Here is a 144,179-nt window from a genome sequence, read left to right on the forward strand (position 1 = left end):
TCACCCTAAAGAAAGAAAAGCAACCGATAGCCATAAAGCCAAAGACACAGTCTCAAAATACAATTTTAAATACTTGGTGCCTACACTTTAAGTTTAAAGCATTCATCCAAAAATGCAGATATTACCAGCTTTGAAAAACTTTACTAAAAAATAAAGTAAATTATTTTCCACATCTTTTTGCATGATTCAGCACTTTAAATTTCTGTCAAGAAGTTAAAAGGTAAAAGGAATATTTTCTGGGTACCTTGAAACCTCACACACTTTACCGAACCGCCTGCTCTCCTTACTACATGGGCAGATCAAAACCACGGGGGTCTCTGGTTTGCTGCCTTAACATCCAGTGACCACCTTGGAGCAGCGCAATTTCCCATCTCCAGCATCTAAGTGGCTTTTGGGGACGGAATGACCCGCCGCAGAGGCTTCACCTCTTCTCGGGCTCATCCTCCTCGCCTGGAAGCCACATACACGCAGGCACACTCAAATGCACCTACCTGTCTAACCCTCATCAGCTGCAGCTACACGCTCCACCTGACGTGCCTTTTCAACCTTTGTCAAGTATCTCAAGACAAGAATTTCCCCGAAGCCCTTCCCCCAAGTCAAGGCTTTTGCGGGAGCCGCCAACCCGCGGGAGGAGCAAGAGCAGGCAGAGATGGAGAGACACCTCGGACTTGCTCTGCAAACTTAACCTGCGCACCGCACGGACCCGCGTCCGCATCCGAAAACCCGCAAGTCCCCCGCACTGTGCCCGCAGCATCCCACGCCCTCACTGCACGCTCACCTGCGGGAAGGCGAGCCGCGCGCCACCGCGGTCCAGCCTCTCGTTGCGACCTCCGCCCGCGAGCCTCCGCGCTGGGGGCCGGGAGCGCCCTCAGGGGTGGCGGAGACCGCTGGCCGGCTCCGGGCAGGGCGGCAGGACGCCGGACGCCAGCGGAAGGAGTGCGCCCGGGCGGGTCCGCGCCGAGCCCGAGCGAGCGGGCGAGCGGGGCGGGAGGGGCCATTTGTAACCGAGCAGACGCTACCACCGCCCCTTACTCGCGGGGGGCGGGGGCGGGCGGTCAGGTGACGGCGGCCCACCCTCCGCCGCCGAGCCGGGTGGTTCCTGCCCAGGAGGAGCCCCCTGGCGCGCTCTGATTGGAACTCCCGCCGCAGTGGCGGGGGAGGGGGGCACGTGACAGCCCGGCCCCGCGGCCGGGCGCGCCCCACCCCCGCTGGGCACCCCATCTTCCTCCTGGAAAAGCCGGGGGACACAGGGAAGGTGGGGGAGCACGCGGGGTGCAGGAGAGCCTACCAGCCCCTATAGCCGCAGCTCGGGGTGCTCCTGGCCGCTGAACCCGGAGAAGAAGGGTTCTCCTGCGGCCAGCCGGCCTTCACTGTCCTCCCGCCCTGCCCTTGGCCGCGGTACCCTCCCCTTGGCCGCAGTACCCTCCCCCAACACCTCCAGGCACAGGCACTCTGTGTAGACCACCGCCACTCCATAGATACAAGTGGCACTTAGGAGTGTGTTTTTTTGTTTTTTTTATTTCTCTCTCTGCACACCGGCACACTGTGCCATAGAGAACCCACGACGATGCATTGCAGACACCGCCCAGCTGCGAGGCCCGGGAGACCTCCGACCACGCCCGGGGATGTCTGCCGGCTCCTGGGTCAAGTCGCCTAGGGCCTCAGGCCTGCCACCTCCGGAGGAGGAGGGGGCGCAAGTCTCTGAACCTCCCCAGGAAGCAGGCCGGGTGGAGGGGGGGTGGGGAGAGGGCGGCCATCGGGGTGCGAATCCAGTTCTAGACTCTGGGAGCACGTTGCTAATAATAAAGGTCAAGTTAAAACAACTAAGCTAGTGGTGCCGGTAGGCACGCGCCGCGCGGTCGTGAGAAGCTCGGCTATTAATCTTCCATAACGAGCATCGCTTTTCTCAAGCGGGAGAAGGGGCCGTGCGAGAGCCCCCTGGAGTTGCGCGCTGTTCAGAAGCCCCGGTGCTACCGCAGAACGAACGGATTCCGCAGCCTCTTCCCCCACGTCCCCGTGGCCCTCTCTCCCGGCTGCACCACCCTAGAAGGCAGGAATTCGGGGAAAATGCGGTGTCACTTTCGCCACTGTGCCCGCGGACGCGTCTGCGCCAACTCCAGCAACACATGGGGACAGCGAATCTGGGCGTCTGCTCTCCACTTGGGTTATGTGGGTATACCTATATGACTACTTACTATAACCAGATTAGAAGAAGTCTGTCGCTACACTGATTCTTTCAAACTTTTGTTCAAGGGAGTTTTGTACTTGGTTTGGGCAGGGACGCGGTTTCCAGTCGAGGTCGCCGCGGCCCTCAGCTCAGTCCCAGGACACCGTGAGGAGGAAGACGGAGGCCCCTGGACTCTGGGCGCTCCAACCTCTGTTCCCCATTCTGATCAGCCGGGTAACGCGTCCTTCGCCCCTGAGGGCCTTTCTAGCCGGGATGTGACTCAGTGTTGAAGCTGGGAGACTTGGCCCATTGATACTTGGGTTTCTCTGGGCGCGGGACAAGTGACAAGGAGGTCGACCCGAAAAGATAGTTTACTCGTAAAGTTTCTGGCACAAATGCTAGATAGGGAACCTTTGAGGAAGCTGAGAATCTAGCCATTATAAATTGGATAGGGGGAGGGGGAGAAGCATCTGATATAAAAAGAAACACCTTGCTACCGTTAGCACCCCGCCTTTCTCCAAACCGCAAAGGTCGGGGAAATTGCATGAATAAAGTGTAAGTCCGTCTGGAGGAAAAATGCTCGGTTAAAAAAACACACCTCTTTAATAGGAAGGTGGGTAAATTTTGCATTTCCAGGTGTTAATCTTGATGATACCGCCACATTAAAATTGGAAGTTGATTGTGACAACGCAGATAGAATTTCCACAATTAAAAATAAATAAATAGTCTTCTTCCCCTCCCCCCTTCCCCTCACCCTCCTTCAGCTATTCCAGCAAGGACTGGAGACCCGGAGGCTGTAGCCCGGGGTAGGCGGCGGGGCCACTTGTTGCGGCACCACCAAGCGGATCTGGCGGAGATTCAGAATTAAAACCCCTTCTCCCTGATGAGTACGCTCCAGAAGCCCAGGCAGGCGGCGAGCCCCGGCTCAGTGCCTCCAGCAGATGTGTGTGTGTGTGTGTGTGTGTGTGTGTGTTTTACTTGAACTCTGGACCATCTTTTTGAAATGCTTTGTCTTGCACATCTGGGAATTACTCTGTGCGGTTAAATGCGTGCCGCACGCGCGCGCGCGCGCGCACACACACGCAGGGGGTCGCCCTGCATGGGGGGAGGTGAGTGGCACAGGTGCCTCGGACTTTCCTGGGCTCTGCCCTTGGGAAGCAGAGCGAGGGGGACGGCCTCGATGTGGCTGCCACCATGAGACAGGTAACTCGAAAAGGCCCTCCTCTCGCTGCTTTGGCGTGGGAAGTGGGGAGCTGGGGACGGAGGGACTTGGGCGGTCCAGGTGCGCACACAGCGCCGGCCCCGGGGAAGGGCAGAGGTGTCGGGAGGCAGAGACTGGACAAACGCTGGCGGGTGCTCGGGATTCCGAGTTCATTGTCTGCCGGGTCACGCTCTCTAGACAAAATGCGCGATACCGGAGAGGGAGAGAGGGACACTGACCAAGTGTCGGTGCAGGGCCGACCCGCTCGCCGTGGGAGGGGGACGAGAGGCTCGTCTACACTCGGCTCGCGCGGCAGAATCGCCGGCACCGGGAGGCCACCGCTTTCTAAACCAGGGCGGCCGCCCAGACTTTGCCTTCAGCGTCCTCCGGTGGCACACTTCGGGGCTTGCGGAGCAAAAGCCGAGCGCACGAGCAACTCGCTGTGGGTTTGGAGCGATTGCGTCTTAGGGCTGTGAAAAGCTGCCTCGTGGGGACTTGGGGACGGACAGGTTAACAAAGTGAAGAATTTGTCCTGTTTTTTTTTTTTTTTTTTTAAACCAGGAAATGAAGCTGGTTAGTACTGAGCGCTTGCTTAAAACGCTCTCTACTAGGAATTTGGAGGTGTGTGGGGGTGAGGGTGGAAGGGGTTATGGCAAGGTTTAGGACCACTATGGGAAATACCCAGTTTAAAGCATCTCCCCTCTCGGATCGCGCTCTTGGTAGCTCAACCCAGGTGGAGGCGCCGTTGCGCTCGCGGTCACCTCCCCGCATTATGACGCCTGGCGTGGCCCTGCAACTCCCACGTCCCGGCGGCCAAACCCCTCCGCTCCGGCTGGAACCGGCAAAAGTCTTCGCCCGCCCTCTCTCCTTTAAATGGATCCTTTCCCTTTCATTCAGAGGACGGCTTAACGCCGGCAGGGACCGCAGTGCGACCAGCGGGCACCTCGCCGCCCCTCACCGCCTCCTCTTCGCGGGGCGCCGACTGCGGGACTGCTGCGGCAACCGGACCACAGCCTTCGTGCCTCCCGTCCCCTCCCCCGCGGCCACACCTCAGTCGCATACCGGCCCCCGCCCCCCCCCCCTTGTCCCCATACTCGGCCGCCTTCCCTCCCAGGCGCCAACCCTGCTAGGGCGGGTGGAAGCAGGGGTCCGTGTGCCGGGTTCGTGTGCTGGCGTAGGGGAGCGCACACGACGGCGACCCGCAACCCTACCGCTGCCCCCAGCTCGGGGTCCACCCACGTGGAACCCGCCGGTCCTCACTGGTCCCCGGCGCCAGTCTCCAGAGCTCGGCTGCGGGTGCAGTTCCCTCGAAGCCCCTGGGCGCTCCCACTGGTCTCTATCCGTCCCTGTCTTCACCCTTTGCTAGCGTTTTGGCCAGTAGGGAAGCCCCTTCGTCTCCCGCCTGCACCCCCAGCCATCCCCGGACAAAGCCGCCGGCTTCCCGCACCGGAGCAGGAAGGAGGCACCAGGGAAGAGACGCGCGCAGAGAGCGCCTCCAGGCGCTGGGCCTCGGTGCGGTCCCCGCCCCTGGCCTGCCCACTGGGCGCCGGGCTGGGGCTGCAGGTGCCGCCTGCGCGGGGCAGGCCCCCCACCCACTGTTCCTCCAGCGCCTGCACCCGGCTGCCGCGGCGCTGCAGGCAGGAGGCCCCGCGGCGCCGGTTCCTCCACACCCACGTGCCCCTCGTGTGCGCGCCCCCGGTCTGCAGATGCTACCCGGCTGGCGCCACCGGGATTTCCGGGCAGCCCCACCCTCCCGGGCCGCAACGCTTCGCTCCCTGCATTCGGGGTCTCCTTGGCGTCTCTACTGCAGCATCCAAGACCAGGCGCCGCCTCTGCGAGCCGGGCTGCTTAGCACGCCTGCGGGCCGCTGCCCAAGGGCCGCATCTCTGGTCCCCATCCCTCGCTCACCTTTTCTTGTGGACGGTGGGGTTCAGTCACTGCACCCGGACTGTTCAGCCACCGCCCACGGCCGCCTGGAGGGTGCAGCAGGAGGGCGTTCCCGAGGCGCCAGCACCCTCCTTAAACCCTTCCCAGGCTTTCAGCTCAGCACCTTCATCAGCCCGCTACCCTCCCTGACAGTAGGAGAGGCATAGCTCTCGCTCCCTCTGCTTTCTCTTTCTCACTCTCAAACCGGTGCCCACCTATGTACATACACACCTGACCACCGCGAGGCCACGGCCAGTATCTCCCTCTCGAACTCCTAATTCTAACACGATGCAGCACACATCACGTCCCTGACAGCAAGGTGAGAGAGTGGCACTTATGCACTAGGTGGTTTCTTAAAATTTATGAAATAGTCCTCGGCCCTGGGCCATTGCATTTTTAAGAGGATTCTACTTCATTTAAAAAAATAAATCCCCCAGGAGCATTTGCACATCTAAGGTAATGTTAAAATATTCGGAGATAATCGTAGACTCACATGCAGTTGTTAAGAAACAATACAGAGAGATCTTGCGCACCCTTTGCCCGGTTTGCCACAATGGTCACAATTCCTAAAACTAGTACACTATCACAACCAGGACATTGGCATTGATACAATCCACCCATCTTATTCAGATTGTGCTGGTTTTTCTTGTACTCGTTTGTGAGTGTGTATGTGTGTGGTGCATATTTAGTTCTATACAATTGTATCATATGTGTAGGTACATATCCACCACCACAGTCAAGATACAGAACTGTTCCATCACCACAGCATCCCTCTTGCCCTTTATAACCACACCTGGGTGGGGGTGGGAGGGGCGGCTGACAACCACTAATCTGTTTTTCTATAATTTGGTCGTTTCAAGAATGTTATATAAATAGAATTATACGGTAAACTAGTCTTTTTGGACTGGCTTTATTCACTCAGCATAATTCCTTTGACATTCATCGAAGTCATTATGTGTATCAATAGTTCATTCTTTTTATTGCTGGGTAGTATTCCATGGTATGGAGGTAGAGAAGGGTAAACAGTTTGTTTAACCATTCACTCATTGAGGGGCATCTGGCTTGTCTCTAGATTTTGGCCATTACAAATAAAGCTGCTATGAACATTTGTGGACAGGTCATTGTGTGAACATAAGTTTTCATTTCTCTGAGATAAATGCCCCAGAGGGCAATTGCTGGGTCATATGGTAAGCACATTTGCAGTTTTGTAAGAGACTGCCGTGCTCTTTTCCAGAGGGCCCTGACCATTTTCCATGCCCAACAGCAATGGATGAGTGATCCAGTTTCTCCTCATCCTTGGCAGCATTTGGTGTTGTCACTGTTTTTTATTTTAGGGATTTTGAAAGGTATGGTAATATCACATTGTGGTTTTAATTTGTGTTTCTTTGATGGCTAATGATGTTGAATATGTTCTTATATGCTGATTTGCCATCTCTATACTCTTTTTCTCTGAAACGTTTGTTCATATCTTTTGCCCATTTTCTAGAGTTGTTTTTGTTCTTCCTGTTGTTTTGGGAATTTTTTTTTTCTTCAAAGCACTTTGTTGAGGTGTGATTGACATACAAAAAGCTGTGTATAATTAATGTATACAACTTGACGAGTTTGGAGATAAGTATACACCTATGAAACCATCTCCACAACCTATGCCATAAACGTGTCCATCATCTCTGAAAGTTCCCTCCTGCCCTCTTACTATTTTTCATGATAAGAACAGTTAAGATCTACCCTCTTAGCAAATTTTTATGGTAAAATACAATTAAAAACTATTATACCAAAAAAACCTATAGGCACTATGCTGTATAGTAGATCTCTAGGACTTATTCATCTTGCTAACTGAAAATTTATACCCTTTGAATAATACCTCCCCATTTCTCTCTCCCCCTAGACCCTGGCAACCACCATTCCACTCTCTCCTTCTATGAGTTTGACTAGTTTAGATTCTTCAGATGGGTGTGTTTTCCGCAGCCGTAAAGGGCAAGGAATGACGGGTACACCAAGGCTACTTGTTGTTTAAGCAATCAGAGTTTATTGATAAAGGGGAACAGAACAAGGAGCGGGGAAGCAAACAACAAATCGGTACTTACGACATCCACACCACAGTTAGCCCGGGAAGTCCCAATAGTTTGCACGGCGGGCGGGAGTGCTGATTGTCCGGGTCTGGGGCAGAGCGTCCTCTCCTCAGTGAGACTCCAAATTGTTCTATGCCTGTGACTCCCTTTTATTCTAATGTTTTCTGGGTTCTAACTCGGGGCTTCAGACATTTAGATACTTTGAGTTATTTCTTCTTGTTCCCATGGATGGGATGTTTTTATCTTTTTGTTCCCACAGATGGGATGTTTCTATAATCCAGTCAGGTGCCTGTCGGGGTGGCCAGCCCAGACAAGGAACATGACGCAGGACATTGTCTTAGTAACTTGTGCCTTGGGGTCAGGGTCGAAGTGGCCATCTTTGGCCCCGATCCCAGACACATTCTTTCATGTAGGCCCCAGATCCCTGCGTCCCCGGAAGGTGGGGAGGTTAGTGAACTCTGTACAGAGTGGTATCATATCCTTCTATGTCTATTTTATTTAGCATAATTTTCTTCAGGTTCGTCCATGTTGTCACGAATGCCAGGATTTCCTTCTTTTTTTAAGGCTGAATAATATTCCATTGTATGTATATACCACATTATCTTTATCCATTCATCCATCAATGGACATTTAAGTTACTTCTGTGTGTTGCTACTGTGAATAATGCTGCAGTGAACATGGGAGCACAGATGTCTCTTTGAGATCCTGATTTCAATTCCTTTAGATATATACCTAGAAGTGTGATGCATCATATGGTAGTTGTATTTTAAATTGTTTTTAGGGATCACTGTACTGTTTTTCATAGTGGCTGCATCAATTTACATTCCCACCAACAGTGTATAAGGGTTCCCTTTTCTCCACATCCTGGCCAATACTTGTTATCTTTTGGGGGTTTATTTTGTTAATAGCTATCTTAACAGGTGTGAGGTGATAGCTCATTGTGGCTTTGATTTGCATTTCCCTGATGATTAGTGATGTTGAACACCTTTTCGTGTACCTGTTCCCCATTTGTATGTCTTCTTTTGAGAATGTCTATTCAATTCTTTTGCCTTTTTTTTTTTTTTTTTTTTTTTTTGCTGAGGAAGATTCACCCTGAGCTAACATCTGTGCCAATCTTCCTCTATTTTTTAGTATGTGGACCACGAGCACAGCATGGCTGCTAACAGAGCAGTGTAGGTCCATGCCTTGGAACCGAACCTGGGCCACCGAAGTGGAGCATGCTGAACTTAACCATTAGGCCACTGGGGCTGGCCCCCTTTGCCAATTTTTCATAGGGTTATTTGGGGGTGCTTTTTGCTGTTGAACTGTAGGAGTTCCTTATATATTTTAGATATTAACCCCTTATCAGATATATGTTTTGCAAATATTTTCTCCCATTGTGTGGGTTGCCTTTTTCGTTTTGTTGATTGTTTGCTTTGTTGCACAGAAATTCTTTAGTTTGACATAGTCCCACTTGTCTACTTTTGCTTTTGGCGTCATATCCAAGAAATCATTGCCAAGACCAATGTCAAGTAGCTTTCTCCTATGTTTTCTTCCAGGAGTTTTATGGTTTCAGGTCTCATGTTTAAGTCTTTAATCCTTTCTTTTTTCCAGAATTTTCCCTAATACTTTATTTTTTGTTATTGAGGTCATAATTGTTTACAACATTGTGAAATTTCAGTTGTACATTATCATTTATCAGTAACCATATAAATGTACCCCTTTACCCCTTATGCCCACCCCCCAAGCCCCTTCCGCCTGGTAACCACTTAACTGTTCTCTTTGTCTGTGTGTTTGTTTATCTTCCACACATGAGTGAAATCGTATGGTGTTTGTCTTTCTCTGGCTTATTTCGCTTAACATAACACCCTCAAGATCCACTCATGTTGGTGCAATTGGGAAGACTTTGTGTTTTTTTTTTATGGCTGAGTAGTATTCCATTGTGTATATATGCCACATATTCTTTATCCACTCATCTGCTGATGGGCATTTGGGTTGCTTCCACGTCTTGGCTATTATGAATAATGCTGCAGTGAACATAGAGGTGCATAGGTCTCTTTGTGTTGTTGATTTCAAGTTCTTTGGATAAATACCCAGTAGTGGGATAGCTGGGTCATATGGTATTTCTATTTTTAATTTTTTGAGAAGTCTCCATACTGTTTTCCATAGCGGCTGCACCAGTTTGTGTTCCCACCAGCAGTGTATGAGGGTTCCCCTCTCTCCACAACCTCTCCAACATTTGTTATTTTTTGTCTTGGTGATTATAGCCATTCTAACAGGTGTAAGGTGGTATCTTAGTGTAGTTTTGATTTGCATTTGCCTAATAATTAGTGATGTTGAACATCTTTTCAGGTGCCTAGTGGCCATCTGTAATCTTCTTTGGGGAAATGTCTGTTCATATCCTCTGCCCATTTTTTGATTGGGTTGTTTGTGTTTGTGTTGTTCAGTGGTGTGAGTTCCTTATATAGTATGGAGATTAACCCTTTATTGGATATATGATTTGCAAATATTTTCTCCCAATTGGTGGGTTGTCTTTTCATTTTGATCCTGGTTTCCTTTGCCTTGCAGAAGCTCTTTAGTCTGATGAAGTCCTACTTGTTTATTTTTTCTTTTGTTTGCCTTGTCCAAGTAGACATGGTATTCGAAAAGATCTTTTTAAGACTGATGTCAAAGAGTATACTACCTATATTTTCTTCTAGAAATTTTATGGTTTCAGATCTTACCCTCAAGTCTTTGATCTGTTTTGAGTTTATTTTTGTGTATGGTGAAAGATAATGGTCTACTTTCATTCTTTTGCATGTGCTGTCCCGTTTTCCCAACACCATTTATTGAAGAGACTTTCTCCATTGTATGTTCTTAGCACCTTTGTTGAAGATTAGCTGACCGTGGATGTGTGCTTTTATTTCTAGCCTTTCAATTCTGTTCCATTGACCTGTGTGCCTGTTTTTGTACCAGTACCCTGCTGTCTTGATTACTATAGTTTTGTCGTATGTTTTGAAGTCAGGGATTGTGATGCCTCCAGCTTTGCACTTTTTTCTCAGGATTGCTTTAGCTATTCAGAATCTTTTGTTGCCCCGTATGAATTTTAGGATTCTTTGTTCTATTTCCATGAAGAAAGTCATTGGGATTCTGATTGGGATTGCATTGAATCTATAGGTTGCTTTAGGTAATATGGACATTTTAACTATATTAATTCTTCCAATCCATGTGCATGGAGTATCTTTCCATTTCTTTATGTCATCATCAACTTCTTTCAGTAACGTCTTATAGTTTTCATTGTATGGGTCTTTCACCTCCTTGGTTAAATTTATTCCTACATATTTTATTCTTTTTGTTGTGATTGTAAAAGGGATTGTATTCTTGAGTTCTCTTTCTGTTAGTTCATTATTAGAGTATAGAAATGCAACTCATTTTTGTAAGTTGATTTTGTACCCTACAACTTTGCTGTAATTGTTGATTTTTCTAATAGTTTTCCGATGGATTCTTTAGGGTTTGCTATCTATAAAATCATGTCATCTGCAAACAGTGAGAGTTTCACTTCTTCATTTCTTTAATCCTTTTTGAGTTAATTTTTGTGTATAGTGTAAGATAAGGATCCAATTTCATTCTTTTTGTGTGGATATCCAGTTTTCCCAGCACTATTTATTGAAGAGACTATCCTTTCCTCATTGTATATTCTTGGCACCTTTGTTGAAGATCGGTTGATTGTATATGTGTGGGTGTATTTCTGTTCTCTTTATTCTGTTTTGTTGGTCTATTTTTATGCAGTACCATACTATTTTGATTACTGTTGCTTTGTAATTTATTTTAAAATCAGGAAGTGATGCCTCCAGCTTTTCTTCTTGCTCAAAATTTCTTTGGCTATCCAGGATCTTTGTGGTTCCTTATGAATTTTAGGATTTTTTTTTCCTATTTCTGTAAGGCAGGCAATTAGGATTTTGATAGGGATTGCATTGAATTTATAGATCTCTTTGGGTAGTATGGGCATTTTAATAATATTAATTCTTCCAATCCATGAACATGGGATGTCTTTCCATTTATTTGTGTCTACTTCAATTTCTTTCATCAGTGTTTTATAATGATGTACATCAGTGTACAAGTCTTTCACCTCCTTGGTTAAGTTTACTGCTAAGTATTATATTTGATGCTATTATAAATGAAATTATTTTCTTAATTTCTTTCTCAGATAGTTTGTTGTTGGTGTATAGAAATGCAACTGATTTTTGTTTGTTGATTTTGTATCCTGAAACTTTATTAAATGTATTTATTAGTTCTAACAGGTTGATTTTTTTGTGTGTGGAGTCTTTAGAGTTTCCTACATATAAGATCATGTCACTTGCAATCAGAGACCATTTTACTTCTTCCTTTCTGATTCAGATGACTTTTATTTCTTTTTTCTTGCCTAATTGCTCTGGCTAAGACTTCCAGTACTATACTGAATGGAAGTGGCATCCTTGCCTTATTCCAGATCTTAGAGGAAAAACTTTCAGTTTTTATCATTAAGTATGCTGTTAGATGTGGGCTTTTTGTATATGGCCTTTATTGTATTGAGGTGAGTTCCTTCTATACCTAAATTGCTGAGAGTTTTTATCATGAAAAGATGTTGAATTTTGTCAAATGCTTTTTCTGCATCTATTGAGGTGATTGTGTGATTTTTATCCTTCATTCTGTTAACGTGGTATATCATACTGCATGATTTGCATACGTTGAACCATCCTTGTATGCCAGGGATAAATCCCTCTTAGTCATGTATAATATTTTCAGTGTGCTGTTTAATTTGGTTTGCTAATATTTTCTTGAGGATTTTTGCATCTAGGTTCATCAGGGTTATTGGCTTGTAGTTTTCTTTTCTTGTGGTGTCTTTGTCTGATTTTGGTATCAGGGTGATGCTGGCCTTATAAAATGAGTTTGGAAGTGTTTCCTCTTCTATTTTTTGGAAGAATTTTAAAAGGGTTGGTATTAATTCTGCTTTAAATGTTTGGTAGAATTCACCTGTGAAACCATCTGGTCCTGGGCTTTCCTTTCTTGAGAGGTTTTTGATTACTGATTCAATCTCTTTATTTTTTTACTGCTCTGTTCAGGCTTTCTATTTCTTCTTGATTCAGTCATGGTAGGTTTTGTTTCTAGAAATTTATCCATTTTCTTCTGGGTTGTCCATATCTTTGGCATATAATTGTTCATAATTGTCCTTTATGATCTTTTTTATTTCTGTGACATCAGATGTAATGTCTCTTCTTTCATTTATGATTTTATTTATTTGAGTTTTCTCTCTTTTTCCTTAGTGTAGCTAAGGGTTTGTCAATTTTGCTTATCTTCTCAAAAACCAACTCCTAATTTCATAAAATTTTTTTATTGTTTTTCTATTTTTATTTCATTTATTTATGCTCTAATCTTTATTATTTTTTTCCTTCTGCTAACTGTGGGCTTAGTTTGTTCTTCTTTTTCTAGTTCCTTCACATATAAAGTTGAGTTGTTAATTTGAGATCTTTCTTCTTTTTTAATGTATGCATTTATTGCTATTAATTTTACTCTTAGTATTGCTTTTGCTGAATCCTTTAAGTTTTGGTATGTTGTGTTTTTGTTTTCATTTGTCTCAAGGTATTTTTTAAATTCCCTTTTGATTTCCTCTTTGACCCAACGGTTGCTCAAGAATGTGTTGTTTAATTTCCATGTATTTGTGACTTTTCCTGTTTTCCTTTTGTTACTGATTTCTAGTTTTATTCCATTGTTTTCAGAAAAGATACTTGGAACGATTTCAGTTTTCTTAAATTTGTAAAGACTTGTTTAATGACCTACCATGTGATCTATCCTGGAGAATGTTCTGTATGCACTTGAGAAGAATGTATATTCTGCTGCTGTTGGATGGAATGTTCTGTATATGGATGTTAGGTACATTTGGTCCATAGCGTTAATCAAGTCTGCTGTTTCCTTATTGATTTTCTGTCTGGGTGACCTATCATTATGGAAAATGGGATATTAAAGTCACATAATATTATTGTATTGTTGTCTATTTCTCCCTTCAGATCTGTCAATGTTTACTTTATATGTTTAAGTGTTCTTATGTTGAGGGCATATATACTTATAGTTGTTATATATTCCTGTTGAATTGACATTTTTATCATTAAGTAATGACCTTCTTTGTCTCTTGTGACAGTTTTTGACTGAAAGTCTTTTTTCATATTGTATAAATATAGCCACCCTTGCTCTCTTTTGGATACCATTTGCATAGAATATCTTTTTCCATCACTTCACTTTCAGCTATGTATGTCCTTATATCTAAAGTGAGTCTCTTGTAAATAGCATATAGTTGGATTTTGTGTTTTATCCGTTCAGCTGCTCTATATCTTTTGATTAGTGAGTTTAATCAACTTACATTTAAGATAATTGTTGATAGTTAAGGACTTACTGTTGTGTTTTGTTACTTGTTTTCTGTCTTTTTTGTAGTCCATCATTCCTCTCTTCCTCTGTTGCTTTCTTCCACTATAATCTGATGTTGCTGTTTTTTTATAATGATATACTTTCATTCTTTTCTCCTTATGTTTTTTGTATCTACTGTTGGTTTTTTCTTTGTGGTTACCATGAGGATTGCATACAGTTTATTATTATAATAGTCTATTTTAAGCTGATAACAACTTAAGGTCAACTGCATAAAAAAACTCTACACTTTTAGTCTCCCCTCCTTTGTTTTATTTATGTCGGAATTTACTGCTTTTTACATTGTATATCCATTAACAAATTTCTGTGGTTGTAGTTATTCTTAATGCTTTTGTCTTTTAACTTTTATACTAGAATTTAAAACAATTTATGTACCACCATTATAGTATTACATTATTCTGTATTTGTCTATGTATTTACCTTTATTAGTGATATTTATACTTTCATATGCTTTGGTGTTACTGTTTAACATCCTTTTGTTTCAACTTGAAGAACTCCCTTTAGTACTTCTCGTAAGGTAGTCTAGTGGTGATGAAATCCTTGAGTTTTGTTAGTCTTGGAAAGTCTTCTCTCTCCTTCAGTTTTAAAGGGCAGTTTTTCTGGGTATAACATTCTTGGTTGACAGTTTTTGTCTTTCAGCACTTTGAATATATCATCCCACTCTTTCCTGGCCTGCAGTTTCTGCTGAGAAATCCACTGATAGTCTTATGGGGGTTCCCTTGTACATGACAAGTCACTTTTCTCTTGCTGCTTTCAAAACTCTCTCTTTGTCTTTGACTTTTCACATTTTAATTATAGTGGGTCTTGGTGTTGACCTCTTTAGGTTCAACTTTTTTGAGGTCATTTTGGCTTCATGAATCTGGCTGTCCATTTCCCTCTGCAGATCTGGGAAGTTTTCAACCATTATTTCTTCAGGTAAGCTTTCTTCCCCTCACCTCCTTTTTTCTCTTCTCCTTCTAGGACTTCCATAATGTCTACATTGGTTTTCTTATGGTTCTCATAAATCTTGTAGGCTTTTTTCACTCTTTTTCATTTTTTTTTCTTTTTATTCTCTGACTGGATGATTTCAAATGACTTGTCTTTCAGTTCACTAATTCTTCTTCTGCTTACTGAGTCTGCCACTGAAGCTCTCTATGGAATTTTTCATTTCAGTCATTGTATTCTTCTCCTCCAGAATTTCTGTTTGATTCTTTTTCATGATTTCTAGCTCTTTGTTGAACTTCTCATTTTGTTCTTGCATTGTTTTCCTGATTTCATTTAGTTGTCTATCTGTGTTCTCTTGTAGCTCACTAGGCTTCTTTAAAGATGATTACTTTGAATTCTTTGTCAGGCAGTTCATAGATCTCCATTTCTTTAGGGTTGGTTACTGGACCTTTATTTCATTCCTTTGGTAGTGTCATGTTTCCTTGATTCTTCATGATTCTTATAGCCTTGCATTGGTTTCTGAGCATTTGAGCAAGCAGTCACCTCTTCCAGTCTTTACAGACTGCCTTCAGCAGGAAAAGCCCTTCACCAGTCAAAACAGCCAGAGATTCTGGGCAGGCCAGTTAGTGGATACCATGGGGGTGCCTGGTGCCAGGGTTTGTATGTGGGCTTGCTCTTTCTTTCCCTCATGGGAGAACTTGTGGGCTGAGGGGATCTTTCTCAGCATTGCACTGTACTCACTTGGGGGAAACGTGATGCAGGAAAAGTGAAACCCTTCTTCTTACCCTTTTCAATGCGTCTTTTCTTGTTTCTGTGTTCCACTGGTGTGCTGTAACCCTTGACCTTGATTTCAAGCTCTCATGAAGTTTTTTGTCCAGGGATGGTTGTTAAATCAGTATTTCTGTGGGGGAATGAGGGCTGACACCTCCAATTCTGCCATCTTGCTATTGTCACTCTTTTGAGAATTCTTTGTATATTCTAGAAAAAGTCGTCCTTCAGATATGTGATTTGAAAATATTTTCTCCCAGTCCATAGATTGTCTTTTCATCCTCTTCACATGGGCTTTTGCAGAGCAAAAGTTTCTAATTTTGATAAGATCCAATTTATCAATCTTTTGTTTTATGGATTTTTCTTTTGGTATCAAGCCTAAGGATTTTTTTCTAGCCCTAGATTCTGAATATTTTCCATAATTTTTAAAATGAATTTTATAGTTTTTACATTTTATTTTTAAGTCTGTGATCCATTTTCAGTCAATTTTTCTATCAGGTGTGAAAGTGTAGATTGAGGTGCATTTTTTGTCTATGGATACCCAGTTGTTCTAGCATCATTTGTTGAAAAAGCTATCATTCCTCCATTGAATTGCTTTGTCATGTCTATGAAAAGTTGATTGGCATAATTGTGTGGTTCCATTTCTGTGTTCACTATTTAGTTCTATTGCTCTATGTATCTATCCCTTCACCAGTACCATACTGTCTTGACTAATGTAGCTATATAATAAGCTTTCATATCAAGTAGAATAATCCCTCTCACTTTATTCCTCCTTTTTAAAGATTGTTTTAGCTATTCTAACCCTCTCTCCTTTCATACAACACTAAAGATTGTTTTAGCTGTTAGAGATCTTGTGCCATTCCATATAAATTTTAGAATGGACTTTCTATATCTACAATAAAAACCTTGATATGGTTTTGATAGGAATTGCATTAAGTCTATAGATCAATTTGGAGGGAAGGCTGATATCTTTTCTATGTTGAATCTTCTGATCCATAAACGTGGTATATCTATTTCTTTATTTAGGTCTTCATTGATTTCTTTCATCTGCATTTTGCAATTTTCTGCATACAGATTCTGTTCATGTTTTTTTAGATTTATAACTAAGGTTTCCATTTTCTTTGGATCAGTTATAAGTAACATTGTATTTTAAATTTTGTTTTCCATGTAATCATTGTTAACATATAAAAATAAACTTAATATTCCTGTATTGATCTTATATGCTGCAACCTTGCTGACTTTACTTATCAATTCTAGGATTTTTCTATGTAGGCAATCATATTTTTAAATCATATATGTGATAAGGGATTGTATAAGGAACTATAATTCAACAAAAAAACCCACAAGGAACCCAATCCAAAAATTGGCAAATGACTTGAAATTTCTCCAAAGAAGAAATTAAAATGACCAATAAGCACATGAAAAGTTGTTCAACATCCCTAGTTATAAGAGAAATGCAAGTCAAAAACATAATGAGATACCACTTCACACCCATTAGGATGGCTATTAAAAAAACAAACAGAAAATAACAAGTGTTTGTGAAGATAGGGAGAAATTTAACCCTGTGCATTGCTGGTGAAAATGTAAAATGGTGCAGCTGCTGTGGAAAACAATTTTGTAGTTCCTCCAAAAGTGAAACATAGAATTACTATATGATCCACCTCTAGGTATATACCCAAAAGAATTGAAAGTGGGAACTCAGATACTTGTACACCAGTGTTCATAGCAGCATTATTCACAGCAGCCAAAAGATGGAAACAACTCAAATGTCTATGAATAGGTGAATGGATAAACAAAATGTGGCATATAAATAAATGGAATATTATTTAGCTTTAAAAAGGAGTAAAATTCTGATACATGCTACAACATGGATGCACCTTGAAAACATTATGCTAAGTGGAAGAAGCCAGATACAAAAGGACAAATATTATATGACTCCACTGAAATGAGATACCTAGAATAGGCAAACTTATAGAGACAGAAAGTAGAATAGCGGTTATCATGGGCTGGGAGAGGAGGGAATACGGAGTTATTTTTTAATGGATAGAGTTTCTGTTTGGGATGATGAAAAATTTGTGGAAATGGACAGTGGTGATGGTTGCACAATATTGTGAATGTACTTAATGCCACTGAACTGTACACTTAAGAATGGTTTAAGTGGTAAGTGTTATGTGTATTTTGCCATAATAAAAATTATGCACAAAAGCTTATGTCTTGGTTTTTCAAAAGTATTTACCATGCAGTACACAAAAAGGGTTTCCATACAGCTTGCAATGGCTTCCTGTCAAGAGTTCCTCCCTCACTGCTGTCCCCACCCCAATTTTGTTTTTTTTACTTTTGGTGACCTTACTCTACCTCAATCAGGTTTCCTGCTTCCTCAATTAGAAGATATTTTCTTCCACCATATAATGATAGGAATGAAGATAGCCAAGGCATATCAATACCTCTGGCTCAGGAAGTATCTTCTCCTCATCTCCTCACTTGTGTGGTCACTGAAGACAATACTGACCTTGACAACAGTCACCTTGCCAGTTCCATTGACTTGCTTCTTCAAAGACAAATATGTGAACAAAGTGAAAACTGCCTGACTTCTTATTTTTACTTAAAGTTTTTTTTTTTTTTGGCTCTCTGAGCCTTTTTAGCTTTCACTGTTGTTATGGCTGTATCATCAGAGAGATAAAATGAAATTATTCAAAAACAAATTTTTAATGTCTATGCCTAGTCCGTCAGAAAGGCAGATACCATATTCTTTGACCTACTACCTTCTGATACTGAGACCATGATGCAGTATGAGCATCGTTAGGACCAAGGAGTCCTGGGAATCTGCCCCTAACCATGTGGGCATGGGCTTGTTGAGCCACCTCGCAAGGTTGACTATCTGTAATCTTTGCAGGTTGGAGTAGAGGACCCCAAAGGTTCTTTCACACTTAAAATGAGAAGATAAAAAGTCCTGAAATGTTGTGCTGCCCACGACAAATATTCACTCTCCCCTCTTACTACAGAGACTATACCATATTTTGTAACAAAGATATTCTTTACATGACATTTGAAAATCTCATGTATTTTAGTATCACTCATATTAAAAGGCTTAATATTTTAGAGATCCATTTTTATTTTTCATGACTGTACCCTATCCACAGGATTGGCTACATATTTACAGGTCCCAGCGCAAGATGAAAATGCAGGCTCCTTGTTCAAAAATTATTAAGAATTCCGAGTAGAAAAAGCAGAGTATTAAACCAAGGATGAGGCCCTTCTGAGCACATCTGCACAGGTTACACGCTGTCTATCCATATGTAAAAAGTCAGCCTCTATCCCCACTCCACCCTTGGGGAAACATTTAAGTTGACTGAGCATCCTCAGAACGTTGAGAAGTTACATGGAGGCTGCATTTTTATACATAAATAATACAAACAGGAGGCAAATCTTCCCACCTGCCATATAGTTAGTCTCTCATGAGCAGGATGTGTGCCTGAACAATGCCTGATGAGCTGGGAGGCAGCATAATAAAGTGAAAAGTTTGCAAAACAGGCCAGATAAAAGACCAAGCTTCTTCATTTAAGAAATATTTATTGAGCACCAACTAATGAACTTAGCCCTGGGCTAAGTGTTCCATAGGGGGCAGATAAATCTGTCACCTTGGGCATTTCAGTCAATCTTCCATGTCTTGGTTTCCTGGGTTGTTAGATGGGAACAAAAATATTGCTCACCTGAAAACCTTTAGGAAGTAAGATGACTCCGGAAGTTAAAGTTGAAATACCAGTTATAGTTATTGTTTTGCAAAAATTTTAATGACAATATCTGCTAAAAAATGATGTTATCAAAAATATAGAATGAGTGTAGATAGGGTCTGAGGGTAGCTTGTGATTTTTCTTTCTTAGCTTTCTTTCATCTGAACAACTCATTGGGAGATTCCATTTTCAGAAACCATAACAAGATCCTCCAGTATCTTTTATGAATGTATAGAATTTCATCCTTGCACTTCAAAGATATAAAAGCCAATAACAAGAAACTTTCTGGCATACAGTCGTGCATCACTTAGCGGGAGGGATACGTTCTGAGAAAGACATCCTTATACTATTTTGTTGCTGTATGAACATCATAGCGGGTACTTACACAAGCCTATATGGTATAGTCCACTACACATCTAGGCTATATGGTACTAATCTTATGGGACCACTGTTGTATTTGTGGTCTGGTGTTGACTGAAACATTGTTATGCAGTGCATGACTGTACTTGGTTTTACACAGTTGATGTATTCCTAAAAAAAGTGAGTCAACTGAACTGTTGGAAACTGACATATTTGAAATACCCTAGAGAACTTGGATATTAAAAGAAACCTGCAATGAATCCTTTTGTATAACAAATAATAATTTTTATAAAGCAAAAAATTATCCCTAATTTGCTTGATGTGAAAACTCAGGCTTAAGCACCTAGAGTTTTGTGACTGTGCAAATGGGAGCCCATTTAGACTGCACAATGGCTCCTCCTCTTCCTTTTCAGCCCGGAGGATGTGCGGGTGGAAGGAAGAGGTAGAAAGGGTAGGAGGATATCAGCATTCTTTACAAATGTTCATAATCCATTTCCTACCTGAATGAAAAGTGTTTTCTTAAGCAGAAGAAGACAATAGAACCCAGAGCCTTTGATGGGATCAACACTGATGTGACAATGGGAGCACTTTTCAGGAAACATACTGTGAAGAATAGCAACTAATATCAATTAACCTCAGAGTTTTAGTCAGCTGGGTGAGCTGATGTGGCATGGATGTTCACAGTCATCCAGCCCGTGGCTTTCGAACTGGAACAGGCTACACAAGAATCAGCCAGGTAGCTATTAAGAGATACACAGATTCTGAGTCCCCCACCTCAGATTCATTAGTCCAATTCCCTTCCTGAGCAGTTCTGATTTCAATGCACAGTCAGATTTCAGAACCACTGATTTACAAGCCTGACCCAACCTAACATGGAGCCTCTGCTCTGTCTTTGGTGCTGCATCCCTTATACAATGCTAATGCCTGTCCAGTGTATCTGGCTGTATGTGTGATGGGTACCTGCTTGTCTCACTCTCCTGCTTTGCTCTTAGCCTCTTCTCCTTCCCACAATCTACTGGAACCTGAGAGAGGTGGGCTTTTCCCTTTGTTTTTTTTTTTTCTGTTTGGAGATCTTATCCTTCTTTATGACTTCATCTAAGCCTTAATGGCTGACAGAAGTATCTTGTCTACACTGGTAGAGAACACTATGGATGTTGACTCTCAGGACTAGGAAAATGATAACATAAGTGGGAACTAAAGGAATTTGGGAGATACTCTCTTGGGCAATAGCCAGGTCAGGTCATTGACTTGGAACAAAATTCCATTTTTGATCTTTTTGTTTTCCTTTGGTAACATTTTGTCCTGGTGTGGTTCCCTCAGAAGAAATTTTAATGCAGAGGGTATAGAGGCATAAAGGCATGAGGGCCTGAAGATACCTGGGAGAAATGGGGACTCCCCAGTGCTTTGGTGTGGCTCCAGTGCAGAGACTGGGTGATGAGGTGGGAGAGGAGATGGGAGGGTCACCTGGGACTAGACTTTCTGCAGCATAGAATCCAACCTTCTCACATGGCTTGTGGACTCAGCTCCTGTTCTAACCTCTTCTTCCTGCCCCAAATAATTAAATATGAAAGAAAATTGATGGAAAAACTATTAAATCTCTAACTGCACTGGATAATAACAAGCAACACTCCTGTTGAGTCAGAAACTGTGAGGATCCTCAAAATATAAAAGGCAAGTGAGAAGAGGATCAAAGAAGTTATGATACCCTAAAAGTTCCACCAATTAAAAAACTTACACCCAAGGAAATGGAGTTAATAGAGCAAACAGAGTAAGTTTTTAAAGTTCGTTACATCCATAAAGCAGAAAGAAGCAGAATCCTGGAAATAAAATATATCAATTATTGAAATTTATCAAAAAGAAACAGTCAACTGCTAGACTGAATAACAGAATGAATGGAGGTGAAAGAGGAAATCTAGGAATTCTCCCTGAACACAACATAAAAGGGCCAAGAAACTGAAAGCATGAAAAAAAAAGATATATCCAAAAACTTCAAAAAATTTCCTCTAAGAGGATTTCTAGAAAGAGGGAATAAATGGAACACGTAAAACAAGAGAAGAAAAACATTCCCGGAACTCTAAAAAGATGAGATTCTAATATAATAAAAAGGGCCCATCAAGTCTAGAGCAGGATTACTGAAATACACATACACACTCACACATATCTAGACATATCTAGACAAATTTTGTTTCAGAGAACAAAAGAGAAAGTAAACCCTAAAACTTCCAGAGATATTACCTACAAAGGAATAAAGATCATATTTATAGACCACCAGAGTCACAAGAAGACAATGAAGTAACATCTTTGAAGTTCTAAGGCTAGAATGCCAGACTCTCAAGTGTGTGATCAAAATGATATTTTTAGAGACCCAAGGACTCAGTATACCAGCCTCTGGTGCTCTGTGAGAGAAGTGCTGAAGGCTGGACTCTTGCATAAGAAAAAAAAAATAATCTAAGAGGAAGAAGTAGGATCTGAAAAGCATTGGTGAATAAAAACCCATAGTAAAATTTATTGTTCAGTCTAAGTAATGATTGGTTGTAAAAAAATTCAATAGAGGAGGTAAGCCAAAAGATGAGAGTGAGGGTCAGAAAGTGAAATTATGCAAGGTTTTTATCTCCTTAGGGCGAGGATATAGTGAACCTTTCTAAAAATTATTAGACAAATCCAGTTTAAGTGTGTGTATTACAATTTAAGAACAATAACTAGAAAAATAGAATATATCTACCAGACTACTAGAAGAGAAAAGATGGAACAAAGAAGATGCAATCAAGTCAATAAAAAAGTAGGGAAACTGGAACAACAAAAAAATGCATGATAAAGTGAAAACACAAAATAAGATGAAATGAATTCAAACATAGTAATCAAAACAACTGTGAATGGCTTTATTCATCTGCTTAAAGATTAGTTAGCTTAAAAAAATCAAAACTAGGTAGATAACGTTTGTGAGATACACTTAAAATGACATGGAAAAGTTGGCAGTAAAGAGAATAAGATCAACAATCCAAAGCTTATCATAAAAAGGTAGAAAAAGAGTGAAATTCAAGGAAAACAAAACAACAAGCTCCAGAAGGAAGAGGGACAACAGCTCTGTTTCCCTCCTGGTCAAAGGATGCTAATCGGTGGTAATAAGGTCAAGTGATCTTTGGCAGAGAAGCTTTGGAAAGAATGGGAGAGGAAGCCGGACTGAGGACATAAGGAGAGAGAACAGGCACAGTGAAGATGATTCCCACTCGCTGGAGTACACACCCTATATAGTCCTCTTCCCTTGGTTCTGAGCAGAACTTATGAACATGATGGGATATCATTCCCATGACTAGGTCCTGCTATATAGCAAAGATATAATTTAGGTCTCTAATCAGTTGCCTTTGAGTTAATCAACAGGGAGATTCTCTTGGGTGGGCTGGTCTAATCATGTGAGCCCTTTAAATCTGGGGCTGGAGTCAGAGACAGAAGTTAGAAAGATTCAATCTACAGCAAATGCTTTCCTGCTGGCCTTGAAGAAGATGGAAGCCACCATGAGTTCCACTGCTGCAAGGAACTGAATTCTACCAACAAGCTCAATGAGCCTGGAAGAGGACACCCAGCTCCAAATGGGACCACAGCGCTGGTCAACACCTTGATTGCATACCTTAAACAGAGGACATAGCAGAACTGTGCCTGGACTCTTGACCCACAGAAACTGTGAGATGTTAAATTTATGTTGTTTTAAGCCACTAAATTTGTGGTAATTTGGTATACAGGAAAGGAAAACTAATACACTAAGATTCTTCTCTTCGGAATAAAAGAATCTTAGAAGGAAAGAGAGATGGGAGGTATTGAATTACAGAGAGCACCAAGACAGAACTGAGCCTGCTGAGGCCTGCAGTTTGTGAGCACTGGTGTTTAGGTGGCCTGTCACCCAAAACATATTAATCAATATCCTCTTTGAGCAGAGAATGTAGGCATGCCCGAGTCTGCCTCTGGAACAAATTACTCTAATTGCCTTGGAGCACATAGGCGCTATGTCTGGCGAGTCAGAATTAAGGGCAAGTTAGGTCCAAAGAGAACTTTGCTCCTCTACCTTTAGGAATCACAAGAATTATATCTATTTCACCATCATCATTCAGTTAAGCCAGAAGAGAGACATCCTTAGAACAAAAATGATTTGATTACTCGTTCTGATCACCTCCTATTCATCCTGTTGGTGAAGGAGAGATTTTCTGCCCTGAATAGTATAAGATGGCTGAACACCCAACATCTGACACTGGACAAGTGAAACTGGAAGCAGTTTATTGGTCGCATAAACTCACAGCCCAGGGGAGGAGGATACTGCACACCGTGTAGGGCCACACAGGGGTTGCATGCGGGAGCAAGTGAACCAGAAGAACCAAAAGAGGCTGTGGGAGTCAGGCTTTATAGTAGCCAGAGGTTGGGATGCCACCTAGTTCCTGCAGAAGGATGGGATTGTTTTGTTTGAATAATTCCACGTGTGGCAGGGGGGTGAACCCATGAGGTTGAGGACTGGATGAGTTGCAGATGGTCTGGCTGATGGGGGAACTGGCCTAGAGGGAGACTTTCCCTCTTGGGTGCAGGGGCATACCCAGGAAAAGCAAGGGGACTCAGGAGCCCTGTGCAGCTCAAAGATGTCAAGGCAGCGCTTGAAGTTTTAGGTCTTATAATACGTTACTAAAGGCGCCTAATCCTAAATTTAACTTAAAACAAGATCGGGAAAAACTAACCCACAAATATGGATGATAAGTGTGTATATCTTTGTATCTTAATCTAGTTAATGTCAATTCCAGGGAAGTGAAATAAAATCGTTAATTATTTGCTATTTTTGCCACAATTAAAATTATATTTATGGGTATTAGAAGTTAGCTGTTCAGTTATTTTATTCACAATGTCGTCTTTCAAACCTTATTTAAATTAACAAGAGAGTCTAGCAAATTTTCCAGATAGAATAGGAGCAAAAATTATTATAGCTTTCTTTTACACTAGCAATAACAAACTAAAGAATAAAATAGAGAAAAATCTCAGTAACAATAGCAATATAAACAATAAAATGTTTTGAAATAAATCCAACAGGAGATGTATAAAACCTATATGTAGAAAATTGTAAAACTTCACTGAAATATTTAAAAGATGTGAATTAATGAGGAGACATACCATTGATTGGCTAGGAAGCTTTAGTATAATAGAGATGTTTGTTTTTAATGAATTAGTCTGTAAGTTTCATATAAACTCAAACAAAACCCCAACAGGATATGTCTTGGAAGTTGACAAGCTGATTCTAAAGTTAATCTGGAATGGAAAATGAATAAGAATAGTCAAGACATATCTTTGAAAAAGAAAAGCAATGAAGCATCCCAAATATCAAAACATACTGTAAAGCTTTGGTAATTAAAAGGGTGATATTGGCCCCAAAATGAACTAATTAATGGAACAGAAAAGGGAGTTCAGATACAAATTCACATATATGAGAATTTTGTATAAGAGAAAGGCAGCATGTTTAATTCAGTGAAGAAGGTATGGACTACCCAGTAAAGGTGGTTAAGATAATTTGCTGTCTATTTGGAGAGAAAGAAACTTAGATTTTTATATCTCATCATAACCAAAATATTTCAGATGGATTATGGAGCAATTATTAGATATGTAAGGAGCTATGAATTAGAATGTTTACAGTAAATTTAGCATTTACTGTACAACAATTTAGTTTAGGAGTACATTTAGCATTGTTAAGCAAGACATAAAGTGTAAAATATTGAAAAATTGTCCACATTAAAAACTACAGTATGATAAAAAGATGTTATAAAGAAAATTAAATTGTATGTTACTGACCTGAAAAAAGTTTGCAACATATATAACAATAAATGTATATAAGGACATATAAAAATATTACCAAATCAAGAAACAAAATCAAAACTATCCAATTAAAATTGGGAAAAATAACACTGACAGTTCACAGAAAAGGCAAGACCAATGACCAACAAACATGTAAAAATGCTGAATCTCAACAGTAATTGGGAAAATAAAAATTACAAGGAAGTATCAGTCTTAACCTTTCCAATTATTTATATGTTATATGTCGATAAACATCCTGAATTGAAGAGCATAAAGGGAAATTGCAGACTCTTGTACATTGTTGTTGTGAATCAATATTGAGAGCTTTTTTGCAAGTCTATTTGGTATTATGTTTTAAAATTTAAAAGAGTAGAAATAGAAACTGACAAAGACTAGAATAAATTAACAAAGCTAAAAGGTGGTTATTTGAAGAGATCAACCAAACAGGTAGACAGATCAAGAAATCTTTTTAGAAGAGAGAAAACAAGTTATCAATATCAGGAATGCAAGAAAGGACATTGCTACAGAGTCTACAGGCACTAAAAACATAATAAAAGAATATTATAAGTAATTTTATGCTAACATATTTGATAAATTAGATGAAGTGGATAAATTCTTTCAAACTCCTTAACAAATACAAGTTACCAAAATAAACTCAAAATGAAGGAGAAAATATGAATAGTCCTTTAACTATACAGAAATTGAATTCATCATCAAAAACCTTCCAGTACATAAAGTTCTAGGCCCAGCTGGTTTTACTGATGAATTATATCAAACATGTAAGAAATAACACCAATCATAAAACTCTTTCAAAAAATAGAGGAGTAATAATTTCCAACTTATTTTGTGAGGCTAATAACCCTCATACCAAAATCTGACATAGATATTATTTTTAAAAATTACAGGCCAATATCTCTCATGAATATATATATATAGATATCCTTAATAAAATATTAACAAATTGGGTCCAACATTATATTAAAAGAAAAACGTATCATGACCAAGTAATGTTTATCTGAGGAATGCAAGATTAGTTTAACATCAAAGAAAAACCAATCAATGTAATTCACCACATTAACAAAATAATGGAGAAAGCCCATATGATCATCTGAATAGATACAGATAGAGCATTTGACAATAGTCAAAATTTATCCATAATAACAATTTACAGCAAGCTAGGAATAGAAGGGTATTCCTCAATCTGATAAAACAAATCTATTAAAAACCTATAGCTAACATCAAGCTTAATGGTAAAATTTTGAACATATTTCTCCCAAGACTGGGAATGAGGCAAGGATGCCTACCTTTACTGCTTCTTTTCAACATTGTACTGGAGATGCTAGCCATTGAATAAGGGAAGAAAAAGAAATAAAAGGCATAAAGATTGGAAAGAAAGACATAAAACTGTCTCTATTTGCAGATGACATAATTTTTTATGAAAAAAATTTTTAAGGGAAATTCTATGGATTCTATAAAATAACTATTGAACTCAGAAGTTACTTTATTAAGGTCACAGGATACATGGTTAATATACCAAAATGAATCATAGTTTTGTACCAGCAGCAAATAATTGGAAAGGAATTTTTAAAAAACTAATTCCATTCTTTTAAAAAATATTAAAGTAAAATATTTAGGATAAATTTTAACAAAAGGTATACAAGAACTTTATACTGAAAACTGCAAAACATGTTGAGATAAATTAAAGAACACCTAAATAAATGGAAAATATATTATGTTAATGATTGGGAAATCCACTATTGCTAAAATACTAATTATCCCCAAATTAATCTCCAGATTTCTCTCCATCTTAATCTTAATCCCAGCAGACTTCAAAAGAAGAAAAGAAATTGATGATTAGATTTTAAAATGTATATAGAAACGCAAATGACCTTGAATATCCAAAGAAATCCTGAAAAAAAAAAACAAAGTCAGAGGACTTATACACCCTGACTGTAAGATTTACAAAAATGCTACAATAATCAAGATGGAGTGATATCGGAATAAAGGTCAGCAAATAGATGAGTAGCACAGACAGCCCAGAAATACAGTCAAGCTTATGCATTTAATTTTTAACAAACGTGCTAAAATAATCCAATGTAGAAAAGAATTTTTTTTTAACAAATGGAGCAAGAATAACTGAATAGGCAGATGGGAAAAAAAATGAAATTCTGTTCCTACCTCATTCCATACTTCAAAATTAATTCAAGATGGCTGCTAGACTGAAACATAAAAGCGAAAACTCTGAAGACTATATTTGTGAATCGGAGTAGGAAAAGGCTTCTTGGACAGGTCACAGAAAGTATTAGCCATTAAAAAATTGACAAATTAAATTTCATCGAAATTAAAAACATCTGCTCACCAAAAGATATCATTGAGGAAATAAATAGGCAAGCCATGGAGTGGGAGAAAATATTTGCAAAACGTAATCTGACAAAGGTCTGATATTCAGCATATATGAAGAAATTTGACAACAATTAAAAGACAAATACTTGAGAAAAATGGGCAAAATATTTGAACAGATACCTTACAAAAGAAAATACATGACTATCCAATAAGCACTTGAAAATATTAGATGTCAACTGTCATCAGAGAAATAGAGTTTAAAACCACAGTAAGATCCCACTACTCCCCTCTCAAATGAGCTCAAATTAAAAAGAGTAACAATACTAAATGTTGGTGAGGATGTGGAGCAATGAAAATCCTAACAGAAAGAGTATATACTATATGATTCCACTTGAATGAAGATCTAAAACAGACAAAAGGATGAAAAACAATCAGAAAAGTAGGGGCTTCTGTGTGGGAGGGTGAGAATTGACCAGGAAGGGGCATGAGGAAGCTTACTAGGGTGATGCTAATGTTATATATTTTGATGAAGTTCAGTATAACACAGGCATACAATTTGTCGGAACTCCACGAATGTTCATTTAAGATCTGAACATTTTATTGTAAATAAATTTTACATCAGAAGAAATTAAAACTCTTAAAAATATTTGATACTAGTCAACTATTTGCAAGTTGAAATATTTAGGGGGAAGTGTACTGATTTCTCAAATTTACTTGGAAATGCATCAGAAAATTAGATGGACTAATTGATAGAGGAATGGACAGACACATCATAAAACAAGTGTTCCAAATGTTAATGGTAGAATGATAGATACTGATATACTGATACTTAAATTTATTTCATCTTTGCTGTTTGAAAGTTTCGTAATAAAGTGTTGGAAAAAATAGGCACAACTTTTGCCTCGCTCCACTTATGTCTAGTTATTTATCCTAGAGAAATACACTTCACATGCGTACCAAGAGGCATATATAAGGCTAGTCATTGAAGTATTAAAAAAAAGAATGGGGTAGATCCATAGGTACTGATGGGAAAGATCTCCGAGGCATGTTTTAAAGTAGAAAAAGTATAATAAAAAAAGTATAATATGTATAATATGTTTCCCTTTATGTAAAATTTGAAAAATCAACAGTTAACATGACATTCGTATAAATATATATCTATACCAATGATTAGGAAAAGGTCTAGAACAAGAGTCGGCATATTTTTCTGTAAAGGTCCAGAGAGTAAATATTTCAGGCAATACCATTTCTGTTGCAATTACTTAACTCTGCCATTGTAATGTGAAAGTAGCCATGGACAATATATAAATGGATGAGTATGGCTGTGTTCCAATAAAACTTGATTTATAATTTCAGGTGGTGAGCCAGATTCAGCCTGTGGTCCATAACTTGCCAATTCCTGATCTAGTAGTGTGATTGATTGCAGCGATGGTCCCAATTCTTCTCCCTTTCCGGTATCTGTACCCTTTGCTGTGTTTCTTTGTTTCCCCTTCTCCTCCTGACTCAGCCATGTGATTTGCTTTGAATCAATGGGATGTTGCTAAGTGTGACACAAGTAGAAAATCCTTACCCTGGTGAGACTCTGGTGCAATGGGGCTTGCTTACTCTTGTGCCTCATCCATTCTCAGAGAACACGCATAGGCTAGCCTGCTGGAGGAGGAGGCACATGTGGAGGAGAGTCCAGGCTCCACAGCTGTCCCAGCTGAGGCCACTTAGATTGGCTGATAGTCAGCCGCCCCTAAACCTGTAGGTAAACCCAATCAAAATGAGTAGAGCTGCCGAATCGACCTCTCAAGACATGTAAGCAATAAATGTCTACTCTTGTGTGCCACCAAAGCATTGCTATGTAGCATTCGCTAACTGATACGGAAACAAAACACACCCAACTGATAACATTGATTATCTCTGAGAAAGGGAGAGGAATGGGGGTGGCTTTTGCAATTGAAAAGAATAAATGTTAACCAAGAAAAATTGTGTAGTGATGTCTGGGATTCAGAAAATATAAATTCTGGTCAGGTACATTGGAAGGTCAGGCAGAGGCAGGGACAGAAGTAAAGGACCAAGGTCTGTTTGCCTTCTCTTTCCACTTCTATCTTTAATATCTGTTTTTCCTTTATCCTTTGCTGATAAATAAGTCCAAGTCTTTTGTATTCCGAAAAATCCTCTTTGCCCTTGTAACCTTGTTTAGCTTTAATTTAGCTCTCTCCTTTCTTTTTTTAAACTTAATTTTATAAATAGCAAAGGAATTAATGCATGCACATGCCAATAAAAATTCAAACAGTACAGAAAGCCCAACATAAAAAATAAAGGCCTTCTTTCCTGCCCACCACCTCACCACTACTACTGCTCCCCAGAACCGATAGCTTTAAAATGACTCTGCTTTGATTTTTTTCCTGGTAGTTATCTGCACTTCTCTGAACAACATGTTTATCCCTCTATTTCTTGACTTGTATATGAAAGATATGGCATTCCACCCCTCTGCCCTCACCCTGCCTTCACACAAATTGTGTCTTTTAAAATGTTTGGGTTTTTTGTTTTTATACTTTATAGCTTTAAATAATATTCTAAAACGTCTATCGCCTTTATTTATAGTGGCTTTTACATTTTTATCAAAGTCATATGTCTACCCATTTAAAAGCAATAGCCCAGTCCTTCCCACCTTCCAGTTCCCACCTTAATCCCCTTGCCAGAGGCAACCACTTCTAAATGCCAGATGGGCACAGGAAGCACCGGGGCATCTACTGAAATGCAAATCCTGATTAGTCGGTCTGCAAGTGGGACCAAGAATCTGCATTTCTAACAGGTTCACAGGTGATGCTAGTGCTGCTAGACCGTGGGCCACAGAAAAGACCGGCAGGGGCTGGCAAACGGTCCCTAGTCATATGGGCTTGGGTTTTGAGGCAGAATTTTAGTTCCACTGGGGACTGAGTTTCAGACTGGGAATGGGAGGCCCAAGTCCTGCCTTAGGGACTGGGCCAGCAGGACAGGGAGGGTGAGTGGGCAGCCTCTGTCCTTCCCAAGCCTGGTTCTTCATCTGGACCAACAGTCCCAAAGTCTTCATTCTCTTCAACCCCTGGCAAAGGAATCTTCATATGAAAACCTTCCTGGTGGGCTGGTTTGACTCACTCCAGTTGCCTAGGTGCAGAATAAGTCCCAAGGCAACTCTTGCAGCGTTTGGAAAACAGACACACTGTGTAGAGGCAGGCGCTGTTCTCCTGCTGCATCCGCTAAATCTCTTTCCTCTCCATCAACCTAGCTCCCAGCTGCTACCATTAGGTCATGGTCCACAATTACAACATATCAAAAGTCCAGATATCTGGCACTGTCTCTTATGGTTTTCACTTGTATTCTGGAAAAATAAGTAAATAAGGACTCTGAATAGCCATACTAGAAGTCATACATTTGTCTTAGTTTGGTTCCCCCAAGAGCAGACCCTGAGATGAGGGATAAAGACAAATAGTTTATTTGGGAGGTGATCCCAGGAAACTCCAGGGGACAGTGGTGAAGTGAGACAGGGAAGGGAAGGCAGTCCATAAAGGATGTGGAGGAAGTAGGTTACCACTGTGGGTACCTGGAACTTAATCTCTTTGAGCAACTCTGGGCAGAAATGCAAAACACGCACCTCAGATCTGCCCCACCTAAGGGCGAGGGAGCTGGGGTGTTTATGCAACACCTCCTTGGAAGAGGGTTGCTCTGAGGGGAAGTGAATTCCCTGGCACTCAGAGCCTGCTGTGTAGGCAGCCAAGTGGGCTCTGGCAGCCAGAGAGAGCCCCCAGGAAAAGCAATGTGGGTGCAGACAGCTGGAAGTGTGGCCACAACCTCCAACCATTTCAAACAGCTCCCTCAGCGGGGTATCCTTCAGACCAGCGCCTGAAGCCTGTTTCCTCTTCCTTGACCCTATCTGCACATTAGATGCTGCATTTTAACAGCTTCAGAGAGGGACCGCAACAAGTCGGCACCTGACAGTGAGGCCAGCTGTCTCTCAGCAGAATGAGGGGAGAAGTGATCCAGGTGTCCTGTGACCCAGGATTGGAGAGCCAACCCAAATGGGATGTGGGGACCCCTGGCCCGGGGTCCCTGGGCTTTTGCATTGTGGAACAATCAGGTCTGTTCCTCCCTCCACAGAATCTGCCCTGCACCCTGATCACTGGCTTTATTTCCCCAGGAATCTACGTCAAGGAGACAGATCTGTGGAGAAAACCCATCCGGAGGGGCTGTTTTCAAAGGAGCTATTTTAAGGCTGTCCTTCCAGTCCACCACATCCTGACATTTGGTATATTTAGCATCATCCATAGACAGGGCTAATGGATTTTTAGTTGCAAATCATTATGATTCAAACCACTGCAGTCTTTATTTTTTTAAATTGCAGCTAAGTCACGAACACACACACAACACACACATTAATAGCTACCTCATATTTATACACAGAAAATGCTTGAAAATGCTTCCAAGAAAAGCAACTCTAGTTAAACTTACAAGCCTTTGCTACTGAACCCTTTGTGTTTGGGGGAGGGGCTAGTGCTGCAGGTCAGCGTGTATTGCCTTCACGCTGTGCGTGAAATGCACATGTATTTGGACAAAGAAAGGAATGCACAAAAGGTGTTTTAAATTGACAGCCCAAGACAGGAGTAATTTAACCTGCCATTCTCTGCCTCCCGCTCCCGTGGTTGCAGAGCACTGCAGATTTGCCTCACTGCATACAAATTTATATCGTCCCTTCCATTAATATGGTTTCTTTTCATCCCATGAATTAATCTCCTTTTGCCAGCACAATAAAGACTGTAGGGTAACAAGTTCCAATGTCAGGAATCAAAAGTGCAATCGGCTCAGGCTTTCTGATGGGAGTCTCATTCCGACGCAGCCCATGAGCTGTATTAATTAACTACAGATACAATAGGAATCACAGAATCGAAAGCAGTGTCCACAGTTCACCTCTGGAAGCCAGGGCTTGACTTCCCACTTCCTCTGATGATGTGTTTGGTGAGTTTCTGGACCTTGGCCTCTCCACTCTGAGATACTAATCCAGGCAGCAGGCTTTCCATTGTTTTTGCAATCAGCTGTCTGGTCTCATGCTTTGGGCTTGGTCTTGAATGCTTCACCCTATGCTGGACCCAATTCCCTAAGGGTAGACATTTGGTCTAATGAGACCAATAGGTTTCTGAATCCATGCAGCATCCTGCACAATGCCTGACACAGCAGATACTCAGAAAATACAGGCTGGAGGGCAAGTATAGTATATGCGAGCATACTACAGAGTATGGCAGGAGTGTATGTAGCATACTACAGAGTGTAGCGGGAGTGTATGTGAGAATACTACAGAGTAGAGCAGGAATGTATGTGGTATACCACAGAGTATAGCAGGAGTGTATGTGGGCATACTGCAGAGTATAGCAGGAGTGTCTGTGGGCATACTGCAGAGTACAGCAGGAGTGTATGTGGCATACTACAGAGTACAGTAGGAGTGTATGTGGCATACTACAGAGTGTAGTGGGGGTGTACGTGGCATATTACAGAGCATAGCAGGAGGGTATGTGGGCATACTACAGAGTATAGTCGACACACCAGGGCTCAGCAACCCTTGGGCACGCACCTGCAGAAGAACAGGCCCTCTTATTGTGAGAAGATGAATCCATTCTCGCAGATGTCTTCTACAGCATGATGGTGGGGGCTCCAACTGCTGAGCACTAAGTACTGCTGCAGTGGTTCTCAAAGTGCGGTGCCCGGACCAGCAATAACATTACTGAAAACTGCTTAGAAATGCAAATTCTAGAGCCTCCAGACCCTAGAAACTCTGGGGAGTGGGGCCGAGAAATCTGGGTTTTAACGTGCCCTCTGGGTGATTCCAGTGCACAATTAAGTTTGAGAACCCATCTACTAGAGGTTGAGAACTCAGGCTCTGGAGCCAGGCTGCCTGGGCTACCATCACACCTTCTGACCTTGAATAGGTTCTTTAATGCCTCGGGCCTCAGTTTCCTCATCTGAAAAATGGAGGGGTCTTAGTTTCTATTTTTCCCAAAGCAAACCTAGAGACAAAGATTTGAGTGAAAGTAGTTTATTTGGGAGGTGATCCCAGGAAGAGGGAATAGGGAGAGTAAAACGGGGAAAGAGGCCAAAACAGAGCCTGAGTGGCCACGGGGGTAAATTCCACTGGGAACTCTAGGAGAGAGCGGGAGTCAGTACCCCAGTATTTATTACTATAACTAGCCCCTCAGTATGGGGATTCTGAGTTTCATTCTACAAACTCCCCTCCTTCATTGGTTAAGGTCACTCCTGTGTGTTAACGCCCTGGTACCTATAGGATGAAACAGAGTAAAACTGACAAGTGTAAGTGCCTCCTTCAGACCTTGTATAGAAGCGACAAGGCCTCGGGGATGAGGAGCCATGTGCTCTGCTAGTCCGCGCACCAGCTCAGCGATGCGCTCCTGCTTAGTCTACTGTGCAACAGTTCACCTTCCATGGCAGCAAACTGGCGAATGCACAGGCCTTGTTGTGAGTTGGGTTCCCCCAGAGACAGACCCAGAGACAGGAAGGCAAGTGCAACTGGTGTACTGGGAGGAGGTTCCAGGAAGCCCCTTGAGGGGAGTCAGGGAGTGGCTCAGAGAAGGGAAAGAGGCTCAAACAGCTTGCTTTTTTGAGCAGATCTCCACTGAGAGCACCTGGGGCTCAGTCTCACTGGGGTCTCTCAGAGACTATGCAGAACGTACCTTGGAGTTGTCTCACCCTAGCCGACAAGGAAGCCAGGACAGTCGTCCACCAACTCCCATTTGTCTTCGGTGGAGGGCTGGTTCATGACATTGACTCTCCAGCATTTCCAGTCTTCCCTGTATATGCACGGAACATGCTCCCATGACCGCAAAATGCCTTCAGGCAGAGTTGTGGGTGTTTACTGGGTAACTTACAGGTAGAGGTGAGCCCCATGTGATATGGGTGGGCACCAACCATGTCTGCTACCCGTGTGAGGGACATCTGGGGCTGTGTGCAAATAGGAAAAGCTGCAGGCATTGCTGAGATTCTGGTACAGCTGTGTCTGGTTCTGCGAGAATGAGCACGAAGGCAGAAAAGCACCCCGTGATGCACACCGAGCCTGTTGTGGGGGACACTCTGGCCAGTGGAGCCCCCTTGCCTTTCCTTCCATGCTCAGAACAGAGAAGAGGAGAGAAGCATATTCCCTCTTTTTGTCTCTGTCCCATTCACACGGTGGCTGGGGCAGTGGGAAGACTGCACCCCACTCCCCCACCAGTCCCTCAGGAAACTGGAAGCTTTTAATTACAAAGCGCAAAAGGAAAAAGGTACCTTTCGTGGCCCTCGTGGAGGTGTGGCACTTGGATGTCCCTTCCAGAAAAGACATGCCATTCAGCTGGGAGAAGAGCAGTGAGCCCATGACCCCCAGCTGCTAATGCCTACGTCTGCCTCGGCGTCCACTTACGGCCACATGCTCGCCTGGCAGCCCCGACCTGATGACTGAGCATGGGGCGGGGTGCCCTAGGGCCTGACCATTTTGCCCGACTCAGAACTCTCCTAACCGACAATCTTTGCTCTGGAACTCTCCTTTGGTTTGGCCAAAACTTTGGCATACTTGCTTGGCCAGTGGATGTTCTTCCTGCCCGATTCTGCTTCCTCTCTTTTTTTGTTGCTCACAGGTGTTACCTCCTAGTAAGCTTCCTGCATGTGCGCATGTGTACGGGGGTGGGGGGGGTGGGGAGGTGGGGGAGAGACAGAAAGAGAGGCGGAGAACGAAAGCGACGAAACGTTCCAAATGTTAAAAACTGGTGAATGTGAATAAAGAGTATACGGGTGTTCATCTGCCTGGGGCTGGGCACCACATCTTCCCCGTCAGAGCTCCTTTCTGCCCTGCCTTCATGGTACAAGGAGCGGTCAGCCTTGTGTCAAAGCTTCTTCTACTCATGGTCACAGCTAAACCCTGCAAGTACCCTTTGGGAATGCTATTACCATTTTATAGGTGAAGAAACTGAGGCCCAGAGAGATGTATGGGGATAGATAATTGTTATTCATGCAAATTCCTCTTAGGGCGCTGTGTAATTTAAAGAAGTATGGCTGGGGGCTCCACAACTGTCAGGTCCCGATGCAGCAAGATGTGGAGCACCTTATTCAAAACTCATTAAGAATTTTGAGATGATGGCAGCCGAGCGTTAAACCAAGGGCAGGACCCTTTTGCACACGGGGTCCTGTAACTGTCGCAGGCCCATGAGGCTGGCCCTGAGTATGGTCCTTGGATAAGTAGCTGCGGGGAGCAGGTGAGGCCCAAGGGCAGATGTAAACACCCATGGATGCCTGCCATGTTGCTGTTTGTACCCCATGGAGAGGGGCTTGCTTTGCTCCTCGTGGCAGAGGAAAAAGAAGGGTGCCTGGGAGGCAGAGGAAGGTGTTGACCATGATCACGTCTTCAGTAGAGTCTATTAAAACACTCAGCAATGGGGCTGGCCCCGTGGCCGAGTGGTTAAAGTTTTGCATGCTCCACTTCAGTGGCCCTGGTTTGTGGGTTCGAATGCTGAGCATGGACCTACTCTGCTCATTGGCCAGGCTGTGGAGCCATCCCACGTACAAAGTAGAGGAAGATTGGCACAGATGTTAGTTCAGGGAGAATCTTCCTCACCAAAAACAAAAACAAAAACAAAAACAAAAAACCACTCAGCAACCGGTAGAGATGAAGTAAATCAGAGGCAGCCCGGAAGGGTGTTGAGAATGTGGGACTGAGGAATTCAAAGAAACTGCAGGGGAGGTCTGAGGGCTTTCAAAGGGACTGCGGAGCTGAGGCAAGTTTGCTTAGCTCTCTGCATGTTGAGTGACTTTCGGTTGCGAGACTCAGACCAGGTGTCTGCGGGGCAGTGGGAGGGTCCTACTGGGGGTGCCCCAGCTCTTCCACTCCTGCTTCAACCAAAGCAGCCTGGCATGGACCTGTTTGATGTTGGGGTTCCACCTGGAATCCACTGGCTGGAGGGTCACACTGCTCAGGTTCCCTGAACAAGCTCTGGCAGTGGGTGGCTGTGGGTGGAGCACTGTCCCCTGTCGTGTCCCAGTTGCCTGAGTGAGCGAGTCTTCAGGGTCCTGGCTCAGCCACAGCAGGCCCCCTGAGTCGTCCTGACCTAATGGAGAAACACAGCCTCCCGTTACAGGCCTTGCTTCCTTTAGTGTCTGTGAGTCCAGCAGCATCACTGGAGAATCGCAATGGCAGTAAAGTCAACATGGTCCCCAGCATCCCTCTGGAGGGATGTGGACAATCACTGCGAGGCTCTGCAAAGTTCTTGAACATCAGGACTTTCTCTGTGAAGCTTTTATTTGCATATGGGCGTTGTCTCAAAGGCCTCAGGCCAGATGTAGCTCATAACTAGTATGTCATTTGGCCTGTACAGTGTTTAATAAATATTTAGAAGTGCTATTTAAAAATCAGAGATTTCCCATAAAATTTTGAATTTCTGGCTTCTCTTGAAATAAGTGCCTTTGGGCAGCCCTGGCTGTTTCTACATGCAGCCGCTTACCCGGAGCAGCGTAGCAGGCGCCTCCTTTACCTGGCGCGGGTTCTCCATTCACTGTGGTCCCCACCCAGCCCACATCACTCACTGTATCATGCGGCTGGACCCTGTGAACGTCTGCTCTTACACTGGTGATGTGCCAAGGACACATCTGGTGGCCCCAAACGTCTCCCAGGGGGTTACGGGACCTCAGACGTCATTTAGCACATCTCTCCCCTCTGAGCACAGGTCTCTGGCCACGGCTTAGAACTATCTGAGTGCTTAATCTTAGAGTGAAATATTTCATCTTCTTTTTTGCTAGGAGAGATTTTTGTGACATAAACGTGTGCTGGAGTATAGGTACTTAGGTCTGCATTCCAGCTGGCTCAAGGGGCTCACACTCCTCACCAAGCTTCCCGAGGACTATCTGAACCCATTCCTGGGGCTTTGAATCTTTGGGCCCCACTTGCTGTCTCTCTGGCTCTGTCTCTCTCTTTGCAAAATGAATACAGCAAAAGCCTTGTGTGGCGGATTATCTCATTAGCAGAGCCCTCACAGGAGAAGAGTTGATGGATGCTAAGCATGTCAATAATTATGTCCTTGATTTGAGGCCAGAACCCCCTCTCCCTGCCCCCTCTCCCCGTCTGGCTGCTTGCCAGCTCAAGGAAGCGACCACAGGCTTCCACAGCCCCACCCGGAGAGCTTGGAGTCCCAGCCTGCCACTCCCGAGCAGGGAGCTATTTCTGAGTGTGTATGTGGGAAGGGTGGGAAGACAGAAAGAAAAGTGAGAAAATGTATGTAAGCAAATATTCCAGAGAAAAGAGGGGGAAGCTCATCTTTAAACAGCATTATAAAATAATTGACGAGATCCTGCCAGACCCCAAAATGAACAGCAGGCCCCGTGTCCCTTTGTAGCCGGGGTAGACACTGATCTTTATAGCCGGGGGAGACGGCGATGATTGCCAACTACAGTCTCAGCACAGCCTGGAAGTCCTCAGGGAAGTGAAGTCAGTCTCAGCCCCCTCTCACCTGCTGGACATGATCAGCGCGCCGTGACGCTGCGCTGGGGCCACGCTGCAGAAGACGATTGTGCTCTGCAGGATGAGGCCCTACAATAACACACTTATGGCGAAGCCAAAAAGACTTCGTATGATTTCCTTACCGGAACAAAGGATGATGAGAAGAGAGGCAGGAAGGGAAATAGTAAAGCTGAGGAGTGGATTTTGTTCTTTAATACGCAGGAAAAACAATCAGGAAAGTTTGCAGCTAAACAAGAGTTATTTCTTCCCGTCAACTCTTTTCCTGTCTACACACTCAGCAGATTCTAAAACTAGGCCCCCCGCCCCCTTCCTCCTCCACCTTCAAGGGGCAAATTGAAAAGGTCAACAAGCAGATTTTCAGTGAATAGTGAATGAAGAGAGCTGAGATGAGAACTTCACGACCGAACTGAGTCAGCTGCTTATTGGGGATAAATGTCCACAAGTGACAAACCAAATGAAATTGTACCGAAAATCGCTTTCTGTTTTGAGACTATTTTGACATACGGGATTTTCTTTGTTTCAGTAGTTTCAGAAAGTACATAAATTTGCTTCTGATTTATGTTTCTGATTCATGTTGCAGGTAAAAGAATTTGGGTTTCGTTCCACTTAGAGTTGCAAACTAACATTTTTTTTTTTCCGGGTTTGCTTCTCAGTTGGGTTAAATTGAAGGCCCAGACACACTAGCTCAGAAACACACATTTGAACCTGGAAAGCTCAGAGGAGCCAAATAGTCTCGTTATTGATTAGAATAATTAAAATATCAGGATCTAATGGCTGGGAAGTATCTAGAGGAGCTTGTATACACCCACAGGGATCTGAGAGAAGACAGTGCAGGAACCAATCTTTTATAACAGGCTGGGAACCAGCAGTGTTAACGCCAAGATAACACAATCAGTCTTACTTCACAGTGATTTTAGATGTTTATTGGTGTCGGCTGGTCATGGGGATGAAAGCAGGCTGAAGTTGGTATCTCCTTTAGTGCTGGATGCTGTTGGTGCCCCACTCGACCCCTGTACAGCACAAGTGCAGCTGTCGTCGGCTGCCGGGAGCGTCGGCTGCTAACGGTGCTCGGCTGCCCCCTCCCGACACTGGCCTCAGCCTGAGGGACAGGAACCATCTGCCCCTCAACTCCCACCTCCCCTGAAGTTACAAGTCACCCCGACCCCACAAACCTCACCCGTGACTCACTGACATGGGATGACAACGGTCAGCCCCTTTGCCTGAAGGTGGGCAACTCTGGTGGAATTCACATTCTGGAGCTCCCCTTGGGGACAGGCTGAGATAGTCTCCAGCCCAAGCCACATCCTCACTTAGCTCCTTCCCCTGCTCCATCCTGAGAACACTCCCACACGAGAACCCCCATTTTGGGCTCTGCTTTCTTCCAATACTTTTTAGCTCAGGAGCCTACTGTCTTCTGAAGAAGTCCTATCCAGTTCAGATGTGCTCTGCTGAATTCCGGTCCAATATCTTCACGTTATGTTCCTGAGAAGAGTGTTTAGTTTAGCAAATTAACCCTGCTCTCTGGGATTGGTGCCTGTGAACCCACCATGGAGCGATCTTCCATGTCTAGAGGGCTCCAGCTGAGTAGATGTTTCCAGTTACTAACAAGAACAATACAAAGTCAAAGCAACACTGGATTTCTTCCTGAGCTAAAAAGAATTCCTTTTCAAGTAACACTTCCAACTCCCCTCACTATCCTAAAATGCAAAGAAAAACAAAACAATAGAAAATGCCTCAACCCAGCAATTCTATTATCAGCTCTTAGATGGCTCTTTCTCTCTCCCTTCCCCCACCCGAAATTGCTTTTCATTTCGCCTTTATATGTCTTCCACACAGCTGGAAAGACCATTGAATCTAGGAGGAAAATCAGCAAAACCATGCAGTTTTGTTGCAATAAAATGGCACTTCCTTCCCGGACGTCCACTTAAGCTGTTTTGCCATTTGTATGATGGTGCCGGGGGTGTGATTCCCGGTTGGACACTCCATCAAGTTCTTGGAATTTTTATGTGGGTGGGAAGGACCTGGAGACCATACTTTTAATTTGCTCAGTAGAGCAGACTCCTGTAATAATACGGGAGCATGCAGCTACACTAGGAAAATATCAGTGGCTTAGACCATCTGGGTCAGAGTGAGAGACACACATTGATCCCTCACAGGGAGGGGGCGTGCAACTAGAGGACCACCCACTCCAACTCTGCAGTGGGCTGAGCGCGGAACTTTAGATAGCAGATAGGGAAATAATTGTTCACCATCAGCAGTGAAAACAATGTGCCTAGGTTGAAATGGGCTTGGGAAAATCTTTTCACTCTAAAGGCCAATATTACTGATGGCTCCATCTTCTGGTACTTACATTTGTAGCAGATGCTGTGGAGGTCTTGCCTGAGGGCTTTTTCCCACACCACAGTAAGTTGCTCAGCTGATAGCAGGAGAAACTGGAAATTGCAGGAGAAAGCAGGGCAGCTACCTCCAACCAAAGGGGCATGGGAACAGGTGCATAAATGCCAGCTCTTCATGCTGCTGTGAGACCCCCATGAGCCCTGTCCAATAGGTTCCTCCTTGAGGAGTCCCCAGTGGGTGGGATTAAGCCCCCGGTTACTCCCCAAGGCAACTTGCTCATTTATGTACCCTTTATTGACTTTTCTCCCTTCCCTCTCTTATTTTCCCCAGTTATTTCTGTTCCCTGAGATCATCTCAAGAAAAACTACCTGCACCCAAGTCCTCACATTGGGTCTGCTTTTGGGGAACCCAAACAAGATAACATGTATGCATTCACTCATCCGTCCCCCATCCATCCACCCATCCTATTAAGATCCCCTCTTAGGTTCTGGCTACTGTACTGGGCACGGGGGGAGGAGACGGAATCAAGAAAGTACAAAGCTGAATAAGATAGTCTCCCTCCTCCCAGGGGTCTCTCAGGTACGCAAAACAGATAATCACCACCTGAGGGGCAGTGCTAGAACAGACAGAGACGCAAATTGCTGTAAGGACACCGAGGAGAGATCAGCCAACTCAGCCTGGGGCGTCCAGGGAGGCTTGGGGTGGGGGTGGGGCGGCAGGCAACTTGTCTGCCCGTCTTGAAGGACGAGCACCATGGAATGACACCTTCCTGGAAGAGGGAGGCTCCAAAGTTGTCATAAAATGTGAAAACTTATACACAGTGGAAAGTACACTTTTGGTACTAGAATCCCTCTCAGCCGAGCATCACTGACAGCATCTAAAATTTTCTCTCTTTCAGCAAGACAATTTTTGTCAATTAAATTCTTACATGATATGAGTCCACTGATATTTATCAAATGAACAAAGTGAGGGCAAGGATTTCCAGGTGGAGAGAGAAGGTGAAATGGTGTGGAGGCACAGATGTGTGTGGCAATTAGTTAGGTCTCTGGGGTAGGGTGAGTGGTGCTAAGCAGGCAGGTGGAGGCCAGATTGTGACACCCACTAAAGGTCATTCCAGGGAGTTTGGACCTTGTCCTTTGAGCTTATGGCAGCCACCGAGCTCAGTGAGCACAGGAGTGAAGGCCCTCGAGTGATCTTTCAAACCATTTAAAGTGGGTTTCTTGTAGACAATATATGTATTGTTGGGTCTTGTTTTTTCACCCACTCTGTCAGTGGATAAAACTCTTGTTTTAATTGGTGTATTTAGATAACTCACATTTAAAGTGATTATTGACATCGTTGGATTAATAACTACCATATTTGTGACTATTTTCTATTTGTTGTTCTTAATCTTTAGTGCTTTTTCTTCCCCCACTTTTTCTGCCTTCTCTGGTTTTAATTGAGCATTTTATGTTATTTTATTTTATTTTTTTAAACATTGGCCCTAAGCTAACATCTGTTGCCAATCTTTCTTTTTTTCCTTCTCCCCAAAGCCCCCCAGTACATAGTTGTATATTTTTAGTTGTGGGTCCTTCTAGTTGTGGATGTGGGACGCCGCCTCAGCATGGCCTGATGAGCCGTGCTATGTCCACACCCAGGATCCGAACCAGCGAAACCCTGGGCCTCTGAAGTGGAGTGCACGAACTCAACCACTCGGCCACAGGCCAGCCCCTAATTGAGCATTTTATATGATTCCATTTTATCTCCTCTCTTAGCATATCAATTACATTTCTTTAAAATTTTTTTTAGTGGTTGCCCTAGAGTTTACAATGTTCAATTACAACTGATTCAGTGATGCCCCCTGGGTTCCCCCCAAGGCAACTCTTTCAAATAACACTACACTGCTTCACGGGTGGTACGGGCACCTCATGACAGAGTATTCCCAATTGCTCACTCCCGTCCCTTATAACATTCCTGCCATTCATTTCACTTACAGTGAACTTTCAAAATGTAAATCTGAACCAATGTGGATGATGACCTGGAGTGAGACAAAATAATCTGGGCGGACTTTGAAATCTTGGAGGCAAGAGCTGGTATGTGGTAGATTGTTTGTAAAAATGGCTAAAATAATTCTACCCATCCCTTTGCAATGTGACTTTGCCACTCCTTATCCAGACAGAGGTAGCATTTATTTCTCCACCCTTGGAATATGGGTTTAGCCATGTGATGCTTTGACCAGTGGAACGTTGGCAAGACCACAGGGACTTGAGAAGTGCCTGTACATTGGGGCTTGCTTTAAAGCTGAATATCGTCCTTGTTGAGAGCCAAGCTGAGTTCTGTTACAAAGAAACAAAGAAACTTCCCTTTTGCATGTGCTGGGTTGTGGTCTGGGAAGTTCAGACCTGTTGTTCTTACAGCAAAGTCCCCTCTTCTGCCCACCCGCCCTGCTGGGGCTGCAGGCCAGCTGCCAGTGCATCGGCAGTCATCCATCACAGCTCACATCCATCCTTTAGCTACTGTGTCCGTTTTCTGGCGGCTGCAGCAGCAGCCCTCTGTGCACCAGCCTTTTAACAACATTACGAAAACCCTGACTCCCGTCGCTACTCTGGTCCTTGTTGTTCACCAACACTCAATAACCTTTTCATTTTATGAGGAAACTGCCAAGATGCAGTGCACTCTCCACCTGCCCCCACCACACACACACACACACACACACACACACACACACACACACACACGCCTCAATAGGAAGTAGGCAGGGCCAGAAGACACAGCTGATGATTGGGAATGCAGGAGAGAGCCCAAAGGAGGACCAAGGTATCCTTGCAGTTCAGACCAGTAGGAAGAGAACTTCCTAGGTCCCACCTCCATCCCTTCCAGCCCCCAGCACCCCCTGTCCACTCATTCCTGTAAGCCTCTGGCACCAGCAGCACTTAATCACCACATTGCCACATATAAAAATTTAAGGAGTCTGCCATCTCAAAGAAATGAATCCCAGATCATTTTTTATTACTTCCACCCCCACTTTTGTCTTTCTCTCTTCTCTCTCATCAACCCTCCTTTCACCAAGGAGGCTTATTTCTGGAACATGCTCTGAAGAAAGCTTTAGGCGGGACCTAGGTAATGCTGAGTGCTCCAGAGCTGGGACGATTGTAGCTGCCCAGGCATGAAGCCCACCTTGCTCATTCGAGGAGCTGGACGGCTGCCTGAATGAAGGGAATCCGGCCCTTCAAAGGCCCTCCATGATCCTGGGCAGGGCTTCCCGTGGTTTTTTGCCCAAGGTACGCGGGAAGCGGCGAGCAGGCTTCCCTGGAAGGTGCAAAGGATGAGTGGAGCCTGGTACTCACCTCGCCCACCTCAGTACCCCATCATCAGCCACATCTGCCACTGCGTCAGAACATGTATGGCTCCTTCGCACGGCAGGTGGGATGCTCTGAACCATCCTTCAGAGCCTCTAACCTGGAAGGGCAGGCAAGGAATCAGGTCACCTGGCCTTCATTGGCGAGAGTCAAAAACCAAGATTTGTGCTGGGCCTTAGCACTGATGTAGCTGATGGCCCTCTAAGTTCACCAAGAGGCCGTGTGGCATGGCGTCAGAAACTGGCCTTGGGTGCAGACAGGCTGAAACTATTAGCTATGTAACCTTGGCCAAGTTACTTGACCTTGCTGAGGCTCAGTTTTCTCATCTGCAAAATGGGGATTGTTGTCAGGCTTAAAGGGAATATTAAAAGTAAAGCAGTTGTCATATAAACACAGACAAAGAAAGCAGAAGCAGTTGATGCTGTCGATATTATTATGCTTATAATAAAATTATGATTAATAATATTAGTATTATTAATGCCAGAGACACCAAATCTCATTGGGGCAAGAGTGTAAGCTGAGCCCATGAGCAGTAATGCAGAGCGAGGGATGCAGGCGCTAAGGGGGAGCCTGCTCTGGACAAGGGCCATGCTTTACCAGGCTCTCCATCTGGCCCCACCTGATTATCACCCCCTTCTGTCCTCTTCCTGTACAGGAAACCCTATCCCAGATTCCCAGCACGTTCGCAGTCATTTGCCTCAGTTTCCCTGTGCATGTGTCTGACAGGGAACGGATGGCAGCATTTGGCTGTGGGAGGTTGGCTGTGCCCACCCCCTGTGCCAGAGGGTCAGCTGATGACCTTGAGGTCATGGATGACTCTTGGCAGTTCCCCGAAGTATGTCTCTCTGTCCTGGTCTTCTAGTGGGTCGTGTCTCGTGTGCACCCGAGTGGAGCCTCGGCCCTCTCAGCCCAGCAGCTCCCACCACTGTGCACAGCATCCTAATAAAGACAAAACAATAAGCCAAATCAAACAGCCGCTCCCAGAATTGCTGGGGCAGGAGCAGGCACAGGCTCCATTCATTAGCAAAACCAGTCCTGGTTATTATCTTTAATACATGGACTGAGCCTTTATTGCATTTTAATCTACTTCATTCACTCTTTTTGGGCCCAGGATTTGATTCAGAAATCAGGTCAGCAATTTTAGGATTGTTGTTGACAAAGGAATGCTTTAAAAAATGTTCCCATGTTCTTGCTTTGGCAACTTTGGAAAGAGCACTTGGCCTAAAAGTCTAGAGATCTGAGTTTGAATTCTGATTTAGCCATTAACTATCTGAGGGACCACAGGGAAGGCATCCAAAGGTGTCTTCATTTGGGCTCCCCCCAAAGCCAACCCTGAGATGGGGACGGGGTGCAGGGAGTTTGTCTGGGTAAGGGAGTGGGGTGAATGAGACAGGGATGGAGGAATACCGCAATGGGTGTGATAACCGCAGGGCTCAATCCTGCTGGGAAACCACACTGAACATCCCTGGGTTTCTCCCACTGCGGGCTGGGAGCCTGGGGCGCAAACCCACTGCCCTTCAGCCCCTCTTCTGAGGGCTGTTCCTGCAAGCTTCTGTTGTGCCTACTTGTGGTGCTGGGCAAAGTCTCAGCTAGAGAGAAGGAGACATGTGGGCACCCGGGTGACAGGCGTCATGCGGGAACTGTCCCCCATAGCTGCAGGTGAGCTCAGGAGGGCAGAGGGCATGGGGTGGGGCATCAACAGCATCAGCTGCAAGGGCAAGCCCATTGTGGGAGATGGAGGGACACGTGAGTGGGTTGAAAGGTAGTTTATTGCTCGGCACATACACGGGATACACTTTATGTTCTCCACATGAAATTAACCACCTTTGGCTAAGCATCCTCAATTGAAAGGTGATCAGCAAGTTTGCTGCAGCCCAGGCAGCTGCTTGAATTCAACATCCATTCTCCCCTTCTTCCTCAGGAGTAGGATTTCTAGCTGGGCACATGGTCACACAGAAACAGACTACAGTTTCCAGCCTCTCCTGAAGATGGGAGTGGTCACGGGATTCAGACTGAGCCAACAGGACCTAACTAGAAGTGTGGCATGGCAATTTCTGGAAATCTTCCTTCAAAACAGCTCATGCGTGCCCTTTGTCCTCCCTTTTCTCTTGGTCCCCTCCTCCATATTGCAGCTGGGATGGGGTGTGAGGGTCACTAGCTTGGACTACACTGGGGTGGCATGCACAGAGCTGGAAGGAGCCTGGGTCCCTGCAGACTCTGTGGCAGAGCTCGCCACCTTGGCCCCAAGTAGAAAGCTCCAGCCTTTGACCTGAGAGAGTAATAATCATCTCTCTCTTCTGAGCCATGAGGTTTTGAGGCTCTTATTCCTCACAGACTGACTGAATCCTAACTCATATGGTCCCTCACTGTTTTTTCCCCCTGAATTCAATGTTTTTTTCTTTAAAAATAACTAAGGAAAAGGATCAGGAATCCCTGCTGGTCTTCCCTGCCCCTGTCTGGGGGGCTGCAGCCCCCTTCCCATGATGACCAGACTTCCACGCAGCCCCTTCTGGAATGCTTGAACTCTTTGGGCTCACGGGGGGCTATAGCCTCACCGGTCACTGATAGCCACAAGCTGCAGACACATTCACTGTCTGGAGGGATCATTATCTTTGAGATGACCTTGCCCCCAGAGCTCCAGGAGGGGTAGCAGAAGCTGCCGTGTTTCCCTGCCCACCTCAGACTTCACATGCTGCCAGGGGCCGCCCCTCTGTGACAGCTGCCGCTCCCAGGGCCTGCGTGCTCCTCCCTGCCTGAGGCCTTCCCTGGCAGCACAGGAGTTTGCTCAGCCTGGGCGTGGCAGCCTGCAAATGCCGGGATTTCACACCCAAAGGGTAGTTCCCGTCTCAGCTGGGGGAGCTGCAGATGCAGTCGGCTTTCTTCCCTGTGGGACAATCCTAAGGTGCGTTCTCCTCAGTTCCTCATCGCCACAGTCCCGTCCCGGGATCACCTCCCCAAGCAAACCACATGCATCCAAGCCCTTATCTCAGAGGCGGCTTTTGGGGGAATTGGGCTCCATCAACTCCACAGCCTAGAGAGAGCCACAGCCCGACCCAGAATCACCACTATTCCTAGGAGCATTCAGTCTTCCTCTGCTCTTGGCTCACCGTCCAGAAGACTTGCTGTCCTTCTTGTCCTCGGCATCGGCCCGGTCACATAACACAGCCCCTGCAGCGATTCCAGCAGACCCACTCCCACGGAGCTCCCCTCCAGTTTTGCAGACTTCACTGCAGACTTCTGGGTTGCAGGAATCACATGCCCTCGCCCTCTCTCTGGCTTCCCCTCCCTCTTCCTTTCACCCCTGCTCCCACACCCGCCCGATCCCTCCAGACGGCCCTGGGAGCTCTCCGCTCTCCTCCCTCCACGCTGCAGAGCAGGCCAGCCTGGACACTGCTGCCTGCACACCCGAGGAGCTAAACCAAATCTGTGGGGCTGTTGGCAGAAAAAAGGGCCTCCCATTGAACAGGACCCACTTTCCTCAGAAGAAGGTGCGTTTTGACTGTACTTTACATGTTAGGAGACCAAAGCTTAGAGATGTGACACGAGTTTCCCAAGGTTACAGGGCTAGTAGGTGGGTGTATGAGGTGCTATTGGAGCCCACCCATATGCCCTCAACACTTACCTTTCCACACTGAAAACTGCCTATGGCAACCCCCTGAAGTTTCTGCCTAAGCACCAGCCCCCTCCAAGACACAGAGGACAAGCTGAAGTGCCAAAGAGTTCATAACTCTGATGATGATGGAAGGGTGTTGGTGGACACATACCCCGGTTCCCTCGCCTCAGGTTGGGAACAACTCTGCGCCTCATTTCTCACAGTGCTAACTGCTGGATGACTCACTGGATCTGTGCCTTCCCTCACTTCCCCACCCCAAGTAGTGTTTCTTGGGGTCATCTCTCAAATTGACTACCTGCCTCATCTCAGAGTCTGTGTGTGGGGCATCTCAAAAGAAGACAGTCACAGAGCTTGAATTTGAACCCACGTCTGGCTAACCCCAAAGTATTGCTCTTTCCAGCATACCACGAGTGGCCCTGACCAGGTCTCCCAGGTGTTTCTGCCTGTCGTCTGGTTGCCAGCCTCTCCTGATACTCGTGATGCTGTTCAGTTCCTGACTGACTGTCCCCTTTCTCCCAGGGTCCTATCTAGTTTCCAGTCATCCCCCTCCACCCTGAGTTTCTGGCCTTGCTTGGGGACCACACGCTGAGCTGAGAGCTTTCGTCCTGAGACCGTGGGAACTCCTCCCCACCCTGAGACTGTGGGGGTGTAATTATTCGTGGCTGTGGTTTGCCTGTGGCCTGGAGTTTTCCAAGCTCCTTGCAATCGTTTAGATGCAACCTGCCCAGCATTGCTGTGATGTGGCCGTAGGAAATTGCCTCTTTGTTTTCTTGGCTTCCTCCTCAATGCCTTTGAAATGGGCCACCCTGGCCCCGTTTACAGTCTGCAAGGCTCATCTGTCTGTGGTTACACAAGCTTTCCCCCGACTCCCCTCATGAGAAAAACTAATCAAAACTAGAACTCCGCATTCCTGAGGAGGGGAGTCCATCATATTTTTGGCAGGCCCTGTGCAGCTCACCAGTGCAGCCAAATGGTGTATGGATCAGGGACACTCTGATGTCATGCAAGGTGACTGGGGCTTGTCCCTGGTTCACACACTGTTTGACTGTGTGGGGTCCCTCCCAGAGGCTCTCTCTGCCATAGGACACTTCCTACACCCTCTCTGTCCCTGATCATACAGAAGTCTGTTCCTGGGCCAGAGAAGCTGGCTGGCCGTGAGGTATGATATGGGGTCAGTAGCGAGGATGGAGAGAACCAAAGGGCCGGATGCAGCGACGACCTTGTACAGCACGGCCTCTGTGTGGGCTTTGCTTAGCAAACCCATGCGAAGCTTTACCAGAAAGTTTGGTAAGCTCTTCCCACTTGTCAGCTGGTCCCACTGAGAGGGTCCAGGTCAGAGACAACGATCACGTGGGCCAACCCGGGGGCTGCTGGAGGGCAGGGCACTAGCACGGCCCCTCCCACAGGTGAGGAGCACCGGGAAAACCTGGATGAGAGCCTGGTGTGAGGCCAAGCGCTACTTGCTGTTTGAGGAATGAGATGCTTCCTAACTGGGTACAGAAGTTCACCAGGTGGCTGAGCTGGCAGACAGCAGAGTCCCAAACAGGGGAATTTGGTTGGGATATGATTGCTGGATATACAAATATGATAAAAATACAATCAAGCCAGAACACCTCTGTGTTCGGCTGTGAATAACTGTCTGACAAGAGAGTATATTAGAAAGAGGGCTCTGGGTGCCCATGAATTCATACTTGCTGAAAATTTAATGGATTCCTTAGTTTCTCTAAAGCTTTCTGAAACCTCAAATCCTATTTTCACTGATAGGGCTATTTCTTTGATGACAAATGTCCTGCATACAAGGGAAATGCGGCAGCCACCTCAGCCCCTGTCCCTTCTCCTGACCAAGTAGATCATCCATTATATTCTTGTTGGGTGGGTTACATTGGCGTTAATAATCTAGGCATTAAAAAAATCATTCAGCATTGCTGGTAGAAACGCAAAATGGTGCAGCTGCTATGGAAAACAGTGTGGTGGTTCCTCAAAAAATGAAAAGTAGAATTGTCATACAGCCCAGCAATTCCACTCCCAGATACACACCCGAAAGAACTGAAAGCTGGGACTTGAACAGATACTTGTGCACCAATGTTCACAGCACGTTATTTATAGTAGTGAAAAGGTGTAAACAACCCAAATGTCCATTGACGGATAAATGGGTAAACAAAATGTGCCATAGATGCACAGTGGAATACTATTCAGCCTTAAAAAGGAATGAAGTTCTAAAACAAGGTTGAAACTTGAAATTATGCTAAGTAAAATAAGCCAGACACAAAAGGACAAATATCATATGATCCCACTCGTTTGAGGTACTTGGAAGAGTCAAATTCATAGAGACAGAAACTAGAAGAATGCTTCCCAGGGGCTGGGGAGTTATTGTTTGATGTGTCCAGGGTTTCAATTTGGGACAATGAAAAGTTTGGAGAGTGGTGATGGTTGCACAATGATGTGAATGTACTTAATGTCACTGAATTGTACACTTAGGAATGGCTAAAATGGGAAATTTTATGTTATGCATATTTTACCACGACAAAAACAGTTTTAAAAAGTCACTCAGTGAGAGTGTTTGAGATGTATACTTTTATCACGTGTACAAAAATCTTTTTACTTAAACACTCTGGTTTTTCTGCATACACTACCACAGTGCACTAATTATCCTCTGTTGTGTGTCCGGGGGCCTCTTACCAAGCGGGCAGATTCATTCCCCACGTGGTTTCAGGATTCTGAACTGCTCATCAGCTTTTCTGGAGGAGTGTCGTGGGGAGGGGGTGAGAGAGCTGTGTGTTCCCGATGCCTATTCCTTTATTCTGTCAACGATCTGCCTTCCTGGAAGAAAAAAAGGTTGAAAGATGCTGACAAAGACTGCAAAGATTGCCCGAGCATCTTGGGTAGCAAATGGCTCATAAAAAGCTGGGCAAAAAAAAAAAAAGTGCTCTTTGATGAGTAAGGTATACATGAAGCAGAAGCATGAGAAATAAATACATCTGAAATCTAGGTAGGTTTAAAAATTAAGGGGAAATGGTGCTTGGCAAAGTTATTTGTGGTTTTTCAAACTCAGATCAAGAACAATAGAAAAATTGTTCCAGATGTTCAGCGAAACTTGGAACAGAGCCAGATCCGTGTAGCCCACTGCTGTCTGAGAAAGGGCGAGGAGAAGGGAAGGAAAGGAGGGAGAAGAGGAAAATGAAAGAGGGCAGCGGGGCTGCTTCTGGTGGGTATACTTCTCTGTGAAACTAAACACAAATGTCAAAAGACGCCAAGTTCTCTGAGCCTGCTATGCAATGAATGCCAAGGCAACCTGAGCCTCTGGATTTAAAATTACAGGATAGAGATTTAAATTAGCCCCAGTGTCGAACACTTGGGGATCTTTTCTCCCTGGGAATGCAGGGTTAGGAGGATTCCTATAGGCTGTTTTGGATTCTTCCTTTTTAATTGCATTGGGATTTTTTAATGCAGTTCTTTATATTTTGGCATTGTTTTCTGAATTGAAAATCTTGTCATGTTAATTTATTTGTCTTCTAACGGAGGCTGAAAATGCACAGATTTTTACCAACGAGCCATAGTGATTGGTCTGCTGCTGAGTGCTGGAGCGCACGTGAGAACGCTGGGGGCGCATTTCTGGTGGTTGTCGGTAGTTGCCCTAAGACTGGGTTAAATGAGCACCCTACTGGCCTGTAGAACATATCTGAGTCCAGAATTAACACGGCTGTTACCTGTAAACCATCCAGCTCAGTTTAAGTTCAAAACCAAACCAAACCAAACCACCTACTATCCAAGTAGTACCCAAAACTCCACCACCGGCTCTCCAACACTAAGATTGCTCGTCCCTGCCGAGGCGGCCAGGTGGTTCACTCGGCACCACTCGCTGTGCGCCAGCCTTGTGCTCACACAAGAGACTCCTGCCTTTTCAGAACTCACAATCTAGTGGCGGCTGACAGACTATAACCAGTCACCTGTCACATCATTTCCCAAGTGTTGTGACAGAAGCGTGTGCACAGGGCTCTGGGGACCCAGGAGAGCTCGTGAACAGCTTTCTGCTTGTGTGCATGTGTGTATGTGTCTGATGTGGGTGTGTATGTGTCTGCATGTGCATGTGTGTGATCAGAGAAGGCTCCACAGAGAGACACTTGTCCTCTGTGTTGAAGAATGACTAGAATTTCAAAAGGCGAGGGCAGGGGCAATTCCAGACAGAGGGAACTGCAGCGATAAAACAGATTGAGATTCAAGCCGAAAAAGAGTTTTTGCGACAGTCACAGGATTGATTAAAAATCAAAATACAGCTTGTCTTCTTCCTCTTCTCCTTTCACTTTTTTTCCCCCTGTTTTCCCCTTCCCTTCCTGAACAATGTCTCCTAAAGCTGTTAGCGGGGGCAGAGCAAGCAGGCATCCACGCCCGAGGAAGCCAGGACAGCCCAGAGGAGCGTCACAGCCCAGGCCGGGTGGGAGGACGTCCACAGGGGGAGCAGCCAGGAACCCCGGCATGGAGGTGGCATATCCACAGAGGGGGCAGGCTCGGGGAGTCAGAGCTTGCAGAGCGAGGAAGCCAGGAGAGTAGGAGAAGGGAGACAGAGTTCATTTTAAAAATGCACAAACAAACTCAAGATTGTACATATTGATCAAGTTCATTTGTTCCTTCAACAAAAATGATGGCACATGTACCAAGTTCCAGACCCAGGAATGGGGGAGGCAGAAGTGAGTAAGGTGGACACAATTTCCATTCTCATGAAACTCAGGGGCTTTTGGGAGATACTCTGTCCAAAACTGAGGAAGAAAGAAACCAATGTTGTTTGCAAAACTGTAGGTCTCATAACATATATGGGCCACAAAGAAAATCAATGGAAACTATACTCAAATTCTTATTGCGAGTGTGCGTAGAGGGGGCAGTTCCTCACCCCACAGGGATCACAAACAGGCCAAGTTTGCAAACACTGGTCTAGATTTGCGAACATTTAACCAGTTTCTGTGCTCCTCAATGGTTCTTCCATCCCACTATTCCAGACTCACTTTTGTTTTCCTGCTGAGGCACATGCTTTGGTTGTTCTCTCAGCACGCGTCTATGATCTTGCTGGCACTCTTGAATGAACAGTTTAGCTGGGAGAGAATTCTGATGGGGAGTTCTTTTCCTTCAGCATTTTGAAGGTATTCCTTTGTCTTTGGGCATCTGTAGCTGCTCCTAAGAAGTCTGCTTCCACAACAACCACCATCATATGGATTGCAATCTTTCTTTTCTCCCTAGTAGCTTTTAGGATATTGTATTTGCATTTGATGCACTACCCTTTCCTTATGTTATAACAAGATGTGAATTTATTTTTATTTAATCTGTTTGAGATATAAATTTCAATCTAAGAGCTCACGTCCTTTCATTCTTTACATCTTTGAGTGTGGCTTTTGCCATTTGCTCTGCATTCTCCTTAGAGAAGTTGGTCCTCCTCACGCCTTTGTTCATGTCTCTTAACTTTTCTTTCATATTTTCCATCCCTTCTTCTCTCTGTGAAGTTTCTGGGTGGTTATCTCAGCTCTATATTTCTATCTACTAAGTCTCGCTTCCCCAAATCAACTTGTCCATTGGGTTTTCAAAAAAATGTTTTTATTGAGATAGAATTCCCATGCCATAAAGGTCACCATTTTGAAGTGTTCAATTCAGTAGTTTTTAGTATATTTACAAGGTTGCACAATCATCATCACTACCTAATTTCAGACCATTTTCATCCCCCCAGAAGGAAGCCCTGTACCCATTAGGACTCACTCCTCCCTCCATCCTCTGACAACCACTAATCTACTTTTTGTCTCTATACATTTGCCTGTTCTTGACATTTCATATAAATGGAATCTTATAATATGTGGCCTTTTGTGTCTGGCTTCTTTCACTTAGCATGATGTTTTCAGGGTTCATCTATGTTGTAGTGTGTATTAGTGCTTTGCTTCTTTTAAACCCTAAGAAATATTCCACCGGATGGATAGACCACATTTGTTTATCAGTTTGTCAATTGATGGACATTTGGTTGTTTCTACTTTTTGGCTATTACGAATAATGATGCTATGACTATTTGTGTACAAATTTTTGTGTGAACATATGTTTTCAATTCTCTTGGGTATATACCCAGGAGTGGAATTGCTGTGTCATGTGGTGATTCTATGCTAAACTTTGTGAGGAATTGCTGAACTTTTCCCCACAGAATCTGTACCATTTTACGTTCCATCAGCAGGGGGTAAGAGTTCCAATTTCTCCACATCATTGTCAACACTTGATACTGTCCATCTTTTTGATTCTGGCCATCATGGTGGGGGTGAAGTGGTGTCCCGTTGTGGTTTTGATTTCCGTTTCCTAATGACTCATGGTGTTGAACATCTTTCCATGTGTTTTTTATTGACTATATATTTGCTGTGTAGAAATGTCTATTCAAATTCTTTGCTCACTTTTAAAGTGGGTTATCTGTTTTTTGTTGAGTTGTAAGAATTCTTTATATATTCTGGATGCAAGTCTGCTTTTGATATATAATTTACAAAAATATTTTCCCATTCCAGGTCATCTTTTCAATTTCCTGATGGTGTTCTTTGAAACACAAAAGTTTTAAATTTTGATGAAGTCAAATTAATACATTTTTTCTTTGCTTGCTTGTGCTTTAAATGTTATTTCTAAGAAATCATTGCCTAATTCAAGGTGATGAAGATTTACACCTATGTTTTCTTCTTAGAGTTTATAGTTTTAACTCTTAGATTCATTTTGGGTTAATTTCTGTATATAGTATGAGACAAGGGTCCAAATTCATTCTTTTGTATGTGGACATCGAGTTGTCTCAGCACCATTTATTGAAAAGACTATTCTTGCCCCCAGTGAATTGTCGTGGCACCTTTGTTGAAATCAACTGACTAAAAAACATAAAGATCTATTTCTGGACTCTTAATTTTATCCCATTGAGCTATATCTGTCCTTCCTTCAATACCTTACTGTCTTGATTACTGTAGCTTTGTAGTAAGTTTTGAAATCAGCAAGTATCTCAACTAGCAACATTAGCAACACTAGTGGGGTTTTCTCGACCCCTCTCCTTCCTGGCGAAGCAAAGCGAAAGCGCAGAGGGCCCCGCGGAAGAGCCCTCCCCTAGAGCCTTCCTTTTCAGAGCTTAATAAAACTAACAGGCACTGAGTGAGGCCATCCACTTATATCGTCTCATTTAATCCCAACAACAACCTTATTTCCATTTTAAGGATGAGGAAATGGACCACGCCAGATCTGTTCCCACTGCCCCTCCGGACGCACACTCTGAGCTCTAGAGGCTGGCCGGCGTGTCCTTGCCTCCACGTACTCTTCGCCCGCCGGTTTCTTGTTGGGTTTGGCAGGGGAGCCCCTGCAGGAGTTCGGGGGGCGGGGTGTGTGAGGTCAGGGCGTTCGTTCCCTGGTTCCCTCTCAGTGAGGGTGTCTCTGGCTGGCCTTGACCCTCCCTGAAGGTCACAGCTCCTCTCAGAGCCGCGTGCTCTACGAGACTCTCTCTCCTTCCTGGTTCTGGTGACTTCACTCTCCCCAGACCCCTCCACAAATAGGGGCAGCCACAGCCTCTGGGAATTGTGGCTTCCCCCCAGTTGGGCTGATGGGTCCTAGAGCTCTAGCTGAGTGAACCCCTTCTCAGTGTTGTCGGTTTAGCAGGCTCAGGAAGATGCACTCTGGAGGAAGGCCTGAGGGAAGACCCCCCCGATGTGCCAACGTCTAGAAGCACTTACTCTGAGACCCTTTGCCAAGATATGTAATATTAATGGTAGTATAGGTGGAGCAGCTCCTAGGAATGAAGCTTGAGAAACGTAATGGAAGTTTCAGATGCAAAGTGCAAGGCCAGGGGGCCCTACGTTAAAGACTCTGCCTTGAAACGCCGCTTGGACTCTGCCAAGCTTGGAAAACCACTTAGTCTTTCAAAGCAAACTGAGAAAGGGAAAGTTGTAAGTCAAATGTCAAGGAAACTTCTAGTAGATGAGCCCATTAGCAATACTTTTGAGACAGGCAGGTTTTGAGAACCTCGCGGGTGATTTTGAGATGATCTGGATGTGATCCAAGTATCTGCTTGGAGACATGCTTTGTGGAGAAGGAGAGGCCACAGCTATGCAGAGCTTGAACATTATGGCCACCACATCACCCTCTCACTACCTGTGTGCCACCGCATCAAACCAGCACGGTCTCTCCCCTTAGAGCCTTAAAAAACCAACACTTTTATTTAGGAAAAAATCTCAGACCTACTGGAAAGTTGCAAGACTCTTTCACTGGACTCCAACATGTCTTTGGCATAGAATCACCTATTGTTCACATTTTGCCATTTTTGCTTTATCTCTTTTTTTTTCTTTCTTTCAATTTATAAGGTTGAGTCATATGAAATATACATATTATTTATTCCCATTTTTATTTTTGCTGAACATCTGACAGTAAATTGCATGGACCAAGACCCTAAATCCCTAAATACTTTACATGGACTTCCTAAGAAAAAGGCTGTTTTCTTACATAACCACAGTTCAAGGATAAAATTTGGGGAATTAATGTTGTTACAATTGCTAACAGCCCCAATACCATCCTTTATAGCAATGTTTATTCCACCCAATTCAGGGCCCAATCCAGCATCACACCTGGGGCTTAGATGTCAATCTGGGGCCTTTGGGTTGGTACTGAGTTACCTGAGGGTCAGGCCTCAGCTCACTGGTTCTGGACGGCAGGGGAGCAGCTATTTCCCACCAGAGATAAAAAGCTTCCAATGTGCCTTGGATGAGACACACCCTACGCTCAGGGACTCTGAGAAATCCAAGGGCCTGGGACAACTCTCCAGAGAGAGGCTGGCGCCCAGCAGGGAAGGAAGATTCTTGCTCTGAGTCTCCACTCAGTGGGACCACAATTTGCAGTGAACCCATTGGCATCCTGATTTCACAGCATCTCTCCTACCGCTGGGTGGGGCGAGTTCTCTGAGGAGTTCCAGGAGCTCTCCGCAGGGTTGCACATTCTCCTCTGGGAAATCTTTGTCCCGGTTGCTACCTCCCTCTGGCTTTGAAATCAAAGAGGTGTAAGGCCAAACCTTGCTGTCCGTGGCTAAGCAACAGTGCCTCGCTAGTCCCTAGCCATGAAATGGGGCAATAACACCTGCATTGCCAGTTTGTAGGAATTCAAGTTAGTGCCACAAAATCTGGGGATACACATGCTCTCAGGGAAAATACTTTTTTCTTAAAAATAAAAATATTTTTGTTCCTTTTTTCTTAAAATAGTTTTTTTCTTAAAAAATAAATGTACGGGCCAGCCCAGTGGCATAGTTGTTAAGTTGCACACTCCACTTGGGCAGCCCTGGGTTTGCCCGTTTGGAGCCCAGGCACAGACCTGCACGCTGTTCATCAGACCATGCTGTGGTGGCATCCCACATGCAAAGTAGAGGAAGATTGGCACAGACGTTAGCTCAGTGACAATCTTCCTCACCAAAAAAGAAAAAATAAAAAATAGATAAATAAATGTAAAGTGGAAACGTCAACTCACTGACCTTATTATATATATTATATATAATTATTATATATTATTTATGTGCATATATATACACCCACATGCATGTAAAGATAAACATATGTATTTATATATGCATGATATATGTTGATTTATTGGATCAATCTATCATCCACTTATAGGTATGCTTTCACGATCCTTTCTATATGTTAGACAAAGAAAGAAGAGGAAACAGCAGATGCTGCTGGTTGGATAACCCAACACCAATCCCAATTCTCTTCTCCCCTGCCAGTTTCCAGTATACAGGTGGTAGAATCTGAATATTTTACAGCTACAGAAAACCACATGACAGAGTTCTGATCAATAGGATGTAAGCAGAAGTCTCTTGGAGACTATTGGGAAGGATTCTGATTTTCCTACTGAAAAGACAGATGTTGTTTGCACTGCCCCTTCCTTCTTCAGCTTTGCCTTGGATGTAGGTGTGATGCTTGGAGCTGTGGCAGTCATACTGTGCCCATGAGGGGAATCCTTTTCAACCCAAAGGGAAAAAGCCAACACGATAAGGATGGCAGAACAGAAAGACAGAACCCCGGTCCACAATTGCTTGAGCTGAACCAATTAGTACAACCACCTACCTCTGATCTTTTTGTTATATAAGAAAAAATTAATTGCATCTAATAAGCCCCCTGTAAATTGAGATTTCTATTATATACTCTGAAAACATTCCTAATTGATAGAGTCATAACTTTGAGAGATGTTTCCAAGGGTTATGAAGTCTGAAATCACTCCAGTTTGTTAGTTCCATTTATATCTGCAGGTTAAGAAAAGATAAGTAGTTTAGTTTAAGAGATGTTAAATTTGTTGTCACTTTTGTCAGTATTTGCCAACAGATGCTATCTCATTTAATCTTCAGTCTAACCCTGTGAGCTCAGAGGAGGAAATGGAGACTTTCCCTGAGGAGTGGGTCATTGGACTAGGACGTCATGCTCTACCCACACTGCCCAGGGAAGGCTCACGTGGGAACAGAGAAGGGCCAAGGACAGCAATATTTGGGTATTGGCCTGAAGGTTGACCTTAGACATAAGAGGAGAAGTCAAGGAGGTGGGAGGATAAGCAGGAAAATCCAGTGTCATGGAACCCTGGGGGAGCTCTGAGGTGGCCACGGGGACACTGGTGACCTTAGAGAGAAGTTGCAGAAGGTCATAGGAGTGTCCAGATGCCCAGAGTTGTGGTCTGGGTGTGTGTGCTGAGAGGGCTTCGACTGACCCCCCCTGGGGCTCCCCTCTTCCCCACTTTAACGAAGAGCTGGATTACATGCTCTTCAAGAGTGTGTGACTTTCACCTTCTGGGGGTCCTGCTCCCTCCTGGACAGAGGAAGTGAAGACCTCTGCTTCTGGATGCCTGGCCTTGCGGGAAGAGAGAGAATGAGACACAGAGGGAGGGAGGGAGGAGTGGAGAGGGGCCTGCCAGAGCGAGAGCGCTGGCTGTTTGCAGGGGTGTCAGGACAGAAGACAGACTTCTGCCGTTTTGTGCAGTGAGAGGAGTGGTGATGGAAATAAGGCCACAGACTTCCTGTTGAGGCAGGAGGGTGGACGCTGGGGCGTTAGCATTTCCAGCCTTTCAGGAAAATCCCGAGGCTCGTGTTTCTCCTCCGCGCTCCGCACTCTCGCCGCGTGCTGACTCACAGGCAGGGCGGCTCTCGGTGCTCTGCTCCTTGGCTTCCGTATTACTTGGGCTCCTCTCGCCTGTTTCTCTGGCTGGAGTGTCTGTCCTGCACTCCTTACCTCCCTCTCAGCCTCCAGGACAGAATCTGGCAGGCAGGGTGCTGTCAGCGTGTGTACTGATTTCATTTGAGGAAAGTAGATTTGGGTTGAGGTTTCTGGCTGTTGTTTAAATCGTTGTCACCTTGTCCTTGTTGAGGCATGTGACAGGTGCACAGGAAGCAAATGCCAACTGTCGGTGTGGCCGTGACATCCAAATATTCACCTCTACCTGCTTTGCCTCCATGTCTGGCCCCTCTATCCCGTTGCCCCACCGTCCTCAGCACCTCCTCTCCCATGGCTCAAAGCACCTCACACACCACATGTCAAGGACCAAACTTGTGCTCGCCCCGCTCCCCCATGAACTTTCTTCCACAGATTTCCCCAAGTGGCACCAACACTTACTCTGGACTCCCCCCTTGCCCTCATATCCCATCCATTGCTAGAGACCGTTAACACACCACGGGGCCGCTTCCCTCCATCTCCACTGAAAGCTTTTGCCCGCCTGCTGGCTTTCCCACTCGGATCACTCCAACAGTTACTGCTCACTGATGCCTGCTCCCCGTCAACCTTTTCTGCATGCAGAAGCCCAAGGTAGTTTTCCAAACAAAAGAACTTGGCTCCTATCTCTTCTTTGCTTCAAACCACCCCAGTACCTGCTATTACCCCCAAATAAAGACAAAAATCACCACTACGGCCTCAAGGATCTTTCTGCCCTGGGTCACCCCTTCAGCCTCAACCACTCCTCTCTGAGTTGTGCTTTCGAAGAAGCAGCCACCATGTCTGCTTGGAGTTCCTCAAACACTCTCTGTGCACTCTTTCCTTGGGGTCTACGCTCCTGTCCAGAACATTCTCTTCCACCTCCCACATCCTCATCACCTCCATGAGTTCCTACTCAAACTTCGCATTTCAGTTCAAAAGTCACTGCTCAGAGAAGCCTTCCCAGTCCCCACAAAGCCCCGCAAGGTGTTCCTATCACCCTCTCCTGTGGCAGCATGGTGCTTTGCCTTTGCAGCACTTATCACAGTTATATTTCCATATTTGTGCACCTTTACTTAGGGTCCATTGCCTCATCTTGAGTGAAAATCACATGAGCACATGGACTGGCTCTGTTTTTGCTCCCAACTGAATCTCAGTATCTAAAACACTCTGTGTGGCACATAGTAGGTGCTCAATAAACACTTCTTGAAAAATGAAGGGATGACTGAGTGGATGGATGGATGATCAACAGTCAGAGCCTAGATTTTTCTTTTTTCTGTTGAGGGAAAATGCCACACCATTTTACATGTCCCACTAGAACCAGCAATGCATGAGGGCTCCAATTTCTCCATGTCCTCACCAACACTTGTCATTTTCTATACATCTCCATCCTAGTGGGTGTGAAGTGGTATCTCATTGTGACTTTGATTCGCATTTCCCCAATGACTGGTGAGTTAACATGAGTGGCAAACATTTTAGAGAAGTATTTCTCTTTTCCCCCTCTTGAAACTTCCTTAAAATGACAGCAAAGGAATAAAATTAGATTTGTTTTAGACAGAAAGAACAAGAAGCAAAAAGACGTAGCCAAGAGATTTCTAGAAATCTTTGGGAGGAGAAAGCATTTGGAGACGTGTCTCTGACTCTGTACGTGGAGGCAGTCACATCCCACATGCTGAGAAGGAATGAGACAGCCCACCCTGCAGAGTTCTGGAAAAGTCTAGAGTCTTCAAACACCACAACTGCAGGAGTTGGAGGGCAAGCAGGGGGTACAACTCTAGCTCTGTCTATACGCAGAGTGGATGGACCCTGGGCCTCACCCATCGTCACCCACAGGAGATGAGAGATTTCTTTTCTGGAAAGAAAGATTCCCTTTGAACCTTTCAGACTCATGGGCATGGGCACAGCGGAGGTGAGTTCACAGCAGGCAGATAACACAAAAGTCGGCATCCTGAGTGGGGCCTCCTGTTGTGTCCTTATCTTGTCCCCAAATGTGGACATGTAGGCACCTCTACTCCAGGCAGGAAACTGGAAGGTTCTTCTCTAGAGAATCTGCACAGCCTCAAAGAACAGACTCCTGATCCTGGCACTGGGGGCAAGGCCAGGTCTGAATGCCACCTGACGCCCACCACATGGCTCGCCCTACTGACACTGGCCAGTCCACCAGCACTGCCCATGCTCAGAGTGGAGAAAGTCACCCCTAGGCCCTGTCCCCCACTGCAGGAATGTACTTACTCACTAAATTAATCCCCTTAGGAAGAGAAGAAAATGTATTTACACACACACAAATAAGGACAGAATACCATGGGACAGGAGCAACAGAGAATTTGAAAGCAGCCTTGAAAATTAAAAACGTTACTAAAATTTTAAAAAGTTAAATAGCAGCACTAGAGGATAAAGTATAGGGACTCTCCTGAAGAATAGAACAAAAAGTCAAAAATATGGATGATAGGCCAGAGAAAATAAGAAAGTTACACAATTGATTCAGAATTCCAAAAAGAGAAATGAGAGAAAAGTGAAAAAAGGAAATTATGAAATAAACATTATTAAAAAATTTTTCAGGGCCTGGCCCCGTGGCCCAGCGGTTAAAGTCCTGCATGGTCTGGTGGCCCAGGTTCGCGGGTTTGGATCCCACATGTGGACCTGCTCCACTCATCAGCCGTGCTGTGGCAGTGTCCCACACACAAAAACAAGAAAAATAGAGGAAGACTGGCACAGATGTAAGCTCAGGACTAATCTTCCTCCATCAAAAAAAAAAGAAGGATTGGCAATGTATGTTAGCTCAGAGTGAATCTTCCTCAGCAAAAAACCCCAAAAAACAAAAGACAAAAAAAAAGAAAATTGAACTTGAAAGGGCACAAAAATCATCTATTCAGGAAATAGAAAAGAGATCCACACCAAGACACATCAGGAATAAAGAAAAGATTCTGAAAGCTCCAGGGAGGGAAAAAATAGTTCCCACACAAAGGATCGGGCTGCATAATGGCATTGAATTTCTCAAGAGCATAACAGAAGTGATGAATTTAAAAGTATGAGGAGAAATAATTTTGAATCAAAGAATCTATGTTTCTAGCTTATCAGTCTAATTTGAAAGCAAATCTTTTTAGATGAATACAATCTCAGAAAATTTGCTTCTCAAGCAACTGATATGGGGAAGCTCCTGGAGGATGCGCTTAAGCACAACACAGGAGAAAACAGAAAGAGGAGGAAAAAAGAGGAAAAGTTTACATCCAGCAAACCAGAGAAACAACCCAGATGGATCATGAGGGAAAATGTGGGATGTACTCCACCCCCAGTCCAGAATAAAGGAGAAGGACAGAGAGCTGTGGAAGAGAGGTCTTTAGGAAGTCATAAAGCATCTGAAATGCTTGGTCATTTAGAAAATATTATTTGTAGACACTTGACAGATCCATTGGAAGATATGGGGAAAAAACAGAAATAGAAAATGAAGTCAATAGAAAAAATGGAGGCAATGATTAACTCCAGGAAAAACAAAAACTCATTCAAGAGATGAAAAGATGAAAGTGCCTCCCTGCTTCAGCAGTGATCAATATTTATGTAGTCATAATACTGTAGTCATAATTTATGTAGTCATAATACTGTAAACTCTGGCTACTGTTTTAATTCCTGAAACAGCATATTAGGACAATGGGTAAAATGGAAAAGGAGGGTGGTGATCAGTAAGAGTGCTAAATCCTTATCTAACCTAATAGGAAGTCAACAGATTCTTTCCAATGCTGATAAATCAAGAAAATGCACCCTAATCATGTTATTTAGAAGTAGGAGGGTGAGTACCAGGAAAACACCTGAACCAAGTGGATGCCTCTGGGAAGCGGACCTGCAGGTTTGTAAGGGAGAAGGAAGGAACTGATGCTTTTTATTGCCAGACTTGCTGTGTTATTTCACTTAAAAAAAATTGAAAATCAATTACAAAACTGTTTTGAAATGTGTGCTATGAAACCAAGAACTGAAAGTTTCCACTCCATTTACCTGTGAGAAAAGTGACAATGACATTCATAGTCCCACAGGATTTTATCAACCTGGGGTTCAGTTAGTACCCACATCATCCTCTTGCCCAGTACACACACCTCGCATTTGTGAAAAGCTTTATGCTTTAGAAAAAAAAAAAAAAGGAGAAAACAAGTGTGTGGGACTCCAAATAGCTAACTGGAAAAATCACAGCCCACAGCACATATTTATTTGTATCACAGACAAATCTTCAGATTTGGTTGGAGAAACTTAAAATCATTAGTGTCTACATTAGTGTCAAATGTGTTATCCGCAGTGTTTTCCAGTGGAGCAGCACATGTTTCAGCAGTAAGTGGGAGACCAAAAGGAGGGAGCCAGAAAGCCAGGAAGTGTGACTCAGACATTTGCTTTTAACTTTAATGAGGAAGCCCTGCCAACAACTTACTTCTCGGAAGGGGAAGCTCATCTCAGACCCTCTTTCTTCTAAAGAGATTTCAAGTTAGTCTCGCCCAAGAATTGAGCCACGTCGTTGCCATTACACATCTGATGAGACCTGCTCGCTTGGTCCTGGTTAACATCGGAGCTGCACACCAGTCAGCAGAAATATATTGATCACCGACTGTCTTTCTTTATCCTCACACCCTTTCAGAGGACTGCCTAGTGCTAGTGGATTTCTCAAAACTAATCCAAGTCCCAGAAGGTTTCTAAAAGAAATGATGGTGTGTATGTTGGCTCAGAAACAGAATTGCAAAGTGCTTTCCAGTTGGTAGACTTGCAGAGAAGATGCAAAGGGGATGGCATGCACAGAAGTGCAGACCAAATTTGATTCAATAAATATTTATTGAGTGCCGACCATATGCTATTCTGCTGGGATGTAGAAATGGCTTAAGCCTGGGACTGGTCCTTGGTTATCCCAATATTGAATCATAGCTTTTGTCCCAGGTCCCTCCTTTCTGTCCCCCAATACTGGAGGAGACCCACATTGCCCTCTGGGCAGGAGGGAAAAATAAAGGGACTGACCAATCTCTCCAGCTTGAGATTTCTTCTAAGTCTGACAGAAGTGGGACGGAGTCCACCAGAGTCAACGGAGTGTGTGTGCTGGCGCCAGGGGTGGTTACCCCTTGTAAAATACGGCTTTGCTAGTTTTCTGTATCCTAAATACAAAGTGACCTCTGATGGTATTTTAACAATGCCTGTCGGAGGAGTTCCAAAGCCTCCCAAATCATATAGACCCAGAGGATCTGTTTAGCTAACTTTCCTAGTCAGGGAGACTAGGCCTTCAGGGGGTCCCACATAGATGCTCCTTCATTTCCCATTCTCACTGCTCAAACCTCCTCGACTTCCACATTTTTCTCCTTTCTTCTTTCTCCTCCCCGAGGACACCCCCCTCCCTTCTTCACTCAATGTAATGTCCCAGTGGCAGCTCCCAGTGGTGCCTCAGGCACCTTTCCTGTGGATGTCAATGGTGTTTCTTCTGTCCAGGTCTTGAGGAGGAGACAGGGGTCCTGACTACAGATGGCTATATCCTGGACACAGCTACCCAGACACTTCATGGCCTGCGGGCCCTGATGCGCCCAAACAGCTGCCACAACAAGGTTTTCTCCCATCTAAAGAGCAAAGCGCATTCAGAGCATGGGGGAGGGAGGGTTTCCAACTTCTGGGAAGGGTGTTGGAAGTGAAGGGTCAGTATCTAGAATGTCAAAATATAAACACCTTGAATCTGATCATCTAAACTATTATGGTATATCACTCAGGGTCCAATCAAGAAAATAGAAACCATCTAGGTATTTCAAACAGAGAGAATTTAATACAGAAGTTTGATTAGAAAGGCATTGGAAAGGGTAAAAGGGCAATGGGGAAAAGAAAGAGTGATACCCAGAGACCAGAAACTATACCCCTCGGAGGTGACCCCACTGACCATAATGTGACAGCATCATCCTGCAGGGCAGCTGGTATCCTGGGCCCCATACCCTGGAGCCCACGAGCCTGCACCTGCTGCTGTGCTGGGAAAATGCTGAGTATTCCTAGACCTGGGCCGGAACTGCAGAAAAGGGCTGTTCGGGCTCCACTGTAGAACTGGGAATCACCTGTCGTGACACCACAATAACACCACCAGCTACTGTCACAGTAGGGGAACCAGAAGCTGGCAGCCTCTCTCTTTTTCCTCCTATCTGATCTCCAGCTGATGTCGCGGATGGCTGAGACTAACAGAGCGCCCGCCAGCAGGGAGACTGCGAATACAGTTTACAGTCTTGAGCCCTGAACCATGGAGCAGCATATAGAAGGGTGGGGTGGAAAGACAGCAGGAAATAGCTCAAACACAGAGACACTCACCCTAAATTCTGATCTGTGCTGTTCAGCACAGATTCTCTGATGTTTAAGAAGCTTGATGCTAAGGCACTGGGACCTGCACTGCAAAAGCTGCTCTCGTTGCTGCCACTGACCATATGTGACAGCGTCATCCTGCAGGGCAGCTGGAATCTTGGGCCCTAAGGTCTGGAGGGACTCAGCTTTTCTGCTGGAAAGCGCACACAAGTTTTCTAGGTATTTATTAAGGTGGCTCTGAAGCCAGTTTAGTACAGCTCCATAAAAAAGACAAATGGGAAAACCTACTATTTCTCTTAAAAACAAACTCTTTAGAAGAACAGTATAAAAGTATGATCTTATGTACAAAATTGATTTTTGTACGCCAAAAAGAAAACATGTTTGGCCAGAGAAGACATTGCTTTTTTACCCCAAACCAGCTCCCAGCCTTGGGAGGAATGTTTTTCAAAAATACCTCTCTTTTCTGAGAGTCAGATGAAAAACAGAAACACAGAAACATCATCAAAAATGTAATTTTAAGCTTACATTTTTAATCGGAAATTATTAAAAAGCATAAAGGAAAAAACAAATTATCACTAACATTTGTAACTTTTTCTGTTTAACAAGATATCAAGCCAACTTCACGACATAATTTTCGAATGGCTCTTTGCAGTCTACGCAAAGGTTTATACCATCATTTATTTGACTTATTTTATAGGTTGAATATTTAAATTATTTCCTGCTTTTCACTAATGCTATGATGCATGAACATAAAAAAATCTTTTTGCAAGACTTTGATTATCTCCATAGGACAGATTCCCAGAGAGAGAATTGCTGAGTGGAAGGGCATGGATGATTGTAAGGCCTTTGATGCAGTGTCAGATACCTTCCAGATACAGGGACCCAAGTTCCACTCCTACAGGCAGTGCATCAAAGTGGCTGCTTCCCCGACCTTTCACCCTCTCTGGGTTCTATCATTTAACAAAAACGCAAAACAAACAATAATGACAGAATGTTCACAGAGGCCATGTAAGGCACGTTTTCCACTTGTCCAAACAGAATGTGAAAGGTTAAATGCCATATTTTACTGATTCTGAGATGTATCCTTTTTTATGCTCACATTTTAACATCTCTGAAATCAGTGGGTTAAGTGCATGTCCTTGTTTATGTGCATTGTTCTTGTGACATTATTAATAGCATTACCTGTCCTTCTTAAAGGTTCTAGTTTAGGGGATAAATGATATAATCACACTGTGGCTGATTCTGACTTTGGGCCCTTTGGAAGGGATCCTAATCCTGTTCCTGAGAACTGGGGATAGCCAGATGGAGACTGGAAGGATGAGCAGGAGCTAATCTGGTGGAGGTTCTGGTGAAAAGAAAGGTCAGGAGGCAAAAGAGAGGCAAGGGGTTGGAGGTGGCTGGGACAGTCAGGGACTGAGGCATGCAGTGGAGTCTAATGCAGAGCAAGCAGCGTTTTGGGGCATGGGTCCACCTTTATGTTTTCATAACCAGTGTAGATTCGTGTTTGGGTTTTGTGACTCTCTGACCTGATGTAAGATCCAAGGCTATTAACATATAGAGTGCAAGGCGAAGGGGAGACAGCAATGAACTCGTAAGTATAGATGACCAAAAAGGATGGCAGCATCCTCCTTTCACCCAGTATGTTATTCCCAGAGGGAACCAAGTAACACGCCAGGCCATTCTGCCGGGGCACCTCCTTGCCCCCTGAGTGATCAAAGAACCATGTCCAGCAGCCCCCGGACTTAATTTTTAATTCTTGAGTCAACTGCATTAAAGACTCGTGATGGACATGTTTATTGACCCTGCAGGTGTTCCACTTCTTTGATTTTTCTGGGATTTCTTCCATGGAGCAGGGTCGTGCCTCCAGCAGGGTCCAGTGCTCCTCTCCCTTCACCTCATCAGAAGGCTGGCTCTGTTCCCAGTTCCAGCACAGACTAAGCAAATCATTGGATTAAGTCACTTGAACTTTCTCCATCGATAAAACAGGTGAAGCACAAATTACATCCATGTTGCTGTCAAATAAATGAGGGATTACCAAGGGACACAAACAATAAATAGTTCCTGCCATTTGCATTTCGGCTGTGTCTATGTAACGGCGGAGGAGGAACGCTGACGGGGTTCTTTGTGATCCTGCTGACCTTATAAGCCGATGCGCAGGTGAGGCTTCTGGAGGCTAAGTCAGCCTCTTCCACTGGCCAAGTGCATGAGCTTGAGTAGGTCTTGCAATCTCTCCAAAGCTATTTCTCATCAGTACAACAGGAATAGCTGTCCTGTGGCAGACACGGCTCCCCCTCTACCTTCATTCCCCACTTCATTCTACCTGTGGAACCCTGACCTTGTTTGGAGAGCCAATGTCCCAGTTAAAAAGCTCCCTTGCACCCAGTGATCATATGGCCAGTTCCTGTCAATGAGAGGTGACCAGAAGCCTGCTAAGGTGGCTTCCAGGAGAGTTATTGTTTTCCTTATATATAGGGACAGACTCAGCTGGCACCTGCCTTTTACTTCCTTGCCTTTCTTCTTGCCTGGGGCACAAATGCTCTTCTTGGAGGAGAGGCAGCCATCTTGTGACAATGAGGATCGAAGCCGCATGCTCAGGAAAGGTGGAGCAGAGTCCTGAGTTCTTGAGGCTTCCTCAAGCAGCTGTACCAACCCTGGGCTGCTACTTCTCTGAACTTCTTGTCACGTGAGGAAAAGAAAACTCTTATTTTGGTTAAACCACTCTACTTGGGTTTCTCTGAGCTGTACAGATACCTACCTCACAAAGTGGCTGTGAGGACGAAATGAGACAAGGGGAGAAATCGCCCATTTCACGGTCAAGGTGAGTACCCACCGGGAGATGCTCCGGTTTTACCTTTGAGAGGTTGGCGGATAAATGACGCAGATTTTACTGGAACCCAAAGGGCAAATCATTCCCAGCTCACAGGGAAATCTGCATCCAGAAATCCTGATCTCCTACTCTTGGGCCCTCTGAGTCACGGCCTCTGCTCCCTGCTGCCCTACAGGTTGCATTGGCCCTACGTTGAAACTACGTGAGGGTTCTGCAAAAATAATAAGCCTTAATTAGAAGGAGACTTTGAAAGGAGTGTTAATGAGGTAGGAGTAGGTTTGAGGGCCATTAGGGCAACTGATTAGCAGCGTAATTAGTAAGGAATCCTTAAACACACCTCCGAAAGCGAGCCGTCGGATGATGCGGGTTTCCAAACATGGCACTATGCATGGCGGGTGAAATGTAAATTCACCTTACTTCTGGGGGGTGCGGCGGGGACTGTCCTCAAATGGAAATAAGATACCCTAATCCCAATTTATCTCTGTTGAGGTTTGTTACAGTTGACAAAAAGTAATTGGCCCTGTTCCTTCCCAGGAAAGCAAGGCCTTGAGCAGAAACACAGGCCAAACCCAGCTGCACTCTGCTGTGTACTTCTGTCACTTTCTTGTGAGAGGTGGACATCCCAGGGGCAGGAGCGTCAACTGCAAGTCTAGCCAGCTGGCCATAGCTGAATTTAGCAGCCACTGTTGCTGAAATTTTGAAATGGAAAATGTGTAATAGAAGGAATGGTTTACAATCTAAATATTTAAGCCACTTAAAATGCTGCCCAGTTTTTCTAGTCCAGAAAATTGTATATAACAAATGTGTATAATTACTTTTATTTCAAACAGAAGAAAATATACGTTTATGAATAGGAAATTAGTTTCTCAGAGCCTCTACAAATTAAATATTGAACAGATATTTTTAAAAATATTATTTGACCTAGTGCTGAAATAATAGCCTAAATGCCCTGAAAAAACTTAACGGGCAGAATGATGCTAACAGCGGGCACGGGCCAGCCCTTGCAGGGCGCTCTGCACTGCTTAAGCACTTTATTTACACAGCTGAACTCATTTAAACCTTGCAACAATTTATGAGGTACAATTCTTATTTGTATTTTACAGATGAGGTACACAGCTAATAATAAGAGTTTTGCCCTTTCATTTTTAAATACAATTCTTAATGGGAAGTGCACAGGAACAAAGCTAAAATTGCCAGCGTGTAGTCCAATTAACACACATTTTCACTGTCTCTATTTTATTTTTATTTATTTCTTCCCTTTAACCTACAGTATTCTTCTTCTGCTTTAATATAGCTCACAAGTAGCTGTAGAGAGAGAAAAGAACAACTTGGTCATAGAGGTAGGAAGCAGTAGCAACTTTCCTTGGCTCTTGGGGGATTAATTGTCATGGATATTTAATTTAGGATTAATAATTGTTTTAAGCAAGCCATTTAAAAATGTGCCAAACCAGCAAGGAAGAGGGGAAATGAATTCGTGAGCTGAAATTTGGGGAATAAAGCTTTTCTCATTAGCAAACAGCTTTCTCTTTGCAATGTGAATAAATCTAATGAGGGTCAATTATACGTTTTATTAAATTTTACAAAACCAGTGTTTCAGATCCCCCTCTGCTCCACACTCCCCCTGCCTTGCCTCCTGAGTTTTTATTCTAACTGCTTAGGGTTTCTTCTGCTGGAATATCAGCACCGCTCACTTCTGATCTTTATTTCCCACTAACCTTTTATTGTGGAGATCTCTTGAATATGATTATCTGGAAAGTCCAGGCCAAAAGCAAATCCCAACAGTAATCAACAAGGTCTTGAGAAACCCGCCTCCAGAGTTGTTTGTGGGTAGGGAGTGGGAAGAAGGAAGGATGGGCAAGAGGGAGAATTAGGAAGGTTGGAGATTCCATCAGCAACCTCCACTTTCCTTGACCATTCAGCCAGCCGCCCCTGAGCATGTTATATGCTAAGCACAGCACAGTCACAAGAGAATGGGACCCAGTCCTTGCCCTCCAGAAACTCACAATTTCATGGGAATTTATGGCAGGTTAATTTCCTTCAATGAAGGAGGATCTGGCAGTGATGGCATGGTTTGATTATTCCAATCAAAGCCTCTCCCAATTGGGTAAATTGGAGACTAGGTTAAAGGCAATCGGCAGTGACATGACAATCACATAATTTTGCCTTTTTCTTCTGAATGAGCTGGAGAATTCTCAACAATGCTTTCCTTTAACAGTGGGTACCTAACTTTGTCAAACCCAATGTTTACGTTGCCAGAAGCTTCCACCACCACAAATTTTGCTGTGGGTAATTCTTTTTTTTTTTTTTCCTCATCTACATGAATTTTATTTTTTTAATTTTATTTTATTGTGGTAAGAGCACTTCAAATGAGACCTACCATCTTAGCAATCTTTTAAGTGACGGTACATTAGTGCTGCCTGTGGGCACGGTGTTGTACGGCAGATCTTCAGAGGTTATTCATTTTACTTGACTGAAAATTTACGCCTGTTGATTAGTAACTCCTCATTTCTGCTTTCCCCAGCCCCTGACAACCACCCTTCCACTCTTTGGTTCTATGAATTTGGTTCTTATATAAGTGGAATCATACAGTATTTGTCTTTCCATGACTGGCTTATTTCACTTGTCATAATATCATAATGCTGTCTAGATTTATCTATATTGCCATATATTGCAGAATTTCCTTTCTTTTTTTAAGGCTGAGTAGTATTCCACTGTGTGTGTGTACCACATTTGCTTTATCCCTTCATCTATTGATGGACATTTAGGTTGATTCCACATCTTGGCTACTGTGAATATTGCCGCGATGAACATGGGAGTACAGATGTCTCTTTGAGATCTTGTTTCAATTCTTTGGAGATATACCCAGAAGTGGATTGCTAGATCATATGATAGTTCTATTTTTAATTTTTTTGAGGAACCCCTTGCTGTAGGTAATTCCGAGTCTTACTTTTGCCAAGTCAGGTACTCAGGGGTCTGCAAAAGTTCCTTCTCCTGAATACTGTTACCTTAATTTCCATTTGGAAGGGAAGAAAGAGGTTGAAAATTCCACTCTGCTTGGCTCTATGCCAAACAAATAGAACTGAAGATGCTACTCGATATTTTGCATGCCCCTCCCCAATTATTCACCTTTATTGTCTTATTAAGTGAATCTTTCTTTCCCCAGATGTAATTTGGAGCACCTCTGGATTCTCAGACCCTAGACTTCATAAATACTCATTTCATTAGGAAGGAGCCACCGGCCCACAGTCAAGCCACTAAGTACCTTGAATGCAATTCAGTTACTCTGAGGGTCCTCCAGTATCTTTTTGGTCCAGTCAGCATTTCCACTATCTTTGCTGCAATTATTTTCCTCATTATTATGATCTTACCTTGTATTTTGTTCTTAGTCAGGTAAATAAAAGAAAATTCCTATGTCCCCTATTAGAATTTCTAATTTGCTGTCTTCTTCTCTTCTGGCTTTTCATCTGTTAGGAGAGTTCCTTTAAGTGAATTGTTGAATAACCTGAAATGGTTATTAAAACAAACAAAACACAGAGCATTGTGCGTAGGCAAAGGCCTGGGTGAGCACATTTGAGTTCAGTAATGCTGTTCTCAGCCCTTCCTCCAGCTCCGCATAACCTTCCTCCTGGAGCCACTTTGCATCCTCTGGTAGGATTCCCTTGGCAGTATGGAGAGAAGCATTTTTGCTTCCTCTGATTTTGGGCCTCAGCTCCTCTCAGCGACTTGGAAGAAAAAGAACTGGAAGCAGGCCCTCCTTGGTGACAAGGCATTTTTCATGTTGCACTTGGAAGATAGTGAGTGGAATGTTGATGATTTCCGGCTCTTACCAGCATCACTGCAGGGGGCTGAGCTGCAGGACTGAAGGCACAGACCAGAAGTCAGCTGTTGGATTTACAAAAGGCACAGGACTTTTCCTTTTTTTTTTGGTTCAGTGGCCAATATGTTCTTAGCATATGTCTGTTCTCATCATGACTGTTCTTGAAATCATAACTTTCCACTTTTCTTTTCCATCAACATCATTTCATCTGGGCACATTGAGGTGCTCAAAAATAATGATAATAGATTATCACCATCACTAAGCTTCAGTAGGGCAAGGCCCAGATTTGTCTAATGGGTTTGGAATCAGCTCCGTTCATGTGATATCAGATGGCCCTGCCTCTCGCCCTCCCAGCCTCGCCTGCAGTCACAGCCGTGGTGAACAGACCTGGGTGAGCTTCAAGTCCCCTTGGTACTTTGGGCTTCTAGCATTTCTCCACAAGCCACATGTTCTCTAATTCCTTCTCTGTGGCTTTCCTTATCCCAAGGGGAAGGGGTGCAAATGTGGCATGTACACATGCTATGATAGGCCTGCCTCCCTGGAAGTAGAGTAGCATGCAGGATGCTTATTAGGGACTGCTTTGGGCATCAACTCCTGAGGAAGGGAGGTTACGGAGGCAGGTGTGGGCAGGGGAAGAAGTTGGCTGTGATGCAGTCCCAAGGAAGCCCTGAGCTGACTCCTCCAGATGCTCTGGAACTGGGACGGCCCTGCAGAGTTGCCCGATTTAGGGAGATGGATCAGGTCTGTATATCCCAGTGTTGACAGTGTGTGGGCTTCCTCGGAAGGAAGCACGTCCTTGGATGAGGCAGTTTTCTTCCCCCGAGGCATCTCCAGGAGGGTTGATAGCTGAGGGCCAGCTTCAGGCAGCCCTCTCAGCAGCTGGGGGTATAAACCTTCATCTCTGCGGGGGAATCTGGAGGTCGTCTCACAGCACCCACCATGCACAGCCCAGACATGCAGGAGAGTTGCCATCCACAGGGGTGGGAGCTAATGGATAAATGCTTCTACCTATGGGGACAATTCTGAGAAGCATCCTCAAAGCTCCTAAGAATGTCCCAGTGGAGTCTCTAACTCCAGTTGCTCATAGTGATGACCTCAATATGACAATTTCCTAGTGGTTTTTCCTCTTTCCCTGTCTCACTCTCCCTCACTCCTGCTCCCTGGAGTCACCTCCCATATAAACCACCAGGACCCAAGTTGTCAACTCAGGGTCTGCTTTTGGAGCGGGGAGGACCCAGGCTACAACACACGCAAAGGTTAGTAAAGACTTAGTGGGCCAGCCCGGTGGCATAGAGGTTAAGTTTTGCATGTTCCACTTTGGCAGCCCAAGGTTTGCTGGTTTAGATCCCAGGTGTGGACCTATGCACCACTTATCAAGCCATGCTGTGGCAGGCGTCCCACATATAAAGTAGACGAAGATGGGCACGGATGTTAGCTCAGGGCCAGTCTTCCTCAGCAAAAAGAGGAGGACTGGCAGCAGATGTTAGCTCAGGGCTAATCTTCCTCAAAAAAAAAAAATAAAATAAAATAATTAAACAAAATAAAAAGACTTAGTAATAATAGTGGTTACAGTTTATGACTTTCTGTAAACACCAGCCTAGGACTGATCATCAGAGAGATGATTACAACCACGTGATTTCTTGAATCAAACTTTCCAAAAAGCTGAAAAGGAAATGGTGGTGAGAAGAGGACAGGAATGAGATCATGAACAAGAATTAAGAGTTGAAGACAACTGGATTTCAGGAAAATTTAAAAATTTTGTGCATCAAAAGTCATTATCAATAAAGTAAAAGGCAGCCCACAGAATGAAAGAAAATATTTATAAATCATATATCTGACAAATATCTAGAATATATAGAGAATTCTTAAAACTCAATGACAACAAAAAGAACCCCAAACAATCTGATTAAAAAGCGGACAAAGGGGGCTGGCCCCGTGGCCGAGTGGTTAAGTTCTCGCGCTCCACTGCAGGTGGCCCAGTGTTTCGTTGGTTCGGGTCCTGGGTGCGGACATGGCACTGCTCATCAAAACCACACTGAGGCGGCATCCCACTTGCCACAACTAGAAGGACCCACAACGAAGAATATACAACTATGTACCGGGAGGCTTTGGGGAGAAAAAGGAAAAAAAAAAAATCCTAAAAAAACCCCAAAAAACAAAAAAACAAAAAACGGACAAAGGGCTTGAATAGACATTTCTCCAAAGAAGATACACAAATGACCAATAAGTGCATGAGAAGATGCTCAACATCACTGATCATTCGGGAAACACAAATCAAAGCTACAGTGAGATACCACTTCACACCCATTAGGATGACTGCTATAAAGAAATCAGAAAATAACAAGTGCTGGTGAGGATGTGGAGAAATTGAAATGCTTGTGCACTGTTGGTGGGAATGTAAAATGGTACAGCCATTGTGGAAAACATTATGAAGGTTCCTCAAAAAATTAAAAATAAGGTTACCATATGACCCAGCAATTCCACTTCTGGATATAGACCCAAAATAATTGAGAGCAGAGTCTTAAGGAGATATGTGTGCACCCATGTTCATAGCAGCGTTATTCACAATAGCCACAAGGTAGAGGCAACCCAAGTGTCCACTGACGGATGAATGAATAAGCAAAATGTGGTATAAACGTACAATGGGATATTATTCAGCCTTAAAAGGGAAGGAAATTCTGGCATATGCCACAACATGGGTGAACCTTGGGAACATTACGCTGAGTGAAATAAGCCAGTCACAAGACAAATACTGTATGGTTCCACTATGAGGTACTTAGAGTAGTCAAAATCATGGAGACAGAAAGTAGAATGGTGGTTGCTGGGGGATGGGACAGGAGGAGGAATGGAAAGTTGTTATTTAATGGGTACAGAATTTCAGTTTTACAAGATTTATGGAGATAGATGGTGGTAATGGTTATACATTATTAATGTATTTAATACCACTGCACACTTTAAAATAATTAAGATGGTAAATTTTGTGTTACATATACTTTGCCACAATAAAAAAAATGGGGGCGGGGGGGGGGTGTGTGTGGAGAATTAAGAACTGAGAAACCAGGGAAGAGGGCAGAGGAAGAAGCAGCCAGAAATGAAAATCCAAAATTGACCTGGGTTCAAATCTCACTCTATTTACTAAAATTCTGGATGGGCAATGAATCCCTCTGAGCCTCAATGGCACCACTTCTGGAACATGGGACCAATGACAGAAACCCCCGATAGAGATGCTTGAAGGTCATACCAGTGAAAGCATTTCCTGCTCCCTCCCATCGTGCTCTCTGTGGTTGGCCACTTTCAAGCCATGAGACCCTGGGCTGCCATTTAATCTCTGTGAGCCTCAGATTTCTTATTTGCAAAGTGGACGTAGTAGAGAGCATCTTTGTAACCAAAGCATTCTTTATTTGAGTTCTCAGAGGAACAGGGTTGCATGGCGAGCAGAAGGGAACACAATGATCAAAGAGTCACTTCTGAGAGACCACTTACAAAACTGATTCCCATTGAAATGTCGCTGTCTATGCCAAATACAACGCAGATCAATTGCGAAGAGAAATCACAATATCTGCAAAGATGCAGGATTTCACAAAGTTGATAAAAGTGAAGTTGGAGAATTGCTAACGTCACATGCAAAGTCAGTAAAAACAAAAAATCTCACAGAGTTATATCAGTTAAAAGTTGAGAAAAAGAATAATGAAAAGCTTGGGGAAAAAAGATTCATTCTTTGTTTTATCTAAGAGCTGGTCATCATCTGTTCATTCATTTATTCAACAAATATTTATTGCACAGCTGCTGGCTCTGAGCATTGGTAATAAAGCAGACCAGCATTGCATTGAAAATGCAATTTTGTAAAATATGAGACAAAGCATACCTTCATAATTTTTAGTTTTTCACTTTTCAAGCTGAAAAGGATGCCATTCTAATTTTTTTCACTCCTTGAAATGACATTTTGGTTTTAATTTTAAGTGGATTTACTTTAAGAGGACTTTTCCAGATACAAGTTACCCTGTTTCTCTTCTTTCTAACTCTCAGAGTATTTTAGAGAATCAGATGACATTAGCTACTTGTCAACACTTCACATTTTCTAACCAACTTGACAGGGAAAAGTGGTTCCCCACGGGGACCTGCTCCTGCAGGATGGCGCGGCTTATTGCAGAAAAGGGTCCTCCTGTTTTAAACTATTACTTGTATTATTTTAGGTGCGGAGAGATCTGAAGTTGTAGCACATTAGCATCATTGCTCTGTAGGAGTCATCACTCCTGTTCCATTGATTTATTTTCATTTTTATCTCTGATTTCTTCTATCCCCTTCTTCCCCCGGGCATCCACTTCACTGTGTTTGAAAAAAGCCCTCGGATAAGTCTGTTCCCTTGTAGTATATATAGTGTCATTTTGCGTTTTAATTTGTGTATATGATATTGGGCAGTGTTTCTTTCTTTTTTCACTCAACACTATGTTTTAAGATATATCCACATGGCTATACAGCTGGTGTGTTGCTAACTTTTGCAGAGCTTGCCCTGGTGTGCGTCCACACCACTTCATCCATTCCCCCTGAGGATGGGCCCTTAGATTGCCTCCAACTCTGTACTACCAAATCAACACAGACGTGCACATCTTTATAAATGCCCCCTTGCAGTCCTGTATGAGCAGGTCTTTGGGGTATTTATCTAGGAGGGGGGTCACTGGTCCTGGGGCATATACCAGATAGGTTTCCTGAATGATTATCCCAGTTCCCCCTCCCACCAGCTGTGCACAAAATTTCCCATCTCCTCACAACATCATTGAGCCTTATTCTTAATTACCTTTCTATTTTTCCTCTATTCTGATGGGTGTAATATGATTTTATGTCCCTTGTTTTAATTGCATTTATCTGATTATTAATAAGTTTGAGAAGTTCATCTATGAATTGACTATACATATCCTTTGCTCATTCTCCATTAGGTTTCTGTCTTTTTCCTGTTAACTTGCAGGAATTCTTCATAGAATACAAATATTAATTCTTTATCTTTTTTAATTGTTGCAAATATATTTTCCCGGAATGACACCTGTTTATCATATTTGTCTATTGAACAGAAATCTTTTTACTTAATATAATCAATCTATTGATTTTTTTTTGTCTTATGGTTGCACATCTCTTGGTCGTGAAGATATCCACATACATTTTCCTCCACTGGCTTTATTATCTTCCCTTTCACATTTAGAACTTTGATCAGTCTGGAGTCTTCCTTTTCAGGGTGTAAGGTAACGCTCCAGCTTTACTTTATTGCACATACTTTATTACTGTTTTTTTAAACTCCAGTTTCTAGTCACCTTCAACTAAACAATCCAACCTTTCCCATGCCTTGTGGTAGCACCTTCATCATTGTACCAGTTTACCATATAAAGATGCCCCCAGTTCTATGCCCTCCAGTCTATTCCTTTGGTCTATTGAATTATTTTGGACATCTCATATTTTAGCTTTAAAAAAATCTTTTGGGTTTTACGTTTTGTTTCTTAATATCATATTTTTGTTTCTTAATATTTGTTTCTTAATATCATAAAATATGATTTGCAAATCATATTTTAAAAGTCTTATATTTAAGTTCCAAGCCTGTTTAACCTACAAATAAAGAGCATGGTCTCTGCAGTCACAGGGAGCAGCGCTCACTTCCTGCCTCTGCCACTCAGCATCCACGGGACCGTGTGCAGCAGTTTCCGACGGCTGCTGTAACAAGTCACCACAAACTCTGTGGCTTCAAGCAATGGAAATTTATTATCTTACAGTCTGGAGGTCATAAGTTAAAATGGGTTGACAGGGCTGTGTTCCTTCTGGAAGCTCTAGGGAAGAATCCATTTCCTTGCCTTTTCCAGCTTCTAGAGGCCGCCCATCTATTCCTTGACTCGTGGTCCTTCATCACTCTGACGTCTGCCTCCCTTGTCACACCTCCTTTTCTGATGCTTCTGCCTAGCTCTTTCCCTCATAAGGACTCTTGTGATGATAATGGGCCCACTAGATCACACGAGATAATCTCCCCATCTCAAGGGCCTTAACTTAATCACATCCGCCATATCCCTTCTTCCCTGCAGGGGAACATAGCCAACGGTTCTGGCAATTAGGACACAGACATCCGTGGGGGCCATTATCCTGCTGCCACATCTTGGACAGGTAACCTCACTTCCCTGAGAATCAGTTTCCTTATCTCTAAAATGGGGATGAAATGGTAAGTAGACGGTGTTTGTTCAACACAGCGTTGGGAACATAGTGAGTGCTTAATAAATGGTAGATGTTTTTATCCTCATTATGTTCCAGGAAGGTGGGTCATACTACAGGTGGAGAAATTCAGAGCAGATGAGGCATTTTGTAAGAGAAATGCTGAATTACGGAAAATAGTCATAATGGATAATTTTATTTCAATACTAAACCAAGTGTCCTATCAAAGCCCAGGGTTTGTCTGGTTGTCATGTTCTAGTTGTCATTCTGGTGAGTAAAGTCACGGTGATTTACTATGCCTTTGAAACACACGACCTCTGATGTTCCCTGAATTCATAGGAAAGCAAGATTTTATCATCAGCTCTCTTTTGCTTGAGAGCTGGCATTGCATGGTTTTAATAAAGAAAATTATAGAAGACTGAAAGAGTCTGGTGCTCATAAATCAAGGCCTGTGTGTGGGAGATCTCAGGGGACGTAAATCTGGCAAAGGGAAGTTCTCTGAATCAAGGCAGATTACAATTTGTGTCTAATCAGATTAGGGAGATCAAGGAAGAGGGAGATCGTGTCATCCCTTGCAAGGTTGTACATTTCCATAGCAGGAGCCATCAACAGGAGAAAGTTGGATGTCAAGAGCAGGATGGGGGCACACTTGGGGGATGAAGAAATGACCAAGTCCAGGCATATCACAAGGCCAGGACCAAGAGCATTGCAATCACAGAAAGATTTCATTCTGCTGCAAATCAGCATTTTAGAATCCTGAGAATTTAGTTTCTGGCCCTGGAATTAGATGGCTTATGTTTGAACCTGATATTTACTAGCAGTGGCCTTAGGCAATGTTTTAATCTCTCTGTGCCTCAGTTTCTCTTATTTCCAAAATGGTGATAATATCACCCACATCCTTGGTACCTGTGTAGATTAAATGAGTTAATCTGTTCAAAGTGCTCAGCCTCTCACTCAACCACTGTTAGCTACTAGTATTGTTATGATTGCCTGTCTCTAAAATGAAGTGGATATTTTCTGAGGCCCATAGCGGTTGAGGGATTCATGCATCCTCCTGCTGATAATTAGGGACAAATAACCTAGGCTCCTGTCTAAAGCTGCTTCCACTAGAGAAAGTTACAGTGACCTGGAGGAGGTTATGAGATTTCATAGGGGACATCAAGGACAACATCTTCCTATTGTAGCATGATTGCAAGAGAAGCCAGGTTGCAAGTCTTGAAAAAAGCGGAGCTCCACTGCTCTCTGCAGTCAAATTCACCTTGGTTTATGTGGATTCAGAGCATGGTTATAAGGCCAGCTTAGCAGATGAGAGATTAACAGTATATTAATTGTGGTAGGCTTGTTGCTATAACAAATACACATTTCTGTGGCTTAACACAGTTGAAGGTTATTTCTCTGCCAAGTAAAGTCCAGGATAGATATTCCTGCTGGGTGGCCATCTCCCTTCTAAGTGGTGATTAGACACTCAGGCTCTTTCCATCCTGAGCTCAGGATAGGGGGCCGCCACATCCGCCCAGATTCCACGGGCTGCAGTTGTTACATGGATGTGATGAACTTCGAGTGAATCTGGGAAATGTCGCCCTGCTGCTGTTCCCAGGGAGAAAAGGATGCAGATCTGATGACTAGCTAGTTGGTTTTGCTGCAGGAAGTGACATTTTTTCAGAGGACAGACCGTAAACTCGGACCAGATTTCATCTGCCAGGAGAGACCGCACCACCATCACCCCTTAGATTCAGTGAACTGCCTAGCCAGGAACAACCAAGGCTCGCCACCTGCCCAAGATCATAAGTGTCCTAACAAACCTCGAAGGATTTGGAGCTGATGGTATCTTTTATTTTTTGATGGCAAGGAGAATGAGGCAGTGAAGGGAAGACCAGAAAGCAGAGGATATTAAGGTAACAAAGGTGGGAGGGGTAAGAGGAACAATTGTTTTTAAATTTAAAACATAATTTTTATTATGGAAGTATTTAAGTATACAGAAAAGCAGAAAAAATAGCCTAAGATAAATATTTAACTCAAAGAAGTGAAATCTCATTTCATTATGGAAAAATGTTAAAAGGAATAAAAGAAAATATCCATAATTCTACCACCACAGTAAAGCCAGTTATTGCTATGGTATATTTCCTTCTAGTCTTTTTTTCTTGGCCATAAGTTCTCACAGAGTTGTAAAGAAGAGAAACGATTATAATCAGGGGCTCAGTAGTGTGTGCTTAGAGGCGGGAGGGGTGGATTGTTCTGTTTATTCCCAGAATCCCTTGCTCTGCATTTCTCACTTTTGGAGCATTTCACACTTTTCCCAGTTCTCCAGCAGGTAGGGAGGTGGGAAGCATAACCCCAATCAGTTATATATTCAGTTTGTTAGCAGCTCTGGTGAAAAGCTTCCAATGAGACGTGAGTGGATATGCTTTCTCAAAATGAAATTTTAAAAATGTCTCTAGCACATTCATGCTTGGTGTCAAACCCCAGCTAGTTATGATGCTTATTTAGCTGCTGTAGCAAAAGTCAGCAAATGAGCGGTTCTGAGAGGGTGGGCAGGTATGTCCTACCTTCCATGCCCCTCGGGCGGGGAGGGTTCTGTAGTCTCCCAGAGGGCCCCAGCAGGAGTGCGCCTCAGTTGCCCACTGCTCCCCAGGGCACTCCAATGCCTCCTTCCTCTCTACCTCACTGCCGGTGGTGGTGTGAGAATGTGCCCAGCAGACCCGCCTCCAGCTGGAGCGGGTGCAGTTACCAAGGGCCGACTGCTGCCTTTGAAGCCCCCGGCTGCATCTGTGCCAACGCCGTGCCTCCCATGGGCTGCCCCCAGCCGATGACTTGGTGCATCAGGGACTATCAATTTACCCTGGCTTCGCTCAAGGATTCCCAGGTGGCTTGGCCTACCCTTCTTGAGACTGGCTGACTGTCTAAAACTCTCTCTCTCTCCTTCACTCAAGATCAGACCTGCGTGATGGTCTGATGGCTCCCCCAGTCTTGTCTGGCTCCCTTCACGTTGTCCCTCACAGAGACAGTTCCTCTAACAACATCCTTGCATGTTTAATGCCACCTTGGCACCTACTTCTCAGAAGACCCAACTGACACATTTCCCCACTTCCCCCTCATGCTTCCTGAAATCACCTTCCCAACTAAACAACTTGCACTTCAATCTTGGTGTCAGTGTCTGTTTCTGGGGAAGCCAGCCTAAAACAGAGGTCACTACAGAGAAACTGCACACGTCCCTCCCACTCATGACCCTTGGGCAGAATCTAGTCACGTGGCCTCACTGAACAAGGGAGGCTGGGCATGTAGTCTCATCTACAACAGACCACGCAGGGCAGAATGGATATTGGGGGTCTGCTGGCAGCATGGCCACTCCTCCTTACTCCAGCCTTCAAGCCCTGTTCAAATTCCTTCAAGGTCAAGGTTCTGGAGCAGGGTATGTAGAGGTGGAGTTCCTGGAGAAACCTGTGCTCATATAAATCAATCAAAATTAACCCAAATCTAACTTCGTTCTATAATTATTGTGTCAGCTCCAAGGCAAATTGTAAAGTGAGTGAAGTTTATGCCCTGAACCCAGCCCATTTCTTGAACCGTGGCCCCTTCTTGCCTTTTCAAATCCCCTCCAGGATTCCAGCCGCCCAGAGCCCCTATTACAAGGTCTCTACCCAGGCATTGATTCACCAGCACAAGTTTCTCCTCCTCACTTTAAAACATACCTGTTCCATTCCCCAAGGTTCTGCACATCACTAATTTGATAAGTTCATTTAACATAAAGACATTAATGTTGGCTAAGACTTGACCGTGGCAGCAACCGGATGAATACAATTGGCTTCTAACAAGAACCTGTTAACACATCGTCCAGAAGATGGAATGACAGTTTGCCTGGTGACTGCCACTGAGTCCTGGATTCTATACGACAAGCAAGTAGTAGCCCTCTTAGGCTTTTCTTCCAATGCAGACAGCAAAAGTCAAGGATAAGGCATAAGTTACCCCACCAGAAGGATCCTATAACCCACCTGGCTGAGACTCCATGAGCTCTGTGGTCTCTGTTTTCCTTTGGGCCATATTCCTTGAGATTTTTTTCTTGTCACATTCAGGAAAGAAGCACTAGGTTCCTTTGATGCAGCACTAAACTGCTGACAGTGGTCATCCCTCGAGGGACTGTGGGGTATGGTACGGTGAAAGGGCCAGTGCCACTTTTTTATATTTCTAGAGGGTCTGAATTTTTCGTATCAACCATATCAAGTATTGGTAACTCTAAAAAATAATGTAATTGATAAGCCATTTGCCTTGCCCTGCGGTATGGACAAGCCACCTGTTCTATCTGCTCCCGAGACAGTTTCTTCATCTTTAGTAACTGATGACAAATCCAGTCCTTAGGGTCTCCTCGTCTCTCTTGGGAATGCATTTGGATCCTCCCTGCTGTCAGCTTCCTTTAACAGGATATAAATTGTCCCTCATCCCTGGTTTTGGTCAGCTTCACGAGCCAGATGTTCTGATTTATTTAAAAACCAAATTTTAAGTAAAATTAGAATGGAGACCACCTTTATTTACCTGCAATGCCTCGGCTCAGTGCCTGGTATAAAGCTGAGACTTTTTAAGTGTTTTTGAGTAATGACTGAGCCCTCCTGTTGGTCGAGGAACTCCTCACGACCACTGAGTTCTTTCAATATGGCGGCCACCACATGCCCTCAAATCTGTGAAGGGCTTTCCCGGGGATGTCGACCCAGATGCCAGACGTGGTCAGGAAAGGAACGCGATGGCCTGAACCACGGTGTAATACTAAAATTAGGAGCAGTATCTGCCAAAACAACTGATCGTGCCCTACGTACCTAGTCACCGGGCAAGGCACGTTAGGCTTGAAGGAGAAATTGTGGGCTAGAATCGCAGACTTTCACGGTAGCTTGGGAAACTAAAAATAAAAACATAATCACGGCTTTCGTTTTGTTTTTGACAATGATATTTGTTGGGCCGTGTCAGCCAAATTGACACTCTCAGAGATGGCTTCCCCACCTTCCGTTTAGCCACATTACTGGCTATCTAACTTTTCAGAGTGATCTACAAATTTTACACCTCTGAGCCCCAGGCACTTTTTGCCAATATTGCCGGGTGTGGTGAGGGAGGGGGCCACCCCATGCCATGGCCTGCCCTACAAGAGCAGACATTTCAACGTCCAATCACCGGGCCTGCCAGTCCCAGGCCTGTGACCGTAACTCACTGAGCCTCAGTTTTTCTCATCTGTTAAATGGTATTAGTAATGATAGCTGCCTTTAGGGTTGTTTTAGGGACTAAATGAGGTAACCCACTCATTTTTTAAGGCACAGGATACACAGTAAGCACTCAATACGTGGTAACCATTGTTATCATCATCATCATCATACATTGATCAAAGAGAGCCAGAAGGAGATGGGATGTAGGCCCAGAAAATCTCTTTCAGGCCAAATAATAACAACACTAGGAGAGTTGTACTGTGTCATCCTTCTAGGACCTCATATTCTGTTCTTTGCAGAGTTGAGAAGTGGGCAGACTGGAGCACAGGAGTTGTGGGGGGTGTGGAGGTGGGGGTAAGGCAGAGGGAAAGGGGGCTGCCGATGGTAGGCTGGTGGTTCAGAGGCAACAAGGGCAGCAGGGAGGAAAGAATTATTATCAGGCTCTGAGGAGTCCTAGTGCCAGCTCTCTGCCGACATAATTAATGAGGCTGCTGTGCCCCAAATGAGGCATGTTGTTAATATACAGACCTGTTGGGAACACAAGGGAAATGCAAAGAAAAGTTTTGTCAAAGGCAGAGTGGGTCAAATCAGCTCCAAAGGGAAAGCATATTATCTGTGAGACTCTAATGTGTGCATTTAAAAAAAAAAAAAAACCAAGATGAAGAAAAAGGGTAAAAAATGGATTTCAAACTCAGGACTAACAGCTACAAAAAACTTAGAGGGCTTTTAACATTCTTAAGTGATGATTTTTCTGTTATCTTTATTTTTTTCAAAGTTTGTCCTGTTGGTCAAATTCACCTAATAATGACAACTAAAATGGAGTTTTAGCGTTCAGGATTTTAATACATTTTCCATGAGATGCACAAGAGAAAACTTTTAAGATTATTTTTGGTTTTACCTTGAAGAGCTCTGGGTTGCTGAGAGAAAGCCATCTTGAGCTTACATAAAATTTTTTTGTGCCTGACAGTTCCATCAGGAAAACAAAAACGATTATCGCTTTGTCATATAAGCGTTCTCAATGGTGAATTCTGTTCTCTTTCCAAAAGGCCTTCTTGAATCACGCGAGTGAGACCAGGACCTAGGGGATGGTGCCTGGGGCTGACTTTGCTGTCCAGGGGAGACAGGAAATGGAGCACCGGGTTGCCATTGCGGTCCCCTGCGGGTGTGGCTGCGCACTGGCGGGAAGCAGGAGGACCGGCGTCATTCGATGCAGTCGCTCCTGAAGGTCGCGCGCCGGGTGTCTGGCCCCCGGCTTCCCAAGCACAGGCGCGGCGCCCTGGCAGAGCGCACGGGCGGCCCGGAGGCGGCTCGCGCGCGCTGGCCCGGGGACAGGGGCTGGCGCAAGGATCGCGAGGGTGGGGACAATATAAGGAGGATACTTCGTCTCTCACTGCCCCTTTCTTAACCCACTCCTCTCTCATTGCCCGCCTTGCTCCTCTCCATCTTTTCTGGCTTTTACCAGGCTGGGCAGTGACCCTGAGAAAGGGTTTGGGAAGCGAGCGGCTGCGTGAGCAAGAAGTATTTCATATCAGCTCGTGGAGACGAAGCAGGAACGGCAACAGGAGATGCCTGGCTGGGCGGTCTACAGACCTGCGTGGGCGCACGCGTGGAGCGAGTGTGCGCGCGTGCGTGCACGTGGAGCGGGTTGCGTGCGTGCTCGCGCGCATTGTTTCTGCTTCAAACGGGGTCCGCACGCGGCGCTTGGGTCGGAGCGCTTCTGCGTTTCGTGGGGTGCTGAGTAACTTGAACCGAGCAAAGCGTGCTGTGGGGTTTCAGGCGCCTCTGCCAGGCAGGAGGTGAGACTTTCAGCTCGTAATGAGAGCTAACGTTTACTGAGTGTTTACTCTGTGCCCAGGCACCAGTGTAAGCACTTTACGCGGATTCACTCGGGTCACCCTCAACGACAACCCAGGAAAGTAGGTTCTATTATTATCTTCAATTTCCGGATGAGGAAGTGAAGCAGAGGGAGATTAAGTCGCCCAGCTATTGAACCGAGACAGTGTGACTCCAGAATCTCCATCTTAACCCCACCACTCCCTATTTCTTAAACGTGAGAGCCCCTAGGCCCTTGTTTGAAAGTCACAGGTTAAGGGACCCTTTTCATCTCCCTCCATCTAAAACACCGTCATTTCAGTTCATTTAAAATCCAGAGGCAGCTCACAAAGGCACGGAAAGCATCAAAGTCATTGACTTTGGCCTGGCAAGGTGGAATCTCTCAAACGGTACTTTATCAAATAAAGGGCACCTGCATTTTACCCTGAGTCGTAGCATCTTTTATTTTGAATGTAACAATACATACATTTTGAGAACACATTTGATTCTTTGTTTCCGGTTTATTATTTTGCTGACTGTAAGTGATGTGTTATATTAGGAAAATACAGGAGAACACAAAGAAGAAACTAAGTCCTCCATGATCTCAGCACCATATGCCATACGTTGTTGAAAATCCATTTTTTCTAAGCATATATGTTATAATAAAATTGATTTGTTTAAAGAATTAAAAACTATCATAATATGCATTCTGTTTTATTCTCTAATGATGCATCGCAAACATTTCCCTATATCATCAAATATTTTTCTGCAGCTCCTTTTCGTAACAGCACAGTATTTCATTGTATGAATTTGCCATAATTCAACTAATCACTTTTTTGACATTTAGGTTGCTCCCTAATTTTTGCTATTATAAATTATGAACACCAAAATGCAGCAATCCTTAACACACCAGGACTCTTCTCTTAGGACAAATGGCTAGCAGTGAAATTGCCAGGTAGAAGAATGTCATGCTTTTCAAAGGATCAAATATCCTCAAGAAAGGTGGGCTCGGTCCGCACACCTCCAGGTAGAGAGAATGTGCCCATTTCTTTCCCAATTATGAGTGTCATTGCTCAAAAGAATCTTTATTAACAAATTACATCCTTAGAGCAAAAAGGCAGAGGTAACATTGTTGGAATATGCCGGGTTTCAGGAGAAAGACTTTATATGATTGCAGACTTTTGAAATATTTGGGAAATTCCATTTATTCAAATGCTCCCCTGCCTGAACAGGACTCTGCAGAGGACGTGGGAAAATAGGGGCATTTTGGAAAATGAAACTAGGAAAGTTAATTCTCAAACTATTTTTTCTAAGGCAGGGAGACAGATGCTGCCTATACAATGAAAAAGGAGGTATTAATTGCTTCTTTTGCTGCGCCTTCGCTCCCTGGCAACTTACCCACTGTCAGGTCTGAAAACATTGATGGTGCTGCCTGCCGCAGAGCTACTGCAGACGTAGTCAAGGCAGCAAACCTGGGCAATTAGAGGTTTCTGTTAATTTTCTTCCTCTTTCATTCTACCAGCTTCCCCTCCCCCCATATCAGGAAGTTGGGGTGACAAATATTTAAAGTCAGCCTGTCACGCATGAGCAGCCCGGTTGTGTGAATGACTGATTTTCTTGACATTCTAAACAGCTTTGTGTGTGCGTGTAGAGACCTGCGGACCCCTAAACCCAACACTGTCTGACTTACAAGAGGCTGTTGGTTTGGAATTTGAGGCAATAGTGGGGGTCTGGGCAGGTGACGTTTTATGACTAGGAAATGGACACACCCACAGTCTGCAGAGTTTTTGAAATGTGCATACTTCTCCCAATGACCTCTAGGTGGATTTCTGCAGTGACAAAGAGAAGACTTTTAGGGTGTGGTTTAAATTCCTCTCCTTGCAAAGCTTGCTCTAAAATCACTTTGCCTGACGGGCTAGAGACCATGATGTCCTTAGCAAATCTGAGAGATGTGCTTGGACTTGACTGGCCTTTTTTCTCCCCACTCAGCACAGCAGCAAGAGTAACAGACGCCTATTTAGGGAAGGCATGTTCCCTTTTTATATGCAAACCTTGTTGCTAAAAATTCTCTTTTAGATGAATTATTAAACCCAATTTATAAAATAAGAACAGTACAGATTTCCTCTTGAACTATTCTTTCTCTTTGATATGTGAAACCCGTGTCTGCTAGTGCAGAAAAGCAGAGAGAATATGAGAGGCCAGGTGGGGGTGGAAGGAAGGTGGTACAAGTAAATAAAGGTCATTTTAGAGCCTCAGAAATTCTCTGAATGCTTGAACCCGTTGGGGTGCATTTGGAATTCATTAATCGTCATATAGAAATTCACAAAAACATAATTATTTTTGTAAATCTAGATTTCTCCTCATGGTCTAATGAAGAAGGAATATTTAACGTATCAAAATTCCTTTAAGAAACAGTACTGTCTTTGTTTGGGAACATCTGTGTTTGGGGCATTAGGAAGGTGCTTTTAGGGGAGAGAGTAGATGATTCTTTCTTATCCGAGGGAAGGGATTTTTGTGTTGCTCTTGAAGGAGCCTCAGCAGGAAAGAGACTGGGGGAGTCGAGTGGACACAGAGCCACAGAGAGATGTGGTGGCCCCTGGATGTTCTGAGAGTGGGGACACCTGGGGTGCTCAGTGGTTATTTAGGTTGTAAACCTAAGGTGAGGTGTAAACCACCCCCCCCACCTCCCTTGTGAAGTCTTCAGTGACATCTACACTCTCCAAAAGCATAAAACCTTTGCTAATTAATATTCCCCTTATGCTATTTAGAAGAACTGTTGCAGAATTTATATCCCTTTTTGCAATACATGATTTTTTATAGAAATTATGAAAAAGAAGTTAACCATGAAGTTGAAATTCACACCTTAATGCCAACCTTGGATGCTGCCTCCCAGGAAGGAACTTTTTATGGTTGAACCTGCTCAGGGCCATTGACGTCCTGCATATATGTGAAGTGGTCCCAGGACCGGCAGCGTCACCTGGGAGCTGGATAGACCTAGTGAAGACAGCACTGGTTCTACACTTGCTGCACCTTGGAGTCACCTGGAGAGCTTTACAAACCGCAGATTCCTGAGGCCCCTCCTAGGGATTCTGATTTAACCGGTTTGGGGAGGGAGGGCCCTGGGCATCCAGAGTTTTAAGGGCTCCCTGGTGATTATAATGTAGAGTAAGTTTGAAAACCCCTGATCTTGGAACACTTCCTTTTTCAAGTCGTGTTTAAACCCAGAGACCTCGTGAAGTGCCCGGACTAGCCACAAAGTTTGCTGCCTTCATCAACCACAGCTCTCCTCCAGAGGCACTGCTGCCCCTTGGAAACTTCTGTGTAACAAATTTTCACCGCCAGACCCAATAGAAGACTTAAGCCAATGGCAGGCATCAGAGGAGTTTCCAGGATCACTGTTCTGTCACGCCTTGTCCCCCATCTTCTGCTTTTGCTCCCCCAGGAGGCTGCCTAACATGGTGCTTCAGGGCAAGGGCTCTGGGGTCAGACAGCCTGGGTTCAGACCACAGCAGGGTGTCCTGACAGATCGCCTACCCACTTGAAGGCTCCCTTGTCGCTCTTTAAATGTGGTTAACATTAGTACCTACCTCCCAGGGTTGTGCGGATGGATCAGAGAGACAATTCAGGGAAACTACCAGACTTTCAGTCAAACAATAAATAGGATACACATGCGTGAGGACTAAGAGAAGCGTAAAACCTAACTGGTGCTCAACTTTACGGTTAAAAGCATGCAAAGGGGGATGCTGACAAGAAACCAGCCCATCGCACTGCAGACACCTGGAAAACCTCGGGAATCAAAAGACCATTTATCCCTGAAAGTGGGGTAGGTGGGGAGCTGAAGAATAGAGAACTGATAAGTATGTCTGAAGAGCAGTGAAGTCCCTGCCCCATACAACCTGACCCCACGCCCTTCCCCGCCCCAGGAGAAGCCTGGAGTTTACCCTCTGGAGAAACTGATCCAGGGCAGCTCCCAACTCTGAGATGCCAGGCCCAGCTGGGCCTCTGGACAGAAATGAGATTCGGTAAAATTGTGAGGCCTCACCTCCACTTCAGTTCTCTTTCTCAGATAGGCTCCCAGAATGCTGGTTGCCAGGCATACATTACCCAGCCAGAAACTAGAGAAAAACCCAGAATGCTGAATTTTGGAGAGTCTTCTAAAGGTACAGCAGGGCCTCTGCCTGATCATCCTCACTGAAACCCCAGTTGGTAAGTCCATCCCCACATAAACAGCTTCCAGCCAAACTTTGATGCCACCTTCCTAATATAAAGGGACATGCAGAGATCACAAGAAGAACCTTCAACAAGGAAAGTAAATATCAAAACAAACAGGAGAAGAAAAGGAACTGAGTAAACAGAGATGATGTCCCACCCTTGAGGGGATAGAAGGCACTGCATCCATAAGACAAGAGTCTTCAGAGGGCAGTAGAGGTGCTGAAAGTTAAAAAAAAAGTAAATAAAAAAGCAATAAAAGGGATGGGGCTAAAGTCAAGGAAATCTCTCAGAAAGAGGAATAAGGAACCCTAGGCCAATGTAAGAGGCCCAATAGAAAATAAAAGGTATTCCGTGGAAAGCAAAGAAAACGGAGAGAAAATTATCAGAGAAATCAATATTTTAAAATATCCCAGAACTAAAGTATATGATTTTCCAGGCTGAACAAGCCCAGAAATTGCCCAGCACACTGAATTTTTTAGAAAGGGAAGAGGACCCCACCTAAAGCGCATTTTCATGAAATTTGTATATTTCAGGGATAGAGAACAGATCCGAAGAACCCCTCTGGGTGAGTGGGAGCAGGAATAACAGATTAAGGGTCACACACAAAGGATTGGGAGTCAGAGTGATTAATCATCTCAGCAACGTCGGAATCTAGAAGATAAGGGAACAAGACTTGCAAAAAATGCTGAAGAAAACATATTTCCTGCTTAGAACTCTATATCCAGTCAAGGAACCAAGGGTAGTGTCTGGATGCTAGTAGAGATACACCAAAATAAGGGAATTAACAAAGAAAGAGGAAGCCATAGGATCCGGAAAATGGATTCAACACAGAAGAAAGACAAAGGGAATTCAAGGTTTGGTGAGGGAAGCCCTGGGATGACCACTGAGCAGCAAGGATGGGGAGCCAGCAGCCCAGACTGGAACATGAGGAAGGACGGTCCCAGGAAGGACATCTCCAAAATAGAGGTGGAACTGATGTGTTCGAATATACTGAGGAGAATTTTACATCTCTTCTGGAGGGTTTGTGGGGATAATTAGTGAAATTATGCAAGTGAAAAAAAGGTCAATTATTATAAGTCCAGGGAAAAAAAAAAGTCATATGTGAAAGGAAATATAGTACTTTCATGGAGCAGCTTGACCCACGTTTACTTAGTAAAAATAATATATTCATTGAATATTGATTTAACAAAAAATGTGATATGATTGCTTGGGGAGGACACAGGAGGGAAAGACGTATGGAGAAGGTGTATGTGCCAAAACCCTCATCCCCCAAAGCAGGAAGGCGTGAGATTGTGTCTAAAACAGAAAAATCAACACAATAGTATAAGCCTTTTGCTCAGAAAAATGGAGGAAATAAAGAAACTATTTGCTAAAGAGTTGGGACTTGGGATAGGAGGCACGGGAATGGGAAAACAATTTTTCTTCCTGGCCTTCTGGTACTATTTGGCTTTTAAAACACGAGTATGTGTTACTTTGGTGGAAATAGATTACATTTTAAAACAAGACTGAGCAGGGTGCCTGGTAAGTCCTGGCCTGTGTGGGGGAGCTGTTCTTCCCATCTCTGTCTCCAGTCCCTAGGCTTTTCTCAGCAAACCCTGAGAGGTGAGTCACAAAAGTTGGCCATTTTGACTCTTTGTAACTTGATCACTCGCTCAGGCACTCAAGAGTGCCCGCTACAGCATCTGCTTGGGTTGTCATTTGTCTCAGCAGCTCAGGCTGCTGTAGCAAATTGCCACAGACTGAGTGGCTTAAACAACGAACATTTGTTTCTCATGGTTCTGGAGGCTGAGAAGTCCAGACCCAGGTGATGCTGGCAGATTTGGTTCTTGGACCTCTTCTTGGTGTGTAGATGGCCGTCTTATCATTATGTCCGCCCATGGCAGAGAGAGAAAGGGCAAATTCTCTTCCTCTTCTTAGAAGGACACTAATCCCATCATGAGGGCTCCCCCCTCGTGACGTGACGTACTTTCCTCCCAAAGGCCTCGCCTCCAAATACCATCACATTTGGGCTTCGACATTTGAATTCAGGGGGCCATACATATTCAGTCCAAAGCATTGTTGTTGTGGCTGGTTTGTTTTTATTCTTTTGCTGTGTTTTGTCCTCAAAGAGAAGGCACTTTAACTCTCTACTTTGCTGGAGAAACTCACAGGGCACAGGAAACTGATAGAGAATGTTTTTGGTGCTGCTTTGGTTATTGAAATAAATGACTGGTGTTTTCAATAAGGAATCTACACTTTTCACTTTATATATAACTAGGGATTTCTGTTCTAAGGATTTTATTTATGTGAAAAATCAGTATTTTTTTGGGGTACTGGAATGGATGGCTTGAGGGTTCCCGTTGTAATAAATAGTTGGGGCCTTTCTGCAAAACACTCCTTTGCCTGATGCCCTGTGGGGGGCAAATTGAGGACATTACGTGGGGGAGAGTCGTACCTGGTAAGAGTGGATTATTTTACGGAAATTAGTGAAAGGGCTGATGTTTTGCATCTGGCAGCTGAGGGGTGAAGGGAACAGCACCCTCGATTCCAGAGGCAGAAGGGTCTGCGGGAAGGAGCAAGGTCCGGTGGTAAGTGCTGTGAATGTGCAGAGATCTATGGAGGACCTGGCACTTGCTCCCTTACTGCGGACTTGGGGTCTGAGGTCCTCTCACCTCCGTCTGGCAGGGCCAGGGAAGCCCAGCTGACATCGGGGCTTCTAGGAGCTTCTCGTGTCTCTCCTGCATTAGCACACCGCACGGCTGTCTTCACTACTGCAGAGAATAGTGGGGACTGGCATTTGGACACAAGACAGGCTTGCTTCAGACCAGAAAAAAAAAAAAAAAAGAAATTTACAATGACCAAAGTGTGTTTCTTTTCTTAAAGCCATTTTCCCTCCCTCTGTTCCCAGAACCAAGCTGACATTACAGGGCACCCAATAGGGCACCCCCTGTGCATCTCAGTTCAGCCCCTCATCCGCTGTGACTTAAATAGTAAAAAGAAATTTTAAAAATAAGTTTTGTCGTCAGCCTTGCTTGATCCCGAGTGGCGCTGCTCCAGCAGATGTGGCAGAATCCTCTCCCAGGCCAGCTTGCTTTGTTCCCGAGGCAATTTGTGCAGAGAGCAGTAAGCTCCCAGAAGCCAGAGGGCCGGGAGGGGCAGGTGGGGCCTGCAGCATGGGGGTGCGAATGTGCCTGTGTGGGCACATGTGTGTGAGGGTGCAAGTGGGAGTGTGCGTGTGTGTGTGTGTGTGTATGGCCAGGAGGTGTGGGGGGTGGAGCTGGGGCAGGAGGAAGGAGAAAGGGTGCTTGAGTCATTGAACCCAGCTTTCTGGGCATATTCTATTTTTCAACAAAGCGGGATATGCTCTGTCTTAACTATTCAGCCTCTTGGTATCAAAATCCCAGCAAGATTCCACCAAATTTATTTTTAAAATACTTGCAATTTGCAGACGGACTTCAGAAAGACTACATTTGCACTGGGAGTGATTGCAGATCATTTCTTTTTCGAAGTGAACTCCTTGCCCTTTCTCTGTGGGGTAGAGAAGACGTTCTCGTGAAGAGAGCTGTCACAATGGGAGGCATTCATCCTTTATTAGCACCAGGATAATATGTCGTATTTTATGTGAAAAGCATAGATAGTTTAAGAGGGAACATGTTCCTACATGGTGTGCGTTTGCCATTCTGGAGTTGCTGCCATGTGCCGACGTGGGTCCTTATTTTAAGGGCAGCATTCAGACAAGAAAGCGTGTGTCCCTGAGCTGAGAGAGTCACATCCAGTGATCAGGCCTTCCCAAGGGGGACTCCACAGGCCATGGGGGTACCAGAGGTTATTTTAGGCGGAACATGAACGCTTTTATTTTAAAAGTTATGTGTTTATTTTAACATGTATTAGAAAGGGTAAAACCAGCATGTCAAGTCCACAATGACATGGAGACACAAAATTCTTATAAACAAACCATTAGATTCTTAAAATGTGAGTTTGCTGAAGAAAACACCAGTTAAACAATAATTCAGGAGTGCATCACTCAGGGTTAGGTAGGAAAAAGAATTTTCCTCGATGGTCCCCACGGCAAGACTTGATGAAGGGACCACTCGCAGATCTCAGTGACAGGGTAAATGGGGCCCTAAAGAATGCTGAAGCCCCCTAGAGGAGCCCCAGGGGCAGCTGTTACCACCCAAAGCTGGAGGATTAAAGGAGGAAACCAGGCCCCCCTGACAGCTGGAGCCACCAAGGGGACCCAGGTGGGGACAGAGTCAGGGCACCAAAGTGAGGAGGGACAGGAGAGAAATTCCCTAGCCTCTCTCCCCCGAGGTCTCATCTCCTGCCAGTGCCTTCCATGGGCCAAGACACTGGGAGGCCAGCGGGCTAGCAGCCCACACGGAGTCCACAAGGACAGACCCCTGAGGGTACAGAGCTGGGCAGAGACTGGATCTAAGTTGGGGCAGGGCTGAAGCAGAGAATACCCAGCCTAAGGAGGGTGTGGGTGTGGCAGGCATTGTAAAGGTGGTACCTTGAGGATGGAGTGTGGATTCTCACAATAGCGCAGTAAGGTTGGTATGTTTACCCTCACTCTCCAGATGAGAAAGCCATGCCTTAGAAAGGTGAAGACTCGCCCAAACTTACATTGCTGGGGAGTGACAGAGCTGGGTCTCCAGCCAGCTCTGTCCGATCATAGAGCCTGAGCTCTTAACCATTACTTTGTACCCATAAACACCATGCACACACATGCCACTTATACAACACCCAGCAAAATGTGATACTGAGACTGTGTTCACAATGAATATAAACAGTAAAGCACATTTAAAAAACATACTTGAAGTGCTGACATTTCTTTCATTCCCATGCTCTCTGTGGCTGGGAGCTGCCAGCTGGCCTCTCGTGTAGACAGGTTCTGCAGCTGGACCATTGCACAGCCTCTTGGTAGTTTACCCCAAGCCTTGTTATGCCAGTCACAGAAACATAAACCCCATTTGTCCTAGTGCTGGAGTCTGGTTGGCTCTCCTCAGGGTTTCCACTCAAGGACAGTGCTCCTGGCCAAATTAAAGTGGGGCCTGGGAGAGTCCAACTGCACTTAAAAAATAATAATAATTGCATGTACTTTCTTTAATGAGCTTTCATTCCCACTTGGCAGCATGAACACTGAGTTCAGTCCACTCCAGCAAAGACCAGTCTAATCAAATAAAAATGTTAGTCTAGTCCAGGAATTCAATCACGATGCAGTTCAAAGTTCCCTCTCCTCTAGGTGCTGCCCCTCCTCCATCTGATGGGAATATCCCAGGGGCTTCCTGCTAGCCCACAGCCTAGCAAGCAGGGCGGGGCAAGCCAGAACCCAGTGGTGGCTAGGCTGTGTGGCGTTCATGGCTGCTGTTTTCCTCTTGGCACGGTCATGTTCGGCTGCCATCTCTATGCACTTTTGATGGCTGTGGGCTTCCCAGCTGGATCCCTCACCCACATGCTGAGCATCCACAGAAGCATAGTGGTTGCTCTTATTGCCTTTACCCAAGCAGGCAGTCCACCTCCCAGCCTCTGCCAGTGAGTTATTCTGTTCCCCTCGGCAGTCTTTTGAGGTGAGGGGAGTAGCCCACTGTACTTTTGAAATAGACTTTTAAAATTGCTATGGATGAGAACTGGGGGAAAAAACCCTACTTAGTTTCACATAGCCCAGACTCCCTTGAATAGAGAGCGTGAGGCAAGGTGTAAGTGCTCGTGCTTTATTAGAAGGTGCAATCCCAGGGCAGCAGGAGTGAGGGGCGAGGAAGTGGCACCGGGAAGGATGGGGAGAAAATACAAGCTGGTACATTGCTGGGCAGGCCTTGCTTCAAGAAGAGACACAGCTGGTCACTTTGCCATGTGGGATGTCTCTGAACAGACTTTACACCATGGCTCAAAACAGTCCATTCTGGAGGAATGGAGGGGGGATTTATCTGCTGGCTCCCTCTCATCTCTTGTCTTTCACCGGCCAAGGTTCTCCCTGCAGGGAGTTAATCCCCTGGTGCTTCTGGGTTGCATTGCCTGGGGAAGCCAGATCCCATTCTCAGTGGCATGTTGGGAAGAGTGGGAGCAGCCAGAGACTTGCACAGAGGCCTCGGGTGGCAGAACTGAGTTGCTTACCGAGTCTGTCATGGCGGAGGCTGGGCGTGTTGGTGGCCACTTGAGAGAATCTGAGGCTGCACATGAGCTGTCTGATATAATGATGTTGATTTCTTTTCTTTTATATTTTCTAGAAGAAATCAGACTGAACTGACATCTAAAATACTTCAGTGTAAAAGATACAGGATGTGTGACTAGGACAGGAGTCTCCCTTTGGAATGCCCAGGATTCTGTTTGTTTCATTACAGGCTGTGAAGACACTGTGGGAAACTTCTATAGCAGAGACCTGGGACTTCTTTCCTTAGTGTGAGCTGGAGCTACAGTGTCACAGTGGTTAGACACCAGGGCTGTTGGATGAGGCCACAGCTTCCCCAGCTGTACTGCTTTCTGGCTCTTAAGAAAGTCACTTCACCACCCCAAGCCTTGATGTCCCAATACACAGGTGAGAAGGACGGCTGTATCTAACCCACAGAGTTGTTGTGCAGAGAGAGGAGGTGAGAGACTCCAGGTTTTTCCACATTTGGGGCATTTGCACACCACCTTCACACTTTGCCCCGTACCTGTGTGCCGTCTGTTTTATTATTTAGTTGATATTTTTCTTTAAATTGACTCCATTTGAAACTTTAGCCTCTTCTAAGCAATAATATCCACGAATTCTCCATGTTGATATGCTGGTTACATACTTTATATAATACACATTAGAATAAGTCTTAAATTGTTAGTCTTAAATTGAGAAAATGATTATTATGGACTACCTGATACCATCTCATCCATGGAAAGTGGTACAATGCTACACTTTGTTGCTGCATATAATCTATAATCAATCTGTAAATCAAAATTGGGGCGAGTTTATTATGAGCCCCATCTGAGGACTACAGCCTAACGCCTTCCTTCCCCAAGGAGGGAAGGGCACCAAAGAAGTGGGGTGTACAGAATGGGTATATACCATCTTGAAACAAAGAGCATACATCGCATATGATAGGAATGTCCCTTTTATAGTAGTCATGAGCTTGCTTTGCTAGCATAGCAGAACAGTGGTCACAAGGGGAGCACAGCAGGTCAGTAATTAATCCTTAGTTTCTAAGAAGAGGTGCTTATCCTTAAGGAAATGCTGATATGGGGGAAGATACAATCCCTGTCCTGAAAGGCATCATTCTTGTCTTTGGGACATTGTAAATGTTTAAAGCAGGTGTATAATGCATGCTCAACAGGCCACATCAGGCCCTTTTGGAAAAACAAGGTCAGGCCAAATTAGTTTTAAACCAAATGGCTTCCTCATTTACTCCAATATATCCTATTGCTTTTCATTTATTTATCAACTTTGATGGACATTGAGCTAATCTGCACATTCAGGCAGTATCTGGTCTTCAGTAAATGTTCTCTGTGTTGGCACCATCCAACCTGGCCTTGGGGCCAGTGGAGTGGTGGCTGTCTCCCACTGACTCTGCAGCTGCTCTTGGACAGCGCTCTTCCATTCCCAAGCAAATGCCTCCTTCTTGAAACTCCTGTCATTGAGCTCTACCTCGCTCTCCCCTCCCAGTGGCCATCTTTCACCAACTGCCTGATCATTCCCTCTCTTTCCCTAAAGACTATGGCACCTGCAGCTTGTTTTTTTCCTCCAGTCCAAGCTAATCCATAAACCTCATGGCTTCAGCTTTCATGTTGAAGTACATCCAATGTCTTGTCTCAAAGCTCCTTGACCTCTTCGCCTCCAATAACTACTATCCTCTCCCCCCTTTGGCAAACCACTGACATGGCTCCATACTGTGGAGTGTGCCACCTCCCAGACCTACACAATCTCAGAAATCTCTCAATCTCAGACTTCAATGTCTACCCCTCCAACTCTTTGTGCCCTTATTCCCAGGGTTTTGGTTCTTCAACTTCATTAGAACTCCAGTTCCTTGACCCTCCTTTTTCTTATAGTTTCTCCTCTACCTTCCCTGCCCAGTCTAGGTCCCACGAGGCATTGCTTAGCAAGTTGGAAGTTCCCGGCCACTTTCTGTTTCCACCACCATCTTACAAAACCCCCACCTTGGAGCGATCACCTTACCTACAGGCCAATCCTATCCCTGGAGCTGGGGGCTCCAGTGTGGGCTGAGCACTGTTGAAGAAACTCATCCATCCTTTTCTCAGAAGTTTGTTTTGTTCTTATTTCCCTATTCTTGGGAATGTTTCTGTCAGGTAAGGCTTCTGGAGAGGAAAAAAAAGTGTATTTATAAGTGTTCTGAAAACTATAAAGTGCTTTAAAAAAAGGTAAAGTGTTGTATCTTTATCATAAAAGACCTGACATCCCCCATTGAGGGATTCACAATACACCAACGGTGAGAGCAGTTCCCTTGTATTCATTCAGGTCTTACACTTCTGTTTGGAAGGCCCTTCCTCTTCTTACTAGACCTTCAAAGTGCCATGGAATCGCCTCCTACAGGAAATCTTGTCTGAGACCCCAGGCTTGGTTAGGCGGCCCCCTCCACTGTGCTCTTTGAGTGCTTATCACAGGATTCTGCAATGAGCTGTTTATGTGTTCCGTCTCCCCCATTAGCTTGGGATGAGGTTCGTTCCTCTTCCTCTCAGCCCAGAGCAGACTCACAACAGTCACTTGTTCATTTGACAAAACTAAAATGAACTAAAGCCAGAAGGGGAACTCCAACCTCATTTGGAGAACAACAACAAAAAAATTATTGCAATAAAATGGCAATGAGCTGCAATGGGCAATTATTTTGTCTGCTTAGCACTTCCCCTTTTGGAGGGAGCATCTGGTCCTTCTCCACTCCAACCATGTGGAATGGAAGTTGACAGTCACAGGATCTCTTCCCCTGGGCCACTGTTGACTGACCTCAGCTGGGCCAATCAGAGTGCCTCCTGGGATTTTTTAAACAGGAATTAGAATAAGGGATGTCGTTCCTCTTTGTTGGTGAAGCTGTGAAAAGTGAGGCCGGGAGCTGCTGGTGGCCATGTTTGGAAGCCAGTGTGCAGCGAGAGAGAATGTCCCAAAGGTGAGAGGGAGATGAGGGACAGAAATGAGACCCTGGTTCCCTTTGTCCCTGGTACACAGCTGCCAGTCTTTGAGAGATACAGACAGTCCTCTCATCAAATTCCCCCTTGGCCCTGAGCTAGGGTGAGTTGAGTTCCTGTGGTTTAGTTACAAGGAGACTGACCAGTTCATGAGCCCATCCTTTGCTATTGTTTTACTTTTTTTTTCCCTCCCCACAGCAGCCCAGTACATAGTTGTATACCCTAGCTGTAGGTTCTTCTGGTTCTTCTGTGTGGGACGCCACCTCAGCATGGCTTGATGAGCAGTGCTAGGTCCCCACCCAGGATCTGAACTGGCGAACCCCAGGCCCCTGAAGTGGAGCACATGGACTTAACCACTCACCACCAGGTCAGCCCCAAGTTGTCCTTTTCTTAGGATAGGATAGCCAACTTAAAAGATGATCCAAAAAAATGGATTGATGCTTGATCTGATAGTTTTATGATCCTCATTCTTTCCCATTTATTTTATTAAGGTATAATTTATGCAGAGTAAAATTCTCCCTTTCTAATGTACAGGTCTGCAAGTCTTGAGAAAAGTAGAGTCCTGGAACCTCTACCACAGTCACCATAAAGAAGTCTATGGCCCCCGGAATTTCCCTGTTCCTGTTGTTAATCCCCACCCCCACCCCCAGCTTCTGGCAACCACTGATCCGTTTTCTATTCCTATAGTTTTGCCTCTGCACAAATGTCGTATGAATGGAATCCTACAGTGTGTAGGAATTAGCCCTGTGCGCGTGAGATTCTTCCACGTTATCCAGTGGGTCAGTAGTCCAGTCCTTTATATTGCTGTTTAGTATCCTATTGTACAATGTACCACAGTTTGTTTATCCATTCCCCAGTTGCAGGGTGTTTGAATTGTTTCCAGAAGCTTTTTCTGACTGTCTGCTCCACCTTCAGCTGCAGTATTTCCTTTGCACCGGCACCTCAGAGACGATGTCTCTCCATGCTTTTGCCCCTCTCTTTGCAATGGATGCTGTCACTTTGTACTTGACACTTCTTGGCCCAGTCATAGCATGTGGGTGGGGGAAGGGGCGTTTTTTTTGGATCAGCCTCAGCCTTAGGCTGGCACTGTGTCCCTGCCCCTCAGGAGTGAGGCCGTCTTAGTGACTCCGCACTGCCCCCAGCTGTAGGAGCCTTTCACAGTCTGTGTCTGGGATGTTTCTCTGCCTCTTCCTCAGGGGCAGAGATTTTTTCCTGTCCTCTCCCTCCAGCTGCAATGGTGCTCTGAGCTCAGTAGACTGCTGCCCTTCCCCCAGCAGCTTCATGCTGTTCCATAGGGAAGAAGGACTGCTTGCCTTTCCTGCAGCAGCTGCTGTCCCCTCCCTGAGAGCTGCACCATGGGCGACACTCTCTCAGGACTGTTGCTCTGCTCCTTATGTTTCTTATGAGCGCCTGCGAGGTCGGTGGAGAAAAGCATGCCAGTGGGTGCAGAGTGCCTGTGTGTGCGGCTCCCAGGGGCTCCACAGTCTCACGTGACCCACACTTAATCTCTAGCAAGTCATACAAATTTCAGGGGCATTCCTTCTGGCTAGTGTGATGTCTGGCTTTGTCTGTTCTAGGAAAGCAAGTGCTCGCCTCCTGTCTTTCCTTGGAGAGGCCTGTCTTTCTTTAGATTTGGGGTTAGTTGTTTACTCTGTGGCCTCAGTTCTCTTCTGGGTTCAAGGGAGGTTGTGAATTTGCATAATGTTCAGTTTTTTCTTGTTGTAAGGATGGGAGGGATGTTTTCCCAACTTTCTACATCCTGAGTGGAAGCCAGAAGTCCATTCTCACCTTAAACAGAAGATGGGAAGATAGGACCCCCATGCTGGATAGAGAGGCAATGACTTCAAGTCGGGGAGAGGGCTTCCCAGGGGTCAGCTCCAGCCTCTGGTTATATTTTGGTTGATCCACAGGTGTTTGAAAAAGAAAAAATGAGTTGGCCCCCAACATTTTAAAATCTGAGATTTTCTCATTAAAAAAAAAAAATCTGGATTTTTGGTTTCTCTGGAAAAAACTTGCCGGTTGTGATAGTCACCAAGCTGCTTCCCTGGCCGTATCATCCCCGGGCACATGTGACCCTTGGCCTGTTTCCTGCATCTTCCTAACCTGCCTGGCCCTGTGGGCAGGGACCAGACTGAGCCCGGCTGTCTGGTAAAGTTGCACCAGTTGTGAGAAGGTTAAAATGCCAGACAAATAGCTAGTTCCCTGAGCCTCCAGAGAACCTCCACCACACCAGCCGTGCTGACATCTTCCCTAGGACACCGCTGGGGCCTGTGGCAGAGCTAGGAGCAGCATCCACCCTGAACAGATGGGACCGGCCCCATTCTAGTGTTAGATGCCTATGGGCAGGGAGATGCTCAAAATACTGAAGTTTGCAGCCCCTGACTGAAGAGTATCACGTGCAAGCTCCTGGTTCCGGGAAGGTGGAGGTGGGTAGATGTGGCTGCTTTAAGGTGGTATTGTCAAACAAAAAGGCTCCGGAAGTCCGGGTCCTAGAAACCCATGTAAGCAGTGACTTTGGATATTGGGTCTAGGACCGGGAAGAAGAGCCCGAGAACAAATAGGAAGTGAGAAATTGAAAAGGACTTGAAAGAGAAGCTTAAACCACAGGAAAATCAAGAAGCAGGGCTGATACACGTTGGAGATAAGCTGGCAAGTGGCTCTGCCTCAGGGTAGCCGCTTATCAGGGATTTTTGGCCTCTTTCTACTTTAAAGAGACACATAATTACAATAAAGTAATTAACTGTTTTGTAATTAAATACCAAAATAATTAAATTTGAAATTAAACATGATAACATCAAGTTGTTCAGACAGGATTAATTTGTGTCTTAATCTGACAACAATCATTTTCATTACTATTAGAACGAAGGTTCCGAGAAAGCAATTGTAAGAGGAATCGTGCCTCCTCTCCACGGAGGAAGACCGCTGGGCTGGGATCCCTCGTCTACGGAGTCCGTCAAAGGTCAAGGGCTGGGGGCTGATTTTAAAGCACGAGTTGGAAGAACAAGAGAAAATATTCTTGAAAGGACTATTTTTTTCTGATATTTGAATCTGAAGTATTTTGTGCTTGGATTTTGAAAAGTAACCAGTTTCCTGCTAAAGTCCTGCAAATCTTTGACCGCCCCCCCCCCCCAAGAAAAAGTTATATTGAGGACAAAAAAGTAGCCGTATTAATAGCTACCCCTCAAATAACAAACGTTTAGCGTCTACCTTGTGCAAAGTACTGTGCTAGAAAACACCAGAGCATGCAAAGAGGTATAAAGACAGCCTCTTCTCTTCAAATACAGGGCTTTCTTCTCTTGTTGTGGAGAAAAAGAATGCATGCCTAGAGAAAATACAGTGGCAATCACGAATTCAATAATACTAGAAGGCACCTGTGATGGTTAATTTTCTGTGACAATTTGGCCAGGCCACAGTACCCAGATATTTGGTCAAACATTATTCCAGATATGGACAAGATTAACATTTAAATCAGCAGACTTTGAGTAAAGCAGATTGCCCTCCATAATGTGGGTGGGCCTCATTCAATCAGTTGAAGACCTTGATAGAAAAAGACTGATCTCCCCAGAAGAAGGAGGAATTCTGCCAGTGGACCACTTTTGGACTTGAATGACAACTCCTCCCTGGGCCTCCAGCCTGCCAGCCTGCCCTGCAGATTTTGGACTTGCCAAGTCTCCACGATGGTGTGAGCCAATTCCTTAAAATAAGCTCTCTTTCTGTCTCTCTACATATCTATAATCCTGGTAGTTCTGTTTCTCTGTGGAATCCTGACTAACACAGCACCCAAGTCAGAGGTTTCCCAGGGAAGTTCCCTCTCTCTTTGGTGGACTCGATTATTATAGATTCCAAGTGCTGCACGCTGGGTAAGCTCACAGTGTCCTAATAAAACTATATGTTAAAACAGGCAGACGCCTGTGGGCCATACTTTGCTGATTTTATTTATTTATTTTTTTGCATAAGAATACTGTTTCTCTTGATTACGGAGTTTTGGGCACCCCATAAATTCTGCACTGAAGGGGAGTGCCTCACTGCCTCACCCTCGACTCAGCCCGGCTCCTCAGTCACACAATCTGAATAATTCCTTTGGGGACAGAGGTCAACCAGCAGAACCCGAATGTGGCATGGAAGTGCTGGGAAGATGATCCTGCTGTCCTGTACAACCTTGAATGGCTCTCAAAATCCCATGGGCCTAAACCTGAATGCTGGAAAGAAAACATGAACAAAGCAAGTCTTCCCTTGGTGGCATCCTGCATGGGATGACCTCCAAGACAGGCATAGTGAATCCATGAGATGCCAGTTCACTGTGTCATTTCCCAAGCTGGAGCCATGCCCCTTGCTCCAGCCAGCCCAACACAGGAGGCCTGGGCATCCTTACGGGTGGTGCCATTTCTAGCGGGGTGTGCAAAGGGCCCCGGGAGAGCCTGCCTCTTGGGCTGTGGGACAGCAGGCACCAGCCTTTGAGCAAGCGCCCCAGTCCATAAGCTCTAGGAGAGGAGAGGAGAAAGGTGGGGTGGAAAACAAGCCCACTGCATCACTGCAGGCTCCTGCCTGTTCCTCTCCCTCCTGGAAAGCCCACGGAGGACTCGGGGACCCAGCTTTGTGGGAGCACAGAGCAGGCCAGCTTGGGACGGCACGTGGATTGGACTCTCCGAGTTTCCACGCTCTCGATTCAGGGTTCGGCTGCCACCCTACTGGCCTCTCTTGTATTGACCTCTGTGACCTTCAAATAAAAGGCACGATGGAGTCACCCAGCCAGAATTCATTGTGGCCTTTCCTCAAGACCTTGGAAGGCACACTTTGTTGGGCGAGGTGGCTGCATCATGGACAACACTTGAAGGGTGTGGCAAGATTTACAGGAATTGGGGTAGACCTGGTTTAGAGAGGGCCTTCTAGCTGTCCTCACTGTCCACCCCCACTCCAGACTCAGCAATATCACAGTGACCTGAGGCAAATGCCCTGACCGCTCTGTGACTCAGTTTCCTCACTTGGAAGGTGGTAATCATAATGATAATAACCCCACAAATTTAGCAAGTTAAATGGCAAAATGAATAGAGAGTTTAGCACCGCGCCCAACACAGAGTTGTTGCTCAACAAATTAATTGCTGTGTCCCTATTATTGTCCTTGGGGGTTGGGGGGAGGCAATGACCAGGCGAGTCAAAACCCTTCCCTAGGATTCTGTAAACAGCAGTGAGACAAAAGCCCTCCTTGTGGGGAAGCTGTAAGCTGGGCCGGGGGTGCAGTTTCCCGCCGGGTATAAGAAGCTGGCTCTGGGAGGACAGAGCCAGAGGGAAGGAGGAGGGAAGACAGGACATGAGCTCCTGGTGGCTTTCAAATCCCTGGTTCCGGTTGTCCCATGCGGCCCAGCTGCTCCCCAGCATCACCCAAGCTATTCCTGCAGCTGTGCCATCCTTCAAACAAATTGCCCCTTGGGCTGCAGCTGGTGTGAGGGGAGCACTCGTCCGTTAGGGCTGCCATAACAAAGTACTGCGGACTGGGGGCATTCAACAACAGAAATTTACTTTCTTACAATTCCGGAGGCCGGAAGTCTGAGATCCAGGTGTCGGCAGGGTTGGTTCCTCTGACGCCCTTCTCCCGGCTGTGTCTTCACATCGTCTTCTTCCTCTGCTTGTCTGTGTCCTGGTCTCTTTTTACAAGGACACCAGTCGTTTGGATTAGGGCCCACCCTAATTACCTCTCTAAAGGTCCTGTCTCCAAATATTGTCACATCCCAGCTACTGGCAGTTAGGACTTCGACATATGAATTGGGAGGTGGAGGTGGACAAAATTCAGCCCGTGACAAGGGGTTTGAGTTGAGTTTCTATCACTGCCACCAACAGAGTCCCGATTAATATGCATGTATATTCATGGAAAATAAAACCTGGGAGAATATTTACCAAAATGTTAGCAGAGGCAATTTCTGCATGGCGGATTAAGACTGATTTTTGTATTTGCTCATCTATATTTTCTATTTTTCTTCTGCAATGAACATGCACGCTTACTGTAACACAAATGTTTAAAAATATCTCAGAGCATCCCGGAGCCTTGCAGGTGATGGACGGGGGAAAGCGTAGGGGCAGCATCCGAAAGCAGGAGAGCAGTGGGAGTGGGGAGCACGGCTGCTGATTCTGCGGATAAGCTCTGCAGGTACCCATGGGTGGGGTGGGGTGAGGGCGAGGCCACAGAGATGTGCCTGGAAGAATTCAGAGATAAGGAAATAAGACATCCCTCTGCCAGTTAAACCATAAAGCCAGCAAAATGGATCCACACAGAGAAATGCCAAGTCACCTTAAAGAGGCAGGAGGCCTCCAGCCCAGACTTGATTCGATTGGAGGAATTCAAGAGCTGGAGGAGGACGAGTCAGTGTGTGTGTGGTGGGGGTGGGGAGAGCGGTGGGAGCTGGGAAGTGGGACCCATGGGGGCTGGTGGGGATGGTAGAAATGATCGAGGGACAGGAAAGAACGATTTTGCTAAAACCAAGCTGCTGTTTGAGCCAGATTTCTTGGAAAAAAGTCCCTCAGCCTCTTGGGCTGTGCTGCGTTTTTGTTAAAAAACAAAAACAAAAAGGAAAAATTGGGGGAGCTCTCTATTTTTCTTTCTTTATGGTTGAGGAAAATGAGGGCCCTGTGCCCAGACCAGAAGGACAGGGGTAGACACAGTGCAGCAGGGGAGCTGCAGAGGCCACATGGCAGGTGGCAGGCCCTGAGACCTGTCCTGGGACAGCCAGCGTGGCAGGCAGCAGGCTGGGGAGAGTGTCCCTGGAGACACGCTCTCAAAAGAGGGGCTCAGCAGGGCTGAGCGGGGAGAGTCCTGGGGAGACAGAGGGCCAGGGAAAGCCCCAGGGGAGGAGGCTGGCAGCTTTCAGCACAGGATCTCTAGGACCGCCTTGAAAGTTGTCACCTGTCCTGTGCTCTGTCCTGATCCCCCTTCAATGGTCCCGAGCCTTGAGCAAAATTCCGTGACACACAGCAGCCTCCTGTTGGTGGCACTCAGGGAACGAAGGCAGAGAGCTGGTGGTTGCATTAGGGAGACGGCCGAGGAGAGGGGCCAGCAGCCTGGCTCAGAGCAGTGGTGATTCAAGGAGGACTCACTTAGGAGCTGCTTGAGACAGACCCCGTTTCCTCAAAAAGAAAGGGGACGGCGAGCCTCAAAATAGGGGAGGCTAGCCCTGAAGAAAACATGGGCAATAGTAATAGTTACACATTCTTTTCTGAGTGACAGTCCCCTTGGAGAGAGCAGTAATCTCTCAGCTCTGGAAGGGAGAGGTCTGGGACGCTGGTTCTGAAACCACTCCACAAAGAGTGGGATGACAGTCATTTCAGCCAGATCGTAGCTGATGAGGCTCTGAGAGGCTGGGTACTTTGCTCAAAGTTACACGGCTGGTACCTGAAAGAGCCAGGATTTGACTCCTCCGGCTTCCAAGTGCAGGATGCTTCTTCCTCCCCGCCACCGCGGCTGGCGATGCCGGGAGAGTTCATTTCCCCGCTCTGTGAGGGCAAGGCGGGATCCTGACCCATGAAACCCCCATCCTTTTCTTACCGCCCGTGAAACTCCAGGACTCAGCCATTATGAATGCAGCCAAACCACCCCCTCCCTCCCTAGCTGAGTGCATCCTCCCCCTGCACTGTTTATGACAGGCTTTCATCCCCGGACAACATGGGTTGATCCTCGGACATGAGAACCTGGAGCACCTGCTGGTTCTGGTTCTCTCTGCAGACGTGGCCATCTGTTGGGAGTTTGATTTGCATGAGCCGTCTCCGGCACCCGAACCCCTTTGGATGTTGTACTAGTTGCTGTTAATGCTCTTCCCAAACCCCTTGGATCCCCCTACCATGTCTGTGTGCACTGGCACCCCTTGTGCTTTCTCTCCAACAGCCAGCACCTGAGGACGGATCTCAGGCTGCCAAAACCCACTTTGCCTGTGTGCATGAAGAGCTGGAAATGCCTGGGAATTCGCATCATCTTGGGGACACCTTGACCAAAGACTGTTAAATGCTGCACTTCCTTTCAACTTGATGGAGATACTCTGAGGTATGACATGCCTTGTCTCTATGGGGACTGAGCCACACTCACCCTCCTGGCTCAGTCTTGCTTCTTAGTCCCACATCCCCACTCCCCCACCAGTTTTTCCAGGAAACACTTGCTAATAAATCAGTCCCTAATAAATTGCTTCCATATGAATCCTCATCTCAGAGTCTGCTTTTGAGGAACCCAACCTGCAACAGATCCATTCACAAATTGAAGTGCTGAGCCTCCAAAGCTGAGGGTCTGTAGACCAGTGCCGCCAGGCAATTTGCCTTGCAGTGGTGTTTTCCTCTGCGTGCCTCCCCCATCCTTCCTGGTCCCCGCTCAAAGCAAACACTGTTTCCCAAGTGGGAATAAAATTCTTGACCTTGGCTGATGGAGTGCTTATCACCCTTGTTGAGCACTCACAAAGAAAAACAACCCGTGTGGCTACAGCATAGCAAGTGCTTCAGGAGCCACAGTATTTCACGCCAATCTTGCAGTAACCTGTGAGTTAGGAGCTATCATCGCCCTTTTTAACTGATGAGGGTTCTGAATCCTTGGGGCTCATTTATTCAGAGTCACATATCCGGGAAGCAGAGATGGGATTTGAACTCAGGCAATCTGACTCCAAAAGATATGCCCTAACCGCTGGGCCACGTGGGCGCTCACAAACCCATACCCTGTCTCCAGCACCCAACCAACGGCATCTCATAACCGGTGGAACTGCTGACTGAATCATCTGGTTTTTGCTAATCTCTTTTCCTATTATTTATTTTCTCCCTTTCAATAGCTTAGGGCTTTATTTGGGTAGACACGACAATAACAAATGATGCAGGATGATGCATTTTTGGAGGGCTTTGTATCATTCTTTAGAAGAAAAGACGAAGCCTCTACATATATTTAAATCCTCAAATTGCAGAGTGGCCCAGTTCCTGGGACCCAACATTTCCACAAGCCAGCCGAAGCTGTTTGAGAAATTGGACCTTTGCATGCATGGGGCTGCAGGTGAGCCAGAGCAAGCGATTGGGAGAGGAAATCTCCCCCCCGCCCTGTGCCATCCCCTCTCCAACAAGCTGTCAACCCTGCAGTGGAGAACAGTGCCAGCCTGCAGGCTTTCTGTTCCCAGAGCTCAGTGGATGACTCAGTTACAGAGCTATTTCCTTTTTCCATGAGCCTACCATGCAGAGATTTTCAAATTATTTCCCTGAAATGTTTCTTCCCTCACCTTGCTGCATGCTTTGTCCCCAGAAGGCACAATTTTCAATAGATTCTTCCTAACAACACAGCAGCCAGCATCTCTTAGGTTCTTCCTAGATGCCAGGCATCCAGCTTAGCATCTTATATCTGTCTTCTCAGCCCACCCTCACAAGCACACTGGAAGGTCTGCATATTACTGTTTCCATTTTCTGGATGGGGAAACTGAGGCCCAGAGAGTTTGTCCAAGGTCGTTTTGCCAAGGAGTAGCAGAGCTGGAACTGAAACCCATATCAGTTTATGTCTTTAACCACTACGCTATACTGTCACATTACTGTGAGAGATTCTCATTATCTGTGATAGATTGTATTATTTTCCCTGAAATTGTCCCTTCCTTCCCTCGATGTAACCTTTCTATGGGCGGATCTTCTACGCTTGACTTTGGCCTTGGCCATGTGACTTGTGTTGGCCCATGGAGTGAGGATGGAAGGAAAGATGTGCTGTTCTGAGCTGAAGCCCTAAGTGGCAGGGCACATTTCTGCCAGTCCTCTTGGAGCTTCCACTCTCTGCCACACAGAAAGCATGCTCATGAAGCCGTTGACTCTCAGCTTGAGCCTCAGCATAAAGACCCATGGAGGAGACCTGATCCCCACCTGAGGCCTAGAGTTCAGCCTGATCTATCCAGATACAGCTGAGCCCAGCCAAGGGCAGCCAAACCACGGCTGACCAGCACACTGTGGGCACAGTCAGTGGTTGTTGTCAAAGCCACTGAGTCACTGGCTGTTCGTTATGTACCGTTATCACAGCAGAAACCTCTCACCATTGCATGTGATATCATTCCAGTCTAGCCAGCGCTGCATGGCTCGGCTCTCAGCATTATGACAGAAGAGCACAGGACCATGACCTCAGGGAGGAAATGGGCCTGTGAGGTCATCTGACCTGGCCCCTCCTCTGGGCTCCATCCTTCACTGCCTCCTAAGGCAGCCCACTTCCTCTCTGCACACTCCCAAAGGAAGTCTTCCCAAGACTGAGCCCTGAAGATCTATGCTCAGCTACCGTTCACAGCTCCTTTCCTCTCCGTATAGAACCAGCACGTGAGTCCCCGATGACCTTCGTCACCCTCTTACAAGTGCGCTCCTGCTTGTCAACCTCCCTCAAACAACGGTCAGGGCCATTTGCCTGTTTGTTCTCCAGTCATTCCCTGCCCGTTCTTCTCTGTACCATAGGGGATGAGCCCTGCAAATTCGTGCCCCAGGAGCTCCTGGTACTGGTTCCAACAAGGCGGAGCTAAATGGGAGGCCCTGGTGAGAGACTGGAGGGGGAGAAAAAGGAGAAGGCAGGGGACTTCTCTCCACCTCCCCTGCTTTCAGGGGCGTCTCGGGCAATGGCTGCATTTCCTTCATGATTTAAGCCCCGACCTCCTATGGGCCCTCCCACTGTGGTTCCAGGTCCTGTCAGGTGGCCCCTAGACCCAGGTCTGGGAACATCCTCTCCTCTTTTGACCCCTCCAGCCCAAGGGTGGGTGGTGGCTTCCAGCTGCAGCTACACTCTGGGTGGCCTGCCCCTCTCCTGTTCCCCTGCAGCCCTTCTGGCCTTTGCACAGCCCCTCCCCACATTCAGCCTCTCACTTCAACTACTTGGCCTGGGTTCTGTTTCCTCAAAAGACACTGGCTAACACAGCCTCCTGATCTTAGGGGCTCAACCCACATTATATACAACATGTCCGCACCCCACATATTTTACATGGGAAAATACTACACGAGTTGAGTTGCGGTTGACTAGCCAACAAAATGGTAGATTTTGTAGCTGTTTAATTTTAATTTCAGATAAAGTTTTCTTTTTTGCATTGGGTAGCCAATGGTTTTTTCCAGCCCTTGGAACATTTTTGCAACCCTTAGAAAGCTCTTGGAAAAAACGCCTTTGATGGTGGTGACTGAGGGGAACAAAGTGCCCCAAAGAGCAACTGCAGGGGCCGGACGGGGCAGTAACTCCCTCAGTGAGAGGGGACAGTACTGGGCAGTTGCTCCCTCCGTGATGAGGGACCTTACTGGGCAGTCGCTCTCTCAGTGAAGAGCCAAGAGGAAGAGGAGCCCAAAGACCAGTGCACTCCTCATCGGTACCCTTTTGCCAGTGACTCTCCCCTTTCCCATCCAACAAGGTGGAGTCTTTGTCCTTCAAGAGGCCCAGAGCTCAGGAGGAACCTGCTTCTATGAGATGGATTTTCTCCACGGCCTGAAAGGCAAGAGGATCATAAATGTGTCAATGGAATTCAGATTTCCCAAGTTGTTCAACCACCACAATAAAGCTAAAAGCAAAACTCCTCTGGAAGGGAGCGGAGACTTTGATGCAGGAGGCTGCGCGGCAGTGAGAAGACGAATCGGGCCTCTGACAGCCCCTCCTCTGCAAATGGATTTGGCTGCAGTGAGCTGGGCCCTTGCAGCACGGCAAGACTGAGCCCTGTGGCTGAGCTGGGTGGCTCACCCCTGGGAGGGCGTGGCCACACCCAGAAGAGAACACTGCTGAGCCCTGAGGGCAGCACCCAGCCACCAAGCACCAAGTTTTCTCATAAGGCCCATGGGCAGTTTAAACTCCATCCTTGGGGCTGGCCCCATGGCCAAGTGGTTAAGTTCGTGCGCTCCTGCTGCGGGTGGCCCAGGGTTTCGCCAGTTCGAATCCTTGGGGCAGACAAGGCACCGCTTATCAAGCCACGCTGAGGCGGCATCCCACATGCCAGAACTAGAAGGACCCACAACTAAAAAAATACACAACTATATGCTGGGGGGCTTTGGGGAGAAAAAGGAAAAATAAAATCTTAAAAAAAAAAAAACAAAAAAACTCCATCCTGGTCTTGCGACCAGTTCCAGAGTGGCTGGGACCCACGGTCCATCTTGTAGGCGAGGTGAGGAGCTGGGCCCTGGCAGGTACAGAGGGAAGTGGCCAATATAGTGGTCACAGCTGGGCTTAGTGTGGAATGCACGCCAGTCTGACTGGTCCCCCACTCACTCCTCCTCTGGCCCTTGGCTGGTGGCGTTGGGGAACTTGATGCTGTGACACTCTCGTCCCCTCACCCCCGTTGTGGACAGCAGTGGGAAGGGAGATGAAAGACCCTTGGTTGGACATGGACCAACTGGGGACTGTTGTGAAGAGAGAACTAAGACAACACAGTGTGTCACGTGAAGGAGGAAACAAGAAGAAGGGACAGAGGGACACGGATCCAGCCTCTAGCCATTTGAGGGACATCTAGCAAGAAGGGTTTGTTGAACAGCTATCAAGTGTCCACCACTGTAACTGGGACACCCCCTGGGGCTGCTGACTTCACTGAATGTTCCAGAACACCTTGTATTGACCCGAGAACAGCCTGGTCAATGGAAGTGTCATTGGATCATGTGCTTTTGTCTTATGTAATAGGGAGGAGCAGCTGCCCAGGGGTCGGGCGGGGTGAAGAGACAGATCATGCCAGCAAGGCCGGGAGCCAGGCTGTAAGAGGTGCTTGAGGTGGAGCGGAATGGGTAAATAAGTTGCATTCACAGGATTTTCAGGGAGCGAAGACACCAAGCAGCATGTGTGTGAAAAGAATCTTTTGAGAAGCTGCTTGGGGTAAAGGTGTGCTCCCCCGGGACGTGGGGCAGCGGCCTGGTGCTGACACAGGTGGTCACTCTGTAAGAACCTGTTGAGGAAATGCTGGAGAAACGCTGAAGGTCTCTAAACTGCCTCCCAAGGCAGGCGGGTCTCCTTAAACAGAGGGCTCTGGTTTAGCTGCGTGGGAGGTGCAAACTGGGTTCCTGCTAATGATCTTCTTTCTCATCACAGAGCCCAACCCCTCCCCTGAATCAAAGTTGAACAAATATTGGCAGAATATCCTATTCACGGAGACCCATTTTTTGCCACCCCAGATCACTTAGGTCAGGGGTGGTCAGAAATTGAAGTTCAGGGATGGGAAGACTGGACTCTGACTCTAGTCAACTGTGTGACTTTGGGCGAATCACTTTACCTCTCTGGGCTTTAATTTCATTATCGTAAAATGAAGAGCTAAGACTTGGACTAGAAGTCCTTGCTGAAACCAGGCAAGCAACTCTTGCTGAAGACAATGCTTTGGGATCCTAAGAGGCTGGGGTGGCAGGGGTGCGAATGAAAATGGTAATAACCAACATATATGGAGCGTTAACCACGGCCAGCACTGTGTGAGCGCTGGACACCTATTAACCCGCTTAATTCTTACAATGACACCCATATTAATCAAACACCTCCCGCATCCCAGAGTTTTTGTTAACCCCTCCCCTGGCAGTGTGAGGCACGCCCTAGCCCCATTTCACAGGTGAGGAAATTGCAGGCAGACAGGGAGGGGCATTCACCTAAGGCCGGAGAGCGTAGAGGGCAGGCAGCTGAGGCAGGGCCTGGCCTTTCGCACCAGCCCACCATGTTGGTCCTCCCTAGAAGACCTGAGCATGTACCTGGCCACCTGGCCACATGGCCTCGGGGCTGGCTGCTTCCTTCCTGGGATCTTCCCTCTGCTGGGAAAGGCCTTGAGATGGAGGCGAGCCTCGTGCCTGTGGAGCCTGCCTAACTCCTGTTTACTACTTAGCAGCAGCCAAATGGAATAAGTGCAGTATTGATTAATTGTAATTTTTTTTGGAATACATATTCACCCTGATGTTTTATCATTAATGCATTAAGAAGCTGAACAAGCAATAAGACCAAATGGACTACAAAACGCAGCAGAATTTCCATCCAGCGCGGTCTGATTCACAGCCATTACCTCCTGGCAAAAGACAGCTCCCATTACAGCCCACACCTTGGCTGAAACTTGAGAGCTCTTTGTTCTTAACCTTCTTTCTTTCCTCAGAGAGCAGGTGCACCTCAGGCTCTGTGCCATAGGGTGGGCCCTTCTTGATGAGGAGGGACTCGTAAAGTGGGGAGGCGGGACAGAGAGGGAGAAGTATGATTTTCGCTGCACGCTGTTGACCCTGACCTGGTTATTGGTGTGGAGGGACATGATGTCCTCGCCTCCTGCCCTCACCTGCTGCAAACTCCAGAGGGAGGGGTGGACTCAAGGGCTGTGTGACTCCAACACGCCCCCATCAGCCCACCTGACCATCTGGCCGAACGGTCAAGCGCCCTGTGTATCCTGAAGGCTGGGTTGGGGCCTTGGCTCTGTCACCAGCTGACTGAGGAGAAGCTGGCCAGTTATTTCCTGTTTAAGAGCCTCAGTTTTTTATTTGCCAAAAAAAGAAAAAAGAAACTGGATTGGACAATTTCTCAGAGCCTTGAAGTTGCAGCAGTTTACGACTCGTCCCCCCCCCTTCCTCTCCCTCTCTCTCACTCTTTCTCCTTCTTCTCCTCCTTTCCAAAACAATTTTATTCTTGCAAAGACTTGTCAAAAACTCTCTAGATGCACTGACAGGGGTAAAAAAACGCCTAAAAAAAACCCCCACCCAACAACAAAAATCTCTTTAAAAAGCACTTCTGCACAGCTCCGATGTCAACAATGAAAGCTTAGAAGTGGCGTCATCAAGGGAGGTTGCAAAAGTTAGCCTAGGGTTCTCCAGCGGGCAGGGAGGCGCTGCGACTGGGGTATGGGTGAGCAGAGCGTTGCCCACAGAATTGGCCGCCCTAGGATGGAAATTCTCTCCCTTTCTCTGCCTTTCCTCCCAAAGCTCTAGGGCCAGACTCATTATCAGCTTGAGGAGGTTTCCCCCTCTCTGGGTCCTCACCAGCCCCGGCTGCTTACTGCACCTGGGGCCCTTGAAGGCGTCCCCCTGCTCTGCAGAAGACAGTCCCAGGCAGAAAGCCCAGCACTGAGACCCGCGGGAAGGAAAAGGGCTCTTAGGCTTGACCACTCATTCATTTTCTTCAGAGCTGTTTGTGGGGTCTTTCTGTGTGTGGGGTACTTGCTGGTGGCAGGCCCTGTCTGGTTCCAAGAATGGCATGTAGAGAGGGATGAGGGGCAGCCCTGGCCTGAAGAAGCTCTGCATCTAGTGGGGCAGCTGGACGAGTGGATCGTGACCGGCCAGCGTACCGTGGATGTGGCGGGGGTGAGCCCAGGAGGCGGAGGGAGCCAAGAACAGGAGGCTGGGTGGGCTGGCAGGAAGGCTCAGTGAAACGGAGCTGAGTAGCGAAGGCTCAGTGGGAGTTGGTCAGCCCAGCAGGGATTGGGGGCATCCCGGAGGCCTGAGAGACCATAGCTGGCTCCGGAGAGGAGGGAGTGAGGGCAGGGATGGCAAGAAACTGCACTGGACTGATAGGCCTAGCCAGGACCCGTGGCTATTGGTTTTACGTGGTAAGTGAGAGAGTTGAAGGTTTTGTGGCAGGCGAGTGATCTAAGTGCACGGGAGGCATGGAGAAGGAGAGAGAAGCTGTGCACTAGGCTAGGCACTAGGCTAAGGAAATTCCAAGTATGACATTGGTTCAACGCTCCAACCAGCCCTGGGAGCCCACAGAGCCTGGTTGTGGGTAGTGACTGGGAGCCCAATCCTAGTCCCACGGCTCATTAGCCAGGTGATTTGGGCAGGTTGCTTAACCTCTCTGGGCCAGGTCTCCCCCTCTATGACGTGGTGCATGCGGATTCCATGAGGATTCGTGGAAAGTGCTTCACAAAGACCCCTGCCCCCACCATTAGACCCGTCTGTAACAAGGACAGCGACTAGTGCAAGGGCACGGACAGGGTTTGACCCCAGCCCTGCCAGCTCCCAAACCCCGGCTCTCTGTCCTCCAGGCTGCGTCGTCTCCTGATGGCCTGGATGCTCGCTCCCGTGGGAACCCAGTGGGAGGCTGACATCTGGAACTGAAGCGTGGAGGTGCGGGGAGTAGGGTGGGGAGGATATTTCTGGCTCTTTCACAGGTGAACTATGCTGGCTTCCAGCCCCTCACCCCTGCCAAGATGCCCAGCACCCATCAGGTGTGCCACTTCTGCTCACCGTCTGCCATGAATAAGTCTCCTGCCTCTGGGTTGGCCCCTGGAGTCTGTCTGTTCCCCTGTGGGCCCGGCCAGTCTGCTCCTGTCCCGTCCTCCCCTTTGGCACCTGGACCTGTCTCCTTAGAACCCATCCAGTCACCTCTTCTGCCTGCGGCATCCTCAGCAGGAAGCTGAGGCTCACAAGGTGGGTGTGACCAGCCCAGGCCAGACAGCCACGAGGAAAAAGCAGACCTCTCGCCCCCAGCGCATCTTTCATTCATCCTATTTTGGGTCACTGCAGGTGAAGGGACAGGGCCTGTGGTTCCACGGGAGTCCAGGAGAGGCCAAATGTTAATGCGAGTCTGATGGCCAAAAGTGGACACTGTTTCTCCTTGTGCAGCGTGGGCTGGCAGCCCAGACCCTCACTTATAGGCCTCGCCAGCTTCCCCATCAGAGGAGGGGGCCTGGCATTGTATCCGTCAGGGGCAGGGCAGGAGACAGAGTTCACCCCACATTTAAATGAAGAGGCTTTAATAAAGGAGACACTTCATTAAAGAGGGTGGGTGGGGTTAAGTGTACAAACCGGGGCTGTTGAGGCACGCAGAGACTGGCGACATCAGGAAGCTGTCATCACCCTGAGGCCAAAAGTACCCCTTTTGTTGGGTGTCAACAGAGCCCCATGAGGGGAGCCGCAAGGAGCACCGCAGGAGAGAAGGAGGCGGGGGAGGAATACCCCAGCCACTCTCCACACACCCCCATCTCCTGCCAGCACCTCCCACCAACCAAGTCCAACTGGAAAGTCAGAGGGCAAGAGAGCCTGGAGCCTTCCAGGATGCAGGACAAAGCCAAGAAGGGCAAAGAAGGGAGCCAGGGGCGGGGGCAGCAAATGGACACCCACCCGCAGAGACAGGCCTCCTTTTCATGAACCATCATCCACAGCACCTGGGTCAATGCAGAAATGAGTGTGCAAGGCAGGTTCACGGCCGTCTCAGCCTTCAGTTTATTCCCCTTCCTCCCACTGTGCTCCCAGAGTTCACTGAAAGGTGGCCCAGTGGGGCCACCACCGCTTCTTTGTCACAGGGCCCAGCAGGTAATGGAGACTGAGCTGAATGGACACCTAGCCAGGGTAGGTGGGAATAGAACCTTAGCCAGCTATTGGGTCAAGTTGCTGACCACTGTCAGAGGCAGCATTGCTCTCAGAACATGGGGGAAGGAGGTCGCTGAGGCCTGGCTGAGGCTGTCTGGCGACCTTCCGCCTCCCCAGCCCAAGAGACACTCTGAAGCACAGGGAAGCCACGCCCTGCAACTCTTGCCTGCTCCTGATCTCCCTGGCCCAGGGTTCACGATGGCCCAGTGAGGGGACTTGCGGGGGCGCTCCCTGACTTTGTGGGATTTGGCTAAATTCCTGGGTAGGAATGGAAGACCCTGGAAGAGCTCATACCGTCGTGGTTGGTGGGAGCCCGAGCTAGTTTGTGAAGCAGAGCCAGCACTTCTCCAGTAACTGACAGGAAGCACGGATGAGAGGAACGGAGCTCCGTGTAGCAAAACATGTTTCTTCTTCTCTCCCATTTTTCCAGGTCCTCGAGAAAGGACACGAAGAGTTGTTAGCATGGCATTGAGGGCCATATGCTCTCTGTCCTCTCCCCAGATTGATATCTGCCCTCCCCCAAGACATCCTGAGGAATACTTCCACGTTTGGGAAGAAAAATGTTATAACTGATAACCAAGACACTTGAGAATATACAAAATCAGCTTCACAAATTCCATTGTTTTTGTTCCTGTCTTGAAAAACTTTTGGAAAGAGACAGAGAGCCCACAGTCTGGAAAGAAGATGGGGGTCGGGGGGGGGGGGGTGCGGGGCGCATGAGGATGGAGGACCTCCCAGTTCTCTGGAGGGAAGGACATTGGGGTACACAGGGATGTCCAGCCCACAAGGTTTGGGTGACCCACACCAGGCCAGACCCCAGCAGCCTCAGTAAGGTCATTCACTGGATATCTCAGTGGCAATCAGCATGAGCTGAAGGCAGAAGGATCTTCCCAGAATGCTGTGCTCTCACTTGACACCAGGACCTCAGCATGCCTTCAAGAGAAAGCAATAGAATTTCCCTTCAACTCCATGGGAGCTTGGAGTCTGGTTTCATTTATTTCTTAAAGAATAAATAAGATGTTTCTTTCATATCTTTGGTGGCAAAATTTAAAACCACTGCACATTTATTGCACGCTACATGCCCTAGGCCCTGTGCTCATACAGGAAGACGGCACTGAGTGATGGGTTCAGAGCTCTGGCCACAGAATCTGACTGCCCAGGATCCATTTCCCAGTATTCTGCTAACTAGCCGGGGGCCTTTGGATAACTTACGCTGATTAACTCAGCGATTCTGAAACTGGGTACATTGGCATGGATAGAGTGGTAGATTATAAAAATGGCCCAACTTTGCGCCAGTTCCTGGAGTCTGTCTCCCCATCCCTTGAATCTGGATGGGCCTTGTGACTTGCTTTGGGCAACAGAATGTGGCAGAAGTGAACTCCTGCCAACAGGTGGCACCAACAAGAGACGGGGCGCGGGAGAAGCGAGGTGGGGGTGCTTTCTCCACTCCCCGCCCTGGCTGCCCCTCCTCCAAGCTCCCGCTCTCCCCGCGCTCAGAAGACACAGTCTCCTCTCTGGCCCACTAGCCTGGAAGGTGGTCTCTTAGGCAGGGTTGCCCAGAAGCAGAGGAGAGATGGGGATTTGCACGAATGTGCTTTGTGAGCAGGTGTTCCCTGGAAACTCCAGGAGGGGAGTGGGACCGAGACCAGGTAGGGAAGGAGGCCCAGCATGGCTGGGAGGGCTGGGTGTGCAGGCCACACCTGGAGTGTCCCCTTCAGAGACAAGGGACCCCATCACCCATCAGCCCTTGGCCAATCGCTGGCCCAGGGGGCACTTCTGGCTCTCCCTGTGCACGGGCAAAGCTGGCTGTCAAACCCTCAGTAGGGAGACCCAGGGTGCTGGCTGCAGGGCCGAATTCACTGGAATCCCCACACTTAAGGACACCTCTGCTCCACTTTTTATTTTCCAAGACTTAGCATTCACGAAGGTAAGCAGCAAGAAAGCACGGATGTTATTTCTCCCAAACGGTGCAGCCTTGCTCAAAGAGCAGAAGGGATTGTCTTGGGGCAGCTTCTCCTTCCTGCGCTGGAAAAGCCCCAGGAGAGGAAATGCAGAGCACTTTCTTACCTCCTCGAAGTGGGAGGAGGGAAGAAAAAATCGATACCTCGTTGCCCTGCCACAAACGTGTGTTGAATTGAACTGACCTATTGGAGCACGGGCTTTGGGTTCCAATGCCTGCTCCACTGTGTTCTAGCTGTGTGACCCAGGGCTGGTTATTTCAGCTCTCTGTGTCTCTGTTTTATCATCTGTAAATGGGGATAACAACAACAACAACAACAATAATAATAACCACCACTTCAGAGTAGTTGCATTAAGTGAGTTAACATCTGTAGCACTTAGAACCGTGCTCTTCATGGAAGAAGAAATCGGCACTATGCAAGTGTTAGCTGTTGTTGTTATAAATCATGAAAACAGTCTCTTAATTTTGAATTTGCATGTTATGGTTTTCTTCTTTAAAATGGTTTTGGATGAGCAAACTTTCCGCCTTAGACAAATGGAAGTGTGTGCCCTTCTCCCTGAATTGGTGAGGGAAAGCCGTCACACGGATGGATTCTGGTATGGGCCTTTTAAGGTGATCCCTCCGCTGGGCTGAGGTTTTGAAGCTGAGTCTAAGCACAAAGCAGGCCCCGTGCTCTCTTACCAGTCCCTCTCTCAATGCTAAAACTTGGAAATCAAAGGTGGAGGAGGGGTACTCCCAATCGTGGGGTCCCTGTGAGTATGGCTGCCCCCGCCCCTCCTGGCCTGTGAGCTGTGCCCGCTAAGCATATTTTGCTTCCCTCATATCAAAGCAAGAGGCTGCAGGGCTGAGGTGATCTCTGCAGAGGCAGGGAATCGAGAGGTTAGCAGTGTTTATTGATTTAGTAATTTGCACGCACTTTTCCGGATAGATTATCTTCCCGGAGACTCTGACAGCAGCAGCCAGCTGCTAATGCAATTCGGGGCCTGGGGTGCTGGGGAGGCGACAGGCAGGGCGGGTGGGGAAGGACATTGGCTGGGAGGCCGGGGGAGGATGACGAAGTGGGAGAAGAAAGGCAGGAGGCTTCCCCTACAGGCCTAGGGCGGGCATGGCAGGAGCACGGTCTGCATTCCTCAGAAATGAATGAGCATTTCTCAAGGTGCTCCCCAAATTCCCCTTCAGACTTGACGACTTGACTTACTCCCCCACTTGCTAGAAGTGCTGCCTGAAGATACCCTCAGATGCCAGCCCTGCTGGAGCTGCCTCCGGTGAAGAAAAGTGCCCCATCCAAGGTTGGGCCGCTCCTGGGGGCAGTCGCATCCAATGACTCAGCAACAGAGAGGCATACAGCTCCGCCCCACTGACAGCGAACATCCTTCAGGGCCACCCCAACTTTGGAGCCCCACAGAGTCAGAGGAAGCCGAAACCTTCTCCCTCTGCCCTGCTTCCTTCCCTCTCTCCGCAGGCGTTAAGCCCAGGAGCAGCCCTAACACGAGTCCTGCACACTAACCTTGGCCCCTGGGTCTGCCTCCCCGGGAGCCTGACGGGAGCTGCGGGCAGAGCCACGGTCCTGCACAGCCCTGAGATTTCGTATCAAGGTCCATTGCCACGCGTGCTTTTCATACAGAGTGGGGCTGGAAGATTAAGGAGATCTGTCCCACCCCTCAGGGCCCTAGCCAGGCAAAGGTGGCCCAGAGTGAACTGTCTTCCTCCTCAACCTCACGCCCTCCTCCAGGGCTTGTCTCGGTTTTCTGATCTTTGACAGCCACAGGACTTTCCTGGACCAAGTTTCCTCCCATTAGGGGAGAAAGCTCTGGACCATCTGCTTGGTCCAGGAGCTGCTCAGGTGTTACAGCTCCTGGTGAAGCTGGCCCAGAGAAGACTGCCGAGCACTGGTGATGAAGCAAGGGAATCTCCCCAGGGCCGAACTGCAGACACCAGGTGTGGGGACCAGGAGGTGGAGAGGGCACATTGGTTTCGGATTCACGTCTCCGGATCATTCATATGTTGTAGCTTTTCCTTCCTTGACTCCTTTTCTCCTTGTCCTATTCCAGTCACAAACTCACCCAAGGATAAGCGACTACCACGTGTCAGATGGTACTCCACACATCAAGAACACGAGGACGATCCGCGATAGATGGCCCTGCCCTAGGCTGCCCATCTCACAGTCTTAGAGGAAATGTCTGTCCGTCCATTTGCCCACCTACTCATCCACCCGTGCACCCATCCTCCCACCCACCCATCCATCCATCTGGCCATTCACTCAATAATTACTTATTAAGTACCTAGTAGGTGCCATTATTTTAGTAGATGATATAGGTAGACAGATAGATAGTTGATAGATAGTAGATAGATAGAGGTAGATTGTCACTGCTGGGATTTTTATCACTTTTTCTCAGTGAGACCCCACGGAGGGCGGGAACATGTCTGTTCCCCCAGGACCTCTCCCTCCTGCCCCGTGAGTGGTACTGACCATCACTGCCATAAACGAGAAGAGAGGAGAGATGATTGTGAGGCGGGGTTATAATCAAAGCCCCCTGGATGCAGCAGCACCTAAGCTTGACCTTGAAGGAAGCATGGACTTGGGGTTGGTCCGCAGTGGATTGCCCAGACCATCTTTCTCGCCAAATCCTGGGTCAGGAAGCAGACACAATATTTTGAGGGTCATGGGGGAGATGGGCCAGCCAGGACGCCCTTAGAAAAAGCGTCTCCTCCTCTCTCCATGGATAGCCAGCAGGACTCATTCATTGGCTCCCTCACTTGCTCAGACAGACTGCTGTGGGGAGGGCTTCCTGGCTACAAAGCCCCTTTGGCCAAGCATCTCTGGTCCTCCGAGTCCACGACTCTCAGGCTGGTGCTCTGCTTTTAAGACCCAGACTCCCTGAAGAGTCCGTGCACGCAGGTGCCTCCTTGAAAGGTGTCTAGTCGTGTCTCACACACAGCTGACTGACGGTCTGCAATTACTCTCCCACCCCAACCCCCTTCCTCCATGCACCACGGACTCTGCTGGCCGGCATCATCGCCCACAGTCGACCATCCCTGCCTCCACTCCTGGCTCCCACTTCTGAGTTAGTTAAGGTCCCATGAGGAGACAGAAACCACCAGGTATTTGAACAGAGAGAATTTAATATGAAGAATTTTTTTAATGATTTAATGGAAATCACTATTTTCCCCAGTTTTATTGAGATGTAGTTCACATATAACGTTGTATTAAAGAATTGTTAACAGAAATTGAGAAGGTAAAGAGAATTCTAAGATATCACAGAGGTAGCAAGTGCAGGAAGAGCCACCTGCTCTCAGGCTGGGAGCACTAAAAGAAAAGATTAGAATAATTAAAACACCTAGAAGCTTGGAGTGAAGACCTGGCAGAGCTGAGATCCGGATATCCAGGGTGAGGTGGAGGAGGCAGACAGCTGGGGCTGCATCTCCAGGCTCAGAGGATGCCCCTGGAGCTGAGACCCGGCTTCTGAGAAGGGGATGTCAGACGGCTTGTGCAGTGTCTCTGGCCAGGGAGTGGGCGACAAAGCTAGTTCTGCAAAATGGAAAACGGAAAAACTGCCACATGGATTCAGCGGCTGCTTTGAGAAGGAGCTCCTGCTGCGGGGAGAAGCAGCCGCCTTGTGAGGTGCTGCTCGCAGGAGCGGAAAGCAGACGGGGATGACCAGCTTCCTCCTCCAGCCTTCCAGTATCTTGAGCACCCCCTGGTGGCAGAGCCTATCAGGGACGCTGCCAAAAGAGAAAAGTGGTTTTTTGTGGGAGCAGTGTGGTTTGCCGGTTTGCGGCAAAGGAGCAATGTGAGGCCCTGCATTACAGAGTCATGCCTCCACTCTAGCACCCCAGTGTCGTCTTGCTGACAGCACCACACAGAATTCCCAGGGTGACCAAGCCCACAGAGATCTATGATGGTGGGAAGCATGCTCTCTCCTATTTTGTGCAAAGAGCTGTTGTGTGGCTCATCTTTCACTGCTCCGAGCAGGACACAGACACGTGTCCACGAGGATGGGTTTGAGGACAGATGCAGATGAAAGACACTGGCGGAATGCAGAATTCATCCTCCCTTCCAGGGACGAGGTCATGTAACAGAGAGAAACTTGTAACAAAAGGGGACCGCCTTCTGGAGAGAGATCATCCTTGCAGGCAAACTGATTTCTGGAGGAACCTTCCACCAATTGGCAGGACCCCTTGGAATTCCAGCCTTGGACATTGCTCAGGGCCAGGGTGTGCCGGGACAGCCACGAGGACACTGCAAGGCAGGCAGGCAAGGGCTACCCTTCCCACTCTAGAACCAAGGAAACTGAGGCACAAAGGTCAGTTGGTCAGACAAAGAGTGGTATTAGCAGAATCCTGAGCTCTTAGCAGGGCGGTTACTAGATCAGCTGGTCCCAGCAAAGGAGGAGGTGGAGTGTGCAGGGCTTCAAGGTGGTTATAAGATCATCGCTGCAGAAAGATCCCGGCTCAGGCAGGGCCGGCTCTCCCTCCACACGGCCCAGACCACGAGCCTGAGGGCACGGACAGGCTGGGTCCCGTAAGGGGCTGCTAATTGCTCTGATTGCAACTCCAGGGCAGAGTGTTTCTGGAACGGCAGAACTCTGACAGAGGAGGAAATACCAGCAGAAGATTTTTGATGAATAATTCAGTGAGCTGAAATGGGAAATGAGAAAGTTTTCTCTCCACTAAAGTGGAATTTGAAAAAAAAGGAAAAGAAAAGGGAAAACAATAGTAGCAGTAGGGCTGAGCATTCTGAGGAAAACTTTCTCTTTGCATAACTGTGAAGGACAGCTCACCACGGCGTGCTCTCGACAGTCTGTGGAACTTGAGCTGAGATGCTGAAAATACTCGGATCACTTGGGATGCATGACAAATTTGATCTCATCACTTCTCCCTTTCAAGCATTTATTCTACAAACATTAATTGGGCAACTACCAAAAGCCAAACACTGTGCTGGGTGTTAGAGGTTCTGCCGTGAAGAAAACAGACATTGTTCTTTTTCATGGAGTATGTGGGAGGGGGAGGTATTCAGACATTAGATTAAAAGACACAGCAGCTGATAAATTTGTATGTACAATTTGAGATACGTGCCGTATCAGTCAGGGTCCAACCAGGAAGAGAGAAACCATTCTGAGTATATATAGCAGAGGGAATTGAATGCAGGGGGTTTGTTACTTATGTGAGTAATGGAAATGCTGAGAAGTCTGGGACTTTGAAGGAATCCAGAGCAGGAAGCCACTCAACAAAGGGACAAAGAGAGGAGGTGGTGTTATCAGAGCCCAGGATGTAGGGCCTTGTGGGAAAGGGGAACTGGAACCAAGATAGGAGCCATCCAAGGAGGACTGGGACCCTGGAATGAGTGGATGTCTATTATGGATGGAAGACAAAAGGGAACTTCAGCCTTTGTGCAGGTAAAACCAAAGCCAAAAGAGAAGGGAGAAAACCCTACTTGCCCCCTTTTCCTGCTTTTCTGACATCTGGTACCACCCGGTACCTCCCAAAGGCTGAGCCTCTGCAGAAGTCAGGAAGCAAGGTAGTCTGGGAAATGCAGGCCACGGGAGTCAGTTCCCCAGAGGTACAGAGTGGGCCAGGGGTAGGGTAGAGGGATTGATCTGAGGACAAACAGGCCAGAAAGAACCAGCACTCATTCTCTGGAGGAAAAGAATAGTCTTCCGGGGGAGAATGAAAGGGATAGTGCTACTACTTTAAAAAAATTTTTTTCCAGGTAATTTTATTGGGATTATAATGGTTTATAACATTGTGTAATTTTGGGTGTACATTATTGTTTATCAATTCCTGAATACACTTCATTGTGCTCACCCCCATGTAGACGAAAATAATCCATAACCAATCTATAAATGAAAATTTGGGTGAGTTTATTCTGAGCTTAAATTTTAGGATTATAACCCGGGAGAGTCTTTCCACAAAGGAACAGAGCACTCCAAAGAAGTGGGGGTACATAGGGCGGTTATATACCCTCAAAGAGGGTGTTTCACATATGATTGAAATGTCCCTCCCACAACAGTCACAAGATTGCCCTGTCGTCACAGCACTTGATGGACACAGCAGGTAGTGGGTCTGCTATCTTGATGGGCGTAGCAGGAGGCAAGTCTATTGTCTCCAGCTGGGCGGTCACAGGTGAGCGCAGCAATCAGCTTCTAGCCTAAGGAAAGATACTTAATCCTTAAGGAGACGCCAACGTTGGGAGGGGGAGGGAAGTTGCACCTTTACCTGAAGGGCCTTTGTTCTTGCCATAGGGAAAATCTAAAGCAGATATACAATGCATGCTCAACGTCCCCAGTCAGGCCCTTTTGGAAAGACAAGGTCAGGCCGAATTAGGTTTGTATCAAATGGCTTCCTCATATTCTCCAATATATCCTATTGCTTGCCATTTTTATTTGACACCCAGTAGTCTAATTTTTATCCGTCACCCTACATATTTGCCCCTTTATCCCTTTCGCCCACGCCCCTAACCCCCTGCCCCTCTGGTAACCACTAACCTGTTCTGTTATTCATGCATTTGTTATCTTCCACGTGAGTGAAATCATGCAGTATTTGTCTTCCTCTGGCTTATTTCACTTAACGTTATACCCTCAAGTTCCATCCATGTTGTTGCAAATGGGACAATTTTGTCTTTTTTTGGATGAGTAGTCTTCCATTGTGTATAAATATACCACATCTTCTTTATCCATTCATCAGTCGATGAGCATTTGGGTTGCTTCCACGTCTTGGCTATTGTGAGTAATGCTGCAATGAACACAGGGGTGCATAGGTCTCTTTGTATTGTTGATTTCAAGTTCTTGGGATACATACCCAAGTGGGACGGCTGGATCATATGGTATTTCTATTTTTAATTTTTTGAGGAATCTCCATACTGTTTTTCCATAGAGGCTACGCCAGTTTGCACTCCTACTAGCAGTGTATGAGGGTTCCCTTTTCTCCACAATCTCTCCAATGATTGTTGTCTTCTGTCTTGGTAATTATAGCATTCTGACTGGTGTAAGGTGATATCTCATTGTAATTTTGATTTGCATTTAAAAGGAGAGTGTTATTAAACTGGATGATCATGAGAGGCCTCTTTGAGGTAGTTAAGTTGAAACATAAAAGATTAAAAGGAACTATCCAAGCAAGGGAGTCAGCCAAAAGAAGCACTTTCCAGGCATGTGCAAAGGCCCTGAGACTAGCAGTACATAGGAGTGAGAGGAAGAGTAGGAAGAGTTGAGGGTGGAGATATGATCGGGCCAGGTCACCGTAAAGAGTTGTTTGGTGTTTTAGAGACAGAAAAATGCACAGCTGATTGCCTTCAATAGAAAAGAGGTTTTGAAAATGTTTTAAAAATTCACATAGTGTCTGTTTACTTTTAGATAAAGCAAAAACTAAAAACTTTTCAAATGTTACAAGAATATGTAAACAAATTTCCTTTGTGAATGGACCAGTGCTGTATTCACGGTAGTTTCCTCAGAACAGATGAAGCCATGCCCTGAAGGAGTCTGTGAAGAAAGATTTAATACAGTAGATTGATTTTTCTGGATCAGTTTTTTCTAAATCCCCTAGATGACTGTCTATGGAAATGAGTAACAGTTCTTGGCTCCATTTTCGCCTGTGCCACCAACATGACTTGCTTACATCCCCTTCTCTCACCTCCTATGGGACCCTATCAGACTTATTTAAATGCCTATGAAAGTGTGACTTGTTTTACATGCATTTAAAACCACACTTGTATGCACAGTTAATCTTATTTCGTGCTTCTGGTGAGTACATTTAAGTCTATCTTAAATTTTAATGAGATAGGATGCTTAGGAATAGATTGTTCTGTAAACTGCAAACTTCCATGGTGCCTAGCACAATGTCATGAAAACACAAATGCATGCAATTCTTATGAGTAATACTTCAGTAAATCAATGTGCTTAATTTTTTTATTCAAAAATTTTAACTGTGTAACCAGAATTATGTTAGCTGATATGATTGCTGAAAAGATATTAGGAAGTTCTCTTTCTAGCCATGATAGAGTACCTGGGAACAGACTTATCTTCTCACCTTTCTAAGAACTAGAAAACTGAACAAAATATACAAGACAACAGTTTTCAGACATTGGGCAGCACTGATCTCTGAGAAAAAGGTCAAAGAAGATGAGCCTGTCATTACCCTGGCTTTTTGTCTGGAGGTGCTTCCTGCAGGGAACAAGACCCCATGCAGAGCATAGCTGCTTCTGAGTTGAAGAGCCAGAGTTTGTCATTCAGAAAAGCTGAAGGGGCTGGAATTTTTGAGGATAGTACTAGACGGGGAGAAGCTCCTTAAACAAACAGCTCCAGGAAATTGCACAGGAATCCTCTGAGTCTGTGGTGATTACTAAATCACATTAGCGTTGAGTGAAGATCCACGAAGCCGAGAAAAGAAAAACAAGGGAGTTGTAAGTAGAACAGTTCACAGAGCTCACACAGGGCTGAGAGATGACCAAATTCAGATGGGCTGAAACACACTTCTCAGATTCTCAGGTCGTCAATGGAGATCCCAGGTGGGTCACATTTTAATAGTGGAGCTAAACTAATCTTAGAATTAAACCAACTCATAATCCACCCTAAGAAAATTAAAAAGCTTAAAAACAACCCTCAGAAGGATCAAGTTGTTCTGCAAGTAACTTCACTGCCTGGCGTAAAAAGGACCAAGATCCTTTAAAGGTACACCACAAAATCCAGCACGCAACATGTAAGGTTCACAATGTACAGAATCCTGTCAAGACTTGCTACACACATAAAGAAACAGGACAGTGTGAGTCAAAGCCTGGAAAAAAACTCAGACAGTAAAAGCAGGCATGGGAAGATAGAGATGGTGGAATTAACAGATAAGATCTTTAAAACAACTGTTATAAATATTTTCAAGGATTCAAAGGAAGGCAGTGACAGAATAAGCATAGAAATGGAAGATATAAAAATAATCATATGAAACTTATAGATATGAAAAATAAAGTATCTGGAGTAAAAAAATTATCAGAAAGGATTAGTAGCAGATTAGACATTACAGAAAAATATTCACTGATCTTGAAGACATAGTGATAGAAACTATGCAAGATGAAGCACAGAGTAAAAAAATTTAACAAAATAATAGAACAGTGTCCTATGGGACAATATCAAGCAATCTAACACATGTGTATGGGAGTCCCAGAAGGAAATGGGACAGACAGAAAAAGTATTTGAAGAAATAGCCGAAAGTTTCCAAATTTGATGAACATTACAAACCCATAGATCCAAGAAGCTGAATAAATGCCAAGCAGGATAAACACAAAGAAAACCACAACAAGACACATTATATTCGCATTTCTGAAAACATGATTAAAAGAAAGTCTTAAAAGCAACAAGAGAAAAAAATACACATTACATGGAGATGAACAAAGCTACGAATCTCACAGACCTCTGCTCAGAGCTATGCAAACCAAAAGCAATAGAGTGACATCGTTAAAGTGCTGAAAGGAAAAATCTCCATCTACCTAGAATTTTATACCCACCCCAAATCTTTCAAAAACGAATGCCAGGCAGACTTTTATCAGAGAAAAAAAAGAAGATAATTTGTCACCAGCAAACTTGCATTACAAAAATAAGTTAAGGGTACACAGAGATAAATTAGATGGAAACTTGGACCTGCCCAAAGGAAGAAAGAGTGCTGGAAATAGAAAATATGTGTGTAAATATAAAGGGTAGTTTCATCTCATTTTTATTGACTATATAAAGTAAAATTGCTAATCATATATTATGTGTTTTATAGCATATGTGGAAGCAAGATATGTGTGACAATAATATCACAACAGATAGGCAGGAAAGTGGAGGGATGTTGTGGCCACGTTCTTAAACTACACATGATGTGATCCAATGTTATTTGAAGATACACTGGAATAAGTTAAAGTATATTTTGTGAACTTGAGCAACTGCAAAGTTGCTGTCAAAAACAGGTATAACTCATAAGCCAAAGTGATAGTGTAATAGAACACTAAAAAAATAATCCAAAAGAATGCAGAAAAAGAGAAAGAAGTGGAAGAAGGAACTGATGTGACAAAAGAAAATCAACAGCAAGGTGGCAGCTGAAATGCAACGATATGGATAATCACATTGCATGTAAATTATCAAAGCACACCAATGAAAAAGTAGAAGCTGTGAGACTGGAATTTAAAAAGCAAGGCCCAACTATGTTCTATCTACAAGAAACACTTTTAAAATACATACACAAATAGGTTAAAAGTGAAAGGATGGAAAATGTCATACTGTGCAGACACTAATAATCATAAGAAAGCTAGAGTAGCGAAATTAATATCAGACAAAGTAGGATTCAGTACTTAGCCTTTATTACCAGGGATAAATAGGGAGATTTCATAATTATAAGAGGATCAAATCATCAAGAAAATAAAAGTCTTAAATCTATATTGACCCAAAAGTAGAGCTTCAAAGTATATAAATCAAGAATTGAAAGGAGAAATCAACAAATCCAGAATTATGAGGGAGACCTCAACACTCTGCTCTCAGTCGTCAGAGAATCCACAAGACCAGGGAAGACTTGAAACCAACTACCGACCGATTTGACCCAATGGACACTTGTAGAATGTTCCGTCCCACAACAGCAGAGTACTCCTTTCAAGTGTGTATAGAACATTCCCCAAGATAAACTGTATTCTGGATCATAAAACGTTTCAATAAGCAAAAAAGGATTTAATTAACACAGATTATATTTTCTGACCAGTTTGAATAAACTAGAAATTAACAACAGAAAGATATCTGGGAAATCCCCAGATATGTGGATATTAAACAACACACTTCCAAATTACCCATTGGTTAAAGAAGAAACCATGAGAGAAATTAGAAATGAAAAATTCACTGGAAGGCTCAATAATAGAGTTGAGATGGCGGAAGAAAGAATCAGGGCGCTTGAAGTGAGCTCCACATCACACAGGAAGAGATCGTCTTTCTTCTCCATCTAAATGTTGTCATAACAGAATGATGGTCAGAATGGTGCAGCCATCCTGCTATCAGCTGGATGACGGAGCCAACCCTAGAGGATGGCAGAGCCAAGAAACAGAAAGACCACAAGTCCTTGATGACATCACAGAGCCGCTGAATAAACGAACCTTTGAGCCTACCCTTGTTTCTGGACCTCCAGCTCTGTAAGATGCTGCATTCCCATAATGCCTAAGCCATTTGAGGTAGGTTTTCTATCTCCCACAGCTGAAAGAATTGGATCCATCCTTCGTGCCAATCTGATGGAGTTGAAAATAACAAGAGGAATTAAGATTTTGTGGAAAGAGGATATATTTTGCTTATAGAAAACCTCCTCATTATCACTATTTTCCTTTGATGAGGGTGTGGGGGGGGGGGTGGGAAAAGATTGCTCAGAGACCTCAAATCACGGAATGTCAGAATTAGAATTGTTCTTCTCAAGAATATTTTCTGTCCTCTCAATCCACGTTGGGTTCCCACCACCCTCATACCACCCTCTATACTTCATCACTTTATTCTGTTTTCTTGACAGAGCTTATTGTCATCTGAAATGACCTTTGAATTGTCTTCTTGTGGTTACGTAATTTTCCCTGCTGGAACGTGAACTCTCTGAGAACAGGGAACTTCTCTGTTGTGGTGGAGATGTCTGGGTCATATTTCTCCCCGTCATCCTTATAAACAAAACACCTATAGTGATGAGTGCGGCAACATAGATAACTTATAAAGCCACATTTTCCGGTCTGCCTTGCTGAAAGAAGTGGCCAATTAGATGCAGGAAATAATTCTGTGGGCTTCTCGGAAAGCTCTTAGCTAGAAGAGGCTCTCTTTTGCCCTTTGCTCTTTTTCCTTCCTCCTGCCTTATATAAGTGATGCAATGGCTGGAGTTGCATTAACCATCTTGGGACTGAGAGGTAACCTTGATGATGGCATAGCATAAGAATAACATGCCAGAGAAAAAGAAGAAGGCTGTGTCCCTGGTGACAATGAAGCCACCATCCTAGCTCTGATCTGGGTGGTCTCTGGACTTGCTTTATGTGACGTAAATTAAATCTGCCATCTTATTTAAGCTGCTGTTCTTTGGGCTTTCTGTTATAGAGAGCCAAACCGAATCTTCATTGATAGCCTTTATCCTCTTCATAGGTGTATCTTCAGGGCCTTAGAACAGCACCTGGCACATCATGGATTCTCAGTTAATATTTGTAAAGTGAAAGAATGGGATCCAGCCTCTTCTGCTGACAGATGAGGGCGCTGGACCCAGGGAAGGGCAGCAATTTGCTCTTGTCACATAGCTGGTAAGAGGCAGACATGAGCTCATGTTCATTGCCTGCGCCGCCCTGCTTCCCATACACCATGGCTATGGCAGAAAGAAGCCGCCTGCCCGTCACCTCCATGGCCCCACCTGCCCCTCTTCTACCCAGTGCATCTAGCCACACCTGCCACACCAACTTTGTTGAGAGGCACAGTCTGCCACAGATCAGCAGCCCAGACAGCCCTGCTCATCTGCCTGCAGGACCCTCCTAACTCTATCATGCTGGGTGGGGAGCTCCTCCCTGGTCCTTGGTTCCCATCCTCCATGATTATGCCTTTCCAGGAGGATTCGCTATAGGTACAGAGTGCCCACACCATTTGGCTGGGACCCAGCCAGGCACTCAGGAATGTCACCCTGCTGACCCACCTGAAGCACCAGGAACGTGATTAAGAACACCATCTTATCCCTGTGTCCCCTCCAGAGCTGGCCTCTAACTGAGCTACCCCCAAGAGGCCCATCCTCTTGCTCCTTGCAGGTCAGCATGAGGTGTTGAACAGAGGGAGTGACGTGATGCCCTTAGATAACCTCTTCCTTGCCTGACCCACCCCTCCATACCCAGGCATGGGAGAGAGAATTTAGGTTCTCACATATTACCCATTTTCTTCCTTTCCCACAATTTCTAGGTCTAGGTTATTAAGGGAACCACTTAGGGCTCTTGTCAAACCTGAGTCAGAGTGGAAGTGTTAATGCCCAGATCAGCAGGTCCTCTTCTGCTGAACTGATGGCAACTCAGTTTATTTTCCCCCTGACTGGCAGAATAAAAGATGGTAGCAGTAATAATAATAACAGTATGGGCCAGCCCCATGGCCAAGTGGTTAAATTCAAGCGCTCTGCTTTGGCGGCCTGGAGTTCGCTGGTTTAGTTCCTGAGCCTGGGCCTAGCATGGCTCATCAAGCCATGCTGTGGCAGCATCCTAAGTAAAGGAACTAGAATGACTTGCAACTAGGATATACAACTATGTACTGGGGCTTTGGGGAGAAAAAAAAAAAGAGGAAGATTGACAGCAGATGTTAGCTCAGGGCCAATCTTCCTCACCAAAAAATAGTATGCCTTTAAAAAAAAAGATCAAAATAATGATAACAATAATAATAATAGTTATCATTTACAAGTGTTTATGAAACTCCTGGCATGGTGCTGTTTTACGTAGATAGTCTCATTTAATTTTTGCATCTCTCTGAGAGAGGATTCTATGAGCCATCACATCCTGTTACCCCCAGTAGAGAGAATACAACCCTCTGGTTGTCTCCATTCATTCATTCAACATTTACTGAATACCCATCATCTGGCAGGTCCCATGCTAAATTTTTGTTTTTAGTGCCAAAAAGTTGATTCTGACTCCTACAGACCCTTTGTACAGCAGAGTGGAACCCTGCCCAGTCTTTTTGCGCCATCCTCTCACCTTCCAGCGCTCTGTCAAACAATGTCCCACTGCTATTCATAGGGTTTTCATAGCCAATTTTTTCAGAAGTGGGTGGCCAGGTCCTTCTTCCTAGTCTGCCTTAGTCTGGGAGCTCTGGTCACCGTGGGTGACCCTGCTGGTATTTGAAAAACAGTGGCATAGCTTTCAGCATCATAGCAACATGCAGCCACCACAGTATGACAACCAATAGATGGGTGGTGTGATTCCCTGAGTGGAAAATGAACCAGGGCAGCAGCGGTGAGAGCACTGAATCCTAACCACTAGACCACCAGGGCTGACTCTGATGCTAAATAGTAAGGTTTTAAAAATGCAGACTCCATGGCCCCTGTGAGGGGTCAGATTATTGTTCAGCTTAGACTCACTCCTTTGCCCCTCTACCTTGGGGGCAGATACTTCCTTACCTCGCTGACTTTGGGCATGGCCATGTGACTTGCTTTGGCCAACAGAATGTGAGCAGGTGTGATGTAAGCAGAACCTTTAAGAGTGCCTGTGTGTGGGGGTTTCTCTTGAGCTCCTGCTGTTCATTATGAGAAGAGCAAGCTTCAGGTTGCCACTAATCTAAAGAGGATACAAGACACGTGGAGCAGACCTGGATTTGACCTGCAGATTGGAGCTGAGCCCAGCTGACCTACAAAATTAAGAGCAAAAACAAAGCCTGTTTTAAGTACTGAACTTTGGGGATGGTTTGTTACGTAGCGTTATTGCAGCCATAGCTGACTGATGCAGTTCCCACTCTCAAGGAGCTCGCAGATTAGTGGGGAACACAGACAGCCAGTTATAATCCAGAGTAATAACCAACTGGAGTGCAAGTGTGCTCTGGTGCACAAAGGAGGGCTCCCATCCTGACCTGGGATAGGCTGAGCAATGAGAAGAGAGAGTTAGATGACCCAGGAGGAAGCAGGCCCCATTTGCCTGAAGGAGAGTGCAGCCTGCTAGGAGAACTTACACTGAAGGAGCACGAGCTGGTCTGGGCATCAGGGAGGCTTTGATGAAGAAGCGTCGTTTGTCTGAGACCCAGTGAGTGAGTGGGAATCAATCAGGAGAAGATGTGAGGGGTGGAGAATAATCCAGGGAGAGTTCCATGGGCATCAGTGTTGGGCATTAGCCAGGAGCGGGCAGCCACACTTCTGTAGAAACCTATCTGGAACACCCAGGACTGGCATCTGTGGTGAGGATGAAGACCCGTGCCCAGAAACCCAGCAGGGTAGCACCTTATAGAGAGGACAGTGACACGGATCGATGCCCTCAATAAGGGGAGGTGGAAACGACCAAGGTGGAGACTGATATCAGATCCTTCAGACTCGAGTGCCAGCTCCACAGACTCCACTTCCTCCAAGATGGCACATTTCCTCTCTCTACCCCTTCCCCTGCTCTCCCCGGACAAAGCTCCCTGCTCGAAATGATGCACATGTGCACCCCTTTGCCATTTGAGATGCTGAGGAGACATCCCCATGACAGGTGGAGACCAAGCCCTCAACCACTCCTGCGTGGGCGGAGAAATATGGGGATGGATGAGACTAATAAAGTTTGCAGTTTACATGGGTCTGAAAACCAAAATCCAAGTTCACCTTGCCTCCCTCCCCTTCTCCATTATTGTTGTCCCCTCCCTCTCTGCCCAGCCTCTGTCAGAGGCTTGATGGGGCTGTTTAACCATCCACTCACTGCCACCAACCCCACTCCTCAAGGATGGGCACACACATGCACACACACATACAGCTCTTGGACTGCAAAGGCAGGTGTGTAGAGAAGGATGGGGAAAGAGCAGTAAAAATAAAGATTTTCTTTCCTTTCTAAACCATACAAACAGTGGGCGGTGCTGAAGCTTTGGGATGGAAATGGGTCTGAGCGTGCAGCTTTCCGCTCTTCCAACATTTCCTGACATCTTGAGCCTTGTTCCTCCACAAAAGTCCCCACTGGCCTCTGTTCTGCCTCCACAAGGCATCTGGAAATGCTGCCTTCGCTCCCATCTTGAGTTGCATACTAACCAGTCAGTTTCTCTGTCACACACGCAAATCATAGTTCTGTGCTTAGGTAATCATGATGATAATAAGGGAAACATCTGCATTTGTTGAGCACTTGCTACATACCAGTCACTGTGCGTTAGGCATAGATTATCTCACTTAATCTTCACAACAACCCTGTGAGGTGGTGGTACTATTATTATCTTCATTTTCCTAAAGAGGAAACTGAGGCACAGAGAAGAGTAATGCACCCGTTGCACAGGAAGTAAGTGGTTGAGGCAGGATTCTAACCCAGGTGGTCCCACACAGAGTCCTACCCCTGATCACCACGCTCACCTTCTCCCAGGATGTCGTGACATGGATTTCACCCCCACAGAGGCAGGGACACCTAAATACATCCTCCTGCCTCCTCCAGAGAATCTCAGGTGTGCTGGGGACTTAAGGAATATATCCCCCCACAGGGCAAGAACTCTGGGCACTGATACAGGCCTTAACATGCAGACAGGAAGCTCCTGATGGGGCTCCAGAAAGGTCTTAGCTGCAGCTCATTACCCGTCCTGTCTCCCAGGATGCGTGGAAGAGGCAAGGGCAAGCATACGGCTGATAGGGTGTGGGTGGAGAGCCATCGCTTCCAAGAGTTTTCTGGATTTTGGTGGATGTCCCCCATCCCCCACACATAGCTCTTGCCCTGAGAGACAGGAGCAACCACAGCCCATGAAGACAGGCTTCCTGGGTCTTCCCCACTTCTTCAAGTGTACAGTGAGAGGCCTGGACAGTTGTCTCTTAGTGTCCTAGGATCTGATATGCCCTAGATACATGGGGGCAGTGGTTGCCAAACTGGGTAAGTGATGAGCCCCTTATTATCCCGACCCTAGGAAGTCCCAAACTAAGCCATTTCCTCCTCACTGGGGTAAACTCTCCTTCACCCCAGGGCAGTGGATGTTTACAAGAAGCTTTCTATCCTCGGAGGGGCTAGAACCCAGGCCAGGAGGTTGGGTCAGCTGTGCTATGGTGGAGGGCAGGTACCAGACCAAGGTGCTGCCATGCAGAGAAGCTGCTTCCCAGAGGGAGGCCAGGGCAGGACCAGGGACGAGTCTGCTGCGGACTGTAGGAAGCCCATTTACCTCCCAGTGTGAACGCCTATGCGAAAATAATTAAAATTGCTTGAAAAGTCAAAGCCTGTTTAAAATGCTAAAACAACTCAGGACAGCTATGGCTGTGACCTTGGGTGGGACTCAGAGGAAGGCTATACGTGAAAATGGATTACTGCACTTCCCATTCGTCAGTGTGTTAGTGTGAACTCTGTATTTGTGTGTGTGTGTGTGTGTGTGAGAGAGAGACAGAGAGAGAGAGGTCAAAGGCAGAGCGACCTGGAAAGCACAGGACTTGATTTGTTTCCTTACAGATAGAAAAATTCAGATAAGATGCAAGCTGGAAAAGCTTTTTAAAACAATAATCATTAAACTATGGAGGCATCCGCGTGCCTGCTCTCCTCTCTGAAACCAAACTTAAACGATGGCGAGAATGAGGACAGAAAAGAAGGCTACATCTTTGATGAAAGAAAAAGTAGCCAAAATTCCAAATCACTCTTAAAGAAGAGCTGCTGTCTTAAAAGTGGGAGCCTAAGGGAAGTTGCTTCAGGGAACGGGATGGGGACCTAGGGAGGGGGAAATGGGGCAGGAGGGAAAACCAATACAGGGTGCTTTCTGGAGTTGGTCATTGTTATGGGCAGCTGAGGCCTATCCTGTTAGGATGTTCTGAGGAGCCGTGCAGGATGAGCTTTAGAACTGGTGTGGCTGTGGGATGGAAGAGGGCAGTATTTATGCACCAGCTTCCTCTCTCATTGGTCATGGTTTGCCCCACATACTCTCTCTGCAAAAAGCAGTCTCTCAGTAGGGCAGGGGATAAAAAGTGACAAGCAGTCCTGCATTTGGTGATGTCAGTTAGGTGAAGACAAGAACTATTGATCATCGCAAGAAATGTATTGAGCTTCAACCTGAAACAGAGGCCTTCCTGCTAACCTGAGGCGAGTCATTCCCCCGGGTAGAGTGCTGGTGAAAAAAGGATTTAGAGACCGTCCACCCAAAGCCAAGTGGCTTCTGACCCAGTTTATTCCCCTAATCCCTTCTCCAAACACTGCTTGACTCCTACAACAAAGGGCTGACCAAGAAAGCATTAGCCTCTGATAACAAATAAATAATAACATGAAAAGAAATAGCATGGAAGCTATGCATCAGTACCACAAGAATAAAGTAATGGCACAAGCGTGACAAACAAAAAGCAGAAAAATAATGATAAATAATTCATGCCAGAAAACATGCAACAAAGCAGAGGAAAATTTATGGACCAACACTTCTCCACGCAAAGAAATGAAAATCATATATATACATGGCTTTAATGAAAAAAGACAGCTCAAAGAAGAGACCTAAACATTCAAAGAAGGGGTGATATGGTAACAGAAGAAGATGAAAAACGATCTGGCAAATCTCAGGAAAAAATAGGAGAGAAAAATAACAGTATTACAAAAATAAAAGTAAAATTAGAAACAGGAAATAAAAAAGAATGGACCATTGTGAAACACAGGGATAAGTGAGTATAGCAAAGTTTTTTAATCTCCAGATTCAAATATTTCTTCATTTCAGGAAAATTTTCTTCTTTTATAGATCTGAATATTTTGTATTATTTTGTAAATTGTCTCTTATTTAAGGATACAAATTAAGCGTGTGTTGGTTCTTGTTTGTCTTCCACATCTTTTATTTCCTTTGGATGCTTTCAAAACTCTATTCTATTTCATTTTACTGATTTTATTTCACCTTATTAATGTTGTATCTAAGCAGAAAATGGTAAAGAGATATCAGCCTTAAGACATATCCTAGTGATTTGCTAGACTTCAAAGATAAAGAATCAAATGGGCCTACAGGATACACACACACGCACATACACATGCACAAGATTTTACATATAACTTATTCATGGAGTCACGGGTTAGAGGGAGCATCAGCTTTGCTTTGGACTTGTCCACACAATATTCAATATTAGAAGACAGTGAATCAATGTCCACAAAGTCATCAAGGAAAGAAAACATAACCATAAATTTATTCCAGCAAAATTTCATTCAAGACTAAACGCCACACAAAATCGTGATCAAAAATGAAGAATTAGAGAACAAGGGCTTCCTCAATAAATCAGTCTTTTAAGAGGCAAATGGAAAAGCTAAGACAAAGGGATGGTGGTGAGCATTGAACCCATTTACACACAGAACTAAGGCTAAACTGGGGAAATGTTAGTTATAGGACAGAAGGCAAATATTAAAAACTGTGACAACGTAAGATAATATTACTAACAAAAACTGAGAAGTGGAGGGAAAGATTCAGTGGTGCAGAGTAGTATAATTACTTAAATTTCCTCAAATTTCACAGAGGGCAGACAATAGACACATTATACATCACAAGCTAACGTAGTAGGGGTGGATGGTACAGAGGAAAGAGAGACAGAAGTACAAGTATGATAATTATTCATGTTTCACACTGGGAAATAAGTAGCTATCACCTAGAAGGGACATCTTAAAGCTGAGTTTATTATATAAAACTGTAAGGCAATTTTCATAGCAGAGTCAGAAAAATGTTTAAAATAGATTAAATCCAAACATTGCACATTATTAGAAAGAAAGTGCACACACGTGCGTGCACACATGCCCACACACGTGCGCACACATGTGCACACACACAGAGGAGCAAAACAAAGAGAATAGAGACAATTTAGTGAATGATAAAAACAGAACGCGTGACATAAAATTATGTATCCAAGCTCTGTTGTCATATAAATGCTATGCAAATAGGATATATTTACTTATGACAAGATAAAAGCCTTCTAATGGGATTAAAAAGTAAGACTTAAATACATACTACATATAAGAGACAAAACAATAGAGAAAATCAATGGAACAAATAGCTGATTCTTTGAAAAAACTTCTAGTAAGACTGACAAAAATAAAAAGAGAAGACCCAAATCACCAGCATCAGGAAAGAAACCAGAGGTATCCCTGCAGATCCCACAGGCATGAAAGGGAAAATAAGGGAATATTACAAACATATGCTCATAAATGTGACAATTTAAGATAAATGGACCAATTCCTTGAAAACCAGACCCGACAAAAATGAAATAGATAATCTGAATGAAACCATTAAAACTTTGAATTCATCATTTAAAAGCTCCCCGAAAAGAAGTCATCATGCCCAGATGATGTTACTGGAGAATTTTATCAGACATTTAAAGAAAAATTAACACCAATTCTACAGAATATCTTCTAGGGAAAAAAGAAGAGGAGGATATGGGGTGTGAGAGGAAGAGAGGAGTCAAGGATGACTCCAAGGTCTTTGACCTAAACAAAAGGAGGATGGAGCCATCATCAACCAAGATGAGTAAGACCGGAGAGGCATAAGTAAGAGGGAGCAGGGATAACCAAGAGTTGGTTTTGGACATTATAATCTTGAGATGCTTATGAAGCCTGACAATGGAGACATCAGTTAGCAGCCGAAAGTCCAGGGGAGAAGCGTGACTGCAGATATTAACTTGAGAATCGTGAGTGTCTGAGCTAACCTACAGGCAGTGAATGAAGAGTGTGCCTCATGACACTGCAATATCTAGAGGACTGGACTTGATAATATTTTATTTAGGATTTTTATATTGGTGTGCCTAAGTGAATTTAGTATATAATTTCATTTCCTTGTATTGTCTTCGTCTACTTTTCATACCAAGATTAAATAGCCAGTTAAAATAAATGTACTCTTTGGGTTAGTTTTGTTTATAACCTCCAAACCTCCCCATCTCCCAAGTTACCAGATGCATTTTCTAAACCTTCAAAGAATCTTACATGACCAATTTTTTAAAAGACTTTCTTTTTTTAAAGCAATTTTAGGTTCACAGCAAAATACAAAGGAGGTACAGAGATGTCCCACAGACAGTGGCTTCCAAGCTCCTTATATATGGAACTGGCTGTACTACCAATTTTATTTTTTTATTGATTATTGGTCTATGCAACGTTTTAATTCCTTTTTTATTCTGTTATGCTTTTTAATTTATTGATATTTAATTTACTGATAATTTATAAAATTGTTGGAATAAATATAGTCTCACTCTCATAAGATTTTTAAAATTCTGTTATCTAAAGCTATATACCTTTTCAGCCTAATGTTATTTGTTCTTCTCTCTTTTTTTCTCAATTACCCTCTGACGGTGTTTAGATTTTTTTTGTCTATTCTTAATGCTCTGTCATTCTATTACGACGTGCGTAGGTGTCAGATTATTATTAATGCTGCTTGGTGCATGATGAGCTTTTCTAATCTGAAGACTCATATTTGCCTTGATCCACTATGAAGTATTTCCAGTAGACAAAAAGCACAGAGAATAATACAATGCATAGACATGCACCCATCACTCAAGGTCAGATATGAAACATTGCCAACACAATTGAAGGCCTATGTTTACCTCTCCCCAATCACATTCTTCTCCCATAGCCCTCCCGTACCCACTATCCTAAATTTGTCTGATCAATTCCATGCAGGTCTTTGTACTTTTCCTACATAGGAATACATTCCTAAGAAATATATAATAATATTTTTCATGTTTTTAAACTTCAAATAAACAACATATGTATGCAAACTTCTGTAATTTTTGTGCTAAACAATGCGGCTTTGGGGAGTAACTCTTTTTTTGTGTGAGCGGCGCTGATTCACACAGAACCAGCAAGTGGCGGTGCTGCAGCTCACTAGGGATGGGCTGTGGTTTGTGGACCTCTTGCCCCTCCAGGCAGCCAGTGGGGGCCCAGGGTTGTGAAAGCCCCCGGACAGACGACTCCAGAGCCCTTGGAGGAGGCTACGTTCCAGGAGCTGAGGAAGCTGAGTGGGGCCAGCCGGTGTAAAGGTAGCCAAAAGGAATGGAAGGCGGCAAACACAGCGCCAGGTCAGCCCTCTTCCTCCCACCAGTAACGTTTCATTTGCAAATACTATTAAATTATCCATTTTAAAGATTTCATTTTAAGAGGTGTTAAAGTCCTATGTTATAAAACAAAAATTCCAAGGGAAATCATAGTTCACATTTGTGGTGATAAAAGCTGGATACAAACTCGTGGACACTGCCCCCGGCAGGAGATGAAGTCTAGTCTCTTCTCTTGAGCCCAACTGGGGCCCTTGGGCTGCTCAGATGATATAATATAATGCAAGGGACACTGCCCGAATTTCTAGGCTCAAGTCTTTAGAAACAGCAGCATTCAGCATCTCAAATAATCTCTTGGGATCCAGACAGCATGCAATTAGGAGCCTAAGTGACCAGTGGGAAGAACACTCGGAGAGAAGCAGAGGCCCCTGGCCCACAGCCCTGGCTGGGCTCCCAGTCAATAACCAACACCAACTTGCCGGCCGGCTGAGTGAGTCATGCTGGAAGTAGATCTTTCCGCCACAGGCAAGCTTCCCAGCGGCTGCCACAGGGAGCAGAGGGGGAGCTATTGCCTCCAAGCCCTGTCTAAACGGAAGCTTCAGGTGCAAAACAAAGGATTCTGGCTATTTTAAGACGCTAAGCTGCAGAATGTTTTATTATCCAGCAACATACACTAGAACAACGTTATGAATAAAATCTGCCCTATGCAGCAATGAAGTCATCTTTGTGGTATTTTTACCAAATTTCTGCTTCTTGTGTATTATCCTGCTTCTAAGAAGGTGAATTAAACCAATTTTTAGTTTAGTTGGGTTTTTCGTTTGTTTCTTTGGTGCCACGGAGCCCCTGGATGAAGCCTATCAATCTATTGTTAGCATGATGTTCTTAAACGCGCAAACAAAATATACCCGTTAAGTAGAAATGTAGTTACCGAAATATTAAAATTTTTGATAAAGGAATATATGTGTGAGCTAATAGAGTCTAGATAATAGAATCTAGATATCTACAACACTTTCAGGTGATATAGACATAGCTGTAATTTTTATAGGTGGATTTTGCTTATACGACTGTGGTTTGCAAAATATGAATAATTGAAGGAAATGCTAATTTTTAGTCAGAGATTAGTGAAAATGAAGGCATAATTTTTTCCCCCATGTGTCCACAGGTTCCTAAATTTTATTCTCACACCTCAGGTTAGGAACTCTGAACCCAGTGGTATGGCAGTACAATAACTTTGCTTTCCTCAGTAGACACTGAGTCTGAAAATAATCTTTCTCCGAAAACATAAAGAGATGATAGGAGCGATCAGGACACTAAGCCTTCAGCTACCCACTTATTAGCCTGAATTTCATAAGCAACAGGGAAACATGTGACTCCTTTGAAAGTTCTAGGGCAACTGCATTTTCCAGCCACCGAGGGTTTCCTTGCGTAGTCAGGTAGCATCAGTCGGAGCCCACACGTGCTCTCACACCAGCATGTGCTGCTTGAACCCAAGGACAACTGAGTCACTGCCTCCATCACATGCAAAGTTCTCTGCCATCCATTTAGCACAGCAAATTACCTTATTTCCTGAGTGTGTGCTATGCTGGGGCTACTAAGAGAGTAGTCTCTGGTACTGATTAGCAACTCAGCTTTGCTTAAGCAAGCAAGCAACAAAACCCGGGGCTTGTGAATGGTGGAGTGGGAGCTGGATGATCCACAGGGATGTGGCTGGGCCCCAGGAAAAATTGAACCTGGGCTGGGATGCCGGGCACTCCTCCTATCTCTTGACTCAGCTTCTTCTGCACATTTTTTTTCATTCCCATCTTTTGGAGCAGACTGGCTTTCTTTGCTCCTCAGTCCATATGGCAGAAAACATGGTCAATAAAGGCTCTTGAGTTTTATGTGCTCTATCTTTAGGACCCCAATGAGGCTGACTTGACTCTGAGTACCACGTCCAAAAATCAGAGACGTGCTCTGATTGGGCAATCAACTGTGGCCAGACAGGGAGGGGCATGTTGTAAAAAGTGGCTGCTGCCGTAGTACCCATGCACATGGAGGAAAAGATGGAAGTGGGGAAAGTTCCCAGGAAATGTTGGGGGCAGGATGGGCTGCAGACCGTGCAGTTTGACTAGCATAAACAGAATGAAGATGGAGGTAGGAATGGCCAAACTCACATTCACATGTTTTTTGATGACAAACTCTGAGCCTATGAGGGCGGCTGTGAAAATTTACCTGCTACAAAACTGAATGGTTCCTCTGCTTGTGGGTGGCCCCGAGCAGAACTCATGATGCTGAAACAATTTTTTAGTAAGTCTGAGGAATATATCTTTAAGACTGTACTTTCTGGCATCAGTAAAAGCTTGTGGGAAAGACTTGGGGGGCTTTACCAGAACCTTAGAATCTCAGAGAAATTTCCTCAACCTTGCTCTGGAAAATGAAAACTAGGCAAGGGGACTCTTTCCCTGGAAGTAGGAGCTGTAGTCTGAGGTCTCCATTAGAAACCCATTTTGTGAATTAGAGGAGAAAAAATGATTTTTTTTTAAATCTGAAATTTATACTGTGCTCTATGTCAGGGGTTCTCAAACTTTTAGTGTCAGGAACATTACACTCTCAAAATTCAAGCCCCTCGAAGAGCATGTATGGGTTGTACCTACTGATATTCACCATGTTAGAAATTAAAACTGAAAAATTTAAAAAAAATTTTATTTTACTAGTTGATTTAAAAATAACAATAATAAAACCATTCCATGTTAATATAAAACAATATTTTTATTAAAAGACTCTATTTTTGAAAACAAAGAAAAATGTAATGAGAAGCATGGCATTGTTTTCTGTTTTTGCAAAGCTCTTTAATGCCTGGCTTAGTAGAAGGCGGCTGGATTCTCACGCCTGCTTCCGCATTCAATCTGTTGTGAAACGTTATTTTTTTTGAAATAGATATGAAGTTGGAAAAAGGAGCAGTTTTAAAGTAGCCTTTTAAGAAAATCGTGACTGTTCCCTGATACTACAGTAAAACTTGACAAATGGTTGTAAAATCATATACTGTTCCATTAAAGCCTTCCGTTTGGATGAACCCTTCACCCGGGCTTGATTTTGTAGCGTCTCGCTTTGGTCACTTGGGAAATGTTGGTCCAATGAACTCATTGCAGATCCTCCAAAAGTTGAAAAATTTCATTATGTGACCTCAAAACCCGTGTATGTCGACACCATCACCAATCTCATGAAAAAGGGTTTAAGCCCTGGGACACTGTCAAGCTCAGAAAGGCAAACACAAATTTTCCAAAATTCTGATTTTTGCATAAAAGCTCAAATGTTATCGTTGGTAGCAAATACTGTCATTTATTTTCCTTGAAGTGACAGGCTCACTTCATTATCTTTGAGACAATGTCTACCCAGCCTCTAAGTCTGTGACTTGTTCATTTAAGTAAAAATGGTGTTCCATGAAAAAAGTGGCTAGTTCATCTCACGACTTAAGTAGTCGTGCAATCGCTTTTCCTCGAGATGAACATTGTACTTCAATACGCCGTGTGAGTGCTTTATGTATAGTTCTCATTTCATCACATAGAACGTTAAAAAGATGTGTACTCAAGAATTGCAGTTCAATAAAATTTGTATTTTTTACAGCTTTTTCAAAGATACTCTTTTTCTTTCTTTCTTCTTTTTTTTTTTGTTTTTTGGTGAGGAAGATTGGCCCTGAGCTAACATCTGTGACAATCATCCTCTACTTTTGTATGTGGGACACTACCACAGCATGATTTGATGAGCAGTGCGTAGGTCCACACCCAGGATCCAAACCTGCAAACCCCGGGCTGTTGAAGTGGAGCCCACAAACTTAACCACTACACCATTGGGCCGGCCCCTCATCACAGATATTCTTAATTGCAACTGGCATTTTTTCTTTCGTGATTCAAGGAGGTGAAGAACACAATGACCACCAGTGCAGATGGTGCTACTGCCTTGATTCAGCAATTTCACCTACTGCTGCTTTTGCACCATTAGCGCAAATGTCAATCCAGTAAAATGGCAAATGAAGTCCTAGCGCTATTACAAAAGTTGTTTTAATCTCTGAGACCCTTTGAGTTTCAGAGACCCTTGGAGTCCACAGACCATACTTCAAGATCCACTGATCTACCAAGTATTTTACTATAAATGTCTTTTTGCTTCTCACAGAAGCCCTTTGAGATGGGCAGTCCTGGGACACCCCTTTGTAAGGATGAGGAAGATGCATCTCTGGAAGAGTAAACGCCTTGTCCCTGATGTCAGAGCGCCAGCAACTGAGAGAGACTAGAAGGAAATTCTTGTCATTATTCCCATGGATCCTGGTAGAGCACCAAGGTGGAAAACACCCCATCTTCACCCCAACTCCACCTATTGATCCCCTGGAATGCCCTTAGCCAGACCTAGGAGGCAAGGAGGATGCCCAACCATGGGTGTATGTGGGGCAGCACAGTATTGGAGGAGGAGTCAAGGCAGCCTTGTGGGGCGGCCCCAGGAGCAAGCTATCAGTGGAATAGATGCTCCTCTCTACCTTCCGGGTCCCTGATCTCTGATGATGACTCAGGAAAGTTTCTTGGAGGCTAGCAGGCCTGCCTCCTCTCTCCGTCCATCTCAAAGACAGGGAGATCTGCAGTGAGGGCAAGAGTGAGGAGGAATAAGCTAGTAACTGTCCGTCTTCAGAGGAATATTTATTACTTCAGTTTTCAAAGTTGCCCAAGACTTTTCTATCCTGCTAGTTTAAAAAACACAGCCCAAGCCAGAAGATATGCAGTCTTCCCTACAGCTATATTCAGGGCTGGGAGTTCCGTAACTCTGTGACTTTTGTGATGCTACTCTGCCGATACATTCCAGGATGGCCCGGGAAGCCAAAGGCAGGAAGGAAAAGCAGGCCACCAAGCATCCTGGGGCTCCCTACAGGGACCATGCTATGATCAGCAATGGGGAGATGTGTCCAGTCTGAAGAACTCTGTGGGACAGAAACACAGAATCGGGAGCACTATCTTTAGGAAGGAGGGGGAAATGACAGAGATTCTGGGTAAACAACACACGCAAATGTCTTCAGGGCTGAACACTCCACTTTTGTCCAGCTTGTGTGATCCTGTGGGTACCCAGGTGGAGGGAACTTGTTGCCTAAGCAGACAGCAAATGCAATGGCAGTGAACTAGGACATGACTAAGAAATATGAGACTTCCTAGAGGCTGGCCAAAACAAGGTCTCATTTCCAACTCCCCTTCAGACCTCGTTCCAAACCAGGGAGACAGAGAGACACAGGGAGACACAGAGACAAAGAGGAGAGCCCACAGGAAG

The 144,179-nt window shown here is 45.3% G+C and overlaps 1 long non-coding RNA gene across 1 annotated transcript; it reads left to right on the forward strand.

Annotated features, from left to right (window-relative positions):
• Positions 1–3,248: 3,248 nt before the first annotated feature.
• On the forward strand, positions 3,249–102,007 carry LOC139075960 (uncharacterized). Its single transcript, XR_011527028.1, has 3 exons — positions 3,249–3,370; positions 95,350–95,543; positions 100,973–102,007. It is a non-coding gene; the product is annotated as an uncharacterized lncRNA (long non-coding RNA).
• Positions 102,008–144,179: the final 42,172 nt, after the last annotated feature.

The sequence above is a fragment of the Equus przewalskii genome, chromosome 15 (assembly GCF_037783145.1).
Source record: "Equus przewalskii isolate Varuska chromosome 15, EquPr2, whole genome shotgun sequence".
NCBI lineage: Eukaryota > Metazoa > Chordata > Mammalia > Perissodactyla > Equidae > Equus > Equus przewalskii.